General features: G+C 41.1%; 3 protein-coding genes across 5 annotated transcripts; all 3 read right to left on the bottom strand.

The window, feature by feature from the left end:
* Positions 1 to 64,176: 64,176 nt before the first annotated feature.
* Positions 64,177 to 75,910, bottom strand: LOC139390691 (fibroblast growth factor 18-like). Its single transcript, XM_071137994.1, has 5 exons — positions 75,314 to 75,910; positions 75,105 to 75,141; positions 70,759 to 70,936; positions 68,691 to 68,797; positions 64,177 to 65,924 (listed from the first exon to the last, which is right to left on the bottom strand). The coding sequence occupies exons 1-5, from the start codon at positions 75,343 to 75,345 to the stop codon at positions 65,646 to 65,648; spliced, it is 633 nt and encodes a 210-aa protein (XP_070994095.1). The 5' UTR covers positions 75,346 to 75,910; the 3' UTR covers positions 64,177 to 65,645.
* Positions 75,911 to 89,269: 13,359 nt separating this feature from the next.
* Positions 89,270 to 112,446, bottom strand: LOC139390690 (nucleophosmin-like). Its single transcript, XM_071137993.1, has 11 exons — positions 112,355 to 112,446; positions 111,962 to 112,041; positions 110,994 to 111,113; positions 109,831 to 109,924; positions 109,602 to 109,693; positions 108,150 to 108,211; positions 107,984 to 108,068; positions 106,189 to 106,287; positions 97,040 to 97,150; positions 94,161 to 94,235; positions 89,270 to 92,897 (listed from the first exon to the last, which is right to left on the bottom strand). The coding sequence occupies exons 1-11, from the start codon at positions 112,404 to 112,406 to the stop codon at positions 92,844 to 92,846; spliced, it is 924 nt and encodes a 307-aa protein (XP_070994094.1). The 5' UTR covers positions 112,407 to 112,446; the 3' UTR covers positions 89,270 to 92,843.
* Positions 112,447 to 115,440: 2,994 nt separating this feature from the next.
* On the bottom strand, positions 115,441 to 131,672 carry LOC139390975 (T-cell leukemia homeobox protein 3-like). Of its 3 annotated transcripts, XM_071138411.1 has the most exons (5): positions 131,180 to 131,672; positions 124,712 to 124,930; positions 124,011 to 124,248; positions 116,344 to 116,524; positions 115,441 to 115,978 (listed from the first exon to the last, which is right to left on the bottom strand). In XM_071138411.1, the coding sequence occupies exons 1-5, from the start codon at positions 131,670 to 131,672 to the stop codon at positions 115,910 to 115,912; spliced, it is 1,200 nt and encodes a 399-aa protein (XP_070994512.1). In that variant the 3' UTR covers positions 115,441 to 115,909. The 3 variants fall into 3 exon arrangements, with proteins under 3 accessions (XP_070994512.1, XP_070994514.1, XP_070994515.1); XM_071138413.1 differs by lacking the exon at positions 124,712 to 124,930 and having other exon boundaries at positions 115,670 to 115,978; positions 131,180 to 131,660; XM_071138414.1 differs by lacking the exon at positions 124,712 to 124,930 and having other exon boundaries at positions 115,670 to 115,833; positions 131,180 to 131,660.
* Between the last annotated feature and the right edge of the window lie 12,507 nt (positions 131,673 to 144,179).

Genomic DNA, 144,179 nt, shown 5'->3' with positions numbered 1-144,179 from the left:
TCAAGGACACATCGACAGATTTTTCACCTAGTTGGCTTGGAGATTCGAACCAGCAAACTTTCGGTTACTGGCCCAATCCTCTTAACGGCTAGGCTACCTGCCATCGTCATTGCTTGCCTGGTGGCACACAACGCGAAAGCGGTTCACTTGAAAAATGACAGCGCCCATTAACCATGGGTTTGAGCCCCCTCGGTTCAATCATTTTTGTTAAGGAAAACACTGTTCACTTCTGATCCAGTGGATGATTATAATGATGCATATAATGTTTTATATGTACTGTAAGTGTAGCCCTACACGTCTATGTAATATAGCCTATACTATAGTAGCAACAAATATTTACACTGAACAAAAATATAAACGCAACATGTAAAGTGCTGGTCCCTTGTTTCATGAGCTGAAATTAAATATCCTGGAAATCTTCCATATGGATAAAAAGCTTATTTCTCAAAAAATAATTGCACAAATGTGTTTACATCCCTGTTAGTGAGCATTTCTCATTTGCCACGATAATCCATCCACCTGACAGGTGTGGCATATCAAGAAGCTGAATAAACAGCATGATCATTACACAGGTGCACCTTGTGCTGGGGAAAATAAAAGGCCCCTCTAAAATGTGCAGTTTTGTCACACAACACAATGCCACAGAGTGTGCAATTGGAATCCTAACTGCAGGAATGTCCACCTAAGCTTTTTTCAGAGAATTTAATTATTTAAATTAACTGCAATACTGCCATCAATCTGTAGGATGATAATGAGACTGCAATTTACAATCATCCTCGAGTAAAATAATGGACATGTGGCAAAGTAGTGTCACATCTGCTCCTGCAACGCCCTCTACTGCTCATCCTGTGTCTCCTTGACATGCCACCACTCCCAGTACTCTCTCCCTCTCTGTATGTGTGTGATTGTGTGGGTGGAGACAGGTGTGCTGGAGTCAGAGCAGATCCCCACCAGCTACAACCTGTTCCATAATCAAGACCTCTACAAATACTCAGCCCTGCCACTTCCACGCTGCCAGATTGTAATCTTTGCTCAGTCAGTCTACCTTTCTAGCCGTTTGTTACTATTCAGAACCTGCTATCCTGGTGTGCCTGTTTTCTTGCCTGACGCTATTTTCCTCTCCGCTACTGTTCTGCCCGCTCTGACTCTGGTCCCTGTCCCACGTCTCATCATCCTGCTACTCTGTCCTGGATTCCCCACTCTACTACTCCCTTGGATTCCCCTCCGGACCTGCTTACCCTGTCTCAACCCCTCTCGCTCCAGCCTCAGCCTCCACCCCTGGTTTCCAGCAACCCGCCCGAGCTTCCACTGACCTGCAGTCCATCTCCCCCTGTGTTTCAATAAATGCCTTGCTTACTTCATCCCAGTCGTCTGAGTTTGCTCTTGGGTTCCCCTGTTTCACTCCGCATAACAGTACAATCTGGCCAAACAGATGAACCCAGCAGACTCTGCTACTCTCCACCAAACCCTCATTGGCCAAGGCGCCCTGCTCAAGCAACATGACCAAGTCTTGATGAAGACCCTTCTGGAGCACATCAATGAGTTTTCACAGAGCCTGTTTGACCTACAGGGCCAACCCTTCGCCCAGAGCTCACAACCAGTTCCAAGACCTTCTCTTCCGCTCCGGGAGCCATTTGTTCCGAATCCCGAGCGTTATGATGGCAACCTCGGAGCTTTCAGAGCCTTTTTGGTACAATGTTTACACTATTTGTGCAACAGCCCAACTCTTATGCTAGCGAAAGGCCAAGATTTCCTTTCTGATTGGCTGTCTCTGTGGAGCAGCGCTTTCCTGGGCCACGGTGGTGTGGGAGAGACAGTCCCATAATTGCTTCTCCTACTCCAGATTCACAGAGGTGATGAAGAAAGTCTTCGACCACCTGGTCTGCATTAAGGATGCCGCTAAATGACTCCTGTCCCTCTGTCAAGGCCTCCATAGTGTTGCTGAGATGGCATGTGAGTTTCGCACACTCACCGCTGAGAGCGGCTGGAATGAGGAGGCCCTTCAGGGAGCATTCCGGAACACGCTCACTGAGACCTTCAAGGACGAGTTGGTGTCCAGAGATGAGCCTGATGTACTTGATGAACTTATCTCTCTCGCTATCCGCATCGACAACGGTCTCCGTGAGCGTCGGAGGGAAAGGGTAGGTAGCGTTGCATGTCCCATAACATCTGCTTCAGTGCCTTGTCCTCCTTCTCCAACTGTATCCCATCCACAGGTTCGTCCAGATCCTGAATCCATGCAGCTCGGACAGGTCCGTCTCTCTCCAGAGAAGGCAACGACGAATCGGTGCTCGGAGCTGCCTATACTGTGGCCAGTTTGGTCACTTTGGGTCCACTTGTTCCTTGCATCCAGCAAGAGGGGGCTCGGCAGTAGTGGGGGATATACTGCTGAGCCAAATTGCTTGCCCATCTTCCCCCAGACCCCTGCTTGAAGGCAACCTTGTGTGGCAGAGCCAGGCTTTTCCTGTCTGCTCTCATCAATTCGGGCACCGGCAAGAGCTGTGTCGTTACCCAGTTGGGCCTGGACACTGTCCCACTTGATTCATCCCTCGATGCTAACGCTCTCAATGGACAGCTCCTCGCCCGTGTCAGTGAGAACCGTCCGCGTCATCCTGCGTCTCTGGAAATCATCAGGAAAAGATCAGTTTCCACGTAATTGACTGTCCTTACTCTCCCCTGGTTCTTGGCCATCCATGGTTAAAGCTATACAACCCACAGATTGACTGGACCGCCGGAAAGGTAAGCACTTGGAGTTCATGTTGTCACTAATTGTTTACATTCTGTCCTTCCTCCTGCCTTGTCTGTGCCCCAGTTCATTCCAGAACCTCCGGACCTGTCATCAGTTCCTTCCGAGTATCACGATCTAGCTCCTGTTTCAGCAAGCACCACGCCCTGTCGCCTCATCGGCCATACAACTGCGCCTTTGATCTCCAGCCTGAAGCTCCTCTCCCCAGTAGCTGGTTGTTTAACCTTTCTCATCCTGAGCAAGAGGCTATGGAGAGGTACATCCAGGATTCTCTGGCTGCAGGACTTATCAAGCCATCTACCTCCCCGGTGGGTGCTGGGTTCTTCTTTGTGAAGAAGGATGGGTCACTGAGGCCGTGCATAGACTTCCGTGGACTGAATAATATCACTGTTAAGAGCCCCTTGCCACTCATCAGCTCTGCTTTTTCCCCCCTCTTTTGCCCCCCTCTGCTTTTTCTCCCCTCCATTGCTGCCATGGAATGCCTACCACCTTAAAAGAGGGGGATGAGTGGAAGACTGCATTCAACACACCACTTGGTCACTGAGGATTTGGTCATGCCTTTTGGTCTTACTAATGTTTTCCAGAACCTAGTCAATGATGTGCTGAGGGATGTGATTGGACGCTTTGTTTTAGCCTATTTAGATGACATCATGATGTCAGATGGTTCACCAGCCACACGTTCTTCAATGGCTGTTGGAGAATACATTTTTTTTGTTAAAGCTGAAAATGTTAAGTTCCATGCTGTAACAGTCTTTCCTGGGTTATATTATTGCACAGGAATAGTTACGTATGTACCTCCACATCCACTCCATTCCACTGGACTCCTGAGGCAGAGGCAGCATTCCTGGAACTCAGGCATCACTTTTCCGTCCGCTCCGGTCCTCACTCAACCGGACCTAGAACTCCTGCTCATCGTGGAGGTGGATGCCTCTGACTCTGGGGTAGGTGCTGTTCTGTCTCAACGTTCCCCCTCTGATCAGAAGGTCCACCCATGTGCATTCTTTTCCCGTAAGCTCTCACCTGCAGAGTGGAATTTTGACATTGGAAACCGGGAACTCCTGGCAGTTAAGCTGGTTCTGGAGGAATGGCGTCACCGGCTGGAGGGCTCTGTAACCCCCTTCATCGTGTGGACTGACCATAAAAACCTGTCCTACATCCAGACTACCAAAACGTCTGAACTCCCAGTAAGCCAGGTGGGCCTTGTTTTTTGGTAGATTCAATTTCACACTCACTTATCGCCCCGGTTCGAAGAATACCAAGCCTGATGCCTGAGAGATCGAGTCACCTGGGAGATCGAGTCTTGTATCTGCCAGACTCAGCAGTATCAGCCTGACCCGGGTAACGGTCCTAATAATTTTTGTTCAATGGTGGAGTACCTTGACTGACACGAGTTGATCTTACAGGGAGAAGAAACTGACGGGACGATCCACTCCCTCTTCATCTTCCTGCAAGAGAACTGCACCACCATACTATACTAGCGTCTACCTCCAACTTAAAAGGTTTGTCAAAGTTGGGGGCGGCAAGCACTGGGGTACTACAAAGTAGCGCTTTAGCGGACTTAAATACATAGTTATGGTCCTGGGACCACTTAAATGGTACTTTGTGACTGAGCAGAGATGTAAGGGGAGCTAATACCGGTGAGAAATTCTTACAGAATGTATGATAGTGCCCTACCATCCCCAGGAATCTGCGCAACTGATGTCGAGTCGTGGGAGAAGGAAAAGCAACAATTGCTTCCACTTTGCCATACTGGGCTCACTTGACCTCATCCCACCTGCTTCCCTAAGTAAGTCACAGTAGCCTTCCCAAACTCACACTTGGCCAAATTGAGGGTTAAAGAAGCATTCTCCAACCGCTGAAACACACTTTAAGGTGGCGAGATGATCAGACCAAGTAGACGAATGAATCACCACATCGTCAAGGTAAGCAGTACAATTTGGCACATCCGCAAACACAATGTTAACTAGGCGCTGAAAAGTTGCAGGTGCATTACACATTCCAAAGGGCATCAAAGTGTATTGTACACAAAGTTATCAGGCGTAACAAAAGCCGAGATGTCAGAAGCACCTGCCAATAACCTTTTAGCAAATCTAGCAATTCTATCACTGCAGTCATCTAAGTGAGGTAGAGGAAAAGAATCTGCCTGTGTAATGGCATTTACACGACGATAGTCCGTACATAAGAGGGACGTACCGTCAGGCTTAGGAACAAGAATACACAGGGAACTCCAGAAGCGTTAACCTGGTACGGATGTTGACGTATAGGAGCAGAGTTCCCCACATCCACGTCATGTTCCAAGATGGACGTGCGACTTGGAACGTTCTGAAACACATTGAGAAAACTATTTATCAATAGGACAAGATCATTAGTTTGATCCTTAGCCAAATGTTCAACTTGAGAGGGTAACTTTTTCAGCATATCCGAATTACATAAGCGCCCACACTGCTGTAACGTATGGCATAACTCCAACCCGTCCTCCTTATCATCTTCTATATCTCAGCCAGGCTTCAGCACCACCTCAGCCACAATGGAGACGACGGGCTGGACCGGCTTACCTGAGGAATTGTCTGGAGAGGCGGAAGTTTACATACAACTTAGCCAAATGCCTTTAACTTCAGTTTTTCACAATTCCTGACATGTAATCCTAGTAAAAATTCCTTGTCTTAGGTCAGTTAGGATCCCCACCTTATGTTGAAAATGTGAAATGTCAGAACAATAGTAGAGGGATTTATTTATTTCAGCTTTTATTTCTTTCATCACATTCCCAGTGGGTCAGAAGTTTACATACACTCAGTTAGTATTTGGTGGCATTGCCTTTAAATTATTTAACTTAGGTCAAACTTTTCAGGTAGCATTCCACAAGCTTCCCACAATAATTTGGGTGAATTTTGGCCCATTGTCCTACCTCATGATGCCATCTATTTTGTGAAGTGCACCAGTCCCTCCTGCAGCAAAGCACCCCCACAACATGATGCTGCCACACCTGTGCTTCATGCTTGGGAGGAACATGATGTTGCCACCCCCATACTTCCCCCTTTTCCTCCAAAAATAACGATGGTCATCATGGCCAAACAGTTCTATTTTTGTTTCATCAGACCAGAGGACATTTCTCCAAAAAGTACCATCTTTGTCCCCATGTGCAGTTGCAAACTGTAGTATGGCTTTTTTTTTTTATGGCGGTTTTGGAGCAGTGGCTTCTTCCTTGCTGAGCGGCCTTTCAGGTTATGTCGATATAGGACTCGCTTTACAGTGGATATAGATTTTGTACCTGTTTCCTCCAGCATCTTCACAAGGTCCTTTGCTGTTCTGGGATTGATTTGCACTTTTCGCACCAAAGTACATTAATCTCTAGGAGACAGAACGCGTCTCCTTCCTGAGCGGTATGACGGTTGCAAGGTCCCACAGTGTTTATACTTGCGTACTATTGTTTGTACAGTTGAACGTGGTACGTTCAGGCGTTTGGAACTTGCTCCCAAAGATGAACCAGACTTGTGGAGGTCTACAATTTTTATCTGAGGTCTTGGCTGATTTCTTTTGATTCTCCAATGATGTCAGTCAAATAGGCACTGAGTTTAAAGCTAGACCTTGAAATACATCCACAGGTACACCTCCAGTTGACTCAAATAATGTTAATTAGCCTATCAGAAGCCTCTAAAGCCATGGCATCATTTTCTGGAATTTTCCAAGCTGTTTAAAGGTAGTGTATGTAAACTTCTGACCCACTGGAATTGTGATTACGTGAAATAATCTGTCTGTAAATAATTCTTTGAAAAATGACTTGTGTCATACACAAAGTAGATGTCCTAACCGACTTTCCAAAACTATAGTTTGTTAACAAGAAAATTGTGGTGGTTAAAAAACGAGCTAATGACTCCGACATAAGTGTATGTAAACTGTAATAAGCTTACAGCATGTTAACATGACACACACGTGAAGAACGCTTACGATCTGGGTTTTTATTACATAATTGGTGTCACCGAGTTTCTTTTCGACAAGATACGGTCCAGAAAAACGTGCCGACAGAGATGAGCCAGGGATTGGCAACAAAACTAAAACTTGATCCCCTGGTGCAAAAAAAAAAAATGACAGCCTTTGTCATAATGTAACTTCATGCATTTTTGAGACGAGGAGATAGACTTTTGGGCTAACGCACATGCGGCGTGCAGTCTTTCCCACATCTTACTGAAATAATCCAACACATTTTTAGGGGCACTACGGTGTAGGAGATAGGATATGCTCCTTTTAAACTTTTAGCGGACCCCGTGGGGTGTGTCCAAACACAAGGTCAGCAGGGCTGAACCCTAAGGACTCTTGTATTGTTTCCCTGATAGCAAATAGGACAAAGGGTACCCCCCCCCCCCCATCCAAATTGGTACTGGTATCCATGCAATACTTGCGTAGCATCGCCTTTAACATCTGATGCAAGCTTTCGAGGGCCACTTGACTCTCCGGATGATACGGACTGGAAGCCTGATGGGAAATACAGTGTCTTTAACACATTTGAGAACAGTTTTGACAAAGTTAGTTCCCTGATCAGTTTGGATTACTTTAGTCCAAATGTAGAGAAGAACTTCACTAGTGCCTTCACCACAGTCTTAGCCGTTATAGTACGGAGAGAGATAGCCTCTGGGTATCGAGTAGCACTGCAAATTATTGTTAGTAAGAACTGGTTACCTGACCTGGTTGTCGGCAACGAATCTATACAATTGATTATCACTCGTTAAAATGGTTCCCACACCACTGGAATCGGGTAGAGCGGCGCATGAGGAACTGTTGGATTCGCTTTCCCAATGAATTGACATGCATGACATGTTTTACAAAATTGGACCGCGTCAGACTTCAAACCTGGCCAGAAAAATGCCGTAAGACTCAGTTATAAGTCTTCGTGATCCCCATGCCTGGTCATGGGCGAGTGAGAGCACCAGCTGTGGTAACGGCTTGATACACTTCACTCCAGTCACTAACGGTGTCATTTTCATTTAGTTTTTTTATTTCACCTTAATTTCACCAGGTAGGCCAGTTGAGAACATGTTTTCATTTACAACTGCGACCTGGCCAAGATAAAGCAAAGCAGTGCGACACAAACAGCACAGTTACACATGGAATAAACAAACACACAGTCAATAATACAATAGAAAAAGTCCATATACGGTGTGTACAAATGAGGTAGGATAAGGGAGGTAAGGCAATAAATAGGCCATGGTGGCAAAATAATTACAATATACCAAATAAACACTGGAGTGATAGATGTGCAGAAGATGAGTGTGCAAGTAGAGATAGTGGGGTGCAAAGGAGCAAAATAAATAACAGTATGGGGATGAGGTAGTTGGATGGGCTATTTACAGATGGGCTATGTACAGGTGCAGTGATCTGTGAGCTGCTCTGACAGCTGGTGCTTAAAGTTAGTTAGGGAGATATAAGACTCCAGCTTCAGTGATTTTTGCAGTTCGTTCCAGTAATTGGCAGCAGAGAACTGGAAGGAAAGGCAGCCAAAGGAGGAGTTGGCTTTGGGAATGACGAGTTAAATATACCTGCTGGAGCGCGTGCTACGGGTGGTTGCTGCTATGGTGACCAGTGAGCTAAAATAAGGCGGGCTTTACCTAGCAAAGACTTATAGATGACCTGGAGCCAGTGGGTTTGGCGACGAATATGAAGCGAGGGCCAGCCAACGAGAGCATACAGGTCGCAGTGGCAGGTAGTATATGGGGCTTTGGTGACGAAACGAATGGCACTGTGATAGCAAATTAAATGCAGTCTGCGTAGAGTGTTGGAGGCTATTTTGTAAATTACATCGCCGAAGTCAAGGATCGGTAGGATAGTCAGTTTTACGAGGGTATGTTTGGCAGCATGAGTGAAGGATGCTTTGTTGTAACGGTTTTCTTGAGTTGAAGGAGAGGAGGACCAAAATGCAGTGTGGTTACTATTCATGTTTTTTTAATAAGACAACTAAACATGAACATAATACAAAACAACAAACGTGGAAAACCGAAACTGGCGCAAACTAACACAGAGACAGGAACAATCACCCACAAATCACCCACAAAACCCAACACCAAACAGGCTACCTAAATATGGTTCCCAATCAGTGACAATGACTAACACCTGCCTCTGATTGAGAACCATATCAGGCCAAACACAGAAACAGACCAACTAGACACACAACATAGAATGCCCACTCAGATCACACCCTGACCAAACAAAACATAGAAACATACAAAGCAAACTATGGTCAGGGTGTGACATTTGTTGTGAAATAGGAAGCCGATTCTAGATTTAATTTTGGATTGGTGATGCTTAATGTGAGTCTGGAAGGAGAGTTCAGTCTAACCAGACACCTAGGTATTTGTAGTTGTCCACATATTCTAAGTCAGAACCATCCAGTGTAGTGATACTGGACCATCAGGCAGGTGTGGGCAGCGATCAGTTGATGAGCATGCGTTTAGTTTTACTTGCATTTAAGAACAGTTGGAGACCACGGAAGGAGAGTTGTATGGCATTGAAGCTCGTCTGGAGGTTAGTTAACTTCTCTAGGGTATGTGGGACGCTAGGCCACCAGGCCAACATCCAGTGAGATTGCAGAGCACCAAATTCAAATACAGAAATACTCATTATTAAAATTCAGAAAACAAAACATTTTACATAGGTTTAAAGATTAACTTCTTGTGAATCCAACCACGGTGTCAGATTAGTTTTAATACTTTACGGCGAAAGCATACATTACGATTATTTGAGAACATAGCCCAGCAGACAAATCATTACAAACAGTAACCAGCCGAGTAGAAGAGTTACACAAGTCAGAAATAGAGATAAATGTCACGCCCTGACCTTAATATTCTTTGTTTTCTTTATTATTTTGGTTAGGTCAGGGTGTGATATGGGTGATATGTGTGTTTTTGTCTCATCTAGAGTGTTTGGACTGTCTAGGGGTTTTGTAGATTTATGGGGTTGTTTCCATCTAGATGTTTATGTAGGTCTATGGTTGCCTAGATTGGTTCTCAATTAGAGTCAGGTGTTTATCGTTGACTCTGATTGGGAACCATATTTAGGCAGCCATCTTTTTTGGATATTTCGTGGGTTATTGTCTATGTGTAGTTGCCTGTGTCAGCACTCGTTATCATAGCGTCATGTTGTTTGTGTTCTTTGTTTTTCGTCAGTCAATAAAATAATGGATTCATACCATGCTGCACTTTGGTCTACTCCATACGACGATTGTGACAATAAAATGAATTGATCTTCATATGGTGGCACTCAGAAGACATTAATTTACTCAATAAATGTTCCTTTTGTTCGATAAAATCTCTTTATATCCAAAAACCTCCGTTTTGTTTGCGTGTTTTCTTCAGTAATCCACAGGCTCAAACGCAGTCAAAACAGGCAGACAAATCAAAATTGTATCCGTAAAGTTCATAGAAACATGTCAAACGATGTTTATATTCAATCCTCAGGTTGTTTTTAGCCTAAATGATCAATAATATTTCAACCGGACAATAATGTTGTCAATATAAAAGGTAAACAAGAAAGGCACTCTCGGGATTGCGCATGAAAAAGCTCTGTCACGGTAGGGTCCACTCATTCAGACTGGTCTTACTCCCTCATTTATCAGAATACAAGCCTGAAACCATTTCTAAAGACTGTTGACATCTAGTGGAAGGCATAGGAACTGCAATTTGAGTCCTAAATCAATGGAAACTGTAATGGCATTGAATAGAAAACTACAAAAACAAAACTACTTCCTGAATGGATTTTTCTCAGGTTTTCGCCTGCCAAATCAGTTCTGTTATACTCACAGACACTTTTTTAACAGTTTTGGAAACTTTAGTGTTTTCTATCCAAATCTACCAGTTATATGCATATCTTCTGGGCCAGAGTAGTAGACCGTTTAATTTTGACATGCTTTTCATCCAAAATTCTGATTGCTGCCCCCTACCCTAGAGAAGTTAACGCAGTGTCCAAAGGTTCAGAAGTATTCAGAATTGTGTCATCTGCGTAGAGGTGGATCAGAAAATCGCCAGCAGCAAAATTTCTCAACTGGCTGATGATTCCACTCTTTTCTTAAGAGACAAAGACCATGCTGAATATTTCTAAATGTGAAATCTTATGTTTATTTGACTCTGATGATAAAGAAATTGAAAATGTTCCTGTAAAGGACTGTGTTAAATATTTAGGAATACATCTGTCAAAAAAACACTTAGCCAGACAACATTTGAATTTTTCTCCTAAAATTAAGAGAGCTAAAAATACATTTAATAATTGGCTACAAAGAGATCTTTCTATACTTGGGAGAGTACTTCTGTCCCAGGCAGAGGGACTGTCTCGTTTTTTGTACCCCTCATTATCGTTATGTGTAAATCCAGCTACTTGTAAAGAGATCAATAAGACCTTTCTTGACTTCATCTGGAAAAATAAGTCTCACAAACTAAAAAAATATGTCCTTTCTAACAAAAGAGCTGAAGGCGGTCTAGAGGTGTTGGATTTTGTTGACATGAATAACACTTTCAAGATAAACTGGTTGAAAAAATGTTTGCTCGATACTGATTCAATATGGTATTTCATTCCAAATAATGTTTAATAAATTGGGAGGTCTTCAATTTTTACTGAAATGTAATTATATTCCTGAAAGATTACTTGCTAAATTGGCTAGGTTTCACCAACAAGCTTTACTGGCTTAGAAAATATGTTTCCTGCACAATTTTCCCCTCATAAAGCTCTTTTGTGGAATAATTCAGACATAACTGTAAGGAATAAGTCATTGTTCTACCCCAGCTGGCATGAGATGAATATTGACTTTGTTCTTGATATTTTCGACAACAAGGGTAATATTCTCACATATGAACAATTTATAACATTGAAAGAGTTTCCAATACCTTTCAGAGAGTTTATTTCTGTGATTAAAGCCATTCCCAGTGGTCTAACTACACTTATGAAAAGTTATCTTAATTTTGTGAATGATCACAAAGTTTATCCAGAACTCAGATTGGAAGGCGTGGGCTTACTTGAGAAATCTGGTTGTAATAAATATATTAGACAAATTCTTCATTCACAAAACCAACTTACACCGAGAGGAAAGTTTTTCTGGAACATGCTTATTCCTGACATTGTCTGGAAAAATGCATGGTTAAGGCCTTACAAATACTGTATACTGTATACCAAACAAAGTCACAACAGGTTTTCCTTAACTTTGTTTGGCAGTATTTTCATTTTTGGGAAAAAAACGTTCCCGTATTAAACGGGATATTTTGTCAGGACAAGATGCTAGAATATGCATATAATTGACATCTTAGGATAGAAAACACTCTAAAGTTTCCAAAATTGTAAAAATATTGTCTGTGAGTATAACAGAACTGATGTTGCAGGCGAAAGCCTGAGAAAAATCCAATCCGGAAGTGCCCCATGTTTTGAAAGCGCTGCGTCCCAATGACTCCCTATTGAGCAGTGAATGGGCTATCAACCAGATTACTCTTTCTCCGTATTCCCGAAGGTGTCTACAGCATTGTGACGTAGTTTTACGCATTTATGTTGAAGAATAATTGCGCAAGTGGTCACCTGATGCTCCCAGAGAGATTCTCGCGTAAATTACAGAGGCAGCCATTACTCCAATTGGTCCTACTGAAAAACGAATTGTCCCGATGGAGATATGGAGACTCATTTGAGAAACCAAGAATGTTGATTCTGCCGATAAGAATGTGGTGATTGACAGAGTCGAAAGCATTGGCCAGGTCGATGAATACAGCTGCACAGTATTGTCTCTTATTGAAGGTGGTTATGATATCGTTTAGGACCTTGAGCGTGGCTGAGGTGCACCCATGACCAGCTCGGAAACCAGATTGCATAGCGGAGAATATACAATGGGATTCAAAATGGTAATTGATCTGTTTGTTATCTTGACTTTCAAAGACCTTAGAAAGGCAGGGTAGGATAGATATAGGTCTGTGGCAGTTTGGGTTTAGATTGTCTCCCCCTTCGAAGATGGGGATGACCGCAGCAGCTTTCCAATCTTTGGGGATTTCAGACGATACGAAAGAAGTTGAACAGGCTAGCAATAGGGCTTGCAACAATTTCGATAATTTTAGAAAGAGAGGGTCCAGATTGTCTAGCCTGGCTCTTTCAGAACATCAGCTTTCTGGATTTGGATGAAGGGGAAATGGGGGAGGCTTGGACAAGTTGCTGTGGGAGGGTGCAGGGCTGTTGACCGGGGTAGGGGTAGCCAGGTGGAAAGCATGGCCAGCCGTAGAAAAATGCTTAGTTAAATTCTCAATTATCGTGGATTTTCTGGTGGTGACAGTGTTTCCTAGCCTCAGTGCAGTGGGCAGCTGGGAGGAGGTGCTCTTATTCTCCATGGACTTTACAGCGTCCCATAACTTTTTGTAGTTTGTGCTACAGGATGCAAATTTCTGTTTGAAAAAGCTAGCCTTAGCTTTCCTAACTGCCTGTTCCTCACTTCCCTGAAAAATTGCATATCGAGGGGCTATTCGATGCTAATGCAGTCCGCCACAGGATGTTTTTGTGCTGGTCAAGGGCAGACAGGTCTGGAGTGAACCAAGGGCTATATCTGTTCCTGGTTCTACATTTTTTGAATGGGGCATGCTTTTTTAAGATGGTGAGGAAAGCACTTTTAAAGATTAACGAGGCATCCTCTACTGACGGAATGAGGTCAAAATCTTTCCAGGATACCTGGGCCAGGTCGATTAGAAAGGCCTGCTCGCTGAAGTGTTTTAGAGAGCGTTTGGCAGTGAGGGGTGGTCGTTTGACCGCAGACCCATTACGGACACAGGCAATGAGGCAGTGATCGCTGAGATCCTGGTTGAAGACAGCAGAGGTGTATTTGGAGGGCAGGTTGGTATCTATGAGGGTGCCCGTGTTTACGGATTTGGGTTTGCACCTGGTAGGTTCATTGATCATTTGTGTGAGATTGAGGGCAACAAGCTTAGATTGTAGGATAGCCGGGGTGTTAAGCATGTCCCAGTTTAGGTCACCTAACAGCACGAGCTCTGAAGATAAATGGGGGCAATCAATTAACATATGGTGTCCAGGGCACAGCTGGGGGCAGAAGGTGGTCTATAGCAAGTGGCAACGTGGAGAGATTTGTTTCTGGAAAGGTGGATTAAAAGTAGAAGCTGAAATTGTTTGGGCACAGACCTGGATAGTAAGACAGCACTCTGCAGGCTAACTCTGCCCCTTTTTTTGCAGTTCTATCTTGTCGGAAAATGTTATAGTTAGGGATGGAAATTTCAGGGTTTTTGGTGGTCTTCTAAGCCAGGATTCAGACACGGCTAGGACATCCGCGTTGGCAGAGTGTGCTAAAGCAGTGAATAAACCAAGGCTTTTACAATTACAGAAATCAACAAATGAGAGTGCCTGGGGATTGGATGTGGAGCTAGGCACTGCAGGGCCTGGATTAACCTCAACATCACCAGAGGAACAGGGGAGGAGGAGGATAAGGGTATAGCTAAAGGCTATAAGAACTGGTTGTCTAGTACGTTTGGAACAGAGTAAAAGGAGCAGGTTTCTGGGCACGGTAGAATACATTCAAGGCATAATGTACAGACAAAGGCCTGGTAGGATGTGAATACAGTGGAGGTAAACCAATGCATTGAGTGACGATGAGAGACATATTGTCTCCAGAAACATAATTTAAACCAGGTGAGGTCAACACATGTTTGGGGGTTGGAACTAAAAGGTTGGTGAAGGCGTGTTGAGCAGGGCTAGAGGCTCTACAGTGAAATAAGGCAATTAGAAGTCTGTTGTAGCCTACTCGTGCTGTAACGTCGGCAGACCAATTGTGAAGGATCAGCAGGGCTCCGTGTGGTAAAAGGGTCCAGGCCAAATGGCAAAATAGAGATAGTGGCCAAAGGATTTGTCCGATGGGCCTCGTCAGCTAACAGTTCCATATGCTCTATACAGCTATCGGGCCGTGGCTAGCAGACTAGCAGATGGGCATTCAGGGGACGTCGCGACAGAGGAGCCAGTTGAAAAAACCCCTCGGGCAGGTTACATTGGTAGTCCAGTCGTAATGGGTCGGCGGGGCTCCGTGTCAGCAGTAAAAAGGTTCAAATTGGCAAAATAGGTATTGTAGCCCAAAGACTGGCTGATGGACCTCTTCGGCTACCTGGGAGATGGGCCTAGCAAAGGCTTGCTCCAGGCTAATTGCTTCGGGACAGAGACGTTAGCCAGGAGTGGCCACTCAGATAGCAGCTGGCTAGCTGAAAAGGTTCAGAGGTTGCGGGAGGAATCTGAAGATATGGAGAAAAATTATTCCAATTTGCTCTGGTTTGAGTCGCTCTGTGCAGACTGGCAAGAGTTGTCCGGACTAAAGGTTAGCTGATGACCGCTAGCAGTGGCTAGCAGCTAGTTAGCTAGCTAGCTTCTGTTGGGGGTTCTGGTTCAAAAGTAAAGAAAATAGCAGATCCATACCACATTTAGTGAGGCGGATTGCAAGAGAGTTTGTTGAGGTTAAGAAAAATATACGAAGAAAAAAAATATTAAAAGATATATACGAGGCGAGTCTGACTGCTACGCCATCTAGTTGCCCATTTACGCATCAAAAGTCCTGGTTCCATAAAGTAGGCAGTCTCCCTAGTTTTAGCTTCCTCAGTGGAAATTACTGAAGCAAAACACTTGCAATCACCTTCTCAGGGGTGACAGACAACAGAATGTCATGTAATTGGGGCACGATTTTGCTTTCCCCTGCCTTAGTTTTTACAGGGGTAAAAACCGTCAGCCTTGCAGAAGGAATGCTCGGTGCATTGTCTTCTACCTCAACATTCTCAAAAATGGAACTAGCCAAATCCACCACATCTCCCAGCTTGCGAGATTGTGCCCTCATTAACATACAATCAGGAAAAACATGGGGAAATGCTTGAACCAATTTATCATCTATAGTTTTGATTTCTGGGTTGTCTACTACTTCTAACACAGGACTACCACCAGCGATATTGTTCCCTAGTAGCAATGTGACTCATTTTACTGGCAATGTAGACACTACACCAACACATAAATGTCCTGATACCAAGTCTGACACTAAGTGGACCCAGTGTAATGGTACAGGAACGTTTTTTGTCTCTATACCCTGTAATATGACATGCGAGCCACAATACATTTCAGGAGACCAGGGTAAAGCTTCAGTAAGATTTGAATGGGCTTTTAATCCGATTGTTCTCCAGTTAAGGAAACACAACCGGCAGAGTTAAACGGAGTGTTGATAGGATCCGGTTTCCCAAATGCTGAATCAATAACTCGGTCCAACGGATGAGCCAAAGACTGGACTGAACCAACGCTTTTCAATTTAGGGGATGGTGGCAGGGACTGGTTTATTTTTCTAAACCGGGCAGTCCGCAATCACAGAAACTGGGGAACGTAACACATACCGTCACCCCTGGTCACACATAGCTCTGGACTTCGTCACTGGCCTTTGCCCATCTAATGGTATCTCCATCATCCTCACCATTATTGACAGGTTTTCCAAAATGGCTCACTTCATTCCCCTCTCCAAGTTCCCGTCCTCCAGGGAGACTGCAGATTTGTTAGTATCCCAGGTGTTTCGTCCGCATGGCATCCCCACTGACATCGTTTCTGACAGAGGACCGTAGTTTACCTCCCAGGTATGGAGATCCTTCTGTTCAGCTCTTGGTATAAATGTCAGTCTTTCTTCTGGATATCACCCCCAGACCAACGGCCAGACCGAATGGGGACAACCAAGAGATGGAGATTGCCCTACGCTGCGTGACATCTGCTAACCCTTCCTCCTGGAGCACTGTGTTGCATATTCCCACAACACCCTCACCAATGCCTCATCAGGTATGTCACCCTTCGAGTGTGCTCTTGGTTATCAACCCCCCTTGTTCCCCGCCAAAAAAGATTGAGGTGTGGTTCCCTATGTCCAGGACCATCTGCGCCGTTGTCACAGTACCTGGAGGAAGGCTCAGGCTGCCCTGCTTCGTGCCTCCGACAGGACCCAGTCCCAAGTCAACCGTCACCGGGCCTCAGCTCCAGTTTCTGGGCGTGAGCCATCGGGGTTGTGGCTGGTAGTACATGGTGGACTGGGAGGGATATGGGCCTGAAAAGCGCTGCTGGGTGCCCCACCATCACATTCTGTTCCCTCTTACGGGATTTCTATGCCTGGTCGGGTGCCAGGTGGCACCCGTGGGGGGGTCACATCTGCTCATGCAACACCCTCTACTGCTCATCATGTGCTCCTTGACCTGCCGCGACTCCCCCAGTACTCTCGCCCTCTCACACTGTGTGTGTGATTGTGTGGGCAGAAGAGACAGGTGTGCTGGAGTCAGAGCAGATCCCCACCAGCTGCAACCTGTTAAATAATCAAGACTTCTACAAATACTCAGCCCTGCCACTTCCACGCTGCCAGATCGTAATCTCTGCTCAGTCAGTCTACATTTCTAGCCGTTTCTTACTATTCAGATCCTGTTGTGCCTGTTTTCCTTGCCTGATGCTGTTTTCCTCTCCACTACAGTTCTGCCCGCTCTGACTCTGGTCCCTGTCCCCAGTCCCATGTCTCGTCATCCTGCTACTCCCTTGGATTCCCCTCTGGACCTGCTTACCCTGTCTCAACCCTTCTCGCCTCAGCCTCCGTACCTGGTTTCCAGCAACCCGCCCGAGCTTCCCTTTAACTGCACTCCATCTCCCCGTTTCAATAAATACCTTGTTTACTTCATCCCCTTCTCCTTGTCTGAGTCTCTGTGTAACAAGTAGATGATTCTAAAAACACATAAAACATTGTAGGCCTATATTTAGGGTTACTCGTCCATGTAGTATAGCCTATGCAATATGATTATTAGGACATAGCAGTGTGTCCGCAAGACTTATGTAATGAATTATTCATAATTTTCAAGCTGGAGTATGCATATCATTTCAACACTAACACAATACTTGTAATTTCTAGATTTCAAAGGGGGAAAAAAACTCATGTGAGATTCAAACCCTTGCCACAATCTGCAACAATTATGTGGAGCTAGGCACTCTACACAAAGAGCAATTTGACCAGTCAGTCAAATTCACATGATGTTGCTTTGATTATCAGAACATGCTGTTGTACCTATGTTAATTCCGTCCATATATATCGAAAATGTCTATTTATAAAGCGCATTTGATCCAGAAAAAAACAGCTTACAAAAACGCAACGTCATTACAAAATATTTCAAAAGTTGCCTATAAACTTTGCCAAAATATTTCAAACTACTTTTGTAATACAATGTTAGGTATTTTTAAACGTTAATAATCGATCAAATTGTAGACGGGGCAATCTGTATTCAATACAGGAAAGAAAAGAAACCAGCACTGCTTTTCACATCTTGCGCAACTCACAAAAGTGTCCCCAGTTCCGAGTTGGCCTACTTCTTCATAGCACAAAGGAATAACCTCAACCATATTCCAAAGACTGGCGACATCCAGTGGAAGCGGTAGCACCTGAAAATAGGTTCCTATTAAATATCCAATGGCAAAGACAAAATAGGGAACAGAGAGGGGGAAAAAAATACAAATATTCTGAACAGTTAGTCCTCTGGGTTTTGCCTGCTACATAAGTTATGTTATACTCACAGACATGATTCAAACAGTTTTAGAAACTTCAGAGTGTTTTCTATCCAAATATATGAATAATATGCATATCTTATATTCTTGGCATGAGTAGCAGGAAGTTGAAATTGGGCACGCTATTTATCCAAAAGTGAAAATTCTGCCCCCTAGCTTTATTAAGGATGATTCCATTAACAGGTTTTGGAACACGTCCAATTATGTCAATGATTTTATTGGCTGATACAGAATTTGTTACAGGAAATAATCGCAGCCACCTGCTGAGGTTTGCATAGGGCTAAATGTGCAAGCGTATGTAATGGGAACAGCTAACATATCGCCGTTGATCTTGTGCAACTACATCTACGATTTTAATTGACTGATGCTTAACCTTGAACTTAAACTTTTTCTAATGCTCGCAAGTATGGCCCCAGCATGTGTTTTTCTTTTACTGTTCTCGTTACTGTAACCTTTTGCTTTTTAATAAACTGTTGTATCAATCCACCATGGACTAGGATGACAATATTCTGTGCCCCCAGACAAATGGGAGTTGATGACAATGCAAATACCATCCATAACCTACAGAACTTGAGACAACGGCATGCATTAAGCCACGAAACGCGTTGATTGGCAGAGTCAGTGGCCAAGTTCTTGTCACACCTACAGTACAATTAAAGTTGAACAGACAGCATTCTTGTAACATAAAATCTGTCCATATACACCCCCAGGAAGAATGACATTCTGACAAGCGAGCACTTAGATATGGTCATTTTCACAATTTTATAAATTCTTCAAATGTTTGGGAATTACTTATAGTAAGGCATTTGCGAAAATTCAATAATCTACAATGGGAAAGCAGATACTTTAGATACTTAATAGACACTGCAGCAAATAAAACCTGATAAAAAACATCTGTCTCATCCAGAGTTTACGCAGACCAATGCACCATAGCCAATCGGAGCTACTGTAAGCCTTTATGCAAACAATTAATTTGCCACATGGGCCTGCCATCATTCACTTTGACTGGACTGTGTGTTTACAGGCAGTTTCAACAGCACGACTTTAGATCATTAGAACGCATTCGCCAAAAGCCACAAAATACACCTGAATGGATATCTGCAAATATGTTAGTACCACGGGAGTCCTCTTACATTTGGGAACTTTAGTCCTATTGATCAAACAACCATGAAAAGGTAGGCTTTCGCTCCATCAGTGTCACGAGATACTAGGAGTGGTGGGTGGAATCAGGCGCAGAGAGCAGGGTTCAGTAGAGTGTAAATTTATTCTCCGGTGCACAGAACGGTCACGCCAATACACAGGGCGCATACAATTAACCAGCCCAAAACACAGGACCAAAATAGTCCGGAGAATACATACAGGAAAAACCACCATACAACAGAGTAACAAAAACAATCCCGCACAAAACAAGGGAGGGACAACCTACTATATATAAGGACGCTAATTAAACTAAAATACACACAGGTGAAACTAATAAGACAAAACCAACAGACAAACGAAAAAGGGATCGGTAGTGGCTAGTAGGACGGTGACGACGACCGCTGTGCAACTACATCTACGATTTTAATTGACTGATGCCCATATAATGATGGAAATTGATCATTTAACTGATATTATGATTCTATTTGTTTTATATCTGCAAAGTAATTGAAACACTTGACAGTTACATTTTTATTTATTCATCAAAACCCATCCCTTAGACAGCACCTCCAGCTCTTGCGCTCATAATTCCCGCGGTGAAAATAGCAACAAATAAAATAGGACACATCACAAGAGTCATAACACTATTGCCAGATTTACCATTGCTTTAGTTTTGTTAAAATATAACCCTCACTTACTAGCAAGTAGCAACTATGCAAGTTCATTCAGTTTCTGAAGGAGGGCAGCACTGTGAGCATCTAAGCGCTTGGGGTTCCTGAACAACACCCCCCTCAACACACACATTCACAATTATGGGACACACCAGCACATGAAAACTGAGACCCTGTTAAGGAGTAGCATAGGGAGGGGCCCCTGAAATTACTGACCTATGAGTTAGTGTTATGTCTGAGGTAGCCTGTTGTCCTTTCCCACTTAGTGAAAACAGTGGCCTCACAGTGGCCTCACAGCCTCAGGCTCCTACATCCCAACAAGCACGTCTTATGGGTAATGCCATCATGGCTCAGAGAACGTCGCTGTGTGGGAGAGGACTTCTCAGATGGTCCTCTTGGCCAGAGTTGACGAACCGCCCGGAAAATTGATATCAGTGCCACACCAGGTCAATAAGGAATGACTCAGAGGTCCTCCGGATGCAAATGTGGCAGTCGACCTCGTGGCTCTTGGGATTCATGACATCACTGCCAGTATCACGTCACGCCCAACCTCGGCCCAGTGTGCTAATCAGCAACAGATTGGCATTCGGCCACAATATGACCATTGCTGTCATGTGGGAAAGCATCCAGAGAGGACCTGCCCTTCATTGGCTAGCCTATTCCCAGCAGGTGCTTTGGGCAGGGACAGCACAAAAAATGTCATAACCCACTGGGCATAAACATCAGTTGAACTTCTAGCTTTGATTTCCATTTGGTTGAGTTGTGAACTAATGCGAATTCAATGTGAAATCAACCAAAAATGTCAACATGTCATTGGATTTAGGTTAAAAGTTGGGTGAAAAAAATGCTAAATTCCCTCACGCTGATTACTTTTTTCAAATCGAATCAGTTTTCCATGTTGATTAAACGTCATCACACTGAATTCAACCAGTTTTTCGGGCCCAGTGGGAAGTATACCTAGAGGACATCATCTTGAGATGTAAGTACTGTAAGATCTGTAACATTAGGGAGTATGAATAATGTCTTCATTATATTCCCATATCATCCTTAGCAGGTTTTGGCATGAAGCCTTGGGTTTTCTGAAGTGATTTCTAGAAATAAAATTCAGACTTATGGCCTTTGTTGTAGATCATCATAATACAATAACTGTATATCACAGAAAAAAATATGTTCCTTAGTTAGACCTTTAGGCCTACTGTGCGTCAATACAGGTGAATGTCATTCAAAGAGCGAAAACCCATCCTATAGACACATCATCAGCAAACGGAAGAATTGTAAGACGATCATACAATTTCTATTCCTAATACTTCCTGTGTTGCTTTTTTTTGCCTGAAGCCAAGTAAAAAGATTTGTCGAAGAGCCACCACACCCCTCCCCACCCCCCACCCCCACCCCTTTCTTCTACATGTGACCACATGGCGGCACAACACTTAACCTTCCCCTCTCATGTGAGCCAGTAGTCCGAGAAGCTTCATCAACTTTATGAGACGGATAGGCGGAGACGCCGGAGAGGACAGGCCTAAAAGCTTGTTTATGAAATAGAGTGTTTGCTTTGGAGCCTTTAAATGGACCCAGGAGGAGAGCAAGGGAGAGAGAGAGAGAGAGAAAAAGGAGAGCAATTGATTCGTGGAACGCCTTTCTCTAAACAGTGAGCAATAATTCCTCCCTTAGCTTTTAAACAGGAATTAATGTAAATTCCTGTCTCTGACGCTCGATCTCACCGGCGCACAGGAATTTCGTAGGGGTGTGTGAATATTGCAGTAATGGCATTCCTGCCTGGCTACATTACTGCTATTTCCCAAGAATCAATCACAGCCCAGTAACAGTGTGTTACAAGGAGAAAAAGGGCCAGGGAATATTGGGGTGGGTGGGGAGATGGAGGTGGAAGGAGTGGATAAAAAGGCCTTAACTTCAGATAGCCGATGTTATTAGGTGCCTGGACCTTGATAGCACAAGGGCTGCTGGTTAGCAATGGATTTCTGTCCATTAAGGCCCGAAACAGTCAAGATTAGCTGTCCTGAGGCATCTCCGACATCCACAGCTTTCTGTTAGGTCAAGTACTGCAGTCAAGGAGGCAATGGACTGAACTTCCCACTGCAGTTGAAAGTGCTATTTTGAAAATAACCTGCTTACGCATAGGGCTGGGTGAGCCATATGGTGTTCCACTGAAAGCACTGCGGCCTTTGATCCACCAACCAAGAGGTCACAAACCTATCAGAGCAAATACCCCTCAGATGTTCCAGTGAGAGGTGGGCCTTTCTCCATGAGGACATTCCCTCTCCTTGTTAAACAAAGTTGCACATTCGCTCAGATGTTTAGATTCGCCCTTGTCCTCTTGCCCTGAGGCTGCGGGCTCGCCCCTCGCCTAGGAGTGACATCACACCAGCAGCAACTGACACCCGCGTGGAATGTCAATGAATCCTGGTGAGCACTCAGACAAGGGGGCATGAGGAGCCTTTGTGGACCCCATTGCATGAGAAAAGAGATCTGAGGCTAGTAAAAGGTGGTGGGCAGAGCCGCTTCTTGTAATGACAGTGACATTGCACATAACCTTTTACATCATTGACAGCTGCCACATGTGTTCTGCTCACACTCTATCGAGCATGTTCGCTTACTCTGAAGGGAGGCACTATGTCATGAAGCAAAACAAATGGGCGTTCACCGTAGTGTCCTAAACATTTGCTTTTAATCAGCCTGCCGGGAGGATCTGAGATACAGTAACAATTGAATAACAACGTTCAGTGATGTGGTCTCTAAATTAACTAAAGCTGGAATCAGAAGTTTTACCCGTCCACTAATCCATGACAAACCAGATTAGTGTGTCTCCACCCGTCATAGGATAATCACTCAGGGAATCACTCATAGGCCTCAGCTATCTAGCTATGTCTTTACTAACCAGACAATCGAAACTTACTCAAATGAAATGTCCCACAAAATAGATTCTTTAAAAACTGAAAAGGTAGAGACATACTGTATGTGTCCCCTAATAAGAAGATGACCATTGGATGGTTCGCCTGAAGGATGGAACTTCTGATAAGTGCATCATGAACTCTATAGGTTAGTGGACATTCCTTAAAGGAATAATCCACTCAAAAAACGTTTGGTGTTTTTTTCATTAGTCCGCTGTTGATGGTCCCAAAAATGTTTTGCACATCACAGCAATCAAGGTTTCAAGATATATAACTTACAACAAACAAATTGTCACCGGCCACATCAAGATGAAGTTTAAATCGCTGCTGCTTTTCCTTTAGTAAAAGAATGTAGTCCGCTGAATGTAACACTTTAGTCAGAGATATGTGTTACAATGTTGCGATTAAAGTGTAATGCTTGTATTATTGAGTGGAACCTTCACCAAAATCTATACCTTACAATGTTGTCGATAGGACACCAGAGACACCTTTCCCCTTTACTTAAAATCATATGCAACACAAACTCAGGGAACACACATGAGGGGGCTGGAAAGCAAGTCCACAGCCTGTGATTTTCCACAAAAGCAAAGCAACTTCGTTTCTGAAAAGGCTCCATACATGAGGTAGTGAGGAGAATGCTACACAAGCTAAAAAAGGAGAACTGGAAAGAGGAGAGAATACGCTTTCTTTCTCCCTCGCGGTGCTCAGTGATCCAGTACAGTGCACACAAAAGCTACTGTGTACCAGTGCAATGTGCTGAAGAATCCAACTGGGTCTACAGTAGTAAGGCTGAATGAGGAGCAAAGCTTGGAAGGCATTTTGCTTGAGCATCTCATCCCTAATGGTTTAAAACTCATGGTGAAAGTTTAAGACATTCTTCTTTTTGAATACTTTTTTCAGTGTAGGCCTATTATCCAAAAATATCAAAGCCATTGGTCTTAAAGCCTGATTGGATCAAAGGAAGCGTTTCAAATGTATGCTAATGGTAACTAGTGGTAGCATCATTACAGTTAGCTTAAGGCCCTTTTATTTAGTGTTTTCTGTGTCTCTGAGTAAGAATGAGGATGATAAGACATAAGTGAGCCTGTTCAGCAGGCTTAGATCTTTTTAGTGAGCCTTTTCAGCGAGTAAGATCCATCAATTATGATTCAAAACACCATACTATGCTTTAACTTCACTGTGAAGAATAAGTCGGTTGTGGATTCAACACAGGACAAACAGTTACACTTTCTTTCACACCAATTAAATATTTTGTAAAACGTTCTTACAAAAATTCTTAACTCCAACATGTGTTTCATTTTAAATGAGAAGTTAGTGGATTTACTCCAGATTTCTGCCTTAAAGGACAATTCCACCATTTTATAACAAGTAATTATACTTTTAGTATACAGTGCCTTCGGAAAGTATTCAGACCACTTTACTTTTTCCACATTTTGTTACGTTACAGCCTTATTCGAAAATTGATTAAATAGTTTTTTCCATCATCAATCTATACACAATACCCCTCAATGACAAAGCAAAAATACCACATTTACATAAGTATTCAGACTCTTTACTGAGGACTAAGTTGAAGCACCTTTGGCAGCGATTAGATAATGGAGTCTTCTTGGGTATGACGCTACAATCTTTGCACACTTGTATTTGGGGAGTTTCTCCCATTCTTCTCTGCAGATCCTCTCAAGCTCTGTCAGGTTGGATGGGGAGCATTGCTGCACAGATATTTTCTGGTCTCTCCAGAGATTGATCGGGTTCAAGTCCTGGCTCTGGCTGGGCCACTCAAAGACATTCTGAGACTTGTCCCAAAGCCCCTCCTTCGTTGTCTTGGTTGTGTGCTTAGGGTTATTGTCCTGTTGGAAGATGAACCTTCGCCACAGTCTGAGGTCTTAAGCACTCTAGAGCAGGTTTTCATCAAGGATCTCTCTGTACTTTGCTCCGTTCATCTTTGCCTCGATCCTGACTGGTCTCCCTGTCCCTGCCGCTGAAAAACATTGCCACCGCATGATGCTGCCACCACCATGCTTCACTGTAGGGATGATGCCAGGTTTCATCCAGATGTGACGCTTGGCATTCAGGCCAAGGAGTTCATTCCTGGTTTCATCAGACCAGAGAATGTTGTTTCTCATGGTCTGAGAGTCTTTAGGTGCCTTTCGGAAAACTCCAAGCGGGCTTTCATGTGCTTTTTACTGAGGAAGGGCCTCCGTTCAGCCACGCTACCATAAAGGCCTGATTGGTGGAGTCAGAGCCGGCCCTGCCCTCCCTGGGACCCTATGCAAAATTCTGCTAAGGGGCCCTCCTACCTGACCCGTGAGCCACATAAACATTTGCCATTGCCACACATTCACACCTGACTCCCCAGTGTTCCCACTACAATCCTCCCTCCTTTAAAACAGTTTGCTCCATTTGTCGGTCTAGGAATAAGTAGACCTATACAGAACAGAATGAGGTATAAACAAACAATATTTATTGAATATAATATTGTCTATAGAATCTTAAGATACGTTAATATTAACATTCACAAAATAAATTGTCAAAAATATCAAATGTAGAAAATAATCAAATATAACACTGAGCTTTAGCTCTGCTGCCTGGTAATTAGTCCAGTCCTCACAATATTATACAATTAGCTTTGACTATACATTGTGAACATAAGCCTATAAGCTATGGCTACAGCTATATGTTTTAAAATAGTCAAATAAAACCTATACAGCTGTGTGATTAACTTTGGTTCCCTCTACAGCCTGGGCATCATCAGCATGGCCACCAGTCTATCTGGACAGTCTGGACAAAATCACGTAGTTAGTTAACCAGTCATTTGCACAGATGCACTTCTGCCATACAATCTTAAATGTTACAAAGTGTGTAAACATTTGAATGTTTGAATTAAAATCTTACTGTCAAACTATTCCTCTTCTGCATTTTCTTAAAGGCAAAATCATCAATGATGTCATCATCGGACATGTGTTTCCCCATGTCATGATTTATGCTCATGATGGCCAGACCACTCAAACGTTCCTGTGACATGGAAGACCTCAGGTAGCTTTTGAAAAGCTTTAATTTTGAAAAGCTCCTTTCTACTGATGCTACTGTTACTGGTAGGGTGATTGAAATTCTTAGGACTATCCAAAAGGTTAGGATAGAGTTCCTCCAGGTTCTCACAGAGAAAGGAAAGCAGCTCAAAGGCAGTCATCTTATCTGATGGCAGATCAGGTCAATTCTGAATCTCATGTGCCAGATCCATTCCACTGATGTCACAGTCATCTCTTACGGTTAGAGTGTTTTCAACTTCCATGCAGTGAGCCTTTAAAGATTCACTGGACATCTGAGAGGCAGTGCTGAAGTTCAGCAGCACTCCATATTTGGTTTTCACCTGGGTGAGTGTTTCAAATCTCTCATCCATCGATGTCACAGCAGAGTCTACCACAATGTTGAAGTAGTTGACTTCAAGGTTTTTCAATACATCAATCACTACTTCATCAGGAGACGCATAGCTGAAATACCTCTTGCTGTTTCTCAGTCTCTTCTCTTTCAGAACAGCCTCCACATTCATTTCTTCACAGATGCTTTTTTGGCTGTTGTCTGGGCCTCAGAGAATCCAGTTTCCCGGTATGTAGTGAGGGAGGCCTTTGCATTTGAGATTAGATTCACTATGATATCCAACTGCATTGAGGCGGATTGATGAAGCTTGTTCACCTTGTTTGTCATTGTCAGTATCTCACACCATTCGACACACCAAATCAAGAAGCGGTAGGACCCAACTTCCTCTGCAAGTGCTTGTGCCTCCACTTTGAGCACAGGATCGTTGATCGTCTGTCTGGCTTCCAGTAATGCCTCCCGATCCTCAGAAGCCTGATGCCTGATTGCATGAACACTTTGGAGTCTACTCTCCAATCTTGTGCCACGGTTATGTTCACGTGTTTCTTCAAAACACTCCATCTTTGCATGCCAGCTGGAAAGAAGGTGAAGAGCTGTTGCACATGCCCAAAAAACCCAACTGCATCTTTTGAAGATTTGGCAGCATCTGCAATGACAAGGTTTAGAGTATGGGCTCCACATGGGACGAACACGGCTCTGGGATTTGTTTGAGCAGTTTGGCTTGTACTCCTTGGTGCTTGCCCTTCATGTTGGCCCCATTATCATAAGCTTGCCCTCTGCAATCGTCAAATGGAATCTTCAGCTCGTTCAGATTATCTAAGATAACAGTGGACAGATAAAAGCCTGTTGTAACCTCAACATTCACAAAACCGAGGAAGTTCCTCTTGTTCTCTGGCTTTCCCTTTAAAGCCATGCTTCTCAGAGTAATGGACATTTGCTCCTGGTGACTAATGTCAGGTGTACAGTCCAAGATAATGGAGAAGTACTTTGAGTCTCTTACTTGAGTCACCATTGCTTCCATTCTGTATGCGCTTCCTAAGGTAATGAGCATGTGTCTCTCATCTTTAATTTGGCTGAGATGATTTTCCATAATGGGGTCAAATTTTGGCAGTAATTCAACCTCTTTTAGGAACTTTCCATTATCTGGTTGAAAGAGTTTGTCTGATGAACCCCTCTTTCATCCAGAGACTGGGAGATACTTATTAAACGTGTAAGGACATCCCACCATCTCTTTCTTTCAGCCTCTAAAACTGTCATCTGGTCAAGAGTCTGTCCCCGACTTAGGCACAGATCAAGTTCTCTCCACTTAATCATATTGTTTGTGTGTTCAGGACTACCCTCATGGTGTTTTAGAATGGTGTTGATATTTGATATTTTAGAATGGTGTTGTCATTCACACCTTTATTATTTTGTAGTATTTTATAGAAAAGAGCTTACAGCAAAAACAATACACTGTGTTGTTTTTGATTGAGTATGAAAGCCAGGTCCTGGTAATCTTTTCCACATTTGACAGCTGTCTCTGTAATAAGCCTGAATGAAAACCTCTTCTAGACTTGTCTTTAGGGTAAGACAAATCCAGTCCTGGTTTGAATGGACCTCTGCGCACTAACTCAGTCCTCATAAAGTCTGTTAAGACTGGGGACCAATCTGCTGGGTCACTTGATGGAGCAGCAACTGTTCTATTAGGTTCTGAGCTGCTTGTATCTGATGCTGGCTGCACATCTCTCTCTGGTTGTGCTAGTACTGGCTGGGGCTACCTGTACTTCACCTGTGTTAGTACTTGCTGATGACAGCTGTATTGGGTCTGTGTGAGTATTTGCTGAAGCCAGCTGTACTGGGTCTGTGTTAGTACTTGCTGAAGCTGCCAGTCCTGTGTCTGTGTTAGTAATTGCTGAAGCCGGCTGTACTGGGTCTGTGTTAGTACTGGCTGAGGCTGGATGTGGATCAACTGAGTCTGTGCTTGTACTGGCTGATGGTCCAGCATCTCCTCTACTGACAAACTTAAGCATAGCACCTGTAAATTATAGATAACAAAACTATTATTAATTTTACCAGCTGCTTCAGGCCCATTCAAACTGGCTCTCCCAGATGTCCGTTTATACATTTTCATATAGAAAATACGATTTATACTATGGCTTAGCTGAATATTTGATGGTTTATTATTTACTGAGACATGTGTATCCATATTGCCCACTATGCCCAGCTAATCAACATTTTAAATGAAATATATAAATCAATAGACTAGATAATCATTGTCTTGTTTTAAACTGATGTGCGCCTATGAGGAGTGCCATCACACCAGTCTGGACTGGTCCCTACAGAGGTTGTTGCTGGAAAGCACAAGTTTCATTTCGTGCACACGCATACACGCGCAACGCAATTATCTTTTCCAAGCTGCAGTTTATAAACACTGTTGCCAGTTGGCGTTTATCAAATGTAATACATAGTTGTATTTCACTCTCACTTTTGTCAGTCACAAAGTCTCAGAACACAGCCCTGGAAGTGGCAAACCGAGAGATGCACTGCCCAGCTAGGTTAGCAAGAGACAGACTAGAGAGAGATGCACTGCAAGCTAGCATATCAACTTAACGTTACTGTTATTTGCTGACATCAAACTTGGAGAGGAGAGAACGCAGGTTTCCCTGATTGCTGATCCCACAATTCACTCTCATGGTGTTTTCTCTCTTTTCGTGACCAGAAAGATAGTTATGTTTCATTCTCTCATCAAAGTTGTAAACATTGACACCCGCTTTGACATGAAGGGGAGGCGGGGCAACTTGCGTAGTGAGCGAGTGCTGCAGAGATGGTTGTCCGTTCTCCCATCTCCACAGAGGAACTCTAGAGCTCTGTCAGAGTGAACATTGGGTTCTTGGTCACCTCCCTGACCAAGGCCTTTCTCCCTCGATTGCTCAGTTTGGCCGGGCAGACAGCTCTAGGAAGAGTCTTTGTGGTTCCAAACTTCTTCCATTTAAGATTGATGGAGGCCACTGTGTTCTTGGGGACCTTCAATGCTGCAGAAATGTTTTGGTACTCTTCTCCAGATCTGTGCTGCGACACAATCCTGTCTCGGAGCTCTACGGACAATTCCTTTGACCTCATGCCTTGGTTTTTGCTCTGACAAGTGTGGGACCTTATATAGACAGGTGTGTGCCTTTCCAAATCATGTCCAATCAATCGAATTTACCACAGCTGGACTCTAATCAAGTTGTAGAAACATATCAAGGATGATCAATGGAAACAGGATGCACCTGAGCTCAAGTATTCAGACAAAGGGTCTGAATACTTATGTAAATAAGGTATTTATTTTCTTTTTTTTTTATCAATTTGAATACATTTCTGAAAACCTGTTTTCACTTTGTCGTTATGGGGTATTGTGTGTAGAATGCAGAGGATTTTAAAAAAATATATATTTTAGAGTAAGGCTGTAATGTAACAAAATGTGGAAAAGTCAAGGGGTCTGAACACTTTCCTTAGACACTGCATATGCAATACTGTGTGAGTCACACTGCACTAGGCTTCTGCATTGCCCTCGTCTACAGTACAACTACAATTCCCAGTGTGCATTTAATCTCTCATGATGCAATGCTTCACCTAGTTAGCGGTTTCTTCTAAATATCACCAATAATGTCTTACAACATGCTGCGCCCACTACATGCCTCGCCCACTATTTGTCACTACATTCCACGCCCACTGCCATTGAGGCTGCTAGCGCTGTCTCTGGCCCACACTCCAGCACAGTAGGTGGCGGTAGTTGGATGCCAACCGCCGAAAAAACCCATGAAGAATGAGGCTGCTAGCTTCACACCGTTACACCGTGTCCTTCACCCCCGCCTGTCGAGCACTGCTTTCCCTCAGTTCTGTTAATGTTAAGGTGAGGAACATTTCTAGCTAACTAGTGTAGCCAACCCAACTCTCGCGTGGCACTACTTGGTAGGCGTGGTGTGTAGTTGATCGTCACTATACGCCGCGCCACGCACCCCAGTCTGCGGTCCACAGATAGACCCTACTCGATAGAACTGCCACAAAGTCAAAATTGTCTAAATCATTATGTCATAATTTATGATTACATTTTATATTACTTTTCGGTTGTAGTCATTCTAAAGTTTGCATGAGTATCATTCTGGAATACATGTTCATGTCATTGTCATCAACTGAATTACACCAACAAACAAAATGAAATTCAATGCTAACGAATTCTAACCTTAAGTTACCGTGTCTGATACTGGTTAGCTAGCATGCTAACTATCCCGACTGCTACTTCCAATATAATAGTGTTTGCAACAAGAACAGCTGTCTTTAACAATAGTCCAAACAACATGTAGGCCTGATCGAACACATTTATTATAATATTTACAGGTAAATCACTACAGAATCCTAGTCTCTCATGATTGTCGCCTGCTGTATCTTTGGTGCTATAAGCAATGCTAGCTAGCTACTCTAAGTAGCTTTTTGTTGTGTTACAGCCTGAATTCAAAATCAATTAAATATTATTTTTTTATTCACCCATCTACACACAATGCTCCATAACGACAAAGTGAAAACTTACTTTGATCATCTTTGAGATGTCACTTTGGATTGGATTGGACTTTTTGGACTTTGGACTTTGGATTGGAGTCCACCTGTGGCCAATTCAATTGTTTGGACATGATTTAGAAAGAAACATACCTGTTTATATAAGCTCCCACAGTTGACAATGCATTTAAGAGCAGAAACTAGGGAAGGGTATAAAATAATTTCTATTGTGTTGACAGTTTCCAAGAGCACAGTGGTCTCCATCATTGAGATATATAGAGATGGCCGTCCAACCAAACTGAGCAACTATGCAAGAAGGATCTTGGTCAGGGAGGTGACCAAGAATCCAATTTCCACTCTGACAGAACTACAGAGTTCCTTGGCTGACATGGAAGAAACTGCCAGAAGGATATGTCTCTACAGCACTTCACCAATTTGGGCTTTATGGGAGAGTGGCCAGACGGAAGCCAATCTTGCGTAAAAGGCACATGACCGCACGCCTGGAGTTTGCAAAAAGGCACGTGAAAGACTGAGAGGATAAGACAAAAGATCCTGTGGTCTGAGACTAAAATTGAACTTTTTGGTCTGAATGCAAAGCGCTGTGTCTGGAGAAAACCAGGCACAGCTCATCACCCGTCTAACACCTTCCCTACCGTGAAGCATGGTGGTGGCAGAATCATACTATGAAGACGCTTTTTTTATATGGAGGGTAATATAGGAAAATCCTTGATGAGAACCTGCTTCAGAGTGCAAACAACCTCAGACTGGGGCAAATATTTTTGTTCCAACAGGACAATGACCCCAAGCATACAGCCAAAGCAATGCTGGAATGGCTTCAGAACAAGATTCTGAAAGTCCTTGAGTGGCCCAGCCAAAGCCCGTATTTGAATCCCATTGAAAATGGGAAAGACTTGAAGATTGTTGTTCACCGCCGCCCTTCCCTATCAAACTTAACAGAGCTTGAGAAAATCTGCAAGGAAGAATGGGAGAAAATTCAGACGTGCAAAGATGATACAGACATACCCAAGACTGTACCTGCTGTATTCACCACCAAAGGTGCTTCTACAAAGTATTGACTCAGGGGTGTGAGTACTTATGTAATTTAAATTTTTCTCTATTTAGTCTTCAATACATTTGCAAAAATGTCTAAACATGTTTGAGAATTATACTTTTTTTAAATAAATTTTGAATTCAGACTGTAACAAAACAAAATGTGGAAGAAGTCAAGGGGTGTGAATACTTTCAGAAAATGACTGTCCATCATTTGTTAAATTAGTAAACACACGGATCCTATTTGAAAATGTCACAGAGGATCAATGTTTGGTTTTGCTCGTCACTAAACAGTCGTCACTAAGCTCGTCACTAAACAGTTATATTTTAATAAGACTGTGTAGGATATCACCAAATACTTCATTACAACAACCTAAATGTTAAAAGTGACAGAGTTGCCCTTTATTAAGCGATCTTTGTCTTTTAGGCTCTATAATCCATTTAAATGTAATAAAATGAAATAAAAACCCCACTTTGTCCATGACAGCCAACAGAGGCTCATCACAACACACCCCTTCTTGCATGTGTCTCTTGGGGTCAATCTTCTCCAGGTGAACCAGGGGCTTGAGCTGCTCAGCCTTTTAATGCTTTTAGCAGATCATAATTCTTGTAATCTGGTATTTTTATCACCTAGTGTTTATCCTAGAAACACATTCCCTCTCAATGGCTTGCTGTTCCCTATAGGAGTAGAAGAAACAGTAGCGATTAACTTTGGATAATGATGATAGGCGGACAGGAAAGTACAATTATTTCCAATGAGTTTGTAAGGTAAAACAAACAAGATGGCACCCAGTGGGCACAGAGATGCCCAATGATTTTCCAATTGTGTGGTAAGTCACCCCTTTTTGCTCACAAGCACTACAATTGGCCACATTAATAAATCAGTGTTATTGCATGTGCCATTGTCATTGCATGCATTATTACGACTTTGAGTGTCACCTCAACAAAAATGTATTTCACACAACAGTTTTAACATGGACAGACAGTTGTCATGTTCTTGTCATTCTATTCTCTGCACGGTGGTTGCATTCGAGCCAGCCAAGGCAGAGTCAACCCCTTGGCCAGTTCTTTGTTGTTCCGTTGACTGTGTGCACTGAACTCCATTACTCTGTTCATCCTCATTCACCTCTTGTCACAGCCTCTCACCTGTCATAGTGGGTGATGTTTAGATATGCTTCGTCTCGAGGCCAAATTACAAATTGGTTCGTTATACCCGTCTCGCTTTTATGATAACTTCCTGGCTCCAGGTGGAAGTTGGATATATGAAAAAAGACATCTTGTTTCATTTTACAGCCTAATATGTTTTCAACGTAACCTGTCAGGGACAGACAACCCCTTATGTAGAAATGTATTCATCAGATGCATTTTCAGTGCTGATCTACGGTGCTATGGCTTTATGATCAAATGACTGCGTTCAGAGATGGGGTTTCTTAATGTCTTTTTTTAATCCCTTGATATTTTGCCAAATGCTAAGCCATATCTTTATTCATTATACTGTACCTCCATCAAGCCCCAGAAAGTTACGGATCAACTCGACAATGTGCCATTAATTTCATCTTCTAGGGTTTCCTTATCATAATATTTTGCTCCAACTTTCATCAAAATATTTCAGTAACCTTGGAATCTGTCAAAACATTTGGGTGCTCTGCGTTTACCTGACGGCAGCTGATTCCATTGAAGTAGTTGTCGAAAATATTCCGACGTCACAGATTAGTGGGTGTTTTGTTAAACAAAGGCGGATTTGATTCTGAGCAGAGCCTAGCATTCCACCTCGCAGTGTTACATAAAGCATGAGGCCTGGACTTGGCATGGCTGCCTGCACAGGGCTTGATGAGAACATGACTGAGCAATGCAAAACCTTGATCCCGCTCACTTGCGCTCTCTCTCTCTCTCTCTCGCTCTCTCTCGCTTTAATGCAGTCACACAAATCATATCAAAATGTCACTGTCGTTTGGGGTCACTTAGAAATGTCCTTGTTATTGAATTTTTTTTTTTTAAGTTGTCGATTAATATAGCTTCAAATTGATCAGAAATACAGTGTAGACATTGTTAATGTTGTAAATGACTGTTGTAGCTGGAAACGGCAGATTTTTTATGGAATAGGCGTACAGACGCCGATGATCAGCAACCATCACTCCTGTGTTCCAATGGCATTTTGTGTTAGCTAATCCAAGTTTATTATTTTTAAAAGGCTAATTGATAATTAGAAAACCATTTTGCAATTATGTTACCACAGTGAAAACTGTTGTTTTATTTTGATGTGGAGCACCGTCCTCAAACAATCGCATGGCATGCTTTCGCTGTATAGCCTATTGTAAATCGGACAACGCAGTTAGATGAACAAGACATTAAGCTTTTAACCAATATAAGACACTTGTATGTACCTAAATGTTTAATATCCATAATTTTATGATTATTTATTTGAATTGCGTGCCCTACAATTTCACCGGAAGTTGTCGACAGGTGTCCCGCTGGCAGGACGCCTAGCCATAAGAAGTTTTTAAGATGGGCAAAAGAACAGACACTGGACAGAGGAACTCTGCCTAGAAATCCTCTTCACTGTTGACGTTGAGACTGGTGTTTTGCGGGTACTATTTAATGAAGCTGCCAGTTGAGGACTTGTGAGGCATCTGTTTTTCAAACTAGACACTCTAATGTACTTGTCCTCGTGCTCAGTTGTGCAGCGGGGCCTCCCACTACACTGTATTTCTGATCAATTTGATGTTACTTTAATGGACAATTTTTTTTATTTTCTTTCAAATACAAGGACATTTCTAAGTGACCCCAAACTTTTGAACAGTAGTGTACATCCGAACACACGCTACAGAAAATAACATGCACACAGGCACAATCACACAGACACTTCCAATAAACTCTTCTCCCCACCACGCTTCAGCCAGTGTGGCCTCAGTAGAGTGGTCTCTTTCAACACACCCTTCCTCTGTCACAGACTGATCAATGCCTCTACCTTGGTTCTGGACTGCGAGGATTCTTTGGGGATTGAATAAACACAGGTGAGTTGGCACTTTCACAGCGACGTGAAATATTCCTATATTGTATAAACATTACATCACCGCCCCTATAAGCTGTGACCTGTCCATGAGGTATTCGTTTTCCTTATGTGATGGAGAACAAGAGGCCTCTGCTCTCATGGTCTCAGTCTGTTCCTCTCCCCTTACTAAATCCAAAGGAAGCGTACATGTAGGATACTTGTATTACATGAATTTGATCTGATATTGTATCGCGGATCTGCATCACATCTCAATTCTATATGTATTATGGAATGTTAATGAGGACATAAAGATGTTCGATGGTGTCACGACTTCCACCGAAGGTGGCTCCTCTCCCTGTTCGGGTGGCGCTTGGCGGTCGTCGTCGCCGGTCTACTAGCTGCCACCGATCCCTTTTCTTTTTATTTTGGTTATGTCTGTCTTGTGTTTCACCTGTGTTCGATTTAGGGTAATTAGGGGAGTATTTTAATCTCGCCATACCCTCTGGGTTTTGTTTGGGATTGTTACTTTAGCTGTCATTTTGTTTGGGTTGCGTTTTCTTGTGTTCTGTTGAACAGGTGTTTTTTTTCTGGACGGTGTCCTGTTGTTTTGAGGCTACTGTTGTAGTCCTGTTCCTGTTCTTTGGACTTGTATAATAAAACGCCCTTTTTCGGAATTTGCTCTCTCCTGCGCCTGACTCCCACCCACTTCTCCTTGGGGAGATTATTGACAGATGGATTTGTTGCTCTGGATCCCATAGAGATTGAAAGACTACTGGTGATGATGCCCACTATTAGATGGTTGTGGAACACCTATCTCCAGACCGGACTGAGCTGAATGAGAGAGATGGATCTTCATGTGTCATTTGAGATCAAGTGAAGAGAGAGAACTCCCTGTTTTATGATCTCTTGGAACCCTCCCACCTTGAGATATTTCACTTATTTTGTCTTCGCTCCACTCGCCCGTAAAAAAAATAATAAAATAACCAGACATTGAAACACTGAACGAGATTGGATAGTTTGATATTTTATTTTGACCTCAGCTGAGAATAGTGAGCATTTTTGTATATAGAGTGCGCTTGAATGTAAACCAGACTTTATTAAATTGTGAACTTGGTGGGAACATATTTTTTTTGTAGAGGAACGTACTTGAATAAAAGAGTTTGGGTTTCGGCCTCCCGGGTGGCGCAGTGGTTAAGGGCGCTGTACTGCAGCGCCAGCTGTGCCATCAGAGTCCTGGGTTCGCGCCCAGGCTCTGTCGTAACCGGCCGCGACCGGGAGGTCCGTGGGGCGACGCACAGTTGGCCTAGCGTCGCCCGGGTTAGGGAGGGCTTGGTCGGTAGGGGTGTCCTTGTCTCATCGCGCACCAGCGACTCCTGTGGCGGGCTGGGCGCAGTGTACGCTAGCCAAGGTGGCCAGGTGCACGGTGTTTCCTCCGGCGCATTGGTGCGGCTGGCTTCCGTACGGGAGTTGTAGCGATGAGATAAGATAGTAGCTACTACAACAATTGGATACTACGAAATTGGGGAGAAAAAGGGGTAAAAAAAAAAGTTCGGGTTTCGTGTTATGTCTTTGTTACAAATGACATGGCCCAGATGTAAGACAAATACATACATATTTCCCTTACCCAGACTCTATGAGATACATCTGCAATGCTCTTCTGACACCGTTAAGTGGTTCTGTTTTATATTGTTCTGGTTAGGCTTGAGCCAAGGATTTGAAGAAAATTGATTTCAACCCTTCACTTCATGAATATGTTTTCAAAAGGAGAAAATGTATTTGCTTTTTTTTAAAATTTTACAAGGTGTTTGTCAGAGTTGTCAACAAATGTTAAACACGTTCACATGAGTCATTTGTGTGGATTAAGAAACATACAGTACTTTGAACTGTTGTCATTCTGTCTTTAGAACTAAACTCAAATTCCATAGGTGACATTTGCAATCAAGTTTAGAAGAATACATGTATGTGGGTATTTCCGTTGTTGATCCAAAAGAAGTACCGCCAAGAGAATCTTAGACAAAAACACGTGCAGGTAATGTAATTCATGCCTGATTCTAAATGTATTACGTATTAATGTCACATGTTCCATTTCTACTACCATTTGAACACAAACTATGACCCAGTTATATCCAGAAAAAACTCACTACCGAAGGCCACTTTTACTTTTCAAGTTGAAGGGGCTATCCTCTGCCCACCTTTTAAAAAGAATCTCTTCATTCTCCCCTTGGAGCCTTGAAGTGCTCGGAAGCTGTGTCTGACGGTGTAAACCGCGTAAACAAAACATTTAAATGGGTCATCATCATCTTTCACAATCTGTTCTTTCCACCAGAATACATGACAAAGCAACATCTACAAATTGCCTTTGAATTACTCCATGGTGAAAACCCAGCTTCAGGGTTGAGATTTTTTTCTCTCTCCAGTGAATGAATCATTAAAATGTGACAGTTTGACATCGGGTTTGGAGCTGATTAATGACTGTAGCTATAGCTGCTGTGGAAAGTCCTGAACGGTTTTGAAGACAGCCGCTAAGCGCTGTATCAGTGCAATCCCACTCTGTGTGTCCTTGTGTTATTGATTCCCTGACATAACATCTGGTGGGCAATTCCCTATCATCCCCCATGACTGAGCTCTAACATATTTGGAATCAGGCATAGTGTTCCTTCTGGTATGATAGAAATCATATATTCGGGTTTGATGACAGAACTAGAACTAGGAGTTACAAGCAAAGACAGGACACTTACTGCACGTCAGGTGATGGTCCCTTAAAGTGAAAGTTCACTCCAAAACCAAAGTTTGTTAGACCTTTTCTGACCTCCAAAGTGTTCTAATGTCGAGATGAGTCCCTGTCCCACGCCAGCTGTAGTGTAGAACTACCTAGGCCTCAATCCCAAATGAATGGAAAAGATGGGTACTGTCTAATTTCAGCATTTTCCTGTTCATTTGGGAACATGGAGACCCTGGATGTGACCTATGCATAAGAGGGTTGCAATGGCAGCTTGCTACCTTCAAGGTCCTTCTTGGGTTGCCCTCTCTGACTAAGCACCGGTGCCTCTGTCTGCACTACTTTGTTGACTTTGTTGATCAAAAGCTTCACCTCTGAGTTAACTTATACCACAGACCAGCTATGTTGAGTTGGCAAACTATGTTCATACATCACTGTTGGGAAGAAAGATTGCTTTAATATAGCTAATAATAATCACATACCTTGAGTCACAAACTCACGAACTCTGAACTTTGACTGGCCGGCCAAAAGGAGATGCGTGAACTTTGCTAAATAAAATTTAATTATTTTATCCACACTGCTCACGTGCGATTAGATTGAATCCTTACCTCAGTGTCACAAAATTCATAAAGAATTTACATTTTAGTAGAAGCTCTTATCCAGAATGCATAAGTTTTTCATGCTTTTCTGCACTGGTCCCCCAATGGAATTGAACCTAAAACCCTGGCATTACAAACCACCTCCTCTACCAACAGAGCCGATGGGACCCAATTGTCACATAATTCAAATGTTGTCGTGGTTCATTTCATCTTGTTTGCAGTAAATTCTTACATGAATAAACTTATCAAATGAATTTCTTGAGCTGGAGAAAGATGGATGATGGATGTCAAAATACTGTATCAACAATTTGCTGTGGTGAAGTACACTCTAAAAAGAAAAGGTTCCTGGAGTATCCTTTAGGGGTTCTTCAAATTGTAACTGTGGGGGAACCCCTAAAAGTTCTTAAAATAACCCTTTAAAATGGTTCTTCAAAGAACCCCTTTAATTGGATCCTAGAAGAACCTTCTGAATAACCTTTTGGGGTACATTTTTTAACTACTCCCCCTCCTCTCCTATTATTATTAGTAGTAGTAATATGCATAACAATAACCCAATATTTTAGTTCTCAGTGTTTATTATGATTTAAAGGTGAGGTAAACTCCCAGCAGAGCCCCAAGTCCAATGGGCACATCTTCTGGCATGTTGACGTTAATGTGTTGATGTTCTCCGTATCCGTAGCCAGGATGATTTTGCAGTGAATGGTGATCGAACAGGTTTCCTGTTATATTCATCAGAGGTGTAGGGAGGGTGAAGTCTGTGATTCCAAAAAATAGTCATTATACAGATGATTAACAAAACATGCGCACAACCGAATTCATACCTTGGTGTTTGTGGTTATGTGAATGAAAAAAAACTGTTTTTATAATGGTGTTCGTACACATGCCTTGTCCATAATGTAGAGGCCTATGGGATATTCATTGAAGAGGTAATGGAAGGGGATGCTAAATGTGATCTGCATAACATACCAATACCAATTGGCATACCATTGTATGCCTCCTTGTCTGCATACCTGCAGACACAGCCATAAAAGCAAGCAGTTCAGTCATCTTTTCTGTTTCGAAAGATTGGCACAAATAGGAAAAGATAGATGGAATCATCATGAAACAATATCAATTTAGATCACACAAGGGACAAACCTTACCTTCATTTGAGGAGATCTTTACGTGTTTCAGTTAAGTGCCTGCACCTGCTGTTCTTTCGAATCTACAGTGCCTTGCGAAAGTATTCGGCCCCCTTGAACTTTGCGACCTTTTGCCACATTTCAGGCTTCAAACATAAAGATATAAAACTGTATTTTTTTGTGAAGAATCAACAACAAGTGGGACAGAATCATGAAGTGGAACGACATTTATTGTATATTTCAAACTTTTTTAACAAATCAAAAACTGAAAAATTGGGCGTGCAAAATTATTCAGCCCCTTTACTTTCAGTGCAGCAAACTCTCTCCAGAAGTTCAGTGAGGATCTCTGAATGATCCAATGTTGACCTAAATGACTAATGATGATAAATACAATCCACCTGTGTGTAATCAAGTCTCCATATAAATGCACCTGCACTGTGATAGTCTCAGAGGTCCGTTAAAAGCGCAGAGAGCATCATGAAGAACAAGGAACACACCAGGCAGGTCCGAGATACTGTTGTGAAGAAGTTTAAAGCCGGATTTGGATACAAAAAGATTTCCCAAGCTTTAAACATCCCAAGGAGCACTGTGCAAGCGATAATATTGAAATGGAAGGAGTATCAGACCACTGCAAATCTACCAAGACCTGGCCGTCCCTCTAAACTTTCAGCTCATACAAGGAGAAGACTGATCAGAGATGCAGCCAAGAGGCCCATGATCACTCTGGATGAACTGCAGAGATCTACAGCTGAGGTGGGAGACTCTGTCCATAGGACAACAAACAGTATATTGCACAAATCTGGCCTTTATGGAAGAGTGGCAAGAAGAAAGCCATTTCTTAAAGATATCCATAAAAAGTGTCATTTAAAGTTTGCCACAAGCCACCTGGGAGACACACCAAACATGTGGAAGAAGGTGCTCTGGTCAGATGAAACCAAAATTGAACTTTTTGGCAACAATGCAAAACGTTATGTTTAGCGTAAAAGCAACACAGCTGTACACACCATCCCCACTGTCAAACATGGTGGTGGCAGCATCATGGTTTGGGCCTGCTTTTCTTCAGCAGGGACAGGGAAGATGGTTAAAATTGATGGGAAGATGGATGGAGCCAAATACAGGACCATTCTGGAAGAAAACCTGATGGAGTCTGCAAAAGACCTGAGACTGGGACAGAGATTTGTCTTCCAACAAGACAATGATCCAACACATAAAGCAAAATCTACAATGGAATGGTTCAAAAATAAACATATCCAGGTGTTAGAATGGCCAAGTCAAAGTCCAGACCTGAATCCAATCGAGAATCTGTGGAAAGAACTGAAAACTGCTGTTCACAAATGCTCTCCATCCAACCTCACTGAGCTCGAGCTGTTTTGCAAGGAGGAATGGGAAAAAATGTCAGTCTCTCGATGTGCAAAACTGATAGAGATATACCCCAAGCGACTTACAGCTGTAATCACAGCAAAAGGTGGCGCTACAAAGTATTAACTTAAGGGGGCTGAATAATTTTGCACGCCCAATTTTTCAGTTTTTGATTTGTTAAAAAAGTTTGAAATATCCAATAAATGTCGTTCCACTTCATGATTGTGTCCCACTTGTTGTTGATTCTTCACAAAAAAATACAGTTTTATATATTTATGTTTGAAGCCTGAAATGTGGCAAAAGGTCGCAAAGTTCAAGGGGGCCGAATACTTTCGCAAGGCACTGTAAATGTTTCAGTTGGACAGTTAGGTTCTTGCAAGAACCCCCACCAACTAAGGAGGTTCCTTCAATGAACCCCACCTCCTATGATGTTCTTGGAACAACCTTTTGGGGGTATTTTCAGAGAAAAGAACACTAAGGTTCTTTAAAAAACGCTGTGGAACTAAGAAGGACCCTTGTTGAACCCATCATTTTTGGAGTGTAGAGACCATTATTGTACATAGTTTGCATGTTGCAATTAGCACATCTAACGAGATGTGCTAATTGGACTTCCATTGGACATTTTTTGTTAAAATGAGCTAGCCTTTTGTGAGGGCTACTGACAAGGTTTTAAGGAAACCCATTTGTAAATATAAAATAAAAAAATCTATATATATTATTTTGGCATGCACTCATTCTTGATAATGAGATAAAGATCGGAACGCCATTGTTTATTGTAACTCCTGAATCATCTAAGAAATTGTCTGTACCTCTTCCAACGCCAAGCTCTGTCATGCAAAATGGCTTAATTATTTGGAATTATAATATTAGCTTACAGCATACTGTGCCTTCAGAAAGTATTCACACCTCTTGACTTTTTCAATTTAGTTGTTACAGCCTGAATTTGAAAGGCATTAAATAGCCAACAAACTCGTCACTGGCCAACACACAATACTCTATCATGTCAAAGAGGAATTATGATTTTGATTCATTAAAAATGAAAAGCTGAAATGTCTTGATTCAATAAGTATTGGCAAACCTAAGTAAGTTCAGGAGTAACAATTTGCTTAACAAGTCACAAGTTGCGTGGACTCAATCTGTGTGCAATAATGTTTTTTTTGACTACCTCATCTCTGTACCCCACACATACAATTATCTGTAAGGTCCCTCGGTCGAGCAGTTAATTTCAAACACAGAATCAACCATAAAGACCAGGGAAGTTTTCCAATGCCTTGCAAAGAAGGGGACCGATTTGTAGATGGTTAACAATAAAAAATAGCAAACATTGAATATCCGTTTGAGCATGGTTAGGTTATTAATTATAGTGTATCAATACACCCAGTCACTACAACGATACAGGCATCCTAACTCAGTTGCTGGAGAGGAAGGAAACGGCTCAAGGATTTCACCATGAGGCCAATGGTGACTTTAAAACAGTTACAGAATGTAATGGCTGTGATAGGAGAACACTGAGGATGGATCAACAACATAGTAATTACTCCACAATACTAACCTAATTGACAGTGAGAAAAGAAGGAAGCCTGTACAGAATAAATATATTCCAAAACATGCATCCTGTTTGCAACAAAGCACTAAAGTAATACTCCAAAAAATGTGGCGCAGTGGTCTAAGGCACTGCACCGTAGTGCTAGCTGTGCCACTAGAGATTCTGGGTTTGAGTTCAGGCTCTGTCACTACCGGCCTCGACCGGTAGACCCATGGGTCGGCGCACAATTGGCCCAGCGTCATCCGGGTTAAAGGAGGGTTTGGCCGGCAGGGATGTCCTTGTCCCATCACGCACTAGCGACTCCTGTGGCGGGCCGGGCGCAGTGCACGCTGACACGGTCGCCAGGTGCATGGTGTTTCCCCCGACACATTGGTGCAGCTGGCTTCTGGGTTAAGTGGGCATTGTGTCAAGAAGCAGTGCGGCTTGGTTGGGTTGGGTTGGGTTGGGTTTTGGAGGACACACGGATCTCAACCTTCGCCTCTACCGAGTCCATACTGGAGTTGCAGTGATGAGACAAGACTGTAACTGCCAATTGGATACCACGAAATTGTGGAGAAAACAGGGTAAAAAAACAAACATGTGCTAAAGCAATTATGTTTGGATTTGCCTCAAACACAGTGTTATGTTTGGGGAAAATCCAATACAACACATTACTGAGTACCGCTCTCCATATTTTCAAGCATAGTGGTGGCTGCATCATGTTATGGGTATGCTTGTAATTGTTAAGGACTGGGGAGTTTTTCAGGATAAAAAAGAAACAGGCACAGGCAAAATCCTAGAGGAAAACCTGGTTCAGTCTGCTTTCCACCAGACACTGGGAGATTAATTCACCTTTCAGCATTACAATAACTTAACCTTCCTATTATGTTGCGGGCTAATTTGACCCATTTCCACTTTTGAGTTGTCTGAAATACTAGTTAACCTCTCCTTTTCTCTATGAGATTAAATTACTTTTCCCCATTTAGGGTCATGAACCTAACTTCAAAATGTGGACACACTGATGTGTTGTAGAATGTCTGTGTAGATTTCGTATACAAACATGATGTTGTTGGTCATTTTGACACAGAGACTTTCGTGTGTATAGATATTTGCACAGGTCCAAAATAAACAAGTGTCTCTGATGTATTTAGATTTGACTAGTTGTGGTTGCACTTTTATAATTATGTTTGGGTGAAAAGGAGCTTTCCCAAGCTTCTCCTTCTCAGTGCGAGAGCAGCAGATCTCTGACACAGACACTCAAAAATGAGCTCCAAACAGAAAACGCTTGTTTGTGAGAAAGGAAATATGTTTATCAAATAGTCCTTAAACTGAGTTTTTGAAATCAGCTGTTCTTGTATTTCTTCTTTCTGGAAGGTCTGACAAGACAAAATAAAGTTTGGGCAGTTTTTTCTTGATTCTTTGACTGTCTTGAGTGTGTTTAATCTGTGCGGGTCAATCTGACCCATACCACAATGGACATGTTTTTTTCTAGCAAAGCACGAGGCCAAATCTAGACTGTAGTTGCTTACTAAGAAGACAGTGAATGTTCCTGAGTGGCAGAGTTACAGTTTGGACTTACATTTACTTGAAAATGTATGACAAGCCCTACAAATGGTTTGAAGAATTTTGAAAATTACAATTGGCAAATGTTGAACAATCCAAGTGTGGAATGCTCTTAGAGATTTACCCAGAAAGACACAGCTGTAATCATTGGCAAAGGTGATTCTTTCTATGTGTTGACTCAGGGGGTTGAATTCTTATCTAATCAAGATAAATTAGTGTTTTTTAACATTTTTATTGTACATTTTTCTTTCACTTTGACATTATAGAGTATTTTATGTAGATCATTGCCAAAAAAATCACAAATTTGTAACACAACAAAATGTGGAAAAATATACTTTCTGAAAGCACTGTACCAAAGAGAACTTCACTGGAAAAATTACTTTTGATGTCACCAAAATTAAGTTCACAACTGTTTATGACGATAATGCAGATGTTGGGCTCCCTTTACATACATGACTTTTTTCAAGTTTTGAGTCGGAAATGTAGCTCTATTACCAGGGATAGGCAACTAGTGGCCCCGCGGAACCATTTCCATTTCCATAACAAAAAATAAGTGTGGGCGGTCGGGGTCTCAACTTACTGTTGGGAGTTAGAATAGTAGAATATTGACCAATTGACCTTTCGCTAAGCCCCGCCACATAATTTTGGGCAACCGATCGCAGCGCTCCGTTAGATAGCAAGAACCTCGAAACAAGCTCGTGTCGGACGTCATCGGACAAGCGTGTGTTTCAAAAGCATGGAAGCCAATGGCAAAAACAACGTTTTTTAAATGTATTTGTATGGCTAAATAATTGAACAGTGTGATTCCTGAAATGCAAGCTGCCATGTTTTTTTAAATCTGAAATTATACTTTTGTTGTATTGCTTGCTAGCTGGTTAGGTAGCTTTGTGTCATTGGCCAATTTTGAAAACGCTAGCTAGCTAGCCGGTTAATATAACTTATTTTCTCCAAATTTATTTTAGCTAGCTAAGTGAGTTATGTAATGAATATAACTGTTACTTGCTGTCAACATCAGAATATTATTTGAGAGCACCAATTAGGTCCAAAGGTGGTTTGTAGCTTTGACTGCAAGCTGACAGTGCATAATGAGAGCCATCCTATCCTATTCATAACTATCTTTAGTGCAGGTAAGAGTATGGTGGACTGAAGATGGCGGTGCAAAATGTCTCATGAAAAAGCTTTGAAATAAATGTCCATAAAACTGACCAAATAATAGTACTTTTATGCTGATATGCTCACTCGTGGGCAACAACATCCAAACCGAATAATAACTCAAAACAACTTGTAAGGCTAGAGAATTGTATAGATGTCAGATCTCCCCAATGAGATGTGGGTGTGGAGTCAGGCGCAGGAGAAACAAGTTCCCGAAGGAAAAGGGTGTTTTATTAAACAAGTTCAAAATAACAGGACACCGGACTACAAAGTAGCCACAAAACCCCACTCAGACACAGTCCAGGGAAAAACCACCTGTTAAACATGAACTAAAGAAAACGCAACCCAAAACTAACTGACAGTCAAACGAAAACAATCCCGCACAAAAACCCAAAGGAAATGTCGAGATTAAATCCCCCCTCCCCTAATTAACCAAAATGAAACCAGGTGAAACACAAGAGATATAACCAAAAGAAAAGGAAAAAGGATCGGTGGCAGCTAGTAGACCGGCGACGACGACGGCCGAGCGCCGACCCGAACAGGAAGAGGAGCCACCTTCGGTGGAAGTCGTGACAATAGAAAAATAATACAAAAGCAGTCAACACCAAAACATGGCAGAGGGTAAACATGGAAAGAATGGAGAACCAAACACTAAAAGAAAATGAAGAGACTCTTCGCCTAACACAGATTAGCTTTTTTCACCACCTTGTACGGTAAGTGTGGAAACCAAACTGCTAAAATCTATAAGGTATGAATTAGGTGTGCTTGAGATAGTCCATAAAGATGTACAAGAGGTGAAGGCCAGCCTTGTAATGAGTGATGAGAAAGCCTCGACAATGAAAAAAATTACTAAAAATCTGAAGGGTACAGTAAATGTTATCGAAGATGACGTTAATGAACTTAAAAATGTTAGGAGAATCCCTACTTGATATACAGGCCAGTTCAATGGAAATCTAGTGCTTACGGAATTAAAGTGGATGAAGGTGAAGATCCAGAGTTTGGTGAAATTCATGGTTAAAGCACTGCAGATCCCAGGCGATACTGTCGACCAAATTAAACTTGAACGCATGCATCGTTTTTCGGACTGAGAGGACAGCGGTACCAGCGGCCAATCATTGCCAAATGTGCGCCCTTTAAAGATAAAATAAGGGTAAAAAGCCTGGGCAAAAGATTCGCCAGCTATAAAATAGGCATGAACGATCAGGAAATTGCAAAATGAAGTGAAGTACTGTATCCACTCTTCAAAGACCATATACTAAAAGGAAGACGTGTAGCTCTTGTAGTTGACAAGCTATACATTGATAATCAACTGTTCTGAGACACCAACACCACTCCATGGATATTCTAAATAAAATGGAACATCCAACACTATTAATGGTAGGGAAGGTAATAATAAAAAAAACTGAAATAATAAAATACAACAATTAATAAAGAAACTATCGATACACTATGCTATTCAAGTTAGAGGAATGTTGTACAATTATTTGTATTCTATTTTTTATGTATATTATTGATAAATAAATAAAAGAAAGGACAATTTATGAAATAATAAATCACAAAATACAAGGAACCGGAACACAAAAGTACCCAAAGCCCGAAATTAGGCAGGAATCAACAAGGTAGAAATAAAAACATGACAAATAGATGACATAAAAGGCACAGTATGTGGGTATGTGCGGGTGTATACAGTATGTGAGGGGAGTATGGGTATGTTGGACTATGGTGTTCCTGTGTGTTTTGTGTGTTTGGAAATATGTGATGAGTTAAAAGTCAGTGAGTAAGGAAAATGGTTGCAAATGCAAGCAGGAGTTGTGACAGAGTGAGAGTCTTCACTTTTGCGCAGATTTGGGATATTCATCTTTAAATTAAAATATATAGTTGGTTTATTTTTGTCCTATCATGATGGAACGGTGCCAACCCTATATCCTAGTCACCCACCTGAGTGACCCACACACTAAGAGGAAGTCTTTAACCATTTCATAGGCCTACAGCAAGTAGCCTACGCAGCCATTACAGAAAGGTGAACACGGTCAGAGACACACTAAAGCAGCACCGCCCCTCAAGAGTCTGAGTTTGCCTGGTAGGGTAAGTCCAAAAGCAAAAGCCACTGGATTTTCTCAAAGCTGCTAATGAGAACCTTGATGACCTCGTACCTAGCTGGTGGGAATTCCGTTGGAATACTTCCAGCCAGGTAGTGGCAGTGCTGGCAACACTGGCTGCAGTAACCCATGGTGAGGGAGTCACACTCAGACAATCAGATAGGGGGCATATTATTGTGGACCTGGCGATACAGAATAATTAAATGGTCTGACTGCACAGAGGTGCTAGGAAATATGGGTCTCAATAGGGGACCAGCATGTGTGGGTGTTGGGGGTAAGGGGGTATCCGAGTTACATCAGCTAGAACTAGATACTGATCCATGAAATTTCCCCATTCCTGCTCAATTTGGCAATCTGGCATGCCTTTTTCAACAGCCAAACGGTATACACATTCACATATCATGTTTTTTCTTGAGTTGGGGATGGAACAACTGTTGAACATTTGAGCTTGTTGTTGTGTGTGTTGTGTGTGTGTGGGGGGGGGGGGGGGGGGGGGGGGGGGGGGGGGGGGGGTAGGTCAATCTATGGGTGGAAGGGAAGAGAGGGGCATAAATGTTTGTTTAGGATGGGTGGGGTGAGTGAGTGCACGCATCCCACATCTGTTGACAAAAATAAAGAATTCCTACTGCCCACCCTTGTTACAGGTAACAATTCTCCGTAGAAGTGCTTATATTATTACATATATTATTTGTCAGTTGTTTGAATCAATTTAGAAATGCAAGATTTTTTTAGATATACACAACCGGTCAAAAGTTTTAGAACACCTACTCAAGTGTTTTTCTTTAATTGTACTATTTTCTACATTGTATAATAATAATGAAGACATCAAAACTATGAAATTACACATATGGAATCATGTAGTAATCAAAAAAGTGTTAAGCAAATCTAAATATATTTTATATTTGAGATTCTTCAAATTAGCCACCCTTTGCCTTGATGATAGCTTTGCACACTCTTGGCATTCTCTCAACCAGCTTCACCTGGAATGCTTTTCCAACAGTCTTGAAGGAGTTCCCACATATGCTGAGCACTTGTTGGCTGCTTTTCCTTCACTCTGCGGTCCGACTCATCCAAAACTATCTCAATTTGGTTGAGGTCGGGGGATTGTGGAGGCCAGTTAATCAGCACTCCATAACTCTCCTTCTTGGTAAAAAATATATATACACTACCGGTCAAAAGTTTTAGAACACCTACTCATTCAAGGGTTTTTCTTTATTTTTACTATGTTCTACATTGTAGATCTCTCTGTACTTTGTTTCATTCATCTTTCCCTTGATCCTAACTAGTCTCCCAGTCCCTGTCACTGAAAAACATCCCCACAGCATGATGATGCTACCACCATGCTGCACCGTAAGGATGGTGCCAGGTTTCCTCCAGACCTGACGCTTGGCATTCAGGCCAAAGAGTTCAGTCTTGGTTTCAGACCAGACCAGATAATCTTGTTTCTCATGGTCTGTGAGTCTTTAGGTGCCTTTTGGCAAACTACAAGCAGGCTGTCATGTGCCTTTTACTGAGGAGTGGCTTCTGTCTGGCCACGCTACCATAAAGGCCTGATTGATTGAGTGCTGCAGAGATTGTTGTCATTCTGGAAGTTTCTCCCATCTCCACAGAGGAATTCTGGAGCTCTGTCAGACTGACCATTGGGTTCTTGGTCACCTCCCTTCTCCTCAATTGCTCAGTTTGGCCGGGGTGCCAGCTCTAGGAACAGTCTTGGTGGTTCCAAACTTCTTCCATTTAAGAATGATGTGTTCTTGGGGACCTTCATTGCAGGTGGACCTTGGGGACCTTTTGGGGACCTTTACCACAGGTGGATTCCACTCAAGTTATAGAAACATGTCAAGGATGATCAATGGAAACAGGATGCATCTGAGCTCAATTTTGAGTCTCATAGCAAAGGTTCTGAATACTTTTGTAAATACGTTTTTTCAGTTTTTTCCTAAAAATCTGTATTCGCTTTGTCATTATGGGGTTTTGTGTGTAGATTGATGGATATTTAATCAATTTTAGAATAAGGCTGTAACATAACAAAATGTGGAAAAGTCAAGGGGTCTGAATACTTTCTGAATGCACTGTATTTATTTGAGCTTCTTTCGGTCAATTTGCGGTCTTCAAATTATTAGTAATTATCTTCTATCCCCCTGACCATCCATCTAGTACATGATCCCTGGTGTACAGTTAGTGTGTGTTTTGCATTTGTAAAATTATTTTGATGTGATAGGAAAGTGGAGGTCTTCATGTTTCTATAACCGTACCGCAATTGAGAATCGATTTACGTTTATATGGAATATTTGTCTGTTTTGTGTGTCAGAATCAATTTACTTTTAAACAACATTTAAGGTCCTTGGACCATAAAAGGAGTAGTGTTTGACTCCTTTAGTCCATTTATTGGGCTAGAGCCATCCATGCTAGCGACATTACAAACTTGATCTTACCAGGTTCCTGTGAAGCAAATGTAATGACAGCCCACCACAACATATCTGAGAGTCTACTGTTAAATGTCATTGTGTAGTAAAAACACAGTTTGAGATCATTGTGATGGGTTTTCTCCAGTGTTCTGAATGAGGAATTGGGCTTCCCGGGAAAATGTTGTCCAAGAGAGCATGGCTTAGCGAAGGGTCAATTGAATGCAAGCTTTACAAAAATTTAAATTGTTGATTTATTCTAGCCTGTCTATCTATGGGTAAAAGTTAAGCTCAACCCACTCAGTTTTCCACCACAAAACACCAGAAAATGACTAAAAAGCCCAGCTGCTTTTACACTGTTTTGACTATCAGTTCAATGTTTGAAATTATTATTATTTTTATAAATTAATAGTTTCACCATATTAAAATGGCAGTTAAATGTATTTGATGTAAGTTGACCTTAAAATGAGGGACAGATGTAAATGAATCACTAATCACATGAATTATAAAAAATAATATTCGGAAATGACTTTGTCAAAGCAATAAAATAACTAGGGCTTTATGGTGAAAACTTGGAGAAATGTTTGGGTTAAGTGGGTTAAAATCTTCTTAGAAGTTACAGAGGGTGCACAGAGGAATTTAATTCTCTGTGTGTTCTATATTAAAGGAACCTTCATTGAAAATAACAGCCTTTTAATTTCAAATATTTCATGTTTAAATTCGATATTGGTGCACAATTTCTACTTAAAATATCATAAGGAACATCAAAGGCACTCATTTCGTGGAACGACCCAACTACCAAACTTGGCCCCCAACCCAGAGATCTGAAGAGGCTTGTTTTATTGCTTACTACTGATTGCTGATGCAGAGTTCATCTACTGTATAATCAACACAGTGAACAATGCATGAAGTAAAACTTCCCTTTAGATCTTTAAAGCGGAAGTCTAGAAAGGCTACCTGCTGTGGTGGCAGGCACCCTAGTGGTTAGAGCATTGGACTAGTAACTGAAAGGTTGCCAGATCAAATTCCTGAGCTCACAAGGTAAACTTCTGACGTTCTGCCCCTGAACAAGGCAGTTAACCCACTGTTCCTAGGCTGTCATTGAAAATAAGAATTTGCTCTTAACTGACTTGCCTAGTTAAATAAAGGTAAAATAAATAAAAATGTTTAGGGTGTGAATGATCCAAAACTCCACCTTCACTCCCTGGTAAGATTAAAAGATGGGTCTCATCATGCCTGGTATTGTTATCGAAATTGACCTGATGGGTAGGATAAAACCCTTAGCTGTGCCTAAGTGCCTATACAGATCTCTGTCTACACAGGAAAAAGATAAGTGTGGCTCTGCCCAGCTCCAACCCGAAGCTTCTAATTTGGTGGCTGGATCACAGAGGACACCCTGGTGGGGTGCGTGGGAAGTCTGGAGATGGATAAAGACTGAGCTCATCCAAATGATGCCTTACTGCCTTCCTGTACACTTCTGAAACCGGATACCATTCTCTGTTCTATTGGTCAAAGGGTAAACGACCTCCTATTTTCAACACACAGATGCATGTGTGAGATCCTACATAGGGCCAACTCACATCACTTACTAATGTGTAGCACCCACCGGGGTGACGCCATGGTGGCCATTTTGTGCTGTAAAGCTCCCTGTTGACCACCCATCAGGCATTATGATAGAAGTCTTGTAAGACAACATCGTTCCTGTATTGTGAGAAAGCCTGTTAATTTCTTGTTGATACACTCAGTAATCCTTGTTTGGCAACTAATTGTTCTGCCACATATGGTATCATGGCCCTCCCGCTCAGCCCAGTTAAAGCTCTTCTCTGTCCTGGCACCACAATGGTGGAATGAGCTCCCCCCTGCCCATCTTCTGAAAAATGTCTGAAACTCTACCTATTCTTGTGGTATCTTGACTAATCCCACAGCGACCCCCCCCCCCCCACACACACACACACACACACATAAAAATGTAAAATAAACAAGCACCCTTTCTTGAACTAATACTTACTAGCACTGACTTCGCTAGTGCTTGACTACGATACAGGTAACTGCCAAAATAAAGTCAACACCAACATAGTGTCTTATTAGGGCATTGAGCCACCATGAACCAGGACAGCTTCAATGCACCTTCAACGCACCTAGCTTGATGACTCCTTGCTGTCCCCAGTCCACCTGGTCGTGCTGCTGCTCCAGTTTCAACTGGTCTGCCTGCGGCTATGGAACCCTGACCTGTTCACTGGACGTGCTACCTTGTCCCGGACCTGTTGTTTTCGACTCTCTCTCTACCGCACCTGCTGTCTCTAACTCAGAATGATCGACTATGAAAAGCCAACTGACATTTACTCCTGAGGTGCTGACCTGTTGCACCCTCTACAACCATTGTGATTATTATTATTTGACCCTGCTAGACATCTATGAACGTTTCAACATCTTAGCCATGTACTGTTATAATCTCCACCCGGCACAGCCAGAAGAGGATTGGCCACCCCTAAGAGCCTGGATCCCCTCTAGGTTTCTTCCTAGGTTCCTGCCATTCTAGCTGCCATGCTTGCTGTTTGGGGTTTTAGGCTGGGTTCCTGAATAGCACTTTTGGACATCGGCTGAAGGGCTTTATAAATACATTTGATTGATAGATTCTGCAAGTGTCTGGAACTCTATTGGAGGGATGCGACTCCATTTTTCCACGAGAAATTCCATAATTTGGTGTTTTGTTGATGGTGGTGGTAAACGCTGTCTCAGGTGCTGCTCCAGAATCTCCCAAAAGTTTTCATTTGGGTTGAGAGCTGGTGACTGAGACGGCCATGGCATAAGATTTTCATAGTTTTCATGCTCATCAAATCATTCAGTGACCACTCGTGCCCTGTGGATTGAGGCATTGTCATCCTATGGGGGCATAGCCATAGTAGCCAAGCATTTTCATACATGACCCTAAGCATGATGGGTTGTTAATTGCTTAATTAACTCAGCAACCACATCTGTGTGGAAGCACCTGCTTTCAATATACTTTGTATCCCTCATTTACTCAAGTATTTCCATTATTTTGTCAGTTACATGTACTGTATGTGGTTGTCTCCCCAGCTATCTAAGATGTATGCACAAACTGTAAGTCGCTCTGGATAAAAGCGCCTGCTAAATTACCAAAACGTAAACAGAAAAATGTCAATGGCCCTATAAGGAAGCTATAAGGGTAAGTATATGGAAATGGTCTATGTAATTACATTGCAGCAGGAATGTTAGTACAGGCAGTTACATGGCACTTACCATTGTTCATTCCGTTTTCCGAGAAGATCACAAGCGAGTGTGAAAGTACCCATAGCTGCATGTGTTTACTCGTCCGCTACTATGGTAATTACGTAGATTGTTCTGCTTGTACTTGCTGTAGTATACGACCTACGTAATGTTAGCGTGACTCACTTCTTTATTGAGTAAATCAATCAAAACGTGTATTCTTAAAACACAATAGATGTGACAATCCTTTCATTCCATCCTTATACATCTGTATTGCTACTCATCTTCGGGAATGCATGTCTCAGGTAGGCAGGTAGTGGTGAGTCAAGTAACCGGTGAAGTGAGGAAAAAGAAAAAAAGGACTTTAACATGTGTGGGTTCTCTAGCTGGGGGACTCAGTACTCCACTATATTGAAAAGAAAAAGAAAGACACTTGATGAAAAAATACCATTCAAATCGAGACTTGAAGGCAGTCAAGCTCTGTTTCCAGCACACATCATCCAGAAGACATCTGCCAGAGCTGTACATGATGGAGCTGTGTGGATACAGCAGCGGCCTCCACATTCAATACGCTTTAGTCATTCATTAAATAGAGGGAATTCCCCCTGACTCTGATAGTTGACACTGATGCCAACAAGAATTATTGCCAATGTGTTACACACTACTGTATGTAAGGTATCATTGTCTTGAAGATAAATCAGAAGGCTTTAGTAAATCTTGCCGGAGCCCTTTCCTGCAATCAATGACAAAAAGTGCCCTCTTTGGCTTCATGGGTGGAATGTTATTAATATTTATAATTTCATAATTAATAAAGGTACATTCTTTTACAATGAAAATCCGGTGTTTCTATGTGAAACAGTTTTGTTATAGTTCAGTCTTCTGTGATCCATATGAAGTGTAATTTTGGAATGCAAACTCAAAATTGAATACATTTTAACAAACCAATGTTTAAGCCTGTAACCATGTGTTTGAGGTGTATACTTAGGTGATCCTGATTTAGCCCACTGCAGTAAAAGGTTACTAAGTGAGTGGGTGGGGGGGGAGAAGATTTATTGATGCCGAACTGTGGTCACAACAATGCAATGGGCATAAAAGTCAGATAAACAACATTGGTTGACGTTCATTTTCTCATTTATTTGCAAGTGATCAGCCATCAACATTTCTCAAAACATGTTGTCAACTTGCATGATCATAGTTTGAAGAGACATGGAGGTCTATGAGAGTGGCCAATTGACTGTCTTTCTTTCCCGAAGGTGCCACAGCGTCGACAAAAGGCAGTTGCATAATCTGTCAAGTTCTCAGGTGAAGTCCCTCGGTCATGGCTGCGTGCCCGCAGTCGGCTGTTTTGTTGTGATTGGGCTATGCTGATCCGTTTCATTAAGAGGTAACCCAAGACCTCGTATCTCAGTTTCACCGCCTTGAGGGAGTCCCCTGGGTGTGCAAACAAAGCAAGTGGGGTCCTACATGGGGTACACCTCAGGAGTGGGGTTGAAAAGAGAAGGCTGGTTCAGTTTACTGTAAACACAGACAGGCAGGGGTACTGAGGAGGTCACATGCATGTGTGGGCCCTTCTTATGTTCCCTACAGGACATGTTGGGTTAAAAGAGATTGTTATTCACAATGGAACAACTCAGCCATGTTCAACAGCCAACATACAGTTGTCGTGTTTTTACTGACCTGTATTTCTTGGTCTTTCTATCTCATGCAGTACAATAAACACCGGTTCCACATTGATTGAAAGAACAAGCTGACCTGGAAAAAGTATTGACTGTTTCTTCTTTTCTAAAACATTTATCTTACGGAAAAACAGACATCAGCTAATATAGCAAAGTATTTGTAGTGGCAATTCCATGAACTATTCAAACAAGTGACTCGTCTACCAAAGGATTTTTCAGCATGACTCTTCAAGAAATCTTTAAGGTAGCCTGTGCAGCCGTCCATGGGTCATTAGTCGGCGTTCACCTGAGAAAAGATTGATTTGGTGTGTCGTTTCTCACCTTGACCCCGGACACTGTCCAAACACTTGCATTGACGTGTGTGTGTGTGTGTGTGTGTGTGTGTGTGTGTGTGTGTGTGTTTGCGCGGGGTCAACTATGTGTTGAGAGAAGGGTGTCCTATGTGTGTGAGTGCTTTGGTTTGCACCTGAGTAAGTGAGCAAATATGCTTTCAAAGTCCAGTAGTCTGTGATCCACGGAGACCACCACACAGCCACTAATCCCGTTCATCACAGCCAAGGCAAACACATTAGGCACACAACATCAACACCCAGGCGAAGAGCCCCATTGACGAATCCTTCAGTCTTTCACAATGGACCCAGGAGGATAAGCCAGTGTTATGCCTTAAACAGGTTGGAAAATGTATTTGATAGAGGATCCTCGTTGCCTTCTAAATAAATCAATGTTTTTTCTTTTCTATAAATTGTATTCTTGTCTTTTGTTGTTAGAGTGGGTTGGGTCCCTAAGGGATCAGGCTTAAGAAACTAGACACTACTCTGATGAATCAAGCACTTAACGATGTTGATGACATCATGGATACAGGTCAATGATAGGACGTAAACCGTTCTCTTCTTCCCTTGGCACTTCCCTTTTCTTTCTGTCATTGGCTCGTTTTCACGACATTAGTACATCACCTGGATAACAAGAGTAAACTATACTTAGAAAGCAGGCACAATGAAAGAGTTTCATATCAATCCGCTCTGTGTTCATTTTCTGAAATGTTGGCAAATGAGCTTTTGTTGTTTAAAGAAATGATGAAAAAGTCATGGTATGAGGTCGTTCAATTCCAGAAATGTATTTGTTTAAAAACTATCACTTGATGGTTTAATTTCAGAGATACAAATAATCATGTTTTTTTGCAAAATTCTACATATCCACCTCCCTCTCAATGAGGTAGTACTGGTGGGATTTACAGTCAAATGTAACAAATGATACATTTGTGACATCAATATTTAAAACATTGAAATAATTCAAAACAATACCGTGAGATCTGTATGTAAAACATTTACATTTGACATTTAAGTAATTTAGCAGATGCTCTTATCCAGAGTGATTTACAGTAAGTGCGTTCATCTTAAGATAGCTTGGCGAGACAACCACCTATCACAGTCAAATATAGAGGATATAAACATTCCATTCCAATGGATATATAGAGTTTTGCAACAAAAAAAAACACATTTTCATTAACATCTATTTTACATACACATGAAGGTACCCATAAGCAATCATTTCTGATATAAAAAATGTAAAAAACACAAATGTGAAGATAAAAATGTTTCGGAAATAAACTCTTAAATTGTTTATCGTGTGTGTTTGTGTTTGTTCTAGAGGCAATACGGTCTATACGATTTCAATTGAAACACAATACCATCTCTAAACAAACACTCCCTGTACAGATTGACACAACAGGATAACAAACCTCGGTGCTCCCTACAACAACTGTTGGCATATAGAACCTGAAAGGCTATCCCATGCACAATGGGACTAGACAAGAGGCCTCGGGCCCCATGGTCGCTTGCTCCGAGCAAAAGCCTGTGGGCTCCCTGCTGTTCTATGCAACATGCTGAACAGTAGGGGGTCACCCTCTGTTTGTTTAAAACTCACAGGAGTCCCATTAAATCCCTGATTCCCCTCATTTAGGACTTCCACGGGGACACAAAGGACAACCCTGGGAAGCGGCACGTTGCAAGGGACACCAATTATCAGGGCGAGGACACAGGCCAGCTTGTTCGTGCTCAGGGACATGTCAAGTCGTTGGACGACCCCCTTCGTCAAACCCATTGACCACAGCGCACGGAGAGGCATCTTAATTGGTGTTGGGTAAACAGATTTTGTCACAAAGTAGCAAAGGAAGCTAAGTAGCTGAATGTTCACATTGTCCAACCCCTGACCTGGGCTTCGGGGCCATTCCCAGACATCATTATGCTCTGTTACTTTGATTAATCGTCTCTGACTCCCCTTTACGGTAGCGGGAAATCCAGGACAGCAATTAAAAGCAATATTCTGGCAATAACCACCAGAGTAAATAAAAAGTGAGCCCTTTTCTCTGTGTACAATGATATGATAGTGGCGAGAGGCTTGGCAGACAAAATCATCAATTTGGTTTGTGTTTGGCTTTTTATCTCAATGTTTGTGTCTCTTTTTTACCCTACCCGGCCTCCCCCTCTTGGGTCTTTCATTCCATTTTAAAAAGGGGATTTTATTAGGGAATCACTTGACATCGTTAGTTTTGGAGAGCGGCCACAATGACAGAGTGCTTGTCTTGTATTACGAAAACATATGTCAGATCAGCAGTCGAGGACCAGAGTTCCGACCTCAGGTGAAAGGTCTGGGAATCTTTCTTTCTTGCCAGTTGCTTCTGTTCCCTATGTCTCTGGGCCTTTCCTCTATCTTGGTTTGGGAGGTGTCCATCTTCTCCAGGCAGAACCCAGTCCCATGATTCATTATTACAGGGACTGACCAGTCACAATAGGCCAGTGTTGTCCCACGGGGCCTGAAAGTGCAGAGTGTGAAGTTCAGTGACCGATGATGGGCTTTTATGCCAGGTGACAGTGCGGAAATTAGCAAGAGGATATTGACTTGATCTCATCTGCTTCACACGCTTTATCAGTGTGATAATGCGAGTGAGACAGATGGGTACTGGAACTCACAATGTAGAGGGTCCTGGGTCCACGTCCTGCTGTATGTTGGGAAGGCAGAGATGGACCCTACTTTGTTACATTTAAAAAATAAATACCTCACTTGCCACTATCATTGTCTTTAGAAAGACAAAGCCTATACTCTGTCAGATATTTATGAGTATCAAATATGAATGTTCTATAACTCATAAAAAAACACAGCACATATATTCTAGGATGTGTAAAATTGAAATGATCTTGCTATAACTGCTCAATAAAGACAGCTACACATTTTTATGCCACTACCTGAAAACAAGAGTACTGATAAACTGATATACTGTATAATATTATGTAGATCAGGCTAACAGGACAAGGTTGTCTCTAAGTAGATTAACAAACAACCATGTGGCCTCAGCTCATTCACCCCCAACATTTGAGGGGCCACAAATATACTGTAAGTAACCTCAAATTAGTAGTGCTGAGTAATTAACCACGTTTTCGGTTTTTAAACAACTCATTTACTAACATCGGTTCAATTATTTGAATTCCATTTTGTTCTTTTTTTCTGTGAGCTCAATTCACACATTGCACAGTTTTTCTAGAGATAAATCAAATCAAGCCCAAACTGTGACATGTAGTAAGTAGAGTGTTGTAGTTTCCAACGGGTCAATGTTCTACATAATTTTGCGCAGAAAACATGGCAATTAACTACAATGACCATAATCCATTGCGCGCCTACTTGTCCGGTCTGTTTATTTTAAGCCTGCTATTTAAAAGAGACAAGAATGTGCGAACAAGAGAGATAGAGAGCAGTTCCCTCGCAAGGTATCTCTACCTGAAAATACATCTAAGTGATTGATAGTTGCTATTCGGCAGTCACAGAAGTATGCCTTATTTATTTTGATGAACTACTAAAATACTGATTTTGTCAGACAGCATAGGCATCAGCTCTATAGAGATACGATGATGGAAATTAAATAATAAAGTCATCATATAAAACAAATGTAATATTCACAACAACTTAAATATTTTATTAAACTAAAGTAATGTGAATAAATGATAGTTAATAAGTGGTCATCAATAATGGGCGATCAATACCATCATTTGACTTTTATGAATTGTTTTAATTTTGTATTGTTACAGCATTCAACACACATAATGCATAGTGCATCATTAATGCATCATTATTTTTTCATAATGAACCAACCTCAAAAATTGCTAATCCCTCAGCACGACAAATTAATTACATTTTTAGATAGTTTACTCAGTTATCACACAGGTAATAATGTTCTAATGACGAGCTGCTTGTAATACTGTAATATTATTATTTTTAAATCATATTTTTGTATTTGTTGTTTGTGTACTGTCTGTTTGTTAGTTTGTTTCTCTGGCCATGTATGGAGTTATTCCTGCTTCCTAATAATATAATCAAATCTGACACTATATTTAGTGAGATAAAATGAGCTATCAAATAAAAGAAGAAAGAAATGTGACAAATATGAGCACCAGTAGCGGTACATGATCGGAACATGAAGTCGTATATATCCAGTTAGACTTACTCTTGTGACCCTCGCTCAAAACCTCGGTTCACTTGCTCTAGTGGTGCTTAGATGATCTGATGGCCAAAAGGCATCACTCCTTTGAAGAGGCTTAGATTTGGCCTTGAAAGAGTCAAGGGGCTTTTACCCATTGGTGGGAAAATGCTGATTAATTGTGTCGTAGCCCTGTGAGAAAGTACGCCCAGCGCAAAGCACTAATTATGGGCCCTCCACTGCCCGAGGAAAAAAGGGCAAAAACTCCCAACAAAGGCTCATCTCATATCTCAAGACAATGAAGGCCGAAGAGAATAGGAGAAAGGGGAAGTTAATGAGGTGTGTCACCTGGCAGCTGCTGATAGTGGGAGGGGAGGAGGGGGGAGTATTGGGGGGGACAAGGGGTATTCAGGACTATGGACTATGGAAGTCCTTCTGGAGGTCCCTTTTTTCCTCAGGGGGGGTACCCAGCAGGTTGTGTCTGCCAAGGATGTGAAGAGATACGCATGAAGGGCCAAAGCCTGGAGTGCCTCAAAGAGATCATTGCGGAAATACAAAATCCCAGTTTTAAAATAAAATCCCGGTATATAACAACAACAAAACTAGGATCAGTTGACTTCAGAAAGTATTCACACCCCTATACTTTTTTCATATTTTGTTATGTTAAAAAGTGGGATTAAAATTGATTTATTTGTTGTTTTTGGTTAATGATCTACACAAAATACTCTAATGTCAAAGTGGAAGAAAAATTATTACATTTATGAAAAATGTATGGAAAAAAAACACATATCTTGATGAGATAAGTTTTCACTCCACTGAGATTATAGATGTTAGAAACGCCTTTGGCAGTGATTACAGCTTGACTACGTCTCTAAGAGCTTTGCAACCTAAATTGTACAATATTTGCCCCATTATTCTTTTAAAAATTCTTAAAGCTCTGTCAAGTTGGTTGTTGATCCTTGCTAGAAAGCTATTTTTAAGTCTTGCCATAGATTTTCAAACCGATTTAAGACAAAACTCTAACTAGGCCACTCAGGAACATTCAATATCGTCTTGGTAATCAACTCCAGTGTAGATTTGGCCTTGTGTTTTAGTTTATTGTCCTGCTGAAAGGTGAATTTGTCTCCCAGTATCTGTTAGAAAACAGACTGAACCAGGTTTTCTTTTAGGATTTTGCCTGTGCTTAGCTTCCATTTATTTTTGTCATAAAAAACTACATTTTCCTTGTCGATGACAAGCATACCCATAACGTGATGCAGCCACCACTTGAAAAGATGGGGAGTGGTACTTAGTAATGTGTTGTATTGGATTTCCCCCAAACAACACTTTGTATTCAGGACGTAAAGTTAATTTCTTTGCCATATTTTTTGTAGTATTACTTTAGTGCCTTGTTGCATACAGGATGCATGTTTTGGAATAGCTTTATTATATACAGGCTTCATTCGTTTCACTCTGTCATTTTAGGTTAGTATTGTGGAGTAACTGCAATGTTGTTGATCCATCCAAAGTTTTCTCATATCACAACCATTAAACTCTGTAACTATTTTAAAATCACCATTGGCCTCATGGTGAAATCCCTGAGCAGTTTCTTTCCTCTACAGAAAGTTAGGAAGCCTGTATCTTTATATTGACTGGGTGTATTGATGCCTCATCATCATGGTCAGAGGGAAATTCAGCTTTCTTTATTTTTAACACATCTACCAATCAGTGCCTTTCTTTGCGAGGCTTTGAAATATGTCCCTGGTCTTGGTGGTTGAATTTGGGCTTGAAATTGGGCTTGAAATTGACTTCTCGATTGAGGGACCTTACAGACAGTTGTATGTATGTGTGTGTGTGTCGGTGTGTGTGGGGGGGGTTGTTAAGCACATTTTTACTCCTGAACTTATTTCGGCTTGCCATTACAAAGGGGTTGAATACTGAATACTTATTGACTCAAGACATTTCAGCTTTTCAATTTTATATACATTTTGAAAATGTTCTACAACTAAAATTCCACTTCGATATTATGGAGTATTGTGTGTAGTGACACAACATCTCAATTTAATACATTTAAAATGCAGGCTGTAATACGACAACATGTGGACTAAGTAAAGGGGGTGACTTCTTTCTGAAGGCACTGTATATGTAGGTATTTATTAAATAAATAATGTAATACATCAAATTAACACTTTTACATGTACTCTATATCATCTATCATAAAAAAAATCTATCAATAGAATAATATTTCTCAAACGAACCACTTAGTAGGGGTCAACGGCTAAAGCAACTACACTTCAAGAAGACCCCAAAACATCACTTGCTCGTTTCTACATTATTTTCCATTTTAGCAGATGCTCTTATCCAGAGCAACTAGGGATACGTGCCTTGCTCAAGGGCACATCGACAGATTCTTCACCTAGTCTGCTTGGGATTCGAACCAGAGACATTTTGGTCACTGGCCCAATGCTCTTAACCACTAGGCTACCCGCTGCCTAGGCACAAAAGACTACATGAAAATCTATTATTCAAAGAAAACAGACGATTTTCAACAAAAAATAGTATATAAGCAGATTTATAATCCTGTAAAAACACTGCTCAGCTGTATATTCAAAGACAAACATTAAAAACATTGAGAATCACAAAATGTTCCCCCAGTGGATTTTTCACTCATAAAAGAAGACCAGTCAAGTGCGGTTTAACGTTTAGCTAGAATAAGAAAGACTGCGGTGTCTTGATGGTAAATGACGTGACATAGATCTACAGTAAATGGCATATGTAAAATGACTATATTAGAGCTTGGGTACCATTTTGGTTTGTCTTTGTTTTTCTCTAACCTGAGGGCAAGTTAAGTAGTCTTCGAGAGACAAAGGTGGTTCTATGTCTCAAATAGTGTGCCACCAAATTTCTGTTGACAGGGCTTCTTATTAAGTTTGCGGTTGCTGATGCTTGAATTCTGAGGAACACTTTGGTTGTTCCACTGACATTTGTTCGACTTATGTGCCACCACAAACAGAACAGATTTTCTCAAGACAGTGACAGAGGCCGTTGTAATGCCATTCTTAATATGTTGTTATATGTTGATGGATGATGTTAGGAGCTGCGTTGAGTTAATAAAGAATAATTTATACATTTTTTTCACTATGAAAAGAAAATATCTTATAATGGAATAAACTCTTATTGCCGCTACTGCATTTAGAGTTTCAGTTCCCTGCGGAAGACATTTGGAAAGAGGATTTCATGCTTCATTTGAAAGTTATCGATTCAGTTCCAAGGCTATCCTACAGTGATCAATGGTTAACTCAAATAAAGGATTGGCAGGAGGTTTATTCAAAATGTCTTCCTATCATTCCGAAAGGTTCAATACATTTGTTACCATTGGTGCTCGTTTAGACAACCCTCAACCTCTATCTCTCTTCTCTCTCTATCATAACAAGTTGTTGAGGGACATTATTAATATACATATCATTCTTTCATCATTGCTATTCTGTAAGTAATTTGCACAGGCACAATATCTGTATTCAGATATATTAAATTGTTACATTTCTCACCCTGGTCTGTATGAACCTGTTAGGGGATTCCATAATTCAATTGTACGAGTATTGCACGAGTATCGCACATGAAAATAATTGGCCATGAGACATTGCAATGCATGACTGAACATCCCTAAAAACCATACTCTAAATGAATGGAATACTAGTTTCTCTGAGTTCTGGTTTGAGTAATGAGATATTTTACCTAGACATGGTGTTAAAGGAGAAACTTCATGTAAAATAGTACTTTTAAAAGCAGACAGAGCATGAGACATGTATGAGACCTCTAAATCCAATGACGGAATAGCGTCTTCATCTGGTATAGCTAGGTGGCTAGGCAGACTGCTGTGTGTCTGATAACATCAGTAGGAAGTTAAACAAAATAAGTTTTTTCTTCAAAACTGCCATCTTTCAGTCTGACGGTTACTGTAAACACCATTCCAGCGCACAACATTATAAGACATACTATTCCACATTCCTTCACCCTGTTTTTTAGTAGGAGAAATGTCTCAAACGCTTTTGCCAAGAGAAAGCTCCCAACATTATATAAAAGGGGCATCATTTGTAGTAGAGTAACACAAGGTTCAGTTATAGCATTTCTAAAAAAAATACTTGCGTGAAACTACAGAATTAGCAGAGAGTTCACAGCAGAGAACTCTCTGCTATTCTCTCAACACTCCATGTCTTTCAGCCTCATGGCAAAATATCCTCTTTAATATACAGTAGTTGTGCCAGTAAGGTGCCAATTGCAACACTCGCTACAGAAAATATCTCTTCATATTTCCACATTTTGAATTATGACAAACTTCTTAGGAGATGTAAAACAAACTCCATTCAGGCTGGTTTCCGGCCTTGATTTTAATGTCTGCATAACATCCCATGGAAGTTTAGGACATTTCAGCTATGATAGCAATTTGCGTAATGGGAAAGGTTGCACAAGCCCACATCTAAACCCAGACGTTAGATGAATCAACTATTATATTCGTATCAAGTGGACCAAATTCAAATTACTTTTGTTCCTTGTACACAAACTTGCCTTACAGTCCCAATACGATTTAGCAGTTGTACACAGTGCACATACAGGCACTGTTCCTAAAAACATAAACTCGATCAGAATATTAAAGACATGATGAGAATTACCCACTGGGCAAAAGCTGGTTGACTCAATGTTGTTTCCACGTCATTTCACCTCAAAATGTAAATGTGTTGACGTTGAATAAGGTGGATTTGTCATCAACGTAAGGGAATTTCGTATTTATTTTTTTTCAACCAACCTTTAAACCTAAATCAAATGACATGGTGAAATGTGTGGTGGACTTCGCGTTGAAGTCACGTTACTTGACGACTCAACCAAATGTAAATCAAAACTATACATTGAACTGACATCTGTACCACTGCCCGGTGAGTAACTACAAATATCTAAGTTCTGTTGGATGTCGTCTTGGCACAGACACAGCTAATGTACTATCAAAGTTCATGGTTAGGTTATAGTAAACGTGCCAGACTTTACAACACATTTCCAATCCTTAGAATAGCTCTTACAATGATTCCGCAATGCAACATTTCTCAACCTAGAAATCTACTGCTGTTAAAAGCAGCCTTCACACGTTTAGGTTTGTATAGTATATGAAAATGCATTTGGTGAATTTATATAACCCCAGTGTGTAGGAGAGAAAAGGCATGCATTTGCCCCTCAACTATAATACCAGGACAAGTAAACACATAGAAAAATGGTTTTAAATATAGTCCTCATTTTATTAACAGAGGCCAAATAAATTCATCACATTGTATTTACAAAGAAAGGCAATAAATATCTTATAATAGTCATAAAATTGTTTTGCATACATTTAAAAAAAAAAAAAAACATAAATGTGTCATGATGTTAGTAGCATCTCATACAAAATCTGTCAGTTGGTAGACAAATATATAGGCTACTACAGCTCTACCCTGGAATAGAGGCTGAACTTTGTCATCAATGGTAATGATCTACAATGTTCTGTAGGGATCACAACTCCCCTGGTTGTCAGGTCTAGTAATGGCTGCAGTCTGTTTCCTGAATCCAAAATAAGCATATTTCTGGTTGTACGGGTTCAGGGTTTGAGAGTTAGGTCTTACAATACAGAGACAGTGGGTGGATAGGATGACTCTATACCTGTCTAAGTACACATTTGAACAATTCAGTGCTCTCGACATTATAACTGGCTTGGTTGAACACATTGTTAAAGATGAACAGTTTTTGGGATGTCTCTTTGAACATGGGTGCTTGGGGTGCACCATGAACAACCAGAAATGCAATCCACCTTTTGGTTGTAGGCCTATGAAAAGCAGGGCAAAATTGGTGGATGCAGATGTTAATAATAACAGAAAGCTTGCTCTGTGTCAAAAAAATGATTCTGAAGTATATCAGATAACATCATATAAGGCAATGTTTCAAAAGCTGTCCAGTATTCATTAGGCTTTTTTTCTCCAACTTTCTACCACAGTAAGACACGTAAGGCTAAAGGTGTGATATTACGTTTCCCATCGTAATAGCCAGTTAACTTCTGAGCCACATCAACTCAGGTTAAACAAAACTACAACCCCGTCTGTCTGATGCCTGGCTAGTCAAAGCATGTTGAATCATCAGTTGTACAACAAAAAAAATGTCAAGGAAATCACACTGTACACAACGTGTTCAGCGCATTCCATCCAGAGTAGGCAACGATTCAGGCAGAAGGTGTCAACACGGAGGGAGAGTTGGGGGAGGGAGAGTGGGCACTGTCAAATATTGCACTCAAAGCTGCACAGTTATCTAGGTAGACTGTGTCACCTGCCACTGTCACCTCTTTCCGTCTCGTCTCCCCGGCGTCTGATTCCAGTAGAAATACGGGATCCGTGTTGTCGGGGGGGGGGGGGTGACACAAACAAAACCGACAGGTATTCCAATAAAATCTAGCGCTTTCTTTTTATAACATTTATAAACTCATGCTACCCACCCTCATTGTCAGAAATATGCCTTCAGTTTGCAATTCAAAGGAGCCGAAGATAAGCAATAAGGGCCCTTTGTCATCCTTAGTTATCCGATATAAATAAAATAAGACACATTATAATAATTATAACAACCCAGAAACACCCAACATTTGGGAGATGTTCAACGTTCCTGAAATATAAAAATAAAACATCTTTGAAATGTTTGTTCTTTTTTTGTCGTCGTTCTTTTTTTTTTTTTACAAAAGTCTTCAAGGTGTTTTTAAGGCAAGAATCTCGTGATTTCCTTGGGAAAACAGTGTGTCTGATGTCCCATGGGACCATCAGTTAGTTTCGGGGTTCTGTTTTAAGCGACGCGCCCTTCGTGTCCGCTTAGTTACTGTAGTGAAACGGAACTCTTCCAGTGGGTCCACCTTGCCCTTCGGGTGGCGTTTCATGAAATGCACTTCCTGTTGTGTTTGTGTGGTCCGCGATCCTTTTTTGGGCCTCCCCTTCCTGTTGAAGCCTAGGTACCACCCTTTGTACTTGGCCGACACGAGAGCTGTGTAATTGTTCTCCAAGAATTCTTCCACGAAGACGCACTCCTGATTCCTTCCATTGAGCTGCAAGGGGAAACAACATGGTTTTAGACACTTAGCACCTGGTTTCCCAACACTGTGAAAAAACTACTTCCGCATTCCACAATGGCAAACCATCAAGGAAACCTATTTTACCTACTGCCAAAGAAACATTTCTGTATGTCATATAAGCCAGAAAGAGATGGAACTACTACAGTTGCATAAAGTTGTTTTTCATTCCTTTTTAAATTGTGTTTCTGGTATGGCTCTTGTAAGGACACATACACCTTACTAGACATTTCAAACTTTGCTTTTCTCAGTTTTAAACTATGTTTGTATTTAAAAAATAATTATACATTTTTGTGATATACACTTCCATACTTATGTATTTGGACAGTTAAGCTGCATTTGGACAGTGAAGGAACAAACATCACACCTCACAAAAAAATGCTAACCTCCCCTGGTATTGGAAATGGTGAGAGGTTAGCATTTTTGGAAGATATGATCTTTGTTCCTCTAACTTTCTCACACATCATTATTCAGGATTAATTCATGGTTATCCATATTCATGGTAGCATCCACATGAACGTGGAAGTGTTCAGAAACATCTTCTATTCTTATTTACAACAAAAGTGACTCCAAAATTACACAATACACTATTCACTAGTTCCCCCTGGGGAAGAAATTATCCGAAACAAAACCAAAAACTGCAAATGTATCCAACAAGTTTGTAGAGTCACAAGCTTGATGTAGTCATTGCGTGCTAGAAATAGGGGACCAAATACTAAACTTTTAACTAGACATGTATAAAAACACCCTCAAATAAAAGGTGACATGCTGTCGCCTTAAATTAAACATTTGATCCCAAATCCAAAATGATGAAGTAAAGAGACAAATTTGTAAATGTTAGCTTCACTTTCCAAATAAATACGGAGGGGAGTGTACATGCTGCTATTCAGTGGTGTAACGTACTTAAGTAAAAAATACTTTGAAGTACTACTTAAGTCGGGTTTTTTTCGGTATCTGTACTTTTTATTTTTTTTACATTTTTACTTCACTACATTCCTAAAGAAAATGATGTACTTTTTACTCATTACATTTTCCCTGACACCCAAAAGTGCTCGTTACATTTTGAATGCTTAGCAGGACAGGAAAATGGTCTTCAATTCACACTCTTATCAAGAGAACATCCCTGGTCATCCATACTGCCTCTGATCTGACAGGCTTACTAAACACATGCTTCGTTTGTAAATTATGTCTGAGTGTTGGAGCATGCCCCTGGCTATCCATAAATCAAAAGAACAAGAAAATGATGTGGTCAGGTTTCATTAATAAAAGGAATTTTAAATGATTTATACTTGTACTTTTGCTTTTGATACTTAAGTATATTTTATCAATTACATTTACTTGTGATACGTAAGTATATTTAAAACCAAATACTTTTAGACTTTTACTCAAGTTAAATGTTACTGGGTGACTTTCAAATTTACTTGAGTCATTTTCAATTCAGGTATTTTTACTTTTACTCAAGTATGACATTTGGGTACTTTTTCCCTAGCTGCTGCTATTTTACATGGCGCCACCTGGTGAACAAGAGGTATAATTGCAATGGCAATGCTGCTATGAGGCCATTAGCCTGTCAAAGCATTGTGACGATTGCAGTCTATAATTGACCTGGTGGAGGATCAAAAGGACAGCACAGGTTACGTAACAGGATGCCAGTGAGTTATCAAAAGATTTCTGTCAGGGGTACACTGAGAAAAGCACTCTCCATCCTGGCTTGTATGTTCGGCAAGTGAACATAAGAATATTTTCATTCCAAAACGCTATATATTTTTTTATTTGACCTTGATTTTTCTAGGCAAGTCAGTTAAGAACAAATTCTTATTTTCAATGACGGCCTACATCCACCAGGCTCTGAGAAATAAGTAGTGCTGCTTGGTTTTACACAGTTAAATGTAACAAATAACTACATTTTTTTTTTAAATTGAACTGTACAAATGATACATTTGTGACATCAATATTGAAATATAGAAATAAATAAATACAGTAATATGAGGTCGGTATGTAAAACATTTACATTTGACATTTTAGTAATTTACCAGATGCTCTTTTCCAGAGCGACTTATAGTAAGTGCGTTACTTTTAAGATAGCTAGCTGAGACAACCACATATCACAGACAAATATATAGGATACAAACATTCCGTTCCAGCTTAACAATGGATATATAGGGGTTTTGCTAAAAAAAAAAAATGAAAAATAAAAAACATTAACAAATTACATTTTAAAAATGACGAAAAAATAAAAAATCTGATAAGAGTAATATTTTACACACATATGAAGGAACTCATAAGCAATCACAAACACAAATGCGAAACATTTGTGGATATAGCGTTTTAAAAAAAATAAATAGTTGTCATCTATTTATGTCTTATTATTGCACAGCGATGTATGTCTTAGTCTTGCTAAAATATCCTTACAGGGTAAATCCACAGTTGGAAAAAATAACCGCCACAGTTTCGGTAACAAATCTATATTCTTCAAGAATCAATGTGTACATGTAATTCATTTAGAAGTCCCAACAGATGTAGCAACTGTAGATTCCCCCTTTAAAGAGGATCTTTATCACACATAATAATAATAAAAACTTATTGTGTAAAAGTATTTGTTCTAATGTTAGTTATAGTAATGGCTTCATCCACTGGAATCACTCAAAGAATCTGTTATTGGCACTAGGCAAAACATGTATTTCCTTGGGTTAGATTTGCCCCATTCTCTAGCAAGAGAGTAACGACCAAGGAGATGCTTACCTTTCCAACTATTTTGCCATTCTTGTTCATACAGATGTAATACTCACTCTCCTTCCCTTTTATTCGAATATGGCTCCCAAAGGTTTCCGTCTCGACAACAAGAAGAGCTACAAGGTGAAGGAGAAACACATTTACTTAATGAATACTTTCAGCCACTTACAGTACATTCACTAAGTTGATTGTAAGCTGATTGATACAGACCATTTGAAACAGATAATAACTATTGGTTCATGAAATATACTCTATAATTGACTTCGCCATCTCCACAGAATAACAAATATACAACTTTAGCCTCATAAACATTTTGAAAACGACCCATTCTAAACAAGCACGCCGGCGGCATCTTTTGCTCTGGCACAACCTTAACCCCTGTGGGGTCACCTTTGTTTCTGTTCGCTCCTCGCGGGCAAGAGATCTGCCAAACATTTTGGAGCGGTTTACGCTCCCTCGGGATTAGGTTTCAGGTTCTCTTTAGTCTGTGCTCACTCAATCAAAAAGTTAAAGATGATCCATTTGTTTAACACACTGGCCTATTCAGTGGCACTCAAGGGAACGGGGGAGGGGGGGGGGGTTCTCCAAAATTGTCCTGTAAAACAATCTTGTAGGTGAGTGGGAAACTCATCTCAGAACTGACGTTGAGAGAGAGAGGGAAGAAGACATCCCGCCCTTTCAACCAGGGAGCAAAGAGGATAAAATGACTGGTGAGACTTCTCTGAATGCACAGGTTTGAGAAACACATTGGCGCTCCTGAGAGGAGTTGGAGGAGCTGAGACAGAGACAGACACAAGTCCACACTTAGCTGCCCCTCTTCCATCCCTTTCATACTACAATGGAAAAAAGCAAGCTGTACCGTGATATCCCGGGTTGAAGAGGGTTTAGTGTCGCTCACTGCGGCCAAGCTTAATAAGAAACCCCACAGCATTCTCAGCGCTGAATCCCAAACGACTGTGCCTCGGACTTATGCATGTACCACTGGAGACTCCAATTGCAACCAGAAACTACAGGTGCAACATCTGCCTTTAAAAAAAATAACTACTGCTGCCTGTTTCACGTGGATTTTTTAAAACAAATGTGACTATGCATTTAGATACATAAGATGCTATCGGACAAATGGTGACATCAATTATGTGGGATTGCATGTGACACATTCTCTAGCCCAGCTCTGCTGCCTGGGGAGAATTATAACTCTGTCTTATCCGCGTGTATATGTGGGGTAGCTGACCTTGTAGTAGCTGAGGCTCCATTTCTCAGCCATGCTTTCTGACCCTCCATTGTGAGGTTGCTGTTATGACTGAGTGAGGATTAGTGCAGAGAGGAGAGAAGAGTGTCTTCCCGAGCCTCCTGTTAAATCAGTGTCAGGGAGTTCACAGGTGCCAGGTACTGGGGCTGAGGGGAGGGGGCAGGGTTGGCAATTCCTCATGGGGAACATTGAATCTGCTTCCACTCAAGCTCTAACAAGCAACGAGAGGAAACCTCGCCTCGGTGCATCTGTGACTGAACACAGTCAACCGGCGGTGCTTGTTGGCGACTCATACATGTGAGTGCAAACAGGCAAGCACTCCCATACAAATGCGTCTAGACTGCAGCCCAACATTTAATAGAAAATGGGCCATGTCCACAGTGACAAGTACTGATAAACCCTCCACAGAGTTGAAAAGAACTATGCCAGGCATCACGCAGAATTACTTTCCATGACAACAATCAGATTGTCCACCTCAATATAATCACCGACCAGAACAGTGTAAGGAACACAGCTGAGACACAGTGAATACAGACAATATATACAGTACCTCTAGATGTGCTTTATCTGTGGCAGGACACGCTCATAGCCTCAAATTCCCACACTATTCATAATCTTAATGGCTTAACCAAGCAATCAGTAAGGTGCTGAGTTAGGGTCAAAGTTCACTCATTAAAAAATGTAAACCCAACTCTGACCAGTAGCGGTCCAAAATAGGTTTAAATGAATCCTGTTTCACAAGGGAAATGTTTCCCACAATAAAGACCATTGATGAGGGGAACTGGCTTGAAGCGTCTGTAAGTGAAGTGCACAGGAATTCTCCCGTACCGTACTTGCCCCCATCGTCTCCGTTGGCGTTGACCTTCTTGCCCAGGATCTGGACGTGCTTGCCCGTGGTGTGGCTGTACAGCTGGTAGATACGGATCTGCTTCCGGCTCAGGTCGTCCGGGTTCCGCGTGTGGTTCTCAATATAGATCCTGAAATCGGCTGAGCTCTGTTGAGATTCCTATAGGAGAAAGACATGACACAGGTGGTCATAGACCCGCTTTTACCAGGGCCTCTGTCGTGAAGCTCTGCTTAAAGGCCAGAAACTGAGGTAACACCTTGGAAGTTGTAAGCTGACATTTTTAAATTCCGTTTGCACATTAAAACTGACCTGTTTCTTCCACACGACATGTTTACAAGGTAATGAAACTGTGCGGCCTTGTACAAATTCAAAGGGCACACACTGTAGAAGTTCACCGAGAACAAAAGCACAACATGGTACATGCTTCATTATTATTGCATGTCTTTGTATTGAGGCAGCTGTCTATGCGCCCGGGGATATCTTGAAAACAGTATTCCATTTCCACAAGCAAGCAAGCCACTAGCAATTATACACCTGAAGCATCCATCCCTGTTACGCTATCATCAAACAAATATCTGCCTGAGGGCCCAGTAAGGCCCATAAATCACAGTGGAGATGTGGATGTGATGGCGAGAGGCAGCTTGTACCACAGAAACACACTCGGAGGGGAGCCTCTTGCAACATAAATTCGCCATTCAAATATTTCACACTGTTAGCCTGAATGCAAAGGTCTGTTCCGCACAGGCCCCCCCCCCAAAAAAAACAGAAGAAATCGCTGACTTCAACAACACGTCAAAATGAACGCAGCCTGTGTGCCCTGTCACCCAAACCCATATGTGGATGGGAAGGATAATGTATACTTTCGAAACCCCTGGAATCTCGATGTGCGCCAAGATCCCATTCCCCAGCTGTATCATGTGGTAATTACATAGTAACTGCCTTTTTATGTGGCTTCTCTCAGGTGGCTAATTATATACACATTACATACTCCAACTCCTTGTTGTTTTAACCTCAGAAAATTAATGACATTTAGTGAATGAGAGGGGAAATATGCTCATGGTAGAACAAATCTTTAACACAGGGGGGAAAACAAACCACTGATCTGAATACAAATCCCCGTAGTGTTAGCAAGGTGTCAGCGAAAATTGAAGCAACTAAGAAGCATAGACACTTTTGGATGGTCTAGAAACAACTGCAAATGCATGAATTGAAAATATGAAACAATTGTACATCATGTTTAATGTAAGGGATAATCAACAAGGGGCTATGCGACTGACGTGGTAGTTGTGCTCCACGACACGCTAGCGGAGTTGCATTGCTTTCCAGAGAACACATAGAGCCCCAAGCTGACTATCCCTTCATACCATGGGTCTAATTTAACACATTTGCTGCTAAAAATGTGTTCATTTGCCGGTAGAAATGTGCTCAACATCCACTGAAGTATCTTGCAAGTTCACTAGATAGCAACAGTAGTTGACGTGGTAACCAAACAAACAGACTTGCTGGTTTAGCTAACCAAACCATCAGTCGTAGCTTGCTATTATGAAATTTCAATTCAACAATGCCAATGATGTTTTCAATTCAACTTTTGCATTCAAAAGCAGCTCAAACATAGAACATGCAACAATGAACTATAGCCATCGAATTCTACCGTGCAAATATACTGTGCGTTATAGGGAAATAATGCACGCTCTATAGTCCCCGTCAAGCCAATCAGAAACATGTATTCAACAATGCCATGGTACAACACTAAAATTAAATTGTTTGCCTAAAACAAAGATGCATCTTAATCAATAAGCAATCTTATTGAAATCTCTATGTCAAACATCCTTTGAATTTAGTCAATGCTTAGGAGGAGGAACATTAAGGAAGTTATTATGACACACCTCATATTTCCATACCTAAGAAACAGTGCATCCAATAGAGAATCCAGAACTCCATTAAAGTTTCCACAACTCTAAAATAGCATTCACAACTATCATAGAGCATCCAAATCTAATAGAGCATCAACATCTCCACTAAAGCTTCCACAACTCTAAAAAGAGCATTCAAAACTATCATAGAGCATCCAAATCTAATAGAGCATCAACATCTCCATTAAAGCTTCCACAACTCTAAAAAGAGCATTCAAAACTATCATAGAGCATCCAAATCTAATAGAGCATCTTAATAGAGCTTCCAAAACTCACCACAACCCTAGAATGAAATGGTCTGTCTATTATACTACCCCACAAATTTCACCACCAAGACAGCACTCACTAAAATACTTTTAGGATAACTACTGCTTTGGGATTTGTATCAAATCTCTCCATCTCTAAACAAACATAAAGGTGTGTTTTGTAGACAATTGCATTTCACACGGAGGAAACAAAGGCAAGCCGCTGCAGAGGGCCGAAGGTAAACGCAACCGACAAAAAAAAATGATGGGGCCGTCTCCCTCTTTAAAGGCGGGATGAAAATGGGTATGGTTGAAACTTCAAAAGTCTGGCACCATCTTTGCTGGAAAGCTTAGCCCCCTTGCATCTCAGATACACCTTACCACCTGCGAACCCCACACATAGGTTTCCAAAACACTATACATGCCATCGAGGTTGTGCTGCGCAATTGTATTGGTCTATCGAAAGTGTATTTCCTTCAAGAAAGCCTCTATGAGACTTCCTTCTGACATACCTCTTTTTTTGCAGAAGCAATTAGTCGTGCAAAGCATGAAGCATATATCGATTTATATATATCACCACAGATAAGGGAAGCAATTAAAACTATAGTATTGTGATTACTGTCTAGGTTGGGGGAGATATCAGAGAGTTGACACTAGTGTTGTTTTTGCCAATTCCTTTGGAACAAGAGCACATACCCTTACATAACCCAGTTGTCTCCTCTTTATTTATTTATTTTTTTAAACCACCAGCTTTTTTCCTCGCTGAGGGGTGTCTTTGTAAGATGTCCCCTCTATTATGAAATGGTAATGCCAGGTTTTTATCATCATGATCCCTTGACCCATTTGTTTAGAACATCTCTGACAGAGATGTGATGTCCAAGAGGTAGAATGAGGGATTGTACTCTATGTCTTCATCTATTGCAGCATCATTGGATGGATTGGGCTTCTCCTTTAATAATTTGTTTGGCATGAGTGGTTTGTTGACAATCTTAATCCTCATCTTCAATGCAAAGGATTACTTGTTGAAGCAACTCTGGAAATGTTAAGATTTTAAACTAGGTGATATCTTATCACCTCAATCAAGGGGAAGGGATTGGGCACATTGTATGTAATTACTTATCCCTGTATAAATAGCCTCTGACTTTTAATAAGCATTACATTGGAGACAGGGGAAAGAAATCGAGTAATTCTCTGTAATCCCTGAGAGATTTGATTGGCATCAACCCTGGTATATGATACTGACTAGACTACAAAACTAACCCCAACAACAGAGGCATGGAAGCATTTCAGGATGTGGGCTAACCGCTGCCTCTCACTGTATCCAACAATATAACATGCTGGTTTCCAAACTACCATTTGTATCTGCTATTCATTTACACCAAATACATCATGACAAATAAACGGAACTAAAAATAACCAACACATTCATGCCCAAACGCATTCATTTTTTAAATATTAGGCAACAGTTAAATCTAACTCCATGCAGCATGTTACACTCCATAATAATGAATGTGGGTTTTTACTGACGTTTGCTATAGACAACCAAGTTCATAAATAAATCGAATGCGTAAAAGATGCGGAGTTAGTGCGGTTTATACTATTATTACAAATTAGATCCATGAGTCTGAAATTGACCAAAACAGCTCATTTCATTATCTAAACGTCCTTGAAATGTATTTTCATCTCAGTTTTTCTCTGTTTCAATGCTGGTTGCCTGGCTCAATTGAGCGCGGTGGGTTTATCTGGTGCACTCGGGGATGCCTCGTTCATTAGCGAGATGCAAAAGGGTAGTTTCCTCTACATTCCAAACCTATTTCCTTACAATAAAATGTACTATATTTTAACAAGGGTAGAGTTACTTTGCTTGTATTTTTGTTTGATGAAGAACAAACATCGATCTTTAATTAGGGAATTGTGTTCATCTTATCTAATTAAGGTAACACTAAAAAGTAACTGAAATCTGAGAAAAAGAACGCGCGTCTAACCAAGGTACGTTCAAGGTTGCAAAGTACCCACAAGCTAAAATAGTGTATAGTTACTGTATCCAATTGTATGAGTATTTGTTCATAATAAATCCAGAATGGGTCCAGCAAAATCACACACACACTCACACACGCACACACACACACACACGCAGTGTTCAAAACCAGAAGAATCAAATCAACCTACCTGGAGCTGGAAATAGAGGACCAGAAAATGTAAACACCTGGAGAGAGAAAAGGGAGGAGGGGGTTAATCACAAGCAATTACATAAAATATAAACGGCTATATCCATACCTGAATGTCAACGGTAGCAACTATGTAGCTTTTAGCGACTTCTATTGGTAAGAATGTACGTGTTTTAAGAAACGAAAGTAATAGAAAGATGGAATCCTTACAGGTATATGAACCTCGAAGGCACAACAGACATCTTGACTTGCTGAAATACACCTGTTTCCACAGTTTTAAAGCCCCGAGAGAAGTTGAGGATAGACCCGCCAGCGTCCTTACGCACACAATCCTGGAGGTGCCTTTGAATCCCAGTGTGATGATAAATAACTGGAGTGCAAAAATGTCACTGCATGCAACATTAGGTGCTTCCTTGTTGTAAGAAAATGATCCAGAGGGAAAAGGTAACGTATTGTTTCTTGTCCGCCTCCAAATCTCCTAGCTCCGCTCTCACGGTCCGTTTAGACAGCGGTGTCTTGCCAGGCGCGGAAATATTCAACTTGCAACCATTGCTTAGTAGATTTCCCCTTGTTTAAAAATCCATTGCGCGCACCCTCTTTCCTCCCAAGGTGCTCCTCCAAAGATCAGAGGTACTTCAGTTCCGTCCGTACCTGCGGGGGATATCTACACATTGCAAGGATCATTTTAAATCTTCCGACTCCACATTGGGAAAATGGCAAAAGGGGACAAGTGCGTAAAATCGATTATGAAAATATATATATATATATAGATTTTTTACGTGGAATACCTCGCGTTCTGATAAAACGTTGGTGTTATCCAGAGGGTAGCTATAAATATGAAACCTGAATCTAACGCAGCGGCAGATCTTCGTAGCAGGGGCGATGGTGTAATGCCTGTCAGTGGAGTATCTGCGGCTAAGGATTTGGGCACAGTGAGGTTTTTCTGTTGGTGGTGGGTGGAAACGTGTCAGCGGTTTGCACCTGATAGGGTAATCTTTGAGAGGCCATCAGTTTGGAGAATGTTTTCCTCGAGTCAGAAATTATAGTGATTGGGAGGGAGTTGGTACAAGGAGGAACACACGAATTGATTGACTTGTTTTTACCTTTTTTTTAGAGACTTTTGTATATAGGCTACATTTTATTTGGAGCAATTCGATATTACCTTAAAAGCAGGTGTAAGCCTATTTCAAGTTTAAAATAGCTTACTTGGGCGAATAGTGGATTCTCATTTGAAGCTTAAATCATATTTTGTATTTTTCATAAATGCCTATCTGTTTTTTATATATATATTTGTTATTCAGTGTTAGTATTATTAATCGAATTAATATTAGTTTATTATTGCCGCAGTTTTTGTGGTATTACCTTTGTAATGATAAACATTGTGTAATGTATTTTCAGAACACAATATTACAAAATTGTGTCCCGAGTTGGTTAGGCAACAGTCAAGACTACTCTTTCTCGGCTTCTCTTGGTTTCAAGTTATGTTGGAGGCCACTTCGTTTGTGGATTGGGCTTTACTCTCCCAGACAGCATTGAAATGCAGGTTGTTGTGGAACTCGATTTTTCAATAATATGCTATAACTTATCCCGCATTTAAATGAAAGAGAGGTGTGAATGTGTTTACGAGGCCCTCTGAACTCTCAGTGGAATGATCGATCATCCCTCCAGCCACTTAGGACCATTGTGTGATTCCCCTTTATTGTCCTATTACAACGGGAATTACAGCATTCCATCCTCAATGCGTTTAAAATAAAAAATCATAATTTTCCCATTGGGTTAGTGGTACCTATTTAAACTATAGTTGATGGCACTTTAAATAGCCGGCAATAATGAGGGTGGCTGTGTGAATCAATATAATGCCAAAATATTATCCCCAGAATTGTGAAACTCCTAGGTCCTCCATTGACAAAAATTTAAAAAAAATCCTAATTACACAAAATATAATAATTTATGATAGGAACAGCGGAATAAACACAATGTGTGAATGTCTGATGATTAGATTGACCTGGAGCTTTCATTTGGTGTACATCCAAAATACTTACAATCAACAAAAGACAATATGTTTAAAGCATTGTCTGGCAGTCCAAAATGAAGCTTTATGAAAAGTGATTAAAACCACAGGCATAATAAACTATAATTATGATACTGCACAAAAGGAGCCAGCATTGAGTAGATAGATACTCATCGCCTCCAAAGCACAGGCTTGTGCCAATGCCTTGAAAGTATAAACCAGGAGCTGTGGTACAGAGTGAACAGAGCTGTGTCTTTTGATGTGCTGCTCAACTGTGTGACACTTGTGGCAAGCTTCAAAAGAAGAAGCTCCTGCGTACTGCTTACCTGCACATTTTCACTTTTTTTTAAAAATTTGAAGTCAACGTTTTTCTACTGCCTCGGCCAGATGTTGAAAAAGCTTGGTGGCAATCTTGAAATAAATGATGAAGACTCGTGACAATAAAAAGTCCTTGTTCACTGTTTTGTGGCACTTCTATGGTATCTACCCCTCTGGTAGAACCACGTTACAGCAGGTATGACACATGGAGAAACTTTTCCATTCCATAGTTTATTCTAGGATGGAGGATACAATGCATTGACTCTGGGCTCTAATCAGTCACATTAAGCGACACGAACTACGGCGTATGTCAGATTTGTTCTTAGAACCATTTACATTTCGAATTTAGGCTAAGTGGCTATGAAGGTTAGTCAGAATTGTGATCAACAATTGAGAATTTTCTTGGGTGGAAAGTTGAGCCTACTGGTTGACAATGACTAGAGTCAAGGTTTATGAATGGGGAGCTGTCTCAGTCCTTCTGAGGAGAGGAGGGGGAGGTGGGCAGGCAAGCCAGCAACTCAAGAGTTAGGATTAGGTTACCCACAGCGACTGACTGAGTGAAGAAAAGAACAAGCAAGTAAGCTAATGGTCTTGGGATAAACCCCACAGCCGCAAAAGAGAGTTTGTTACAAAATGCACCGTGGCTTTGCACCATCATCGCTACCGGTAGATGTCTGAGACTGTGTCGTGACGGTCATCAGGAATGTGGAGAATATCTCATTGACGCTAGAAAAAAAGGCAGAGTGAAAAAAAAGCTATCCGAGGGCGGTCAGCCAGGGGTTCAAAGAGCCTAGCGGGCCTTTAAGCTTGACAAAAGAACTTGGAAGTTCTGTAAGTGAATTCCAATGTACTATATTAGTGTCAGGACCCCCCTGCCACCCCCTTTCCTCCCCTCACTTCCCACTTTCATCTCCGACACGAACATATCGACTGGGGGGGGGTTGGGGGCATCTGCATCCTATTGAATTCTCAAGGTGAGGGGATGGCCGAGAAGGACCTAGTGGCTCGTATAAGCCGTCCAGACCCTTTTCACTCCAAGTCACAGCCCAACGAGCGTGTGAGGAGGCGGGTGATAGCCTCTTCCTCTCATCTCCCAGGAATCAACCCAACCCCATTAGTATATTGGCGGCCCCTTTCACACTGTTGGCTTAGCTCTTTGGCCCTGGGCCCCCGGAGTCCCGTGGCGTAAGGTGGGCTAGTCAGGAGCAGGTCACTGCGGGGTCGTGACACCTCGGTGTGCAATAGGGTGACGGAGAGAGTGCCCAGAAGAGTGTCGCTGAGAGAGAGGGCGAGCCTTGAAGAAAAGCCGGGAAGCATTTTGTATTTTGTAATTTGTCCCCCATCACATTTGCTTGGAGTCATTTAGGGCATCTTTGCCTTGAAGTTTGGGGCCACAGTGTGTGTGGGTGTGTGCCTTGAAGTTGGGGGCCACAGTATGTGTGTGTGAGAGAGGGAGAGAAAGAGACCATGTGAGTGTGGGGTCAAAATTAAACTATTGCTCCTCAACAAAAAAATCTCAAGAGTACCGTGATACATGCAGAACCTATTGACAAATCCATTAGCTTCAGTACCCAGCATGACACTAATGATGATATTTCTCCCTCTCAGTTCAACAGAGGTCTCACATATACACATAAAAAACAAACACACAGTATGGATCCCTCGCCACTAGTTGCGAACATATATAATTTTCATGATGTATTTGCACGCCTCACTAAACTCCTCTTACAATTACTCTCAGGCTCCAGCTTAATGGATGGTGAAAAAAGGCAACTGCCAAAAACTGTCATGATGTAGTACATTTTTTTTGTTTCATAACACTGATCAATGAGCCACATACCTCTACTTTTCTGGTCCATTTTGTATCTTTGGCACAATATGAAGATTCACTTGGATAGCAGAGGCTAATGTTGGGGGCTCATTTAACCTTTCAAGCCCATGCTGAATTCTATGAGTTATGCGCTAACGACATAATAACTGCTAAGAATTGGGTGGACTGGTGAAAGAAGTTTCAGGGAGCAAAATGACGTAAGTAATTTGTTGTCAGCTCTTGAAGTTTTTCTGCATCGAAATGACCCCCTAATGGTTTGTTGGATTGCTGTAATTACCAATTTAAGGTGCTGGTTGTTGGTAATGTGGCACAAAATTGCTGCAAGACTTGGAGAACCTGGTCAGAATGGTTGACTCAATCCATAATGTCAGCTTTCAGTTTTGAAGACTGGAAAGTGTCAAAAAAACTATACAACTGTACATACACAACCATATATTTGAAAGAAGTGTCTGTGTCTAAATGTGTAACCATTTTGTAACTTCGACAACAAACTAAAAACACCTCCAAAAAGAAGCTTCCATGAGATTATACCCGTGTCGACACCATGCCACAGCCCTCCAACCTCCATGACCTAGTCAATCCACCTTAAGGCGGTAAACACTTTGATTTGAAGTCATTACCTTCAAGTCAGTGGGCAATAAGCATTTAGTGAGTGTTTAAAGGTCAAAAACTGTTAACAGAATGGATCAACCCATCTAATTGCAATTAAACTGTGGGGTGGGCGAGTATACTTCTTCAGGTAGAGGTGGGCTTTGAGAATGTAGTCCCATTTCACTCCCAGAGGTCAGCTGTATGGTTAGGATTGGAATAACATGGCGCAGGAGTACAAGGCTGACATTTTACATATTCCTAACCAATTGTGTTTTGTTTTTTTCTTTGAAGATTAAACTACCAACGGGACATTCAAAACTGTAATATCTTATGCTTCACGGAGTTGTGGCTGAACGACGACATTATCAACATACAGCTGGCTGGTTATACACTGTACCGGCAGGATAGAACAGCGGTGTCTGGTAAGAGAAGGGGCGGCGGACTATGTATTTTTGTAAATAACAGCTGGTGCACGATATCTAAGGAAGTCTCGAGGTTTTGCTCGCCTGAGGTAGAGTATGCTGTATACCAAACTATCTACCTAGAGCGTTTTCATCTGTATTTTTCGTAGCTGTCTACATACCCCCACAGACTGATGTTGGCACTAAGACTGCACTGAATGAGCTGTATTCCGCCATAAGCAAACAGGAAAACACTCACTCGCTCCTAGTAGCCAGGGACTTTAATTTAGGGAAACTTAAATCCGTCTTACCAAATTTCTATCAGCATGTTAAATGTGCAACCGGAGGGAAAAAACTATGGCCACCTTTACTCCACACACAGAGACGCATACAAAGCTCTCCCTCGCCCTCCATTTGGCAAATCTGCCCACAATTCTATCCTCCTGATTCCTGCTTACAAGCAAAAATTAAGCAGGAAGCACCAGTGAATCGATCAATAAAAAAGTGGTTAGATGAAGCAGATGCTAAGCACAGACTGGAAAATGTTCCGGGATTCCTCCAATGGCATTGAGGAGTACACCACATCAGGTATTGGCTTCATCAATAAGTGCATTGATGACGTTGTCCCCACAGTGACCTTATGTACATACCCCAACCAGAAGCCATGGATTACAGGCAACATCCGCACTGAGCTAAATGTTGGAGCTGCTGCTTTCGAGGAGTGGGACTCTAACCTGGAAGCTTATAAGAAATCCCTCTATGCCCTCTGACGAACCATCAAACAGGCAAAGTGTCAATACAGGACTAAGATCGAATCATACTACACTGGCTCTGACGCTCATCGGATGTGGCAGGGCTTGCAAGCCATTACAGACTAAAAAGGGAAGCACAGCCGAGAGCTGCAAGCCGAGAGCTGCCCAGTGACACGAGCCTACCAGACGAGCTAAACTACTTCTATGCTCGCTTCGAGGCAAATAACACTGAAACATGCATGAGAGCACCAGCTGTCCTGGAAGACTATGTGATCCCGCACTCCGCAGCCGATGTAAGTAAGACCTTTAATCAGGTCAACATTTACAAGGCCGCAGGGCCAGACGGATTACCAGGACGTGTACTGCAAGCATGCGCTGACCAACGGGCAAGTGTCTTCATTGACATTTTCAACATTTTCCCTGTCCGAGTCTGTAATGCCAACATGTTTTAAGTAGATCACCATAGTCCTTGTGCCCAAGAACTAATGTAACCTGCCTAAATGACTACCGACCCGTAGCACTCAAGTGCTTTGAAAGGCTGGTCATGGCTCACATCAACACCATTATCCCAGAAACCCTAGACCCACTCCAATTTGCATACCGCCCTAACAGATCACAAATAATGCAATCTCTGTTGCACTCCACACTGCCCTTTCCCACCTGGACAAAATGAACACCTATGTGAGAATGTTATTCATTGACTACAGCTCAGCGTTCAACACCATAGAGCCTTCAAAGCTCATCAATAAGCTAAGGACCCTGGGACTAAACACTTCCCTCTGCAACTGGATCCTGGACTTCCTGACGGGCCGCCCCCAGGTGGTAAGGGTAGGTAACAACACATCCGCCACGCTGATCCTCAACACAGGGGCCCCTGAGAGTCCCCTCTTGTTCTCTCTGTTCACTCATGACTGCATGGTCAGGCACGACACCAACACCATCATTAAGTTTGCAGATGACACAACAGTGGTAGGCCAGGACAACAACCTCTCCCTCAACGTGACCAAGACAAAGGAGATGATTGTGGACTACAGGAAAAAGAGGACCAGGCATGCCCCCATTCTCATCGACAGGGCTGTAGTGGAGCAGGTTGAGAGCTTCAAGTGTGCTTGGTGTCCACATCACCAACAAACTAACATGGTCCAAGCAAGCCAAGACAGTCGTGAAGAGGGCACAACAAAACCTATTTCCTCTCAGGAGACTGAAAAGATTTGACATGGGTCCTCAGATCCTCAAAAGGTTCTACAGCTGCACCATCGAGAGGATCCTAACTGGTTGCATCACTGCCTGGTATGGAAACTGCTCCACCTCTGACCGCAAGGCACTACAGAGGGTAGTGCGTACGGCCCAGTACACCACTGGGACCAAGCTTCCTGCCATGTAGGACCTCTATACAAGTCGGTGTCAGAGGAAGGCCCTAAAAATTGTCAAAGACTCCAGCTACCTTAGTCATAGACTGTTCTCTCTGCTACCACACGGCAAGCGGTACTGGAGCGCCAAGTCCAAGAGGCTTCTAAACAGCTTCTACCCCCAACCCATAAAACTCCTGAACATCTAATCAAATGGCCACCCAGAATATTTGCATTGCCCCTCCTTTACACCGCTACTACTCTCTGTTGTTATCCTTTCTGCAGTCACTTTAATAACTCTACCTACATGTACATATTACCTCAACTAACCGGTGCCCCCGCACATTGACTCTGTACCGGTAGCCCCAGTATATAGTCTTGTTATTTTACTGCTGGTCTTTAATTACTTGTTACTTTTACTTCTTATTCATATTTTGTTTTAAACTGCATTGTTGGTTAGGGGCTTGTAAGTAATTCGGCACATGTGACTAATACAGTTTATTTTATTTGATACAATGCCCCTTCTGATGGACCGCCAGTAAGCCATGCAGCTTCTTAGCGATAGCAGCAACCGCAGTAGGTAGGAGGAGTCCCCTCAGCGCAGGAGGGTGCCCCTGCAGCTAGCCTCAACCTGCAACTCCACTCAGCCTAATGGTTGAGCCCAATCCATTCCCCTGTCTAGCACCTCTTTAGAGCCTCCTCGCCCCTTTGTTCTGACAATACACAAACGGCCATTCAAATGGGGGACTCTGTAATCAGTGAAATACTAGCCTCTGGGCTTTGTAGAGAAGAAAAAAAGAGAGAAGAAGAGAGAGAGAACGAGGAGAGGGGGGGGGAATCCATCCATGACCAATCAGCTCTAACTACCTGTCTGGGCTTTTAGCTGCAGATGTTATTTGCAGAAGGAAAAAAATGTGCTTTTCCAGATGTAGATTTGAAGATTAAAAAGGCGAGCAGACTGATACCTCCACCCACTGTAAAACACGGAATTAGTCAACACCCTTCGAGTTTCTGTTGTTGCTTGAGTGTCTTCATTTTTGAGGAGGGGAAACACTATGTTACAGACTACATTTTTGCTGTGAAATCTGCAACAACGGATTTTCTTTATGATAACTCACTAAACACTAGTTATTAACATCATGATATTAACTGCGAGGAGTGTCTAGAATCATGCACAACGGTGTTGCAGAAAATGACCAATTCTCTTTGCTCAAATAGGCTGAGTTGAATAACACCTGGGTGTTTTGCATTGTCAGTTATAAATCAATCCACCACCGCACGCACACACCCCTTGAGTAAAATGGTACATTTTCTTTGCAAGAAGACCTGTATATTCTCCAACCTTAGCAGAATGTGCAGGGGCGGACGTTAAGTGGGGCCAAACAGCAACTGATCCTTCCACTAGATGAGTTGTCTGGGAACATTGTTTTATGAGTGTTCAGTGTTCAATGCTACACGTGCGCTACAATTTATTCATGTTCTGTGCAAAAATCGCATTTGAAACCAGGTGTGTGTCTTCCGTGCAAAATAAATAGATATTAAATCAGTTCTAATGAAGTGCATGTTGACAATTAAGCTCATGAACGAGTGTAAACTGTATGTCTACAACAATATACAATATGTTGTTTAACATGCAAAACAATACATAATACTATGAATATGTAGCAATTTAGATAAAATGTTTTCCCCAAAATAGATATCAGAAGAATACTTTTAAAAGCACTATATTATACATAAATGATCAGCCCAACACATTCATGTGATTCTGATAACTTGAAATATAATATGGTGTAAAGTAACTAAGTAAAAATACTTTGAAGTACTACTTAAGTATTTTTTTGGGGGGGTAGTAAAAATACTATTTATATTTTTGACAACTTTTACTTTTATTCCTCTACATTTCTAAAGAAAATATGTACTTTTTACTCCCACATATTTTCCCTGACTCACAAAATTACTTTTTACATTTTGAATGCTTAGCAGGACAGGAAAACAGTCGAATTCAGGTACTTACTGTATCAAGAGAACATCCCTGGTAATATTTACTGCCTCTGATCTGGCAAAGTCACCAAACACTAATGCTTTGTGTGTAAATTATGTTGGAGTGTGCCCCTGGCTAGCCATAAAATAAAATAAAAAAATGTGCCATCTGATTTGCTTAACATAACGAATTTGAAAGGATTTCAAGTATATTTAGACATTAATTCAAGTAGTATTTTCCTGGTTCAATTTCACTTTTACTTGAGTCATTTCCTATTAAGTTATCTTTACTTTTACTCAAGTATGACAATTGTGTACTTTTTCCACCACTGTAAACTACATAGGTTTTGCGTTGACAGACATATGTACGATAGACAACATATGCAGAACCGATCACATTGGCACAGAGTGAGGCAGCAAATCATAGCGCTTGTCACACACCATTTAGCTGTAAATGGGTTCAACTCATCTTGATAAGAGCTTCCAGAGCAGATACTCTTTAGCTGAAAAAAAAGCTACCATCATTCTTTGAATACTGAAGGTTCCCCCATTACGGTTAAGTGAGAGTACTAAATACCCTCACACCTCAGGGGCTACACTCATCACAGATACAATCATATTCTTGGAAGTGTTTGGGGACTGACAAATTGCTTTATTCAACTCCACTGTTGTGAGTGAGACATGTTAGCCAAATGTCTGCTTAAATAACCTACAGCCCGAGGCTTGTGCTGGGGTTGGACTCAAGTGGAGGGAAGCAACAGGGGACCTTTATGAGGAAAACGAGGGCTCTCAATTGGAAGTATTTTCGAGGTAGCATATCTCACCTTTGCAGTGACACTCTAAATAACCACATGACGAGTGCGGTTACAATAAAATGTCCTCAAACAGGCTGTTGTAGGGTACTTCTGAACACTAACAACATGATGTTACTTATTATGGGTTCAATAATAGCTTTTGTTGTCCAACTCAAACAATTTGCATGAATTCACAGGCACAAAATGACCAATCGCAGGGTCACTCATTTAAGGGCCAAAGTCTACAGAGGCAGACAAGGTGGGTTATGTGTCACTAATTATGGTGAATCGCAACACTAATTGATTGCTTAAAAGCCCAATGCATCTGTTTTTATATCAATATCAAAGCATTTCTAGGTAACAATTAAGTACCTTACTGTAAATAAAAATTGGCAAAAATAGCTTTTTAGTGAAAAACTATTTCAAATTCCTTGCTTGAGAAATGGATCTTTGCTAAGAAGCCATTATAATTGAAAACAATCACAGTTAAGTACTTAATTGTTACCCAGAAAAATATTTGATATTGAGATGAAAATGGCTGCACTGTACCTTTATGTCACGCCCTGATCTGTTTCACTTGTCTTGTTATTGTCTCCAACCCCTCCAGGTGTCGCTTGTTTTCCCCAGTGTATTTATCCCGGTGTTTTCTGTCTCTCTGTGCCAGTTTGTCCTGTATGTTTTCAAGTCTACCCGTGTGTTTTTCTCCCCCTTGCGCCTGTTGTATATTTCTCTTTGCTAGTTCTCCCGGTTTTGACCCTTGCCTGTTTTCTGGACTCTGTGCCCGCCTGCCTGATCATTCTGCCCTCCTCTGGATTACCGACCTCTGCCTGCCTTGACCTGTTTTCTGCTTGTCCCTGTTGGAACATTAAATATTGTTATTTTGACAGTCTGCATCTGGGTCTTACTTTGATTCCTGATACTTTAACCAATTTACCACATGGTGATGTCACCATGGAAAGCTGAAACTCCCGCCCATGCAAACCTGCTGATTAGAAGGTCCTGTGTATCTTGTATTTTCAACCAGCAATTATTAGGAAATAACACTAAGCTAATGTTTTTCACACAGTTTAAATTTCATCAGCAGTTGTACAATATATAAAACACAGGAAAAACAGAATATTGACTGCACTGGGCCTTTAATACAGGGGTGGCCAAGTCTCCTCCTGTAACCCTGCTGGGTGTGCAGGCTTTTGTTCCAGCCCTACTCTAACACACCTGATTCAGGACCTTTATGAGCAGAATGAGGTGTGTTAGAGCAGCAGGGCTGGAGCAAAAGCTGATGAAAGATGCACTTCTATCCAAGCTCCAAAGAGGTGAAACACAAACTTGCAACACAGACACTACTGAACAAGTACACAACAAATCCACATCACTATCTTGCTAAAGTGAGACATCTCCCAACTACTGTTACTGCCTCTGCTCTGTTGGTTAGAAAAAAGCCTGGGTTTGTGGGCAGAGGAATGCAGCTCACATCTTTGCCATAGCCAGCCGTGGAGGTAATGCTCCCCGCGTGTTGGCGCTTGTCGAGCAAAGCACACCTCCCCTCTTATTAATAACCACGGCCTATTGCTGTACCCAACACTGTATTTTACTGGTCCGGGACACTTATGGGAATAGATGATGAACCCCCTCACATCCTCTATCCCACCCTCCTCCTCCAGACGATCTCTTCCTAACGTGTGGTTTTGGGAAGTTGTTCTAGCAAAGTCCCCCATCCTTGGATAACCCCTACTCCCCAAAACCTCCTTGCAATGTAATTGGCCTAGAAGTAACAGTCTAAAAGAAGAGCTGAAAAAGAAACGCTGCCTGCGTTCTGCCTATAAAGATGTACATATGTGTGGAAGTAAGAAGTATATCCAAGGAATTGTTGTCAAGAGACAGTAGACTGTCAAAGTGGTTCCTGTGAAAATAAATCCCTTACAATGACGGCTTCCTTTCTGTCTAATATAAACATACCAGCATGATCACTTTTTCCCCCGAGGCCAACTCATTGTTCCAGTTCCATTTTGAAAGCTCTCCATGAATGCTTAAAATGTTCCCTCTTTTTTTTCTTCTTGTTCATTTAATTGGCTGTATCTAGGTGGTGTCAGCCTGTCACTTACTGGCATATAGATCAGTGTTTCCTCAAAAGAAAGGTCACAACATTTGAAAGGGGGTGGGAGGGAGGTAGACCCCACACTCAGCCCATTGATATGCCCCTAACGTGAGGAAAGATCTATGGTCAACAACATCTACACCTTGGCTGTATGCCTTACGCCAGAGCTATAAGACTCTATGCACCCCTAACGCTACACTAATGTCGTTGCAGCACTGGACATGTTTGAAGTGACGTTGTCAGAGCGTTGTGATTATAGTTATGTCCAATTCGATATCAGCTGTGAGAGGCTGAAGGTTACTGCTAGAATGTCTCTGAGAGCGAGTCAGCCTGAGTAGAATATGCAGCCATTACGAATTGGTAAGGACTGAAATGTAAGCTATGTCGGTCCGTCCGGGTACAGTTGTCTGCTAAGTACGGAAATAACAATACTTCTAAAAGAGATCTCAGGGGAGGGGGGGGGGGGGGGGGGGGGGGGATTTGACACGGGTCAAGACACCAGTCGACCTCAGCTATTCATAGGGCCCTCGGCTGTCGTACATGTCTCTGTCGTCAGCCAGAGGTGGCTGCAGTACGCCTCTCTGTAGTTTGCCAGAGGTGAGGTCAATTTGATTCCATTTCTATTACAGTTTAACGAGGTGTAACCATTTGTACTAACACACAATTAAACGAATCTAATGATCAAAAAAGCCCTTGACTGACTGAAGGAGGATAAGTACAAGGCTGGAACTGGGTTGTAGGTCCAAAGGATCAAGATGTAAAAACATTGGTAAAACAATGAGATCTGAGATCAGTCTAAGGACAGGTGGCTGAGGTCCACTCAGGACTGTACAATTTTGCAGAATCTACACATCCTCTGAATCCATACTCTACCACAACCAGTCCATCCAATAGTGTAGGAGAACACACTGACCAACAGCACAAATAACATATCTCAGATGTGAACATTGATGTTCAGTGCTGTTCAGATGCCCATGATAACCCTTCATAGGTTGTCACGAATGTGGCCAGTAATGTCACGCTCCACAACGTGCAGGGAAAGAGTGAGCGTAAAGGGTGACATTTCCCTATGCGTTGTCAAGTCTCACTGGCATTGGCCGATAAACCTCGGACCTGACGTACATCTCCTAGCCTTCCGCTCAATCTTTTCCTCCCATCGTCTATCTCCCGTACCTCCAGGCTGCATTTAAGTCAAAACCCTGGACTGGAATTCAAGTCAAGCACAGCAGGGGGCTTTCCACGTGCCTGCCAGTCGTCTCCAAGAACCATAAAGTAATGTGTCATCGTGCTGCTTACATCCTCTAGCGTGTCTCACTTCCTACGAGCTACAGGGCAAACTCACTGACTTGGGGGAACGATTCTCATAGCTCACGGATGGAAGGTCTGAGCTATATCACAGTTGGGGGACAATCAATTCATACTTAGGTGAAGCATGCTTTGAAGTAAGCCATGGACATTACTGCCACCAAGTGGTGACTGGTCCTAAGTGATTAATTGGAATCATAATTCATAACTAATGTGTGTCATATTTATGGATGGTAAGAACAGGTAAGATCATGTCTCAGGTCAGGTGAGCGCACTTTTTGAGTTTGTTCTCTAATCTAGATAAGTGGTACATTAAATGTAATATTTCTGTGTAAACAATGCCATTTTTAAATCAGCTTCTGATGAGGCAACGGCAATGTAACCTTGTCCCTGCAGAGCCAGACTTCTCCTTTTGAAAGGACTGTGCTTCCCGCTGTTGCCAGAGATGGTGTGATCCCAGCATTATACATTACCCATGGCTAAAAGGGTAATATATTCTATGTAATGTGAAGTAGTCAAACATGAAGCATGATGTATTAGCTTTACTTGAATGATGCAATGTAGTGTGCATTCAGCTTTGCAACTTACATCAATTAGAAAGCAACCCACCCTTCAATTAGGATCCATCATAATGTCACCTAACATAAGTCATTAAACTACTAGACTACAGCATTTATTTAGTGAAAGGAACCAGTGTGAGAGCCAGGTGTTGACGGCTATCTGATTACACTACTAAAAGTGTTTTACAAATGCCTCAGGGCTAGGTTTTGTTTATTCTGATAAAAGGGGGAAAGAACAGACAAAAAAATGGACGGATATGTTGATCTCAACAAGCCATAAATAAACAACCACTCACTATGAACCGTCATGCGTCATACGTATCAAGAATATTTGAAATATCAGATGAAATTACAAGTAGTCTTTTGAACTTGCCCCAATGCCTGCCTTCCTTCCTCCAGTCGACATTCCCGCCATGCAACTGTAAAACGGGTGTACAAAACATTAAGAACACCTGCTCTTTCCATGACAGAGACTGACCATGTGCCAAGAACTGCAACGCTGCTGGGTTTTTCACTCAATAGTTTCCCGTGTGTATCACAAATTGTCCCCCTGCCAAAGGACATCCAGCCAACTTCACACAAATGTGGGAAGCATTGGAGTCAACATAGGCCAGCATCCCAGTGGAACGCTTTCGACACCTTGTTGAGTACATGCCCCGACAAATTGAGGCTGTTCTATTAGGAAGGTGTTCTTAATGTTTTGTACAATAACATAACATTTGTACAATAACATAACATTGATCAGAAATATAGTGTAGACATTGTTAATGTTGTAAATGACTATTGTAGCTGGAAACGGCTGATTTTTTAATGGAATATCTACACAGGCGTACAGAGGCCCATTATCAGCAACCATCACTCCTGTGTTCCTATGGCACTTGTGTTAGCTAATCCAGGTTTATCATTTTAAAAGGCTAATTGATCATTAGAAAACCCTTTTGCTATTATGTTAGCACAGCTGAAAACAGTTGAGCAGGGTATCTGTTGTTCTGCCCCTGAACAGGCAGTTAACCCACTGTTCCTAGGCCGTCATTGAAAATAAGAATTTGTTCTTAAGAAATACAGTGTAGACATTGTTAATGTTGTAAATGACTATTTTAGCCGGAAACGGCAGATTTTGTATGGAATATCTACATAGGCGTATAGAGGCAGTTGAAGTTGGGAAGTTTACATACACTTAGGTTGGAGTCATTAAAACTTGTTTTTCAACCACTCCACAAATTTCTTGTTAACAAACTATTGTTTTAGCAAGTCGGTTAGGTCATCTACTTTGTGCATGACACAAGTCATTTTTCCAACAATTGTTTACAGATTATTTCACTTATAATTCACAATTCCAGTGGGTCAGAAGTTTACATACACTAAGTTGGCTGTGCCTTTAGACAGCTTGGAAAATTCCAGAAAATGATGTCATGGCTTTAGAAGCTTCTGACAGGCTAATTGACATCATTTGAGTCAATTGGAGGTGTACCTGTGGATGTATTTCAAGGCCTACCTTCAAACTCAGTGCCTCTTTGGTTGACATCATGGGAAAATCAAAAAAAATCAGCCAAGACCTAAGAAAATAATTTGTAGACCTCCACAAGTCTGGTTCATCCTTGGGAGCAATTTCCAAACGACTGAAGGTACTACGTTCATCTGTACAAACAATAGTACGCAAGTATAAACACCATGGGACCACACAGCCGTCATTCCGCTCAGGAAGGAGACGCGTTCTGTCTCCTAGAGATGAACGTACTTTGGTGAAAAAAGTATAAATCAATCCCAGAACAACAGCAAAGTACCGTGCGAAGATCCTGGAGGAAACTGGCACAAAAGTATCAATATCCACAGTAAAACGAGTCATATTCTGACATAACCTGAAAGGCTACTCAGCAAGGAAGAAGCCACTGCTCCAAAACTGCCATAAAAAAGCCAGACTACGATTTGAAACTGCACATGGGAACAAAGATCGTACTTTTTGAAGAACTGTCCTCTGGTCTGATGAAACAAAAATAGAACTGTTTGGACATAATGACCATCGTTATGTTTGGAGGAAAAAGAGGGAGGCTTGCAAGCCGAAGAACACCATTCCAACCATGAAGCAAATCGGTGGCAGCATCATGTTGTGGGGGTGCTTTGCTGCAGGAGGGACTGGTGCACTGCACAAAATAGATGGCATCATGAGGACGGAAAGTTATGTGGATATATTGAAGCAACATCTCAAGACATCAGCCAGGAAGTTAAAGCTTGGTCGCAAATGGGTCTTCCAAATGGACAATGACCCCAAGCATACTTCCAAAGTTGTGGCAAAATGGCTTAAGGACAACAAAGTCAAGGTACTGGAGTGGCCACCGCAAAGCCCTGACCTCAATCCTACAGAAAATGTGTGGGCAGAACTGAAAAAGCGTGTGCGAGCAAGGAGGCCTACAAACCTGACTCCGTTACACCAGCTCTGTCAGGAGGAATAGGCCAAAATTCCCCCAACTTATTGTGGGAAGCTTGTGAGGCTACCTGAAACGTTTGATCCAAGTTAAACAATTTAAAGGCAATGCTACCAAATACTAATTGAGTGTATGTAAACCCCACTGGGAATGTGATGAAAGAAATAAAAGCTGAAATGAATCATTCTCTCTACTATTATTCTGACATTTCACATTCTTAAAATAAAGTGGTGATCCTAACTGACCTAAGACAGGGAATTTCTACTTGGATTAAATGTCAGGAATTGTGAAAAACTGAGTTTAAATGTATTTGGCTAAGGTGTATGTAAACTTCCGACTTCAACTGTATATCTTAGCCAATTGGAGCTCTTGTCACCTGCTACATCCATGCTCTGAATGGCACACATACACAATCCATGTCTCAATTGTCTCCAAGCTTAAAAATCCTTCTTTAACTGTAATGTAAGCTTCAATTGGCTAAGACCCTAAATCCAATTGTGGTCAATGGAGTGTGGTTCATTGATAGTTTACCTCAATGAGTGATGCAATCTCTTCAATAAACATTTGCCATTCTCCCCCATAATGTGTTACGGTATACAAAAGTGTAAAGAAAACAAAACTCAATGCAAAATTAGAGAGCAATGTTAAAACGAACATTAAAAACAAAAATACACAAGCCAGAACCAGAGGAGTTTGTTTCGATAACCGATCTACAGTATTTTGAAGCTGCCATAACGGCGCATTAAATTGTACGGACTATTTACAAATAACAATGTCATCATTAAAGGTACAGTTAACAAAGTACATGATAAAAACACATCATTTCCCAATTACCTAGGCTTTCGTCGAGCAACCCAGTTATTATTACAAAGCGACGGTAATGAAATCATTCCCTTAATTACTAATGATCATCTCTGGAGTGATATGGTAATTTTGGAACATTTATTCTAGCATTGCCACAATTGATGCCAATGGACATGCTAAGAATACTAACATTCTGAGCTAACCAGATGCTGGTGAAAATGACTAAATAATAACAACAGTTAGTAATTCGAAAATCATGTATGAACTATTCCTTTAATAAGCAGGGACTTGATTGAACATATGAAACAGTTTGCAAAACATCCACATAGTGCAAAGGCCTATGGCTCCCCGATGGACACCAACAGTAGGCTAACACCATTTCTTTAGCGGGGGGGCGGGGCATTGTTACACATGTATTCCCTGATGCTCTTAGTAATGGGTTAAAACATTAGAGCTTCAATGTTCTTGGGGAAAGCATAGAGGAGATAACAAAAAAATCAAACATAACTGTAAGAAATGCAATGACTTATTTCTTCTCTGTTTTCAATGTTTGTACAAAGTTCCAGAGGTCTTTAACCACCTGTATGAGACAGAGAGAGATAGAGAGAAACTAATTATAATGCATGCAAATTACATGCTGCATAGCAGAGAGCTATGATTTTTTACTAAAGAATGTATTTTGTGCGCCTTGCCTTGCCATGCCTGGGGAACAATGAATTGAGACAGCATGTAGGGGTACAAGGGGTTAGGTGGGGGGCAATAGTACATACCAGAAAGAATGACTAGGTGCTCGAGTCTGACACATCCCAGAGTCTTTGGCTTTGGAACCAAATCACTTCCACAGATGTTTTCTACACATTGGGATCAAGCCTCCCCTGACCGCACCTTGCAGTCTAAAGACTTTTCACCTGCACAACAACTGCCGATGATGACAGCATGTTCTTAATGGAGGCCTTAATATGTCAGGCTGTTGGATTCATCTCAAAGGATTCCTCATCAATAAAAAGACAGCCTGGTCTGTGACCTGACCCATCCTAGTGCACACACACTCTTGCGCACACACACACACACACACATGCACACGCACACACACATTTGAATGTGCACATTTGCAAATACAACCGCAAAAGCACGCATGCACGCACACACACTCTCAAGTCAAGCACACACCCAACCATTTAAGAGGGCTTGTTCTTGTTTGACAAAAACATTCCAATTCCAGTTGTAATAGTTTCCCAGAAACTAAACTGGAATAAAATGGTGATTAGTGAATGCAGTGTCATCACCATCTTGGCCCCATGTGGTCAAGATAAAAGGACTCTTTACTTAAATACTCCAAGTAAAATACTGCTAGGGTGCTGCATCGACATGAGTAAAAACAATCTTCAGTGTACATAAAGTCCTTGCATTACTGCATTACGTACAGTAGCCCTAGATTCATCTAGAGGAATATTCCTTCAGTTGGTCAAAGACCTTGAACATGACAGAGTCTGGTACCATTCACAAACCTCAAGTCCCTTAATTAGGGCTACAAAATACACACTTGTGAGAGAACTACGACATTAAATCAATGGGGAAGACTTTGCCTTGGCAGGTCTACTCCCATTCCATCCCAAAAAGAGAGCGCAGACCCAAGATGAACATATTTCACTGCACACACTTTACAACAAAACTATCTGAAATAACTGGGACATTTTCTGTTTCTAAGTTGTGTGTTATACATTTCAATGTTTCAGATTATTTATTCAGCAATTCATGTCAATAGTCTATAATAACTACATACATACTACAATGCTGATGCTACAGCAGATGCTTTCACTATCAAGGCAACAAGAATACTTACTTTTTTATCTGACATCCTTAAAGAACTTTTGGCAAAATTTTCAAACTTCGCCTCGGTCTTCGGAAGAGGTTTTCCCTGATTGGAAAAGAGCCAGTAAATATGTTTTTAATCTGGGTGAGACATTTAATCAAACTAATGCTTAATCACACTAGAGGGAAAACAACATTATTACAGTGTAATAACATCTATAACCTACAATTCTGTTTTTATTCATGAGGCAAATATGAGGTGGGCCTTGTACAGCTGATTCTGCTAATACAGTTGGAAGAGGTTACTGTAAGAGAGGAAGAGGAAGAGAGAAGCTAATCCCTCTATATGATGTCATGGCTGTGTGTGCGCCAGTGGTCAGTCACCCCCCACCTCAGGCCTGGTGGCAATTGGCGAGGTCAGAGGTTATTCCCACACAACTATGGAGGATGCGTTTCATGTGTTCCACTGAGGCTTTGCTGCAGCCCTTTTTGAATGGAATCAGTGGGAAAAACAAGACATCAATGTGAATTATCTTCAGAGAACACCTTTGATGCCAAGCAGACTTTGGCGTTTATGGCATGTTATGTATGGAAGCATGCAGAGGGAGAGAACACCACAAGATAACCTGTCTACTTTTGCTAAAGACTTGGCGCTCTAAGCTTTATTTGTGAAGCATGACAATGACTTGTTGTTTTTCCCTCTAGTGTGATTAAGCATTAGTTTGATTAAATGTGGCTGGTCGATAAGACCAAAATATGATATCACAATACAGTGCCTTGCAAAAGTATTCATCCCCCTTGGCATTTTTCCTATTTTGTTGCATTACAAAATAGGAAAAATTTAAAATAATTTAAATTTATTTTTATTTGGATTTCATGTCATGGAAATACACAAAATAGTCCAAATTGGTGAGGTGAAATTTAAAAAATGACTTGTTTCATAAAATAAAAACACGGAAAAGTGGTGCGTGCATATGTACTCACCCCCTTTGCTATGAAGCTCCTAAATAAGATCTGTTGCAACCTATTACCTTCAGAAGTCTCATAATTAGTTAAATAAAGTCCACCTGTGTGCAATATAAGTGTCACATGATCTGTCACATGATCTCAGTAAATATACACCTGTTCTGAAAGGCCCAAGAGTCTGCAACACCACTAAGCAAGGGGCACCACCAAGCACGCGGCACCATGAAGACCAAGGAGCTCTCCAAACAGGACAGGGACAAAGTTGTGGAGAAGTACAGATCAGGGTTGGGTTCTAAAAAAATATCCCAAACTTTGAACATCCCACGGACGTTTGTCTTATTTCTTGTTTGTTTCACAATAAAAAATATTTAGCATTTTCAAAGTGGTAGGCATGTTGTGTAAATCAAATGATAAAACGATATCATTTGATAAAAAATATTTTCATTCCAGGTTGTAATGCCAAGGGGGGTGAAAATAGGAAAAATACCAAGGGGGGTGAAAATAGGAAAAATACCAAGGGGGGTGAATACTTTCGCAAGCCACCGTATTTTTCACATTTTTGTTTTTCAATAATACGTTCTAAATTGACTTTATGAGTTGTGCATGACCCTAACATAGTTCTCTGATTTTAGAATATACTGTTGCACAAACAACATGCTAATTTACACCTACTCCAGCACTGGTATTAGGCTGCATTAGCGAGCTACGTTTGCTCTGAGTACATTTATTAGTTAGCTAGCTAGCCAGCTAACTAGCGATTAGCATTAGCGGCTGACACAATTTATTTTAGCCACAACCTGCTCAGAAAAGACAAACTGGCGGTTTGTAGACAGTAAGATACACAAACTAATAGTGTAAATATATAAAACTCTTTATATAAAACAGATTTATATTAACTCAATGAGGCCCACCGTATGGCTGGCACGTTTTGGAATTCTAACCCCTTTTAAACATAGTGTGTTTGAGCTAAAGACTTCCGAGTTGTACCATTGTATTCGTCGATTTCTTTTGCATCCATAGATACCAAAAATTTGTCTGTGTGATTAACGGGGGCTGAGCTAGAGCGGTGTTTGTGAGACACGGGTGAACCCCGAAGGGGCCTGGGCTGGGTCTTTTGTACAAAAACGTCTGTAGAGTCCGAATGGTTTGAGCTACAAACTATTAAAAACTATTTATGAAAAGCTGAGACTGTCACGAACCCACAAATGTTTTGCTCTGTTTCGCTCACAAGACACACAAGAGTCATTAGAAGGCCAGGGTCTATAATACTGTAATAAGCTCACATAGTTGCTTTCACAAACTCCACACAGTTGTCACTGACTCGTTGGATATTAATTTCCCAGTGAGCAAAAAAAGTAATAAAAAATAAATACTATTCTGTACTTACAACATTCATATACATTCCTTTTTATCGGGTTTATACTTTGGCTGACCTTATTTTTTTATTTACATTTATGTCAAATTGTTTTGTGTTCTACCTGTAGCCCTGGTTGTCCTGAAAAGAAAATGGTAAAACACTTCATTGTGAGGCTAAATATAAGGGCTGGACATGTAGATAAATGAATGTCAGAAAAATGAAAAGCAGATGTTTCCTGGGGTCTCGGGACTGATAGGGTTAAGAAGCAAAGTAGAAAGCAGCATTGTTGTCATCAACATATTGTTGCATTGACCATGCACACTGAAGAGTGAACGGTCGCCAAGTGACCTTGTGGTCGAGGTCACTTGGGGTGGGGGTGGGGGAGGGGGGGTTGTTGAGAGAGAGAGAGAAAGACAATTCAAGTAGAGGAATAAACTATACAAACAGAGTGATGTTTTACATTTAACAAACCAAACATTGAAATACAGTTATAGAAGGTAAGGTAAAAAACCCAAACCAGTCCGTGCATCAATACCGGTCTATAGTAAAATACATTATACCGCATAACCCTAAAATGAACGTGTTACCTCTTTGGCTAACGACGCTAGCTTGCTCTTGATTTCAGGCACGGTGAGAACATTGGATGGGCCAGCTCCAGACTTTTCCTTCTGACTCTTGTCTTTTCCTCCCACTGGTGTCTGCAAGTCAAACAAGATCAACATCATTCAAAGGTGTGCTTGTTCCCGTAACTAACTAGCGTAACTGAAAAGTTGAAACTTAGGCTTAGATTGGTGTCAATATTCACTTGTTTCTACGTAGGCTACATACAGTACCAGTCAAAAGTTTGAACACACCTACTCATTAAAGGGTTTTTCTGTATTTTTACTATTTTCTCCATTGTATGGATTGTATAATGGTTGTATAACGGTGAAGACATCAAAACTATGAAATAACACATGGAATCATGTAGTAAGCCAAAAAGTTTTAAACAAATCAAAATATATTTTACATTTTTCAAAGTAGCCACCCTTTCCCTTGATGACAGCTTTGCACATTCTTGGCATTCTCTCAACCAGCTTCATGAGGTAGTCACCTGGAATGCGTTTAAATTAACAGGTGTGGCTTGTTAATTTGTGGAATTTCTTCCTTAATGCGTTTGACCCAATCAGTTGTGTTGTGAAAAGGTAGCGGTGGTATACAGAAGATAGCCCTATTTTGTAAAATACCAAGTCCATATTATGGCAAGAACAGCTCAAATAAGCAGAGAAATGACAGTCCATCATTACTTTAAGACAAGGTCAATCAATCTGGAAAATCTCAAGAACTTTGAAAGTTTCTTCCAAGTGCAGTCGCAAAAACCATCAAGCACTATGATGAAACTAGCTATCATGAGGACCGCCACAGGAAAGGAAGACCCAGAGTTACATCTACTGCAGAGGATAAGTTCATTAGAGTTACCAGCCTCAGAAATTGCAGCCCAAATAAATGCTTCACAGGGTTCAAGTAATAGACACATCTCAACATCAAATGTTCAGAGGAGACTGCGTGAATCAGGCCTTCATGGTCGATTTGCTGCAAAGAAACCACGACTAAAGGACACCAATAATAAGAAGAGACTTGCTTGGGCCAAGAAACACGAGCCATGGACATTAGACCGGTGTAAATCTGTCCTTTGGTCTGATGAGTCCAACCGTCGTGTCTTTGTGAGATGCAGAGTAGGTGAACGGATGATCTCTGCATGAGTAGTTCCCACCGTAAAGCATGGCGGAGGAGGTGTGATGGTGTGTGGGTGCTTTGCTGGTGACACTGTATGTGATTTATTTTGAATTCAAGGCACACTTACCAGCATGGCTACCACAGCATTATTCAGCGCTATGCCATCCCATCTGGTTTGCGCTTAGTGGGACTATCATTTGTTTTTCAACAGGACAATGACACAACACACCACCAGGATGTGAAAGGGCTATTTGACCAAGAAGGAGTGTGATGGAGTGTTGCATCAGATTACCTGGCATCAACAATCACTTGACCTCAACCCAATTGAGATGGTTTGGGATGAGTTGGACCGCAGAGTGAAGGAAAAGCAGCCAACATGTGCAGTGGGAACTCCTTCAAGACTGTTGGAAAGCATTACAGGTGATGATGGTTGAGAGAATGCCAAGAGTGTGCAAAGCTGTCATCAAGGCAAAGGGTGGCTATTTGAAGAATCTAAAATCTAAAATATATTTTTGACTTTTTTGGTTACTACATGATTCCATATATGTTATTAAATAGTTTTGATGTCTTTCATTATTCTACAATGTAGAAAATAAACTGTAGGTCTTTAGTGTGTTCCTCTTCCCACCATGACAACATAAGAAATTAATTATCTACTGGCCAAAACACTTCATGTACATCCAATCAATGTATCTGTGAGGGGCATCTATGCCATTCGGCCATTTTCAACTGTTCCATAACAATGCGATTGGTGGTAGCTAGTGAACTGGCCTTGTGAGCCCAAGACCAGCCTGTGCTTAGTATGCTGGCTACAGCCCCTATCCTGACCGATTTAGTGTGACTGAGAGAGGTTCCCCCATTAGGGACAGCTTGAGCAGCCAGCTGGAAGGGGATTAAAGCAAACGGACACCAAATTCTACCCTAATTACAGCACCTTTTGACAAATATGTAAAAATTATCCTTTTATTGCTTCCAAGCAGAAGAGGGCAAACCCAGACTTTAGCGTTGAGCAACAGAGCAACAGAGAAAAACTAAAATATTAGTTAACTCCCCTAGACTGACACTGTGAAAGGGGTCATTCTACAATGGGAAACGCAGCGGCCACTTGCTCACATTTCCCTAAACGTTTTGCGCTACGGCTAAGAGTGAAAAGCTACCAAGCTACCAACGAACACTTTGAGAAGTAATATTGAGTAATATTACGAACCCAGAGGCTCTATATAGTGGTGAGAGACTTTTCCCCCTCATAGCAGTTATGTAAACTGACAACGTTTGAGTTCCATCGTCATTGTTTTCCTTTACAACACAAAGAGGCCCTTTGTTTGTTTGTCTGTGCGTGTGTGTGTGTGCATGCAGGCATGCATACAGTGTGTGTGAGCCTCAGAGAGTCCTCTGCGAACATGGCGTTAACAGGGCTACAGGTGTGTCCAGAGCTGGGCGGACAAGGCCCCAGAAGTCATCAATTAGGAGTGTGTGAGTGTGATACAATTTGACACGCCATACACCGTGGCTTCGCGTTATACAAGCAGGGAGCCTGTTGCTACATGCAGGCCCGGCTGGAATCCACTGTGATTGCAGGGTTTCATTGATGGACGGAGCTGTGTTAAAACTAGGGGAGAGGGACCTTCTTGGAGAGACTTTCTGTCATGCGACTGAGGAACTAACAATAAGAAAGCATTCTGTTTTTTATGACCAAGGAGTGATATTTTTCCTCCTAGCGAACACTTGACACTTGCCTTATTTTTTTTTACCCGTACCAGCACCATAGTACAGTGAAAATAATGACCCGCACGCAATCCAAAGCCGCCTGTCAAAAATACATTTATGAAAAGTATCATATTAACTCTCCGATTGTGCGTATTAGTGTTTCGACGTGACGTCAAAAGGTTTTTAGACAATCTTTGCTATTTTGAATGTTAAATATCAGCATACAATAACTGATGTAAAGATAGCAGAATCTACGCTAAAGAGGTGATGGGAGCAAATGAGGATAGTATATTCAAAGTTGGCACATTCAAATGGCATGTCACTCAGAATCACCACGGAAACATCAGGCGGTGTGCGTCCACAACAAGCGTGTGGACCCGGACAGTGAGAATATAATAGGCATGTCGCTAATTCAAACCATTGCATTTGAAACATATTGAAAGTAGATGCGTTCCATTGTATTTGGAACATATTAAAACTTGTGTAAACTGATCATTACCCAAAATAATAACAGACCAGATATCTTGATTGTGGGATGGACAAAGGAACCACTTTTTTTGGCCTCCATCGCACAGATGAAAGGTATCAAATATGAGGGCAAAAACGCACACACACATGCACACACACCCTCACACCTTCGACTTGAAAAAACCCACATGCCACTGGCTCCTGGCCAAGAAATGGCCGGCGTATTTATTATTTGGGGGGCGGCTCTCCACTTCCAAAGGACAGCTGTGGAACTGAAACAGCTGATAAACAGACAGAGCAGAGCAAGCTGTTTAATCTGCGCCAGACACTTATTACAGATGCCACGGGACATGTGACTTAATCACTTGCACACTATCATTTGATGTAATCGCTCGTCTCCGATTCGCTCGTCTTCGCTACAAATACATGGTCATGATGACACTTCTGCCGGCTAAGTCAGACTGTCTGAGGTAGTAATTGTTCCTTTGGTGTCTTGTAGGAGGGCTTTGGGGCCAGGTAAGGAGACAAAAGACATTTCGCTGAGAAACTTCCACTCTCAAGACCAGGACAAAAAAAGTCCTGTTTTTATTGATAAAACAATAGAGCTCAACTTAATTAAAATAGAACAATGCAGAACCATTGAAAAATGTGGCAAATTTGCGACAAATTTGCGACAAATTAAAAACAATCGTGATCGGGTAGGCAAGACACAGGTGCACATTAGGGGATGTGTGAAATGGACAATGTTCAAACAACACATTCTTTTTTTTCTTCGATTTTCAGTAAAAACATATATTTTTTCATCTTAAAATTCCATGTGAATTCACAATGCTGCTGCCAGCAACGGTTTGGGTCTCATGGTGCGTCCCTTTCAGATTGTTAAACATTGCACCTGTACTACCATTACTATACCTCAATTCCCCCTCACAAAGTTAGCATTTCCTTCTCATTTAACTTCTCAAAGTATTGTCATACAGGACTTCACTGCGGTTGCTTGCCTTTCCCTGCCATTTTTCCAATTGTTAACGACGATGAAGTAGTGATTGAGAGTCGACTCAAAAATAATTGATTCCTTGACTGTATTTCAATGTTTAGTTTGTTAAATGTGATATGCCGTGTGTAACGTCCATTTTTATTGTTTACTTGGTAACACTGTTCTTGACACCCAGCGTCATAACACGCTATGACACAATCATAATCATGTCATTATATGTCATAACAGCAGACATAACTTGTCATAACCTGTTATCATATGGTTATAACACTGTCATGACACATATATTTAGACCTGTTGTGACATTATTTTATAGCTGGTTATGATACCTCCATAGGAGTGTAAAAACCCACAAAACCTACCATGGTAGTTCTTTTATGGCTGGTTATGACACCTACATAAGAGTGTCAAAACCCACAAAACCTACCACAAGGCAAAACATTCCATTGCACATTCAATTATAATTGTAATTGCGCACACATTGATGTCAGACATGCACCAACGCAAATGCTCTGCTGCTGGTGACTGGGATGAAAGCCGATTTCAGAAACAGGACAAGACACCCTCTTGTAAATGAGAACTTGTTCTCAACTGGCCTACCTGGTTAAATAAAGGTGAAATACAAATAAAATAAAAACGAAATAAAAAAGATAGGCCTAGTGCACGGTTCTGACTCATACGTTTCTGCCTTTCCTCCAAATGTTGCAATTGCAATTTAGAGCAACACACTTCGGTGTAGTAATCATGAAAATAGAATAACTATTCTAGAAGGAGAGTTTACAGTCTAACCAGACACCTAGGTATTTGTAGTTGTCCACATATTCTAAGTCAGAACCGTCCAGAGTAGTGATGCTAATCATTTAAAAGCAGTTGGAGGCTGCATAGAGACTGCCAGATGTCCGGAAAACAGGATTTGACACACTGAACTCTATCTGAGAAGTAGCTGGTGAACCAGGCGAGGCAGTCATTTGAGAAACCAAGGCTATTGAGTCTGCCGATAAGAATGTGGTGATTGACAGTCGAAAGCCTTGGCCAGGTCGATGAAGACGGCTGCACAATACTGTCTTTTAACGATGGTGGTTATGATATCGTTTAGGACCTTGAGCGTGGCTGAGGTGCACCCATGACCAACTCGGAAACCAGATTGCATAGTTTAAAAGGTACGGTGGGATTCAAAATGGTCGGTGATCTGTTTGTTAACTTGGCTTTCAAAGATTTTAGAAAGGCAGGGCAGGATGGATATAGGTCTGTAACAGTTTATAGGCAATCAAAAGCTGTATCTCGCAATGGAATGCTACAGTTGAAGTCAGACGTTTACATACACCTTAGCCAAATACATTTAAACTCAGTTTTTCACAATTCCTGACATTTAATCCTAGTAAAATGTTCAAACATTTCGGGTAGCCTTCCACAAGCTTCCCACAATAAGTTGGGTGAATTTTGGCCCATTCCTCCTGACAGAGCTGGTGTAACTGAGTCAGGTTTGTAGGCGTCCTTGCTCGCATGCACTTTTTCAGTTCTGCCTACAAATTTTCTATGGGATTGAGGTCAGGGTTTTGTGATGGCCACTCCAATACCTTGACTTTGTTGTCCTTAAGCCATTTGCCACAACTTTGGAAATACGCTTTGGGTCATTGTCAATTAAGAAACCCATTTGCGACCAAGCTTCAGCTTCCTGACTGATTTTGTGAAGTGCACCAGTCCCTCCTGCAGTAAAGCACCCCCCACAACATGATGCTGCCACCCCCGTGCTTCACGGTTGGGATGGTGTTCTTCGGCTTGCAAGCCTCCCCTTTTTTCCTCCAAACATAACGATGGTCATTATGGCCAAACAGTTATATTTTTGTTTCATCAGACCAGAGGACATTTCTGAGGACATTTGCACTTTTCGCACCAAAGTATGTTCATTTCTAGGAGACAGAACGCATCTCCTTCCTGAGCGGTATGACAGCTGCGTGGTCCCATGGTGTTTATACTTGCATACTATTGTTTGTACAGATGAACATGGTACCTTCAGACATTTGGAAATTGCTCCCAAGGATGAACCAGACTTGTGGAGGTCTACAATTTTTTTCTGAGGTCTTGGCTGATTTATTTTGATTTTCCCATGATGTCAAGCAAAGAGGCACTGAGCTTGAAGGTAGGCCTTGAAATACATCCACAGGTACACCTCCAATTGACTCAAATTATGTCAATTAGCCTATCAGAAGCTTTTAAAGCCATGACATCATTTTCTGGAATTTTCCAAGCTGTTTAAAGGCACAGTCAAATTAGTGTATGTAAACTTCTGACCCACTGGAACTGTGATACAGTGAATTATAAGTTAAATAATCTGTCTCTAAACAATTGTTGTAACAATTACTTGTGATATGCACAAAGTAGAAGTCCTAACCGACTTGCCAAAACTATAGTTTGTTAACAAGAAATGTGTGGAGTGGTTGAAAAACAACTTTTAATGACTCTTCCGAATTCAACTGTATATCTCGCAATTTCTTGGCTTGTAATGTCTCGCAATTTCAGTAAAGCAGGGGCTACTATCAATGAATAGGATAGGATACTGATGAGATGAGTGAGATGCAACACTTGACACTCTCACACAGTCACACACAGTATGGGTGCATGTGCATGGGTTCGCTTCATGCTGCTCACAGAGTGGTAGCCAGGGCACCAAAACAGCGGAGATGTTCAGCCTCACTTGCCGGCTAACTTTACACAACTTTCCCCAGGCCTTTATTGCCTATTGTCTAGTTAGGCTATAACAGAGAATATTATAGGTTTTTTGCTAATTGCACTGTGATAATTGTTTTTGTGAAAACATAAAATAAAACATTTGCCAATAGTGAAGATTTATGTCTTCCAAGGAGGATCCCAGGCAGAGCATCTTACAGCTTTACGACCGTGGCGCATGCTCGGAGGCATCACCACAGAACAGGCAGCCTGCTTCCACTTCCATCAATCAAAAAGTACTAAGACACTACCGACTACAAAATTCAGACCGACAAACTTGAACGGCAGTCATATCGACCCACTTCGCTCCACCAAAAACAGTAGATGACGGGGCAAAAAGTTTAGAAATATGGTGAGAGGCACTGGCAAAGGATCTGACGAGCTACCCTAATGACCAGTCACCTGCACTAAGAAAACGCCTGCTTCCTCCAACCTCAGGGGCATCTGGGAGCAACCTGCCTGCTGCCCCAGGCATCAAACACCCGTAATGAGAGCAATTGGGAGAAGGTGTGTACAGGAAGCGAGGGGTGTGAGGAGGCTGTTTGAGAGGGAGAGAGGGAGGGAGGGGTGGCTGAGGGCTGGGGGGGTGGGGGGTCAGGGTTAGGATTAGGTAGGGTGGGACTGGGGAGTTAAACTGGCAGGTTTCAGAGGTTAGCCTGTTGGTTAATCCACGCTAGCACTTTAACAACGGCTGTCGTAACGTGCTGAACAGCGGCCATTACAGAATTAAATAGATTAGCCAGCGCGCTCTACCACACACCGCACGCTTCCCTGAGGGCTACGCAATGCCCCGGGTGATTAGCATAGCAAGTCTCACCTCATTGTGCATTAGCGTCTGACATCACAGACAAAGGGTACAGTTTTCTGTCCGAAACAATGTTCTAGGAGGATTTTGATCATTTCTTGTCATGACAGGAAGTGTTTTAGGCATTTTACCTTACATATTGTTTGAGAGAAAAGGACATTTAGACTTTTTGAGACACTGCTATGAAGTTTTGAAAAAACAAAATAAGAGATTCTCACATGGTTATTTCTTTCTTGATTAATGCTCATCAAAGTAGCATATGTTATAACAATACAAGAGAGAAATGACAGGTCACTGGTAATGTTTAAAATCAAGCTGGAGTCATTTGGGGGGCTACGGGGGTGGGGGCTGATTAGGGCATTCTTAAGGACGGGTGGAAAATGAGAAGGTTGCAAAGGTGGGAGGTGGGGGGAGGGACATTTTAGCATCAAAGTGGTCTTCAACCCAAAACGGTAGGTCAGGCCGAGGGGTCGTGGTCTTAAACCCCGTCCTGGGAAACGTGTTCAGGGGTCAGATGTGTTTGTTTAACACAGAGAGAGTTCAATCCTTGGGTTTGTAAGGCTGTCGTCCAAGACATTCCACCTGAGAAATGAAGTACCAGTCTAGAGCTAATTGCTACTTGGATTCATCACATTCTTTGCTGTGCTTTGATTCCAAGCAGCTTGCTGAGAGTCTGGCAAGTACCTCTGGGACAGTGGTCTTATAAGAAGACAAGTCTTATAAATATTTGTCTTGACATGAACATTCAAATGTAACTACTATGAAAATGTACAGGTTTTAATAAGCTTTATTTACATTTAAAAATGTAATCTCGTCTCTTGTGACAAGACTGGCAACAGAAATGTCTCTAGAGCCCGCAGGATTTTCTACATTGTCCCGCATGAACAATTTCATGGAAGGAAACAGCTGATGCGTCTGTTCGCTACACATCACAACTCCTATATGGCGAAAGATGTCTGCAATTTTTCATGTTCAGCAGCATAATGCCGACCTTAAGAATCTTCTTTCTAAACTAGCTGGCAGGGAACATGTGTTTTCCAGGAGTTTGTTTTGAAGCCCAGACCACAAATGCCCCCTTAAACTGTCTGCTTTGGGATTGCCTAACCACAAACAACTCCTTGGAAACTCTCATTGCCTCCTCAGCTCTAGGACTATTTTGGAATCACATTACCTTTTCCCATAGATTGAAAACTCTACAATTTATCTGGCAAATGAAAATACCACTTTTGGGAGCAGCCAACAGTGCTTCATTTGGATGTGCGTAATTACTCTGGCTTCATGGCCTAAAGAGGCCTAAACAGGTATAAAAGTTTACCTACCTTGGTTTGAGGTTTAGCCAATGGTCCCCCTTGATTCCCTGGTGAGCCATTCTGCGCCAATGTCACACTTTTAGGCTTCTGCCCCAAAGGCTCCGGGCTCTGAGAGACAACAGCATTAGTTGGGAGAGATGCGGGAAGCACTATACACAATCGAAAATCCAATTACAGTAATCGTTTCATTTGGGAGGACATGTTGACACTGCAAAAAAAGTGTTGCTTTTGTCAAAATAGACCATAGCACTTTTAATATTTTTCAGTTTGAACAGCATTTATCTCACTGTCCGTCTGTCTGTACACTACTTCAGTCAGATCAGTAAAGGAGGTCGTTGGGGAGTAAAGGAGGGCAATTAGTATGCTCTCTGTCCTCTGTGTTTCAACCCAGGAAGCTTATTAATATCCATGCTGCCACTGCTCATCACTATAATACAGTATGAGCATGACAAAGAGACAGAGAGCAAAGAAAAGAAGAGGAAGTAGAAGAAAAGACAAATAAATAATGAATGAACGAGAGGAGCTGTGTGTGTAGCAGAATAAATCAACAGGTGACCGAAATGCTCAGCTGTCGTCTGGCTCTGGGGCTAGAATCAGTGCTCATGTCGCAGGTATGTGCATCTGCCCTGCTTTGATCTCTCGCGGTCTGGCACAGTTAAGACTTGGACGCTGCCTTTAAAATCACAAACAGACACACGCACACAATGATACACACACACACACACACAGGCACACGCGAACACGCACACTGTTCAAAGACAAAGGCCAGGTGCAATGACGGACTGTTGAACAAGAGAAGGGGGTATCAGAGAGAAAGAGAGGATAAACAGAGCAACGAAAGAGAAAGGTGGGAGGACTGAGGGACAGGACATGGAGTTCTGGGTGCCTTATCGAGGAGAGGGGGTGGGGGGTGGGGGTGGAGGAAATAGGAACTCCCAATGCCTAGACTTGTAGGCTGTGTTTGTCGAGTTGTCTTTACTGCGATAGTATGTGTCTCACTCTGCACAGTGCTGGTAGAGTGCTCAGGTAGATTACAGAGGAGAAATCCCATCATTATACCCGGCAGACCCTGTGCTTTAGTCTCGAAAAAACAGATGGGTACAAGAGGGAACAAGATGAAAAAGTTTCCTCCGCTCCGTCTCGAGCAAAATGGCCGCAGGTCAACGAGTGCAGATATGAAAGAGCTAAAAACATGTCTAGTTTACAGAACATGCAATAACTATGAAGCATTTACAAAATGGTATTTGACACTGATATGTACTACACAAATAAGACAAGATGTTAGACAACAACAAAAAATATATCAAATATAATATGCCTACAATATGTCACGATCCTAACTTTCTAAGATGGTCCCGTGTGGCAGAGCATGGCGCTTACAACACCAGGGTTGTGGGTTTGATTCCCACGGGGAACCGGCAAAAAAAATGTATGCTCTCACTACTGTAAGTCGCTCTCGTCTGCAAAATATCAACATAATAGTACTTTTTGGATCTAAGGCTGTGTTTAGACAGGCAGACCAATTCAAATGTCCCCCCCCCCCCCCCCCCCCACACACTAATTTGTCTTTTGACCAATCGGATCAGCCCGGAAAAAGATCTGATATGAAAAGACCTGATGTGATTGGTTTAAGACCAATTTAGTGGGAAGAATATCAGAAATGGGCTGCCTATGTGAACGTGGTCTATTGGCATGCTCTGCTACATGGACAAGTCCTTGTCTAGCATGACACCTAGTGGACACATAAGATACATCATCTATGCCCAGTGTCATGTTTTTAGTAGAACAGAATAAAAGGGCTTACTTTCTTTATGGTTGGTTTGACTGGGACCTTCTGTACTTTCACGTCACTCTCATCTTCATCACTATCATCGTCGTTGTCATCATCACTACAAAAGAATAGAACACGAAAATGTATGTCACGTTATCACACACCAACAAACCTAAAATACAAAAAAGAAGATTCATACTCATCATCGTCGTCATCTTCATCGCAATCATCATCATCATTTGACTCCATTTTCAGTTTCTTCTGCAAAGGGATACAATATTTTCTAACTTTTGGTAATAAAGGAATATGCTGAGGAATATGGTACAGTATGTAGTCAGGACAAAAATGATTGGCACCCTTGATAAAGATTAGCAAAAAAATACTGACCTATTATTGTACGTTCCAAAAAATTGGGAAATTATATTTTTTTATACAATTGCTCAGTGAAAGAGATTTGGTTCAAAAAGTAATATTTTTTCTCTCAAAAAGATAGTATTCAAAATGACCGGCACCCCTGTTTTCTATACCTTTCAATACCTCACCTTGCAAGAATACCGGCACTGAGCCTTTTTCTAACATGTTTTTTGAGATTGGAGAACATAGTTGGATCAATAGCCAGCCTCCACCCAGTACCCTGCCCTGAACTTAGTCACTGTCACTAGCCGGCTACCACCCGGTTACTTATCCCTGCACAATAGAGACTGCTGCCCAACGTACACAGGCATGGAACACTGGTCACTTTAATCATGGAACACTGATATACTATATATCCTATCCACACTGTCCATAATGTCTATACATCCCATCACATATTTACTGTATATATTTATACTCCGGACTCAGACATTGCTCGTCCTAATATTTTTTAAATGTCTTAATTCCATTGTTTTACTTTTAGATTTGTGTGTATTGTTGTGTATTGTTAGATAGGAACACAAGCATTTCTCGACACCCACAATAACATCTGCTAAACATGTGTATGCGAAAAAGTTAATTGATTTGATGTAAATGTCTGGAGTTTGCTAAATGGCATTGACACTTGGATTAGAACCGTTGCTATGGTCAGATAACATGAAAATAAAGCTCTTTGACCACGCAGATCATTGGTGGATTTGGCATTGAAAGAACGATGCATATGCAGAAAAGAACCCCATACCTACTGTAAAATATGGTGGTGGATCTTTGATGTTAAGGGGCTATTTTGCTTCCAATGGTCCTGGGGCCCTTGTTAAGGTTAACGGCATCATGAACTTGATCAAGGATCTGGAAAGATTCTGTGTGGAGGAATGCTCTACGGTTTTTCCCAATATGTTCTCCATGTTCTCATAAAACATTTGACAAAAAGCCTCAGTGACATTATCCTCGCAATGTGAAGTAGTGAAAGGTATTGAAAACAAGGGTGCCAATAAATTTGACCCCTATATATTTTTTTATTTATTATTATTTGTTGTCTTTCTCAGAGAATTAGAATAAAATAACATAATTTCCAATTGTTATTTTTAAGAATACAGTATTTGTATAGATCAGTATTTGTATTATTTATTTTTGAGCCTGTTTTGGCTTTATCAAGGGTGCCAATCATTTTGGACCTAAATGCATGCAGTTGAATCCAATCCAATAATGAGCTAAGTAAACAGCAGGAGGAACATACCGGAGCTGGACGCTTCCCTGAGGTCAAGCTTGACGGCCTCTTCGCAGGTGACGAGCTGTTTTCCTCTTCTTCGTCATCAGAGTCCTTCACATCTACAAATTGAGATTAGGTTACACCTAATCTCAATGCTGCTGCTGCTGTCTTGTACTGTCAAAAATGTCACCTTATATCTAGCCCAAAGAGAGTATAGAAACAACTAAATCAGTAGAGTGCAAATGAAGTCACTCACTGATAAAATGCTGTCCACTGATGTACACTGGTCCACAGCCAGACTGGAGGCGGAAGGTTACTGGAGGGGTGATCCCAAACCCTCCTAAACTCATCTGCCAAAATTAGGAATAAAATAAGGAAGTCGATTCAACAAAAAATCCATAGATGTTCAACGTCACAAACTACATTTATTACAGAATGTACATTCAACTTGAGGAAGGGAGGGAGGATCCCACACACCTGCAAGCAAAGGTGTCTTATCAAATGATCTATTACTACATTATCTTATCAAAACATCTATTCAGATGTATCTGCTTGCTAAACATTAAAGAAGTGGGTGCTGCCAGACAGTTGTGAATGTGAATTCCAAACTGCCAGGCCATTGTTCTGGTTGCGATAGCAACCAAACAAAACACAGATGTATGTGTTAGAATAACTACTGTAAAAGTGTTCAGGTAGTTATAACTTCCATAAATAACATAATTATCCACTCATAGCTAGTGTTTTCAAGCCCTGAACCAGAACCAAAATACACACTAGCTTGTAACATTGGCCCGAGCTATGCAGAAGGCAACAAGCCAAGCATGTTTAAACAATGGAGGTCATAAACAGAGACAATCAATCAAATGTATTTTGTAAAGCCCTTTTTACATCAGCAGTTGTCACAAAATTGCTTATACTGATACCCAGCCTAAATCCCCAAAGATCAAGCAATGGTGACAGTGTTCTCTGGATCAGGGCAAAAGTCATATTTTCCATTTAATAGGTGGAAACTGGATTACTTTAGGAGCAACAAGTCTGACATAATGGAGACATAGCCACTCATGGTCTGCTTCAGAGTCATTAACAAGCGTAAGTAGCTGTCTCTAGAGCCACCAATGTAGAGTGTGCAAAATCATGTGAAATACACTGGAAATGGGTTGTGTGGTTCATTGCATCCAGCAGTGTTGTGGCTTGTATCATGGCCAAACATACCTGTAGCATCTTTGTAGACCTATATCGTAGTAACACTGTAATTACTACAGTAACAACACGTTATTTTAGTAATTGCTTAGTAATTGCACGGTAATGGAGTTGAGTGCTTTTCACTATTATAAAAGTAGAATAACGGACAGGTTTAAAAGAAGCTTCAGGTAAGTAACAGCACAGAACTATGGCGATTCATCATTCTAAAACACTCACAGAGGGCAGCACAGACGGCTTCAGCACAGCCAGTGGAATTTTGGTGGTCTTTCCGTCGTATGTGACGCCCTCGATCTCCACCGTGTGAAATTTATCCTCTGCCTCAGCACCCAGGCACACCTGCAACATCAACACACACACAGCTGTTTCACAGATATGATACTGTATGTTTCGACCACGTTGGAACACGCCAGCAACCTACAGTCTCCCACATTTCTCTGTCAACTATCACCTCTGCTTGGTGGCAAAAAGGGAGAGTGACTGAAAGAACATTACTATGATGATATCCATTTTGAGGACAGGGACTGAGTCATTTGCAATGGTAGGAAAAGGTTAGCTAAGTATAAGAAAACACATTGTTGATTAAAATGGTATTCCTTTAAATACACATCAAAGAACTATGACTAGATATTGTATTCATTGTATTATTAGTCACATTTTCTGACATTTATAATATTGACAAAGATGAACTTGGTACATGCAATGTATGCATATGTAATGTATGTCTTACATTCTTCTCTAACAGGTGCACATTTTGCACAGGTGCAAAGATAAATATACTTCAGAAAGTGTACAAATAAAAGGAATCGATGAAGAATATATAAAAACATTCCAATTACAGAAACTCTCACAGTGTAGTTTAATTGAAACGTGTCAGTTGTCAGGACCTAATCCCGATGGACCTTTTTAATGCATGCATCGTTTGTCATTTTATTTAATTTTTTTAACTAAATAATTAACCTTTGGCCAAGTACAGTGTTATGATATTCTCTAGTCCAGGGTTCCTCAAACTCGTATTTTTTTTGTCCTAGCACTACACAGCTGATTCAAATAATCAACTAACCATTAAGCACTGATCATTTGAATCAGCTGTGTAGTGCTAGGGCAAAAACGTGCACCGAGTTTGGGAAATGCTGCTCTCGTCTAACACAAGCTCGGGCTCAGAATTGGCATAGTGATGATCTTACTGCTTTGAGTGACAGCTGATGATCCGCATCATCGTCCTCCTCAACTTTGAACTCCTTTCTGTCCGATTTGAGTGTACAACCTTAAGTTGACAACACATGGGTTAGCAAACTCAAAGCAAATAGCTGTTGGCGTACTACAATTGAAAACGGAAATATAACATTATTATTGACAACAAATTCATCTAGTTAGCCTGTTAGCTTGCTTAAACGCAAACCAAGAGCGGTTTGTTGAATTGGCGCGAGAAGCGCATTACTGTTACCTAGCTTACATTGAACTAGCTAGATACATATGGTGTGTTTGGGACAGCTATAGCTAGCTACACAACGAAAGACTCACGTCTGTTATTACTAACAGTTCACTAAAATTAAACTTGGCAGTGCAGACGTGCTCACCAAATAAATACATTTGAAATCTGGTTATATCTGGAATGCTATCGTCAGCCATTTCCCCCTGAATGTTATTGTTCTGTTCCGTAAAAGCAAGTGACATCCAGTAAGCCAATTGGATAGCTGAAAAGGTAGTAGTGGAAATCAAACGTCCAATCGAATCAAAGGCTGGGGTGGGACAAAAGGGGGAAACATACACTTTGGTTTGCGTCCGCTAGATGGAGTCATTGCAAATAACTTAAAAATAAGTATATGTGTGATACTTGCAGAGATTTGAACATTACTGTAGTATGATGCTGCTGTTTTGCAATGGTGTGTAACACTTTACATGACATACAATTGCGTTTATACTTGTGTTGTAACACTATCTACTACAATAGCATTACTACTTCTGTTATTGCACAGTAATGAAGTAGTGTTTGCAATAAGGACCTCTGCATATTTCTCTAATTACAGAAATCACTCAACGCCATTGCTAAGCAACAAAAAAAAATACTATCTACAACATGTTGATTCAGTGTTGTTGTGTAAAAATAACAATGTCACTACTAGGTACAAGACTAACTTAATGTAACGTGTTGCTGTGGGTCAAAAGAACAGGACCACTTTTAAGGGTTCACATTAATGTATTCTTCATTCCTATTAAGGATTTGACATTTTTGTTTCTTCTACATCAATTAAATGTTATTGTTGGTTTGTCAGCTGTCCTTCTCTTTGAAAAGTGATGGTGATGGTGATAATTAGTGTTGCAACCTTATGCCGGTTCAAGTATTTTGCTAAGACTACATACGAACAGAGCAGTCATTAAGGTGACTGACCCGTATCAAGGAATGGCGGCTTTTCATGCATGTGGTTTGAAGTCTTGTTTGTGCAGCAAAGTCTGCTCTGGCTTGTCTCAAGAGCCCTTTATACAGGTGATACATGGCCCCTGCACTCAATCAACAGTTTTTCTTCCAGGCGCCCTCTGAATCATAAGAGTACTTGTGTCAGCACGATCAGGTAACTCTGGACTGATGCCACAAAAACTACTGTCACTACCTCAGGGTGACTCCTCCATCCCACATGTCAGATTCCATTTTACGTAAAATATCATATGATACAGTAGGCTAGCTTGTCTTTGTGTGTTAAAAAAAAAAACACTGAAAGCCAATGCTACTTATTTCTCTGGGTTGGTGACAACATGCTCACTGTACACATGCCCTTAGTAGATAGCTACATATACCTTCAGGAGAGCCCCGACTTGTAATACTTGAATAAATCCATTTAGTTTGATAAACATAAATCCATTTGGATTTAATATTATTGTGATCCTATTCTTAATACTTTAGTTCAGGACAAAGTAAAAGCCTAAAACATGTTTCACAAATTATATCTGTTGAAAAGAAAACAATAAAGATCCCAATCTCCTGTGAGACCTACGGATTGGTTTATCTTTGCTGTGTGTTGACTTCTTCCCGCCGAAGCAAATCTTCAATGCAAAACATTTGTGAGTCATTCATAAGTATTTTCAATTCATACATTCTACTAAAGACGCCGGATCCCATTGAGGGTTGAGGCAGAGGACAAAGAAACTAAACCGTAACATAAGGTTTGGGGTTTCGTCACACGCTCAGCAGATTGAGTGTTGGAACAAATTTGAAAATTAAACGAGGTCTTCGATACTTCTCTCAGTGTGAACCACTTGTTTATGTGCTTGTCTATTAACAGGTTTCATTTACACAAAGGCAGCTAAAGAGGTTGGGTGAATGCTGGTATGGTATCCAAAACAAGTTTTTCATATAGGCCTTTTATTCTGTAAATGGATCCAAAATCACAACTGACCATGTAGTTTTTTGCTTTCATTACACTTTACAAACTGGAAAATTAATGAATAGAAAATGGTAGAGTGAAACTTATAACATGTGATGTATATTTTGGTGCCCTGTTCCAAAACTTGTTTTTGTGTGGAGACATTTTATTGGAAACTGATAAGGCTGTATTTGGCGGAGAGGTAAAAAAAAAAAAAAAAAACACACACTCAGCCTCTTTAAGCACCTGTAGCAAAACACAGTGCATGGTTTTGAAAACAGTAAGGCTGAGGAATTTTTGTAAAATGGGCCAAGTCACGTCTTCATGGCATTGGAGACAACAGGATGAAAGAGGCCCAAGGTCTGGGCAGAGGAAATGGGGGTTGAGTAGGCGTCACCTGGACAACTGCCTGCAGTTGACAGGATCTCAACCAGGTGAGACGCCCTCGAAACTGAAAAAACATGCCATCTCTGCGCAGTAAGGGTGGCTGACAGTTGTTTTCAACTAGGAAGGTTCTCCAGATTCTCTTGATATCAATGACTGATGTGTTGTATGGACTTTTTGTAAACAGTACAACATGGGAACACTGAACAATGGAAAAGTACTACTTCCTGGTTTGGGCAACCATCTGTGATCTATGTGAAGTAGAGAGAGAGAAGCTCCTTTACCTACAAGAGAAATGCAGTTATATATGCCCCACCCTATATATCTATCTAGATTAGCAGTGTTTTGTGCCTTCAGATAGGACCTTTTTGTTTTGACTTGACATGGATGATATTGGATGTTGACGACTGTTCAGTTTATGGGTGGACATGGTTGACAGACATCACCGACACTGTTCTACCCACAAGGTCTAGCGTTTTAGAACAAACTGTTCAGAAAACCTCCCACCTGGGCCTCGTTTCCCAGAAAATGTGTTGAGTTAGGCTAATCATTACATCGATAGCATCCAAGAAATCTCACAAAAACCATTGTTGCACTAAATTGTATATACTGTAGTAACACTCACTTTACTGATAAAAGCATGCTGTTTAAAACTTTATACAGCCTTTTCTGGTGTTATATGAAACATACCCTGCTGGTTTGGCTATGGAGAGGAAGTTGTCATAAAGGATGGAATATTGAAATGAAAGAGTAACACTGAAAGATGCAAATAAGTGTGTAATAATCAACAACATTAGGTTGTTAGAGTAAAGGACACTCTTAGTTTAGGAGGTGTGATTTTGTGAAATTATGCAGTTATCTTTTCTGGTAAAAGAAACCACAAGACACAACAACAAAAGAGGCTTTCAATTTTGATAATCTTTTCAAAAAGTCACAATATCATTTAATATAAAACACCTTTAAATGTAGTAAGTTATGAGGAATTCTCGAAGAGATATTCCACAATACCACTTGCAAACTGCAGTCAGGGAAGGGATCCACCTGGAAACCTGGTGACTTCAACGGCAATTCCAAGTGCACACAGAAATATCGGAAACATGCATTACTACATTGTACAAAGCCAAACGCAAAGGAATCAGATCCAGTTAGAGGAATCCATTCCAGTTAAAGGAATCAGATCCAGTTTTGTTGCCATATGGCTGAGAGTCAGTGCTTCCCTGTTGGCAACAGGACAGTCTTGATGGTAGGCATCTACTGATGTGTCCGTTAGATTTCAGGTAGGATTTAGCTCCGTCCTCTGTTTAGACCGACAGCTGAAGGGAGAGTGAAAATCTAGTGTAAGGTAGGAAAATTACTTGACAGAATCAGGTCTGAAAAAACTTAGAAGACTCATTGATCATTGTCCATTTCAGTGGAACTAAATGTATGTCTGTCCACGCCAAGAAGTCCACATATGATCTATAAAAGAGAATACGTGGTTTATAAAGAAATACATAGAGAAAATGTCATATACTATAGGTTTCCTCCTTGTCCTTATTGTCGGTTGTTATGCACGTTAAATAACAAAACATATTACTGTACAATTCCCACAATGCAAAAGTCTGCATAAAATGCATTTTTATGTGCATATGTCTACTGTAGATATGTGGTCCCTCCCCAACAAATGGCCCACCCACATTTAGAAAAATCCTCAACATTACTATTATATTCTTATTATGAATTACACATATGCACACACACCATTCCCTAAGACACACACACACATGCACGCACGCACACACGGTCAGTCAGACCACAGATGCCAGGGAGGTGACGGAGGTCACCTTGTTGTCCTCCGCCCAGGGCTGAAGGTTCTGTAGGGCGTACAAGGAGGAGTTGTGCAGGCACAAGGGGTCCTGCTGCAGGGGCTGGCTCAGGGTCTTCTGAAAGGCCTCCTGTTGGAGCTGCAGCATCAGACGGTTGGCCTGCTGTCTCTCTGCTTCGCGCTCCTCGGCTGTCTGTCTCCTGGTTCCACAGTGGGAAGAAGATATTTTTTTGTTGTTGTCAAAACAGTGCCTAAATATTCATATTCATGTCATCATAAATCCTACTTTCAAAAGCAAAAAGCCAGATACTTCCTGAAATATGTGTTAAATGCCCTCAAAAAGTGACATTGATCAAAATAACTACTTTATAATAACTACTATATATAAACATGATTATATTACTTAATAATTTAATTTTAACCCTTAATTATTTTAGATGACCATTAATTAATTATGATGGAAACAATTTATTTTTTTTACAATGATGTATGTCGTAACTACATATGAGGACACCAAGGGGACTCAGTTGGGGTCTCAACTTACTGTTAAAAGTTAGAATACACAAGGTGCTATTTCAAAACTTTGTTGTGCATCAGCAGTTTTCCTCTTGTTATATGTCACTCACTGACAGTCACTGAATTAGCTCATGTCAATAAAAAAAAATAATGTATTGGTAAATTTGTCTAGTTAGTCTAGCCAGCGATCTAAGCTAATAATCATGGCTGAATTACCAACCGGGCACGCAGGGCACATGCCCAGGGGCCCTGACCTCCAGGGGGCCCCAATTGATATTTGTAAATTCATTAAAAATGAAAGCTGAAATGTTTTGAGTCAATAAGTATTCAACCCCTTTTTTTATGGCAAGCCTAAATAAGTTCCGGAGTAAACATTTGCTTTACAAGTCACATAATGAGTTGCGTGGACTACATGATTTTTTAATGACTATCTCATCTCCGTACCCCACTCATACAATTATCTGTATGTCCCTCATTCGAGCAATGAATTTCAAACACAGATTCAACCACAAAAACCAGGGAGATGTTCCAATGACACACCAAGAAGGGCACCTATAAGCCTGGTCTCATAGATTAGACGTAACATAGTAAAAGCAAACCTGGGACACTCAAATTAATATGATATGTTAAGTTTGGTATGGCTACATAATACAGATAATGTGAACCTCTAGCAACCTAAAGGTTGCGAGTTCGCATCTCATCACGGACAACTTTAGCATTTTAACTAATTAGCAACTTTTTAACTACTTTTTAGCTACTTTGCAACTACTTAGGTTGTCAGTTTGAATCTCATCACTGACAACTTTAGCCTTTCAGCTAATTAGTAACTATACAACTACGTACTACTTTTTAGCTACTTTGCAACTACTTAACCCTTCAGCCTAATCCTAAACCTAACCTTAACCCTTTCAGGTAACCCTTCCCCAAGCCCTAACCTTAATGTGTCTAGCTAACTCTTCCCCTAACCCTAAACTTAAACCTTTAACATAACTCCTAAACTTAACCCTAACCCCTAACACCTAGCCTAGCTAACATTAGCCACCTAGTTAAAAAATTTAACATACAGTGCATTCGGAAAGTAATCTTGACTTCTTCCACATTTTGTTACATTACAGCCTTATTCTAAAATGTATTAAATTCAAATTTTCCCCCATCAATCTACACACAATACACTATGATGACAAAAATGAAAACAGGTTTTTGAAATTTTAGCAAATGTATTAAACATAAAAAACATAAATACCTTATTTACATAAGTATTCAGACCTTTTGCTATGAGACTCAAAACTGAGTTAATGTGCATCCTGTTTCCATTGATCATCCTTGACATGTTTCTACAACTTGATTGGAGTCCACCTGATTTGTAAATTCAATTGATTGGATATGATTTTCAAAGGCACACACCTGTCTCTCTAATGTCCCACAGTTGACAGTGCATGTCAGAGCAAAAACCAAGCCATGAGGTCGAAGGAATTGTCCGTAGAGCTCCGAGACAGGAATGTGTTGAGGCAACAGATCTGTGGAAGATACCAAAAATGTATGCAGCATTTAAGGTCCCCAAAAATACAGTGGTCTCCATTATTCCTAAGTGGAAGACGTTTGGAACTACCAAAATTCTTCGTAGGGCTGGCTGCCTGGCCAAACTGAGCAAAATCGGGGGAGAAGGGCCTTGGTCAGGGAGGTGACCAAGAATCCAATGGTCACTCTGACAGAGCTCCAGAGTTCCTCTGTGGAGATGAGAGAACCTTCCAGAAGGACAACCATCAACCAATCAGGCCTTTATGGTGAAGTGGCCAGACGGAAGCCACTCCTCAGTAAAAGGCACGTGACAGCCCGCTTGGAGTTGGCGAAAAGGCACCTAAAGACTTTCAGACCATGAGAAACAAGATTCTTGAGTCTGATGAAACCAAGATTGAACTTTTTGGTCTGAATGCCAAGCTTCATGTCTGGAGGAAACCTGGCACCATCCCTACAGTGAAGGGAGGTGGCAGCATTATGCTGTGGGGAAGTTTTTCAGCGGCAGGGACTGGGAGACTAGTCAGAACCGGGGAAAGATGAACAGAGAAAATTACAGAGAGGTCCTTGATGAAAATCTGCTCCAGGGTGTTCAGGACCTCAGACTGGGGAAAAGGTTCACCTTCCAACAGGACAACAACCCTAAGCACACAACCAAGACACCGCAGGAGTGGCTTCGGGACAAGTCTTTCAATGTCCTGGAGTGGCCTAGCCAGAACCTGGATTTGAACCCTATTGAACATCTCTGGAGAGACCTGAAAATAGTTGTGCAGCAACGCTCCCCATCAAATCTGACAGAATTTGAGAGGATGTGCAGAAAATAATGGGATAAACTCCCCAAATGCAGGTATACTCAATTCTGTAATCACTGCCAAATGTGGTTCAACAAGGTACTGAGTAAAGGGTCTGAATACTTATGTAAATGTGATCATTTGAAAAAATCTCTAAAACATGTTTTTACTTTGTCATTATGGGGTAAATTAATACATTCCATTCGAAACGTTACATTCAATACTAAAGGAGTTTCTCGGATTTACATGCAGAATAATGCGAAATGCTCTGAGACCAGGTTGCACCTATTGGTAAAAAAAAACAGACATTGAATATCCCTTTGAGCATGGTGAAGCTATTAATTACACTTGGATGGTGTATCCATACACCCAGTCACTACAAAGATGCAGGCGTCCTTCCTAACTCAGTTGTCAGAGAGGAAGGAACCCGCTCAGGGATTTCACCATGAGGCCAATGGTGACTTTCAATCAGTTACAGATATTAATACCTGTAATAGGAGATAACTGAGGAAGGATCAACAACATTGTGGTTACCCCACAATACTAACCTAATTGATAGAGTGAAAAGAAGGAAGCCTGTACAAAATTTAAAAAAATCCAAAACATGCATCCTATTTGCAACAAGGCACTAAACTAGTAAATGTGTCAAAGCAGTTAACGTTTTGTCCTGAGTACAAAGTGTTACATTTGGGGCAAATCCAATACAACACATTACTGAGTACCACTCTCCATATTTTCAAGCATATAGATGGCTGCATCATGTTATGGATATATTTGTAATCGTTAAGGACTGGGAAGTTTTTCAAGATAAAAAAAATGTATGGAATGGAGCTAAGCAAAGGAAACATCTTGGAGGAAAACCTGGTTCAGTCTGCTTCCCACCAAACACTGGAAGATTAATTCACCTTTCAGCAGGACTATAACCTATCAACGATCAACAACCAATTTGACAGAGCTTGAAGAATTTTGAAAATAATAATGGACAAATGTTGGAAACTTTCCCAGAAAGACTCACAGCTATAATTGCTGCCAAAGGTGCTTCTACAAAGTATTGACTCAGGGGTGTAAATACTTGTGTAAATGAGATTTCTCAAAACATGTTTTCACTTTGTCATTATGAGGTATTGTGTGTAGATAAGTGGAATTGTCTTTTTTTTATCCATTTTGAATTCAGGCTGTAACACAACTAGTCAAGGCGTATGAATACTTCCTGAAGGAATGGCAAAATGTATAGAATTGCAGGAAAATAGCTTTAAATTGCAACAACAACAAAAAATCTGTAAAAAAAACTAATTTGTTTACTTTTTGTTATTATTCAAATACTTTTTCTGTTAACAGATCCCTCTGTACATATTAAATTATACTTTTTAATCCCGGTGCTGAATTTATATCAGTTAATATGTAGCGGCTAATTGTAAAGCTAATAGGCTATAGCTGTGTTTGAATACCCATACTAACCTACTGTATACTACATACTTAATGAGTATATACTACATACTATATACTATTAGTTAATTTTAGTATACTGTAAATGAACGGTATCCTTTCAATTGTACATACTAGCGCTACGCCTGCCTATCGGAAGTTGATGATGTTGCTATGCCCCCTCTTGCTAACTGGTTACTGACACCGGCCATATTCAACAGGTGTTGAGCATTCGGAAATTAATCAGTTATTCTGCACTCTGGGAGAGTGCTCTGAAATCGGGGTAAATAGCCAGAGTGAACTCATGTCCATTGAGAACACACAACGACTATACCACCTAGCTAATGACGCAAATAATCAAGTCAATAAACGTTGTGTAGTTAGTTAGATAGCATATAGTTAATATACTGGCAAATTCAATGTATTAGTAGCCAACTAACGTTAGGTAGCTAGCTAACATACCGGTAGCTAATGCTGTAATGATATGCCCTGCAGTTCAAAATGATAGCGTAGCCAACAAATTGTCAGCCAACATAACGTGTAGCGTAACTTATTTGAAAAGTCACTACTTTATTACATTGCTCAACATTTTCTTAAGATTTGTCATAATTAGTTAAAGCAATGAATTTGTATCCGCTCTCGTCGGACTTCGGCTGCATATTTTCCGCCATTTTCTTCAAACCTGAAAACAACGTGATGCCAAGCCCATTTTCTGAAAAATTGCATTACGGGCCCGAAAATCACGGAAATAGTGTCCACTGCTTGTACACTTCATATTTTGGCGAATATAGTACGACATCCGGGAACTTATGGCATACTAACTCTATCCATACTATGACCAATAAGCATACTACATACTCAGTTTACATCACAAATAGCGTGGTTAGTGTGGTTAGTGTAAGTATTCGAACACAGCTTTACGTGTTTGTAGATCGACTGAGGTGAATGAAGCTACAGCAACCAATGTGATAATGGCTGGGGTAATTTTTGCTTGTTCTCTAAATATCATTTTAGGACCTCACTACAACTCAGACTCTGGTTACGGCCCTGGATGTATGTCATTCTTACGTGGATATTATGCTGTATGTACACTACATGACCAAAAGCATGTGGATGGACACCTGCTCGTCGAACATCTCATTCCAAAATCATGGGCATTAATATGGAGTTGGTCTCGCCTTTGCTGCTATAACAGCCTCCACTCTTCTGGGAAGGCTTTCCACTAGATGATGGAACACTGCTGCGGGGACTTGCTTCCATTCAGCCACAAGAGCATTAGTGAGATCGGGCACGGATGTTGGGCGATTAGGCATGGCTCGCAGTCGGTGTTCCAATTCATCCCAAAGATGTTCGATGGGGTTGAGGTCCAGGCTCTGTGCAGGCCAGTCAAGTTCTTCCACACCAATCTCGACAAACCATTTCTGTATGGACCTCGCTTTGAGGGCATTGTCATGCTGAAACAGGAAAGGGCCTTCCCAAACTGTTGCCACAAAGTTGGAAGCACAGAATCATCTAGAATGTCATTGTATGCTGTATTGTTAAGATTTCACTTCACTGGATTTAAGGGGCCTAGCCAGAACCATGAAAAACAGCCCCAGACCATTATTCCTCCTCCACCATACTTTACAGTTGCTCCAGAGTCCAATGGCGGCGGGCTTTACACCACTCCAGCCAAAGCTTGGCATTGCACATGGTAATCTTAGGCTGCTCGGCCATGGAAACCCATTTAATAAAGCTCCCGACGAACAGTTATTGTGCTGACGTTGCTTCCAAAGGCAGTTTGGAACTCGGTAGTGAGTGTTGCAACCGAGGACAGGCGATTTTTATACACCTCGGTCCTGTTCTGTGAGCTTGTGTGGCCTACCACTTCGCTGACGTTTCCTCTTCATGATCCCAGCACTTAAAATTGACCGGGACAGCACTAGCAGAGCAGAAATTTGACAAACTGACTTGTTGGAAAGGTGGAATCCTATGACGGTGCCACATGGAAAGTCATTGATCTCTTCAGTAAGGTCATTCTACTGCCAATGTTTGTCTATGGAGATTGCATGGCAGTGTGCTAGATTTTATACACCTGTCAGCAACGAGTGTGGCTGAAATATACGATTCCACTCATTTGAAGGAGTGTCCACATACTTTTGTATATATAGTGTCCATGTGATGGTTAGGTCTGCATGTGCAGCACAGTCAGAAAAACACCTCTAAAATATTGTTTTATACACACCATCCTCCTTCCATTAGCCACACGTTATTGTTAACTACATTATTGTAATCTGATTGTGCTGCTGTTCATTTGATCATTTGCTTGTTACTAGCGCAGCTGTGACACAAATACATCTTTCATGCACATCCTATCAACACACTATGGGGAAATATAAAAAAAAATCACACCAAAACTAGCTTGGAAATTAGGAAAGTGAGTTAGCCAATTCCCTGGTTATTCATGATATGCCATTTAGCCATTCTTTTTTTCATGTTTCTGTAGAAAACATGGCCTGTGTTGGCGCCTGGCACATAAATACCTATTGAAATAAGATCCCAGGCTTTACTTTTCCACCTGGTATTTAAATGCATAATTTGCCAGCTTGTCAAAGGTGAGTCACATCACAAATCCAATTATTGCTATACATTTAATGACCTACTACCTACTACCATGTGCTGTTCACAGTATGGATAACAACAATACATCCTTGTCCACATCAGGTGAAGGTCAGCCAGAACAGTTGGATCTCAGTGAATGACCACTATCTGATCACAGAGGCTATGATTCAAGATGACTCAGATGTACAGGAATGACTACCACAGTATATGCATTTCCTTTAGTTCCTTGTTTGTCATCAAAGGTTAAATAAAAGTAAGGCATTTTAATTTGAATGTCCACTCATTCATTTCAAATGACCATAAACAACCGTGTGAGTTAGGGGGAAGAGTTTCGGCCATGGACAATGCACTCAATTATTCAGACTAGCGTGCCAATATTGCTTTGGACAGCATCTTTCCAGAGAACCTTTTCAAGAACTGGGCTAATTGTGCTTGGTCAAGGGAATTGGCCTCCAAAAAACAAGTAGGAGCTAAGCTAAGCAAAAAAGATGTTTCCCTGTCACAACAAAATGCCTTGGGCGCATAGAATATTCCTTTAAAACATCCCAAACGCTTGCTCACCTCAAGCAAAGCAATTCACATAGTATACCATACTCTAATTTAAACAGCTGCCTAGTTGTTACTTTGTGACACTTCCTGCATCAATCTGATGTATCAAAATGAATAAAACATAAGGCAGCACGAACAATGGAAAGCAGTTTTGGGGAAAAAAACTTGAAATAAAAAATGTCCAAAAGCGACAATAAAAAACAACAACACTAAGAGTGTTGATAACAGACAGTGTTAAAGAATGTCTAGAAGTGTGTTGCTGTAATGCGTTGCTGTAATGGGCCCCTACCGCCATTTTGTCCTCCTGTTCTGGAACCAGGTTTTGACCTGTGCGTCTGTCATCTTCAGGGCCTTGGCCAGGGTGGCGCGCTCTGCCGATGCCAGGTACTTCTGTCGGTGAAAGCGTTTCTCAAGTTCGCAGATCTGCACACGGCTGAATGAGGTGCGGGGCTTTTTTCTTTTGGGTGGCGTCCGGTTCTGATAGGGGTGGCCGATGCGCCGGGTCACCGAGAAGGGAGAAAGGGCGGCTGAGAGAGAGCAAGAGAGAGAGAGAGAGAGAGAGAGAGAGAGAGAGAGAGAGAGAGAAAGTTTGTTTTTCCAGAGATGAACCTTGGTCAAGTGAGAACCTTCTCTGACATATACCATTCTTTGCCATGTATTTAGCTTGCATGATCACTCATATTATAAGTGTGATTATGTTGTCCATCCCTAACTCAATTCAACATTTCATCATCTCTGTTTTTATTTATTTTTACTAGAAATTAGCCAACATTTAATGATTCATCACTGGCTATTGACCTTTGTCATATGATTACAAGGTGAAAACAGTCCTTTCTCACAACAAATGCATAGTTTTTCAGTACATACAGTGTTGTCCTATGGACCTAGCTATGCATTTTGGTATTTTAACACCCCTGATGGAAACCAGGAGAAGACAAACCAGGGCAAGATAAAGGACACATGTAAAAGAAGACCAGGGAAGTGACTCACCTGGACAAGTACCCTTTCGAAAGGGATAGTCTGCAAATGGGCCGGTGTCTCGCAGGTGAGCAAGTTCGGGGTAATAGTGTTTGGCTAATGTCTCCATAGAGCTCCAGGTAGGGACCCTGCCAATGTCCCCCTTGGGGAGAGGGCAGAGGCCTGGCAAGGCCGGGGGGGCTCCTGGCCTCCCACTGGGGTCTCCTGCTTGTCTGTCCTCTGCCTGCTCCGCTAAAGAAAGGGAGACACAGTCAGGGACCCACATGGAGCTGTGGGGGTCGGGTGGGGGTACTCTGGAAGTACCTCTTATTGCTATTTTGTCAAGATGGGGATTTGTTACATTTGTCTTTTTTTGTCATTTAGTACAATAACTATATATAATAAATGCCATTTATCAGATGCTTTATCCAAAGCAACTTACAGTCATGTGAGAATAGATTTCACATTTGGGTGGCCCTGGGAATTGAACCCACACCCTGGCATTACTAATCCCATGCTTTACCAACTGAACCATTCAGGACCATTAAACTGATTGTTTAGGCCAAAAGTATCACATTTGGTTTGATGCCGAATCATTACAGTTAGCTTTTTAAGCTATCCAGCCAAACATAGTAACTTAGGCGATATGTACACGCTACATTTGTTAACTTTTTAACCAATTAAAACATGATACAAAGGAAAAGAACCAATCTCAAGCACTTTGCAGAGGTAAATTATTAGTGCATGTTGTCTATTCGTCAGGCAAGAGCGCAACCCTGGTTTTAGAAGTGGAGTTTTGTATCACTTTTCAATGATAGAAATGGCATTGGGACAAAAATGCAGTTTCAGAATCTGGGGGGGGGGGGGGGGGGGCGACGACGACGACGACATGTCCCCCCTGTCCCCAGTGAAAGTTGCGCCCCTGGTGTCGGGCATGAGTAAACAGAACATTCATAAACGCAATATAATATGTTTGGATATAAATCCTTTTGTCATATCATATCATATTGTCATACAAACATAACAAACATAACCTGTAAAAACAGATGTTTCTGTCGAAGGGATCGGAAGCAGGCTTCCCTGTTCCTCACAAGCTGTTGTCTTACGGTATGTTTATGTGTCTAGTTCTGTCAGAGAGCTCACCAGGAGCCAAAATGCATATGAAAACATCTCCATATGTTTCCTGGGGGGACCAATGTTACTGTGTTGAGAATTTAGTAACCAGGAATTCAGTGTGAGCAATCAAAATGTATTTTCCACAGAGGCACTCTGGAGATGAGGTAAAACACAAATGAAACATAAGCCACATAATGCACTCAACAATCATTTTGAATCACTCCCAACCTCTCTGATTGGTTATAAACCTAAATGGCAGAATAAATAAATAAATACTTAAAAAAATGTAAATTGGGTACATTTGCAATACATTTGCAGTGACTCAAAGTGTTGAGTGTTGAAAAAGTGTTTAAAACAATATGTATAATCTATAGATGGTCCAACCCTTCATTGCCTGAGGAGTTTCGATTAATAGGTCACACATTTGGAGCAAGCAGGTCTGCTCCAGGCTCAACATGCAGGTCTGGGTACAGATAATACCACATTAGACTTCTATTTCAGGCCATCTGTGGACCAGCTAATGGACCAGGCACATACAGTACAAGCACGTTCATATGCAACCCAAGAGTAACATGCAAACATCCAGTCGAACATGCTAAAGGTTCCCTTCAACCTAACTTTAATTCTGACATAAGGTATTCCAAATAAACAGTTGAAACGTAACAATATTCATATTGATGATGATTGACTAATTTAATGTGGAAATAGAACAAAAGACAAAAGGTCTAGACGTTGTAAAATAGGTTTTAATTTGACTTTGTCTGTGATGTTGCTAGTTTTGACCAGCTTCCAAAATAAAGAGCCAAGTGTGTCCTAGTATTCCACTAAATGCAGCAGTGTGCCAAGAGCCCAGAACACACCTGTCTGTTATCAAAACCTGCAAACATTTATGGAACGAGGCAGTTAGTTAAATTTAGCCCTCAGCCTCTTTACAGTGACAGGCTTTATAATTTGATGTGATTGCTTTTAATTACAGCCCATATTGCAAGAAGTTGTCCGAGTGTTTACACGCAAACACTTACCACAATAATTGTATTCATTGAAGAAAATACTGTTTCCCGTAACTGAGAAAGACCAAATATGGCCACAGAGGCTATAGGACCATTCACTTGACTACCACATCACCATTCAACTCCCAAGATCAATGTATTTCATAGGGGAGAGAAAATTGAATGTGGTCAAAAGGGTTAAATGTTATACATTTTTATTTCATTCAATTATCTTATTTCATTTGTATTTGAAAGGTGGGTATCTTGTTTTCAAGAAAACATTGCAAGAATTGGTTCTGTGAGAATGTTTTTTTTTTTTTTACAACGGATGACAAAGGAAATGGTGGAGAATACTAAATCTGATGCCTGGATAATATGATTTAGCATAAGGATATCAAAAAATAAAATGCTACCGTGGAGAAATAATAAAGCCAAATATACTTAATAACACCTTTCTGTGAGAGCGCCTCTCTTCCCCACTACGGATATTACATGCGTAGCAATCTAATAAATATGTCCGTAAAGGATTCTTACCGGGGTATTGAAATATAACATGAACATATATTGCTATTTATTACACTGTGAGGCAAAACAGAGCCACTTGCCCCTGCCACACTGGCTGAGAATAGAAACAACTTCCAGAGAAAACAGTACGGCTTTTCCCATTAACATCCAATTACTGTAGCCATCATTACATTTATATATTTGTGAGGAAGATCATTCTTTTTAACTAAGATAGAACACTACTACAGGAATACAATTGGATTTACTCTATGCATTAACATAAGGCATGCTCTAAATTCAATGGCCATCATGGGACATTGCACAGGTACAACAAGCAGGTGCAATGTAATCGCAGTACACATTACATAGTAATTACAACTGTTATATCTGTTCGTGGTTTGTGTAATTATATGTCATCACGTTATTTTAAGGTATTTATAGTTCTCTAAAGAGTGATAACCACTTATCAACTCTCCTAATGCTGAAATCTCATCAAAATACATTTATTATAGGGATATAGATTGGTATTATTTGTTACCTCACTTCAATACTATAGTGTATTACAGTATGGATATATTTTTTTGTGGTAATACATGCAGATATTGTAAAAGTTTAAATGGCTTTGGTGGTAAGAATATGTTGCTATGAAACTAACAACAGACCAAGGGCCTACAATTTCCACAGAACCTATAGAGCCACAAGATCAACTATGTTTGTTGACTTGATGGGACACATCTGTTTATGCACTTCTCTGCTTTTTCAAACTTGCAAACTGCCAAGTCAATTAACATAAAAACATGTGTTATTCCCTTTCAGCGCCTCCCAATCTGTCCGGTCTGTTGTGAATATCGCATCTCCAATTCTAGGCCTGTTCGCTGTTTCACTTGCTTTGACGCTTGCGGTGAAATGCAGCGCTGCAATTCAATATGAAAGGGAATAATTTATTTAAAAAAGGAGAGGTCTATTTCAAGTATCCAGAGAAACGCATTACGATTTGAGATATTCTTTTAAGATAGGTCAACCAAAAAGACTGGCGCTGAATGCTGAACTAAGTCCATCCAGCAACTAAAACTATTGTCCTATCATTTGTAGCCTAGTAGACCTATCAGGGTTCCCGAAATGAATTTATTTGTGATTATTTTTAAAGGTGGAAATACAATTCGGCCCCTATGATATTAAACTCAAATGAAATCGATGGCAAAAACATCCGAATATTAGCCTACGATGTGTGATTTAAAAAATGAATGTCTCAAACAATGTTGACAAATGGCTACACCGTAAATACCTCAAGCACTTTCAAGATAGGCCTTTTTCTCAAATGTTGATCACAAATGATAACAAAAAGTGCTCACTTAAAATAAAGGTTTGTTGGTGGGTAATAATGAGGCTACATAACCAACACCAAAGATAAACCAAATTAAACGAGAAGCCCTTTGTGACTATGAATACAATAGGTACGCATATTTACACCATATATTTTATAGTTCACATATCTGTTCTGGTTTAAATAATTAATGAGGGAAGCACAGAGCTATAGCATTGTTAATATTTAATGAGGGCTAATACATGATGATCCTAATTTTCGTCTTTATTGTGGTGACGTCATGCCAGAAAAACTCATATCTCGGCCGAGTGGGAGCTGAGGTTATGGTCATTGTAATATGTACAGGCCAAAAGCTGGCCATCGAATTAGGATTTAATTTACCACGTTCTTCTCTTTCCTTAATCGTTAAAATAAATGTTCCTCGAATTAGAAAATATTAAACATTAGGCCTATAGGCCTATCATGGCCCATGCAACCCTTTGTGTTGTGCCCTTTTCTATGCTAATCGAAAACACCAGACACCTAGAGCCTACGTGAAAAATTATTTTGAACCAAATGCCACTTTCCAATTCCCCAAAATGCGAGAAAAGCGTTGGTCAAATGATTCAGGACCTGCAGGCATTGATATACAGTACGGCCTAAATCCTGTTCACAATCCCAGACACAACACTTTCATTTATTAATTATTCTTCTACAGATTAAACGCCTGAATTGTACAGGCCTATTATACGCAATAATAGGGTCTTCTGATAGCTTAAACTAAAAGCGCGTGAAGATAAGAGAAATCTGAACTTGAGTGAGATATATTATGCCATTACATTTGTGCTTAGGCCTACAGCAAAAATAATTTGTTTATGTGAATGATAGTAGATAGATAATGCATTACACCTGCCAATGTCACATATATAGGCCAATACATCTGGCGAAACCTGAAGCATTCGCAATGTCATCTCATTTACCTTGACCCCCCAATGGTGAAGATAAACGTACATTCAAAGGTTTATGGATGAAATAAACACGGCGGGCCGTACGCTACATGTTTAAATGCCATGCTTCAAAGTTTGTATAGAATTTGTCACAGTTATGTTCCCTTTTTATTTGATTTCAATGGTTCAATTAGGTTGGACGTAACTGGATAGTTGTTCAACAGTGTGTTGAAGACGGTTCTATTCAAATAAGACAGCATTTATTCAAGACCTACACGAATAGATTATTTGTATTTACTGTCGTGACGTTCAACGTGGAAAGGGAAATGTCAAAACGCCTAACAAGTGTGTCATTTGATAGTGACAGTGTTGCTATCTTCTCTAATCGTCGTCTGTATACACAACTATAGGCCTAAATGGGCCAGTAGAGCCCAGACACAAATTATGTACGTGAAAATAAAAGAGAGCCGCACACTCTAATAGCTCAGATGCAAAAATGTAATTACCAACGTTTCGACAGCCAAGCTGTCTTCATCAGGGTACGAATTATTTACGTAACACACCTGCAGGCGGGCATCATCAATGCCTACCTTGTCGTAAACTGACTCGCTAGTTTAGGGCCCATTTTGTATTGGAAGGAGCTAGAGTAGGCCTATTTTCCACAACTGCAAAGCTTAGCTACTATATGCCTCTAAAAGTAAATGTATCATAGGCCTGATAATGATAATAATAAGCTAGAAAACTGTTGTTTTTTATTGCTGTTATTATAGCAAATTGTCATATTATTATTAGGCTGCTACAATAAGCAATACTACTATAGCTACTACTAATAATAATAGCCTAATAACAGCAATACTCTATTCTATTATTATTAGGATAATATTATTATGATTGTTAGAATTATTGACGTTAACCTATTAATTGTATTATAGGTATATTGATATTGATGTTGTTATTATTAAGATTCTTCAGATGGTGTTGGACGGTGAATTTTACTTTCAGAAATATATCTGTTCTATTGCATTTTGAAAGGGAAAAATCTCTTCAAATCATGTCGTACATTTTGTAGGCTATGGAGACCTATCATTTTGATTAGGGTGCCAGTGATTTATCACATTTATTCCCTCCTATTAAACGGAAAGCCAATCTTAACGGCTGACATTATACCATATAATTATACAAATGTACACAACATATATTCATAACAATACCTGCAAGTATTTATTTGCCTTTTAAATGAACTAATATGATACATATAGACAGACCTTGATGTAGAATCGAATTCCTCATGCCATATGCCCAGTCGCACATCATGCCATATGCCCAGTCGCACATATGATTTGATAAATGAGTCTGTCACAGAATTGCCTACCATGCCTTCTTAATTGACAGCGTCAAGATGCTAAATGTTTTGCTTAGGCATACGCCCTGCTTGCAAGGATGTGGGTTAAACTGAAAAACAACAAATAAATGTGAACTTTCAAACGAATTATATTGAAGTGTGAACCTCTTTTCAACTGAAAAGGATATATCAGGTATGATAGGCCTATGGGGAAATCCACGAAGCGATGTTCACATTTTGTGACATGTTTTTTTTTTGTCTACAGAAACATACATTTTCAGAAGTTTAGATGAATCTTACCAGTGAGTCTGTCCTTTGCGAACCTTCGACTGCTCTCCATCCACGGGAAGGTAAAGTTTGCTGCATTTCCCATACTTGGCATTGAAGTCACTGAGGTGATGCCACCCGCGAAGCCAGGTGGATGGGTAGGCGGGGGCTGATGTGGATTCGGTGGCATGGGTCTGTGAGCTGGCACCCTGATAACACCACCGGCGTTCCCACCATTCACGTTAACGTTCATGTTCATGCTGACATTCATGTTCATGTTCACGTTATAGGAACCTGCGAGTCCAGCCGCCATAGAGCAGGCCGGGTTATAGACGCTGTTATAGCCATTGGTGTAAACGTTTGGGGCAAGCGTGTAATCCGTGTCGCTGGTTCGGTTGGGCAGCATGCAGCTGCTGGACTGGTCCGTGCTGTTCAGAATCTGGTCTATTCCAAAGCTGATGGGCTCGTGCTGCTGGTGTGTCTGGTTTACCTCTTCAATTCCAGTGTGCTCCATTGTTGTATTCATATTAGCGTCTCATATGTTGATGAAAAGTATGCTATTTGTTTCCCTTATTGTCGCAGTATCGGATGCAGAAATGATGCCCCCCGTCTGTGTTCAGATATTTTAGCCTAAAGATACTTCCTTGAGCAGTGCGCGACCAACACCGTCCGAAGCGTTTCCATTATCTGTCCGGAAGACATAGAACTGGAGTGTACTAAAATGCACTGTTAATAATCCATCGGGATAGGTTCTGGGGGAGTCTTAAAATGCATATCCATCACCTTGTAGCATGATCTTTAACATATTTACTTGCACATTAATCGAAAGAGATGAGTAGCTTATTGGTAGTGTAAAAATAGTTAGCCAGACTACTTACAGCCAAATCTTCAATTTGAGGAGTTCCCAAGTTCCTGTGAAGCGGATACCGGCTCTTTTCTCTGGCATTGATATTGCAACATCTACAAAGGCAGAGGCCATTGCCGACTCATCCTCATCGTATCAAAATATGTAACAAAATGAAGTGTTGACTGTGCTAAACATGAATATTAATTGGAAAAGATAGCTCCGTTCCAGTGAATCTGAAGTGATTTTAGCAGCTGTCGAGACACCCCTCCTGCCTAACTCTTGCCATTCGGTCATCCATTGGCCCACGCATTTCAATGTTTTGCAGCCTGCTCCCTTCTCTTAAAGAACCCGCAGCCCCAGTTTTATTGTGCTGTATAATATGACATTCGGTGTATATCAGAATAGAACTGAGTTTAAGCACATAGGCTATCACCAACCTTAATCCCACTATAAAACGCTAAGACATGAACAACTAGCTAATAGATATGGACTATCATGCATGAAACTATGGTTTAATTGCTATGTAACTATGGGTTTTATTTGATATTACACATCCCTGTTTATTGCCCTTTCATTGTAAAGCCTGATAGCAGCCAAATAGCCTAACTAGACAATCGAGCCACGAGAATTTCAACTAATTTACAATTAAGCCTATGTGGTCCTTTTTACGCACCAATAACATTTGATATGCAAGAAGATAACGGTTAGCGAGGAGTGGGAATATAGGGCAGGCTATATAGCCTAATCATGATTATGACAAGATGGTCTTCAATTAGTAACATCACTCAAGAAGACAAAAAATATGTTGCAAAGCAAACTGTGAATGTTGCACTTGTCCATCAACACTTGTGCATTAACAACTCAGAAAGACATAAACACACTCTCCGATAGGCCTACACAAAATAAGGTTTCATAAAATAAATTAAAGCGGCAATCTGCAGTTGCAACATCCATTTTTTGACTTATAAATGAATGATATGTACCCATTGATTCTTCAAAAATATGACTTAAATTGCCTCATGAGCTTAGTTCAACTGCCGAGGGGTCAGAACCCAAAATATAAGCTTGTTTTATAAACAAAGCAATTGTTAACACTATATAGCCTCAGCATATGTTTAAAACTATTATTTTAGGATTAGTACAGATTATTAGACCAGCCTATGACTATGCCAATAAAGTCCATAAGAGAATCATGGCTTACCCTTGACAATGCAAAACACAGTGTTGATTGGCACAAATTATTTAACCTTTCTCTGCCTGAAGCAAGAGTGCGGATTTCCCGGTCTAAATTTAATAAAAATGAAAAATGACTCATAATAAAACTGCAACACGGGGAAAACGGATTTAATATATCTTCGTTTTATTACGCACTTATTCAGGCCAGGCTTATTTCAGCTTCCGTGTGAATAAAGATATCTCTCAACTGCTCAAACTGGCTATAGGGAAGCATAAAAATCAATTGTATGAATTTAAAGCTATATCAATAATGGACGTTGATACGTGAGGCGACGAGAATGGGGGTACTGTAAACCTAAGATGTGTTTGTTTTTAAACATGATCGAATAAAATAAAGAGGCAACGAATATGTTGGAGAGCCATCCTGGGAAGCGCGTAAAATGTAACTCAATTGCTGTTAAACCGCCTAGCCTACCTATTGATGTCACGTTGGGGATGACAGGCTATGCCACTGGACATTTGGACGATGAATGCGTCATTATGGCTTTATGAATGTGCAAAACGACCATGATGTATCACACATCATCTCCAATTGGTGACATAACGGTTATCGGAGAGGCTATCTCTTTGGTTCTTCACAACGAAGCCTCGAGAGCAAATTATGTCTCGGTGTATCTGCGCGCGCCATTAGGTCATACGCAAGGTGTGGGCGCAGTTGAGAGTTATTTAAGATACTCATGGAGCACATTGTGAATTAGCCGAATGAGAGTCATGTATAGGCCTATACCATATAGTCATATCGCTTGGCAGCGAGTTTAATTGACCAAAACATAGGCATATGTTATGGGTATGGGATACATCATTGCCTATAGGCCTGCGAGTTACTTTCACCAACACATATAGCCTTATGCTAAACTCAAAACCAATTCGAAGAAGAGGCAAAAGGTTAGCTTTAATTCGTTTATGTCCCAATTATTTTTGAACAGTAAGAATCTCTCATTATGGAACCTGACAACTTGAACCTACCTAACTCGTGTTTCATTTCACAACCTGTTTTTAACGCCTCATTCTGAAATGAAATTAATCAGCCAGGTACAACAGTTAAACACTATTTTGATGCACCATATATTTTTGAACACAATTGAATATGATAAGCCACCAATAGCATAAAATCCAATAAAACTCCAAGACAACATATATAGGCCTAAGCAATAGGCCTAAACTGTAAGTTAATTATGAACCGGGCACATTAATACATGTGAAACTATGGAGTGGATTTGACATTAAACATTTGCCATCAGAAAATCATAGATTTTTCTGTCCAACTTTGACAACGATTTCATCCATATTAAGATTTAAGCCAATTTAATCAACCCCCCAAAATCCTCTTCTCAAATGTAAATATGAAAGCCTTTAGCTGGTTGCCCGGAGGCGATGTCTATGGTGACTTCCATGCAGCCGGTGATGAATCGTTGTCTCCAGGCAGTGTTTGCGCGTCTGGGTAATAAAGTAGCGGCAAAGCACAGACAAAAGGAATTTGTCACAGTTGGATCCCCGAAATATTATAGTGACCCCCCACCCCCCAGTGCAACGTTTCTGCAGAAGGCTGGCTTCAAGAGGTTTGCAAACAACTGCGATAGTTAGGAGCCATTTAAAGATCAGTCCTCTAAGAACTTGTCAAATTAACACTTCAACGCTGCAGTTAAGCGGCGATGGGCTGTGACATGTGAAACAAACCGTCAAATTGGAACAAAAACAGGCTGTTTGTGATCATTGTAGGGGACAGGCACCTGTTGGCTCGTTTTAAGCTATAGGCCTATATTCTGTGCTGTGCAGTTACTGATGCCGTATATGCAGTTGATATTCTATGATGTTGGTTATCCACCTTAACTGATTGAATTCGTGACTATCATCAAAAGGCAGACAGCACTGCATTCATAATTAGTACAAAGGTTTCTCTCAAGGTTCTGTGAAAATAATAAGAGGTAAATAGCAGCCTGCACAGACTGCATAATAACAACAACAATAATAATAATAATGCAGCCTAATAGCCTATCACTCAGTATTTATAATTATGACGTTGTTGTAGGCGAGTTGTTATTATAATTTTGCTGTTATGTCTATTTGTGTTTTTATAGGCCTAAAGGAGCCTTTATTTTCGATAATCACAAGAAAGAGAATGTGTTTTCTGAGATGCATTGACTCCCGTCACTCAGGCAGGCTCGCGCACTTTGGTGAGTCTTTTCCAAAGCTCTCCACTCGAGGATGTTGGGCATTAAGCTGATGGGCCTGTCATCCCGACCCATTTGCAGTCGCTAGCCTCTCTGCCTGTTTTGCTTTCTGCTGTAATTAGGTTGAATTCAGACCAGATAGAATTACATTATTCTGCATTTCGAGCTACAGTCCTTGACTCTCCAGCTCCCCGGGGATAACCTGGCGCCTCCTGCCCAGATCAGACGACTGTAACTGGACTGAGTCGACCGACCACTCGGGGGAAAAAAGAAAAACGCTGAGATGCAGGCTATTCAGGAGTATTGAGAGACGTCATCTTGTATGGAGGATGAACCGTACAGAAGCAGCATCGCTCAAGAATAGCATCTTGAATAACGTAAATTGACAAGGCACTGGAAAAGGTGACTGTTGCTTTACTAATTTGTAGAAGATATATTATGCCCTTCTGTTATTGTCGCCATAGCAATATTGGGATGTAAGATTTTTTTTGTGCAAATGATATTCACTCATCAAATTGCATGAAGACTGCTTTAGGGTCTCTATAGTGATTATATTGGCTTTAACATGTCTTGCTTTAATTAAAAAATAATTAGATGATTATGGAGGCAATTTATTATTGTTATTATTAGACGTGCTATTATTAGTGTTAATAAGCTATTATTCATATTATATTATTAATATCATCATTATTGCTACTGATGTTTTCTAATACAGCTATACAGCAATACTGTTTTGCACTGTTCTGCCTCATCAGAACATTTAATCGTTATAAAGTAAACAATGTCCCACGTTTGCATTTTCCATGGACTGTGTTTCTGAAAAGTGTTAACGTTGGGTTGTTGATCATCTTTGTCAAATCAAATAAATGTCTTCTGAAAGTAATTGAAGAGGCTCGTAGCCTACTCAATCAATCACATCGGTTTATATAGCTGACTTTTTCACGCTGACAACTTGAAATTGAAATGGAAGTGTTTTGTTCTGAAAACTGGAACCATTATCCAATTTACAAAATACATGAAATGACCAATTTCAGCATTTCAGCATTGTGTCTAAAATATTGTCCTCCAATATCGATTAGATATCAGTTTCACTTCCAACCCCAACTTTTTCGTTTCAAAGTGAATTCTCGAGAATCGGCTACTTCTATTTCCCATGACAATTAGATGAATGTAATTTACCCATGATATAATCAATCATTTTTTATTTAATCATTCTCCTCTGGTGTTCGTCAAATATATTATTGTCAAAGAAGTTGGAGCTGGGTAATTTACAAACAAGTGTGCAGATACATGGTAAATATTCTCCACCCCAAATCCTTACTGTCTGACTGGTGGTAAGCAATTCAACGTGATCAAATTATTAAGGTTATGACTTCAACTAAAATAAAATTACCCCGAAGAAGAATTCCATGATTTCGATGTAAAATCTCATTGAACAAGATGTTTGTCAAACATTTCTGCTCGTTTAAACATAAACAAATAAGACGACAGAAAAGGATTAGAAACGAATAATCCGCTTTACAGTAACCAAATGGGCCTTGTAATAATGATGCAATACAGATCATAAATGAATTGCAGATAGTTTTTAGGTTTCGTTCTGTTACAAGCACTACAACAAGGACGTGGTGAAAATGTATGTTGCGGCTCAATAACATATAATAATAACAAGTGGGATGTTAAACCTGGTTTTGTGAGAGAAAAAAACAACAACATAACATGTTGTATATCAGAAAATAGTTCCACAATACCGGCACCCATCATTTGTCAGAACACGTGAGTTGTTAGAGCACGTTGACATATCATTTTTTCATTCATTTTATCCCAAACTTTTTCTGTGTGTATGGCTGTGGTTGCCTTTTGGGGTTCAGGACACTCCATGGTTGTTAACATGCATTGCATTGAAGTGTAATTGGGCGTATCATTGTCTTTGTGTTGTTTACAAACTGAGCAGCACGAGCAGTAATTTAATTTCCTCCGACGCATTGAGGAGCCACCAGCCGGCTGTCAGCTCGCCACCCCGGGCTCTGTCGCAGTAGTGTGGCCTGGAGGCATGATGTAGAGAGGGACCTTCTGTTAGCCACTGTTGGCAATGATACCCAATACCCCAAACCCTATGAAAACCCATTAAATGAGGGAACTCATCCATGTCTTGAGAACATACTGGACCAACGTTCATAGGCCTATACAGATCGGAAGAACATGAAAGATGTAATAGGATTTCAACCAAGTTAGAGGTAGAATCTCTCTTTAAGATGAGGGGTGGCGGAATGCAACAATGACCTCTGTGGCATTGTGGTGAGCTAGTGGTTTGGGAAATTCAATTGCTTAAAACCTTCAGAAATCTGGTCAAATTTCCTCAATTTACAGTCTGTGTGCATTTCTCGTTTCAAAGAGAGAGAGGGAGGGAGAAGGGAAGTGGGCGGGATGGAGCAGAGTGATAGACAGCACAGCCACAGAGGCCTGAGGGCACATCATTATTACAAAACCTGCATGGCCTCTCTCTCTCTCTCTCTCTCTCTCTCTCTCTCTCTCTCTCTCTCTCTCTCTCTCTCTCGCTCTCTCTCTATCTCTCTCATATCCTGCACTATCTGAGCAAAGGAAGAGGCTAGGAAGAGGACCAAAGGAAACTTTGTATGGCTCCATATAAAGAAGTCCCTGCTTCAAAATAAAAGTATTTACTGCAACCAGGCCAAAACAACAGAATGGAAAGATGAGAATGTAATTTAGACTGTGGGAATGAGTCATGTAGCAGGCATTATTTTTAACATAATGTCTCACAAATGTAAGAATTACCTCAGCTACCTCCATCGAGTTTCGATAAATGTGTTTGGTCTGTAACCAGACTCAAGCCGAGTCCAACAATTGATTGCTTGTTTGTGTCCGGGATGATGAGCACGGAGAGTGATTGATGAGTGCTAATAGTCTTACCTGCCAGCTAATAGCTGGATTTAGGTCATTTGTGTACTTCTAGTGAGAAGTAAGTAAGCATGTTGTTCATGTGGTGAGAGCAATGTCTTTGTATTTGGCGCGGTGATCTTAAACACTTATTCGTCCTAAATGCTTTCTGAAAATTAAATGTTTACTGCTTGTAAAATAAGCTACATTGAAGGTGCCATGTCCCAAGCCTCACTCTTGTACTTTCACTATACAGAACCAGAAGGAAAACTAAGGAAGCACTAACCCAAGCAGTGTTGCAAGGTACATATAAAATAACATGTCGCCCACGAAAGCATTTTTCCTGAAATGTGTCACTAAAAGGTGGAATGCCAGGTAGACCAAATCAAGTCAAAACGTTGATGTACAGTGAGTCTGTGACATAACATGGTGCACCCAAAACACTGTTGGCTCACCCTCCCTCGCCTTTTTAAGTTTAGTTGGATCTTACAGCAGCGAGCAGTCATTTTTTCACGAAGAACCTTCAACTGTGAGGCGGGATCAATGATAACAGTATGTTTGGCTGGGGAAACAAGGGGAAAATTAAAGGCAAAAAAGTAACACAATCCAGTGACTCAGTGTGACCATTGCTGCTGTGAGGATATTGCCTATACGACATTCATCATTAGTAATATCCATTTCACAGGTGCCTGACGCAGGTGCACCAACAGACCGATGAGAACGCACTCTGCCTCCATTTCTCTCAGTCTCTCTCTACCTCCCAACCTCAATGCCCTCTCTGTCACCGGGAAAGGGCCTTTTTCCGCCGTCGTCGTTCATAAAAAGCGAAAGGACCTCTGTTGCACAACAATATTTATTTGCTCAATAGAGCTTTTAATAAAAACCTCAGGCGGGAGAGGAAATCTGAAATAAATAGGATTTCGCTGTCAGGAAACAGAATGCATTACCGGTACACTTTATACGGTGGATGCTGCCTCCATGTTCTCTTCTATAGCTGCCTGGGTGTTTTAATGTGAGAGCTCAGCCAAGACGAGGCCCTGCCTTAGCGCCAACCGGTCGGGCTAATTACGTTTTCCATCTCGACGAGAAGAGTGGAGGATCCTTCCGATGTTATTAATCATAATGAAGGCAATGTAATAACCCATCCTGCATCATGCCTCTGACAGTCGTAGTTTGCTATTTGCAAGCTCCAGCATAATTTTTTTCTTCTTTTAATAATGGCTTTTAAACCAAATGAATGTGCTCTGTGCTCCGTCAAATTAATGTGCTCTGTGCTCTGTGTTCCATGTCTACAATCAATTGTGGATGAGTTGCCCCTTTTAGCATCATTCACATTTGTTTTTTCAGGGAGATGTTTTGGCAGGTGTCTCTGAGGTGATGACTTAACATAAAACAATGCATGAATCATGATGTCACCTTTGGTTGTAGTTAATTGGGGAGGAGTTGATGTGTAGGGCCATGCTCTGTGATTTGATGCCAACCCAATGCCGTGACTCTGTTGTGACTCGAGACAAGCTGGGTCTTGAGGTGATGATGGATAACTATAGCTTGTGTCGTCAGGCCTGACCCCTTGATAGAACCTTGAGTGACGGACAAGAGACTGAGGTTGGAAGGAATGTCTTGGTAGACCTCTGTGAGTTTCATCTTTGGGTTTAATAACACAGAGAAAAATGAAAAGATCCTTAAGGAAACTGTGCTACCAAATGTTGTTATCCGGAGAGACACTGCCATAAATGTAATTTATTGTGGTTCAGTCTACCACCTCAGGCTTTCTTTAATAAATCCCAAAACTACCAAACAGGTGAAGAACATTAACTCATCATCTTCCTTTTCTGTGGTTCAACAAAAAGATCCAATATAACAACTTCATCACAACACTATGAAATTGGGTCAAATTGATCTGGTCAGTCTTTTACTAACTTCATCAATCTTGGAAATACAATTGCCCGCTGTCCACCCCTAAGTTATTTTTGCCCTTTAGGAGTTGGCAATAGAGATTCGTTTTCGAAGGGGGGAACTCATTCTCCCATTTGTAATTAAGAGTATCCAAATAAACTAGATGTTAGCCCTGAAGACGAACACTTGGAAACAAATAAAGGACTAATGAAGAAATGATTGCACTTTCAGTAGAGGGGAGAAAAGAATCTTTAAGGCAGTGGAACTCTCTTATGGACAGCTCCACTGTTTTCTCATTCATTCAAATCATCTGTGGGCAACTAACAAATCTCAACATAAGTATTTCCCTTCACGAAGCTTGAAAAAACACACACAGAATGTCATTGTTGAGTATGTTAAGTTTCACCGCTGAAGCAACTGGGGTTGCATTAAAAACAACATCTAAATTAATCCACTAGGGCACAGACGTCATTTCAACATCTGGTTTTGATTTACCTTTGGTTGAGTCGTCAACTAACGTGAATTCAACGTGTCGTCATTGGATTTAGGATAAAAGTTGGGTGAAAAAAAAATACAAAATTCCCTTACGTTGAGGACTTATCGCAAATTTAAACAGTTTTCCACATTGATTCAATGTCCTCACATTGACGTTTTTGTTGTTGAAATGATGTGGAAACAACGTTGATTCAACCAGGTTTTTTTTTGTCGCCCAGTGGGAAGTTGGTACAACAAAGATTAATAACAATGTAATCTTAACACAAATAAATTCCCCTTCTAGCCGATGAGTTTGAGTTTCCTGTTTCTCTGTATTTAACCACACACATACATTTTCATTACTTAATAACTGCCTGTACAAAGCAGATTGAAGAAGGACACAACAGCTAATTTGTGGCAAGCATACATCCTGACCTGAACGCCGCACTCGTTAGTTCTCTATTCCATTCATTTACTTTTAGATTGATGTGTATTGTTGTGTATTGTCATATATTACTGCACTGCTAGACGCATTTCGCTACACCCACAATAACATCTGCTAAACATGTGTATGCGACCAATGACATTTGATTTGACATTGGATTTGATTTGATTCTACAGCAGATTTTAGATCAACAACTGCTCATTATAACAGGATCTTTACCCTTCCCTTATATTCGATTTGGCTGTACACAAGTTATGTTCCAGGTAAATTTGACAAAGTACAGTTAACACAGTAAGTACATTGTTCCTTATCTAAATGCTGCTGAGAATGGCCTCTTTTCCATGGGTTGATAGCCCCAACCGTTCAAAAGTTAGAGCCAAACGTGTGATGCATGGTTTCAAATTCTGTTACATTACAGCCTTATTCTAAAATGGATTAAATATATATATATAAAAACATCAATACCTTATTTACATAAGTGTTCAGATAATTTTCTGTGAGACTCCAAATTGAGTTCAGGTGCATCCAGTTTCCATTGATTATCCTTGAGATGTTTCTACAACTTGATTGGAGTCCACCTGTGGTAAATTCAATTGATTGGACATGATTTGGAAAGGCACACCTGTCCTTATAAGGTCCCACAGTTGACAGTGCATGTCAGAACAAAAACCAAACCCTAAGGTTGAAGGATTTGTTGGTAGAGCTCCGAGACAGGATCGTGTCGGGGCACAGATCTGGGGAAGGGTACAAAAAAAATTCTGCAGCATTAAGGTCCCCAAGAACACAGTGGCCTCCATCATTCCTAAGTGGATGAACTTTGGAACCACCAAGACTCTTCCTAAAACTGATCAGTCGGGGGAGAAGGGGCTTGGTCAGGGAGGTGACCAAGAACCTGATGGTTACTGACAGAGTTGCATAATTTCTCTGTGGAGATGGGAGAACCTTCCAGAAGGACAACCATCTGGGGTTGATGAGGGGGGAAAACCATTTAATCCAGTTGAGAATAAGGCTTTAACGTAGCAAAACATTTTAAAAGTCAAGGGGTCTGAATACTTTCCGAAAGCACTGTCCGAATACAAAAGTATGTGGACACCCCTTCAAATGAGTGGATTTGGCTACTTCAGCCACACCCGTTGCTGTTAGATGTATAAAATGGAGTACACAGCCATACAATCTCCATAGACAAATATTGGCAGGAGAATGGCCATACTGAATATCTCAGTGACTTTAAACGTGGCACTGTCATAGGATGCCACCTATCCAACAAGTCAGTTCATCACATTTCTGCCCTGCTAGAGCTGCCCGGTCAACTGTAAGTGTTGTTATTGTGAAGTAGAAATGTCTAGGAGCAACAACGGCTCAGCCGCTAAGTGGTAGGCCACACAAGCTCACAGAACTGGACCGCCAAGTGCTGAAGCGTGCAACTTCAGAACTCGTCTGTCCTCGGATGCAACACTCACTACCAAGTTCTAAACTGCCTCATGAAATAGGTTTCCATGGCCAAGCAGCTGCACACAAGCCTAAGATCACCATGTGCAATGCCAAGCGTTGGCTGGAGTGGTGTAAAGCTTTACGCCATTGGACTCTGGAGCAGTGGAAGCTCGTTTTCTGGAGTGATGATTCACGCTTCACCATCTGGCAGTCCAACGTACGAATCTTGGTTTGGCGGATGCCAGGAGAACACTACCTGCCCAAATGCATAGTGCCAACTGTAAAGTTTGCTGTTTTTCCTGGTTCGGGCTAGGCCCCTTAGTTCCATTGAAGGAAAATCTTAATGCTACAGCATACAATGACATTCTAGACAATTCTGTGCTTCCAACTTTGTGGCAACAGTTTGTCTCTTTCCTGTTTCAGCATGACTACACCTAGCACAAAGCGAGGTCCATACAGAAATGGTTTGCCGAGATCAGTGTGGAAGAACTCCACTGGCCTGCACAGAGATTAAACATTGAGGTAAACCTATAGCCTACTTATCTGCCAAGCTGTCATGACCTTGTGAAGGCTGCTTCATAGCACTTGTTATAGTTAACTTACACAAAGTATACACAAGTGTTTTTTTTTTCTCACAATTGAAATTGATCTCATAGTTCACGTAATCCTAAAAAAAAGTGTTCCGCTTCTCCAAAGTGTATGCCTTTTTCAGAGTGTTTACTTTTACTTGAGATAACTGACGGCAGATCAACCCTTTAAGCTGTTTTCGGTGAAAAGTTTTGACTATAGAGATGAAAGTTTGTAAATTCCACAGTACAACTAAGTCTCAAATTTCAAAGGGGGTCAATCCACTTGCAGTGACTAGGAGGTGCATGATCATAGTGCCAAAAGATGCCTGTCAGCTATTTCATGATCAGCTGTCATGTTATTTACATTTGATTTAATGGCCAAACATTTACTGAATCTTAAATGTGTTAATGTGATATGTATATCACAGCAAAATTCATCTCGTACTAGCTTCGTGGCCTACGGAAAGTGTAGTGCATATCTCCTCAGTGAGCTGTTGCAGAGGCTTCTTGGCAATTGGTGTGTCAGCACACATCTGAAACTTAATCTTTCATATCTGCTTCTTTCCACCATGGACAAATTCCTAGCAACTGTAGCCAATATATTGTTTTGTTCCACTGTAATGCAACTTCCACGCTCTTTTTCCAATCCTTCAAGATTGATCCGTCAATCAAATCCGTCAAAATTTAGATATCTGGATTAAGGGTGAGTAAGGTGGACACCCTTTTCAACATGTCATGTGAAATGTATCTGTTGGTCAAACTTAGCCTTTTTCCAGGAGGAAAATGCATTAGCCAATGGAAATTAGTAAAAAATAACCCCATGGAAACCAGATATGATGCTTCCTTGAGTAGGATATAAGTCAATTTATGCCAGGTTGGTTGACTAAGTCTCGTCTTATTTTTGTTTCATGCCATCAATGATAAGAGCTTTGTGTGCCTTGCAGGTGTTCTTTGAGTTAAGTCTTGGTCTTGGCTGGGGGGTCAAACGGTTCACAACTCTTTTTTTTTTACAGGCACCTTTCACAACGGACTATATTGAATGACCTATAATGACCTCTCTGTGTGTCTG

Source organism: Oncorhynchus clarkii, chromosome 31 (assembly GCF_045791955.1).
Source record: "Oncorhynchus clarkii lewisi isolate Uvic-CL-2024 chromosome 31, UVic_Ocla_1.0, whole genome shotgun sequence".
In the NCBI taxonomy this organism is placed as follows: domain Eukaryota; kingdom Metazoa; phylum Chordata; class Actinopteri; order Salmoniformes; family Salmonidae; genus Oncorhynchus; species Oncorhynchus clarkii.
The sequence above is the reverse complement of the archived record's forward strand: the minus strand, read 5'-3'. Positions and strand labels throughout refer to the sequence as shown.

Coding starts and splice junctions, on each gene's coding strand:
- LOC139390691 (XM_071137994.1), bottom strand. CDS start 75,345: ATGTCTGTTGTGCCTTCGAGGTTCATATACCT. Junction 75,142..75,313: donor CCTTCGAGGTTCATATACCT/GTAAGGATTCCA, acceptor TTCTCTCTCCAG/GTGTTTACATTTTCTGGTCC. Junction 68,798..70,758: donor AGACGATGGGGGCAAGTACG/GTACGGGAGAAT, acceptor TTCACCTTGTAG/CTCTTCTTGTTGTCGAGACG.
- LOC139390975 (XM_071138411.1), bottom strand. CDS start 131,672: ATGAATACAACAATGGAGCACACTGGAATTGAAGAGGTAAACCAGACA. Junction 124,249..124,711: donor TCGAAAGGGTACTTGTCCAG/GTGAGTCACTTC, acceptor GCTCTCTCTCAG/CCGCCCTTTCTCCCTTCTCG. Junction 115,979..116,343: donor CCTGGGCGGAGGACAACAAG/GTGACCTCCGTC, acceptor TCTCTTTTATAG/ATCATATGTGGACTTCTTGG.
- LOC139390690 (XM_071137993.1), bottom strand. CDS start 112,406: ATGGCTGACGATAGCATTCCAGATATAACCAGATTTCAAATGTATTTA. Junction 112,042..112,354: donor ATTTCAAATGTATTTATTTG/GTGAGCACGTCT, acceptor TGTCAACTTAAG/GTTGTACACTCAAATCGGAC. Junction 108,212..109,601: donor CAGGGAAGCGTCCAGCTCCG/GTATGTTCCTCC, acceptor ATCCCTTTGCAG/AAGAAACTGAAAATGGAGTC.